This window comes from Mirounga leonina, unplaced genomic scaffold, assembly GCF_011800145.1.
Source record: "Mirounga leonina isolate KUSES-001 unplaced genomic scaffold, KU_Mleo_1.0 Mir_127, whole genome shotgun sequence".
NCBI lineage: Eukaryota > Metazoa > Chordata > Mammalia > Carnivora > Phocidae > Mirounga > Mirounga leonina.
In genome coordinates this window covers 76546597-76690775 of record NW_023270316.1, presented here as the reverse complement: position 1 = coordinate 76690775, position 144179 = coordinate 76546597, and the positions used below count along the sequence as shown (strand labels likewise).

Genomic DNA, 144179 nt, shown 5'->3' with positions numbered 1-144179 from the left:
GCCTCCATACATCCCAGTCATAGGGGGTTTGGGGAGCTTCCAGGTTAGCAAAAACATCCACACTGGGAGAGTGACATACCCCTGCTCCATGGAGACAGAAATTCCTACACTCAGGACCCTCCCAGACTGCATCCTATGTATCTCTTCATCTGGATGTTCATCTGTATCCTTTACCATATTCTTTAATACACTGTTAATGTAAGTGTTTCCCTGAGTTCTGTGAGCTGCTTTAGCAATTCAGTCAAACCCAAGGACGGGATGTTGGAACCTCTGATAAATAGCTGGTTAATCAGAAGCAGAGATGACAACCTGGGCTTGTGACTGGCATCTGAAGGCAATGGGGGCAGGACAGTCTTGCAGGACTGAGCCTTTAGTCTGTGATATTTGATGGTATCTCTGGGTAGATAGTGTGAGAATTGAGTTGAATTCTTCGACACCCTCCTGGTGTCTAAGGATTGCTGGGTGTGGGGAAAACCTCCACACATCTGGTGACGAGAAATCTTGGAAGTGAAGTGTTCTGTGTGAAGTACAGGAGCCTCACAGGAAGGAAAGACATTATAGGGAGAGCTGAGTTTTTCCCTACACAGGAAGAAAAAACTGAGTTTTTCCTTATTACACCCAGCTTGCCTTTAGAAGCTGTTGAGTGGGGGCAGTGCTGACCAGAGAAGGAAGATAGAGGGTAATTTATTTCATACAAGAAGGGAAAATTATCAAAGTTAGTTGCTTGAAACAAAATTAATGTGGTAAATTCAAAAGGATATATAGGTTAATTAATCTTTAAGAAATGAAAAGGAAGAAAGAGAAGCTTGCAGACCTCCAGAATGAAGAAAGCCAAAAACAATAGGAAATTGACCAAATGAATTTAAGTTCCAGAGAGAGCTGATTAAATCATGTTTTACTTTGATTGTTCTAGCTGTAAATGCTAAGCCTGCAACTAAGAAAATGATGATTAAGGGTCAGAGCAACATTTGACCTGTTAACTCCAGCTTTGGGAAGATGAAAAGAGTGATTTGGAGGTGGTTTGGAAATTCTTCCTCCCTCATTTCTGAGGGGATGAATTTGAGTCATGACATCGTCCTGCTTATTCTACATACTACCATTATGTGGAAGGCACTATGAACTACAGAGCTCATCCTCCTGGTGTTCTGTGTAAACTACCTAAGGATTTAATCAAGCCATCATCCTGCTGGGACTGCTCTCCTGCCCCTTGCTATTGCTCAGAAGTGTTGACCCACTTGGAGTGAGTGGCAGGAGCAGAACAGAGTCAAAATCTGGCACTTGGTTGATTTTTGCCAAAAGAATGAATGCATGATGGTACAGTCACATTAGAATTGACAGCAGAGGATACACCAAAGGAAGTAAAGCCAGAGTTGAGATGTCATGTAAATACTAAGCTGACAGTGTGGTGTAATGTAGGATCTAAATGATGCTGAGTTTTATTGGCTGAACTTCTGATTTTTTTCTGGAAACAGATCACTTAACTGTTCAACAACCATGTAATAATAAGCACTTCTGTGCATCAGATAGTAAATCAAGAGGTGAGAATAGATGTGGTTAATGCCTGCTTGCAAGGATTTGGTCAAGGGATTTGGCTTCTGGGAGGCCTTTTTAGCTGGCTTTTCTGTCTTTTAACCTATCCTCATTATTCTTTGAGCCCTTTCTTATCTTCTGGCACAAGATCTTCTGGGCTCATCATGCTCTTTCCTTACTCTGGCCCTGAAATTAGCTATCTCTCCAAGGAGCTCTCTTTCCTTTTAGTGGGGAACGGTATTTAGAAGCTAAGAGTCAAGTGTTAGACATGCTCATTGCTGTTGATGTGCTGCTACTCCCAGACCCAGTCCGAGGACATGTAACTAACACACACACACATACACACACCTTTGTATGAACATTTATTTCTCTATCTACCCACGTACACATGGAACATCATGGGTTCATACAAATTTTAAATTCAATCCAACATGACAGGATTTAACCTTTCTCTCTCTCTCTCTCTCTCTCTCTCTCTCTCTCTATATATATATATATATATATATATTTGTACTCCCTTCCTTGACATGAGGAATGTGGCTCCCATTACTCTTTCCTCTACTTATTCAATCAGTCTCCTTCATGTTTCCACTCTCATACCTCTGCCACCACCCTCTCTCCTACACAGATGTCTCCCCATTCCACTTGAGCTTGACACCCTTCCTGGTGGTTTCAGTGCTGAGGGGTACTATTCACCCTTCTGGGACCTGACACCCAATACTGGGTCACACCCCTTCATAGATGCCCTCTTCACCCAGCTGGGGCATTTTATTTAACAAGAACACTTGGCCTTAATGGAATCTTACATCTTTTTTATTCTTAAAACAACAATATTTTTATAGGGCTTTGCTATGGGTGTCAGAGCTCAAGAGGCCATTTTACTGACAAAATGATTGTCAGGTCATCGGAGAGTGTGCTCAATAACCAGTGTAAATTTTCTTAGAGAAAAATAAGATAGTAGAAGTCCATCAAAATATTTCAGTAATTTTACTGACTGTGAACATTAAACTCTACTGTTAATAGACATTTTCAAGTTGTGTTTTTAAAAAGATCATCTGTAATCTGCTTACAAGAGACATAAAGGAAAAAAATTGAGGGATTTTGAAAATAAAAGAAGGAAAAAGCATAAACCAGAACAATACTGACTAAATGGAAGCTGATATGAAATAAAAATAATATCATTTGTAATGGTACCAAGAGACATGAAGTATTTATGTAAAAACCTAGCAAAATATGGATAAGATTTGTATGCTGAGAACTACAAAATAAAGATGAAAGAAATCTTTAAAATTAAATAAATGGGGAAATAGTGTTTAGGCATTGGAAGATTAGATATTGTTAAGATGTCAGTTCTTCCCCAGACTGATACTTATATTCAATACGTTGCTAATCAAAATCCCAGAAGAAATTTTTGTAGAATAGACAAGCTGATTCTAAAACTTATATTTAAAGCCAAGAAACAAGAATACAGTTAAAAAAAAAAAAAGACAAATGTATATGCTTCCACTCAAATGAGGTACTTAGAATAATCAGATTCATAGAATCAGGAAGTAGAATAGTGGGTACCAGGGGCTGGGGGGAGTGGGAGATGGGGAGTTGTTGTTTAATGGGTACAGAGTTTCAGTTGGAAAAGATGAAAAAGTTATGGAGATAGACCGTGGAGATTGCACAACAATATGAATGTACTTAATACCACTGAACTATACAATTAAAAATGGCTAAAATGGCAAATTTTGTTAAGTATATTTTATCATAATAAAAATCTTTTTAAAACAGTTTTGACAAGCGCCTGGATGGCTCAGTTGTTAAGCGTCTGCCTTTGGCTCAGGTCATGATCCCAGGGTCCTGGGATCGAGTCCCACATCAGGCTCCCTGCTCGGTGGGAAACCTGCTTCTCCCTCTCCCACTCCCCCTGCTTGTGTTCCCTCTCTCACTGTGTCTCTCTCTGTCAAATAAATAAATAAAATCTTTTAAAAAAATAAAACAGTTTTGAAGAAGATAAAATTAGTAAACTCACACTATGTGATTTCAAGCCTTTACTGTAAAGTTAGAGTAATCAATACAGTGTAGTAAATATAGACACATGGGTCCATAGAACAGAATAGAGAATCCAGAAATAAAACCACACATGGTTAATTAATTTTTTATAAAAGCACAAAACTAATTCAGTGGAAAGTGGATAAAATTTTCACCATATTGTGCTGAAATAATTGGATACCATATGCAAAATAATCTTTATCCATAACTCACACCATACATAAAAGTTAACTAAAAATTGGTCATAGACCTAAGTATATATTCTAAAACTATAAAAATTCTAGGAGAAAACATAGGAGAAAATATGTCCTTGGTTTAGGTAAAGCTGTCATATAAAATGTCAAAAGCATAACTACAAGAGAGAAAATTGAAAAACTCTTGAAAATTAAAAACTTTTGCTCTTCAAAAGACACAGTTAAAGAAATTAAAAAAAAAAAACACATGCTGGGTGAAAATATTTGCAAATTACAAGATTTGTATCCAGAATATATAAAGAACCCTAAACCATCAATAATAATGAAAGAAACAGTGAGTAGAAAAAAATTAAACAGGTATTTTACCAAAGAAGAGATGTGGATAGCAAAAAGCACATTGAAAAATGTTTGTCATCATTAGTCATTAGGAAAATACAAATTAAAACCACAATATGATACCATCATATACCTATTAGAATGGGAAAAAATACTGACAATACTAAGTGTTGACAAGAATACAGTGCAACCAGAACACTCATATATTGCTTATGGGAATGCAAAATGGTACAACCACCTTGGAAAACAGTTTGGCAGTTTATTTCTTATAAGGTTAACCATAAACCTACCATACAACCCAGCAATCCCATTACTAGGCTTTTTTTCAACAGAAATGATAATTATGTTCACACAGAAGCCTTTTTCTATAATCATCAAAACAACCTAAAAGTCCTTCAACTGATAGATGGATAAACAAATTGTGATATATTCATCCAGGGGAATACTACTCATCTCTAAAAAGAAACAAACTGCTGATATGCACAAGAGCATGGATGAATGTCAAATGCATTATTCTAGTGAAAGAAGGCAGTCTGAAAAGGCTACATACTGTATGATTCCATTTATATGACATTCGTCAAGAGGCAAAACTATTGGTACAGAAAGCAGTGTTTGCCAAGGAATGGGAGTGTGGGGGTGGGGAGTGACTGCAGGGAGGCATGTTTTATGGTCTCTAGAACTTTTCTATATCTTCACTGTTTTTTGTACTTTGTGAAAACTTGCAAAAATGTTCACTAAAAAAGGTAAATTTTATTATTTGTGAATTATACCTCAACATACCTGACTAAAAAAAAAAAAGTAGACAAATAGGTGTATTCTTTTTTTTTTTTTTTAATATTTTATTTATTTATTTGACAGAGAGAGACACAGCGACAGAGGGAACACAAGCAGGGGGAGTGGGAGAGGGAGAAGCAGGCTTCCCGCGGAGCAGGGAGCCCGATGCGGGGCTCGATCCCAGGACCCTGAGATCATGACCTGAGCCAAAGGCAGACGCTTAACGACTGAGCCACTCAGGCGCCCCAGTGTATTCTTTTGTTTTAAGGCATTGAGGAGTGATTGGTTGTTTGTAGAGATTTGTAATTCATTTTATTGAAACTGTAGACTATTACAGGTGAAAGGAAGCTTGGGTCACCTCATGTCAATTTCCTTATTTTTCAGGGAGACAAATAGCCAGAGGAGGAAATGACAAATGACAAGGAACAATAAGCTTTTGCAATCTAATTATGTAGATTAGTACTTCAGAGGCTGGAATTAGCATTACTTTTTTATTGGTGTTTTTTTCCCCAATATAGCAAAATAGAGTCCAGAAAAACTCCTGGCATGTGTTTCACTGAACCCAGAAATTTAGCAGCAGATTTTCAGATTCGAATATATAATCTTGAAACTTCACTTTGGTTAACTCTAGGACAAAAAATTCTTGTTGGAATTGTTTGCTAAAAATTGGTTTATTATCCACACATAATGGAGTTCATAATATTGCTAATGTTGGCTTAATTTCATAAACTGTGCCTTTCAGTTGCATGGTTAGATGAGAAACTGTAGAACAGTAGCTGTCAACCTTTTAGATTTTGAGCCCTTTCTTTAAACCAAGCTACACACTGAATCACACGTGTCAGAGAGACTCAGGAGAGCTTCCCTGCCTGTGGTGGAGGTTGACTCAAGCCAGCAGCACTGAGAGACTTCCATTAAGCACAGGGCAAACTCCACTGCTCCCACACCCGAGTTTAGGAAGAGGACCATAATGGTGGTTCACAGACAGATAACCGGGCATAGTAATTCAGATTAAATCTGGTTCTTGTCAGTGGGCCTTATCAACCAGGGAGTTCTTCAAAAGAGAAGTCTATGACATCAGTTCAGAGTAACATATCTCTGGCCTGGAAATCACCTGTCACTGGAAAAAGTTGTCCTTAATGTTTTTGTTTCATTTTCCTGACCATTCTGCTCTCCCTTTCTTAAATCTACCTCTATCCTGGGGGAAGATAGGAAAAATCAGAATTCAATTTGTTGTATTTAGGTGCTCCCAGGACATTCAAAAAGGAAGGAAAGATAGACAATCACATATATATATATATGGGTCTGGAGCTCAGAAGAGAGAATGTAAACTGCAAATAAAAACAGGTGAGAATTTCCACACTGAGATGGTAATGGAAGCCAAGGGCAGGGCCAGGGAGGGATCACAGGAGAGGGCCTGACTGAGCTTGAGGCCAGCAGTCAAAGGTTGGGTAGATGACGATGAATGTGTATGGAGGCCAAGGAGAAAAGCTAGGAGAGCATGGTATCCCAGAAACTGAGTTAGGATAGTGTTCCAAAAAAAAAAAAGAGGTCCAGTGCTGAATGCTGCTGAGAAAGCAAAGGAAATGAAGCTTTAAAATGTCTACAAGATTTAACAGCATGTTGGTCACTAGTAATCTCCAGAATTAAGTCTTCTATCCTTCCATCCAGTCATTCTTTGAGAATGACTGAAAATTCTTTGAGAACAGACACCTTGAATAGAGTTCTACATCCTCCTGTATTGCTTTTCACTTAAGAACTGGCCAATAAACAGTTGCTATATTGTAAACTTGCCGGATACACTTGAAACCTTTAAGGTACGGTGAGGGTTGGAGAGATGGAACTGTTCTGTACCTTGTGGACCATTGTTAAAACTCATAGAACTGGACACCTCAAAACAGTCTGTTTTATTGCATCTTAATTTTTAAAAATGTTTTTAAATAGTCATGGTAAGAACCTTTTTCTTACATTGTGGTGGTTTCTTGGGTGTTTATTATAAATTGACTCTTTAAATCTTATATGTAGTTCCTAAATAGTCCTTTGTATTACACAAGAGTTAATGAAATACTGACAATTGAGTAAAAACAACTAAAGTTTGAAATAGAATATTTAAGAGAAATACAGAAAAGTGCCAATAGAAAACTTATGAAAATGCCTCTGTAATCTTAGTTGATCCTAAAAGAAAGGAAAAAGAAAGCTATAACAAAATCTCTATTGTCTCATCTTTTTACCAGACAGGAATGGGTCACTTGCGTGTTACAAAAGATGGTCTTCGCCTAGAAGGAGAATCAGAATTTTTATTCCCATTGTATGCTAAGGAAATACACTCCAGAGTGGTAAGAAAATGATGAAACATTTAAATATTTTGTGTTTTATGAAAAGTAAATAATCATTAAGCACAGAAATTTAACATATTTCAGAAGAGGTTCTTAAATGTATACATGTACACACATTGATGTTACACTCTGTAAAAAGCTTGGCTAGAAGGTTGTAGAACATATTTCTGCTATTACATTCTAAAAGGATTCCATTTTCATGTGCTTTAGATCTGAATTTGGTGGCCTCAGTAATTTAGACCATAATAAAAAAGGTTTGGTAATTAAAACCTTTATCAAAAATAATCTAAATTTTTTAGTGCAGGTAATTTGAATACTTTTTCAAAGCATTTAAAATTATCTGAGAAGCTTAGAAAGAAATTAGTTTCATAGTAGTATGTTCTGTACTAATTATGCTAATTAGAGATTATGGTCCTGTAAGATTCTCCATAAGTAGATTAAACATTCCCATTAAATAATTGTGTGATTTTATAAACAAATCTATTTCAATATTATCTTCATTTACCTCCACAGAATTTTTTTTTTAAAGATTTTATTTATTTATTTGACAGAGAGAGACACAGTGAGAGTAGGAACACAAGCAGGGGGAGTGGGAGAAGGAGAAGCAGGCTTCCCGCTGAGCAGGGAGCCCGATGCGGGGCTCGATCCCAGGACCCTGGGATCATGACCCGAGCCGAAGGCAGACGCTTAACGACTGAGCCACCCAGGTGCCCCTACCTCCACAGAATTTATAACAAGTAGAGCCAAGCATAAAATATAGTCCATTTTTGTAATATGTTCTATTTTGTTTTCAGTGATGCTATGGACTTTGTAGTAAAGATAAACATTTGGCAAATTATTGATTAGGTGGCATTATCCCAACAAAATGTTAAACTTCATCCAACAACAACTTACCAATTGTATGAAGAGTGCACTCTTCATTTTCCTATCATATTTCTACATATGAAAGGATATGTCAGTATCTCCTACATGTAGAGGCTCTTCCAGCTACTCTAGGGCAATTGGGAAGAATACCAAAGTCTAACCACTGAGAACACATGTGGTCTTCGAGATAAACCACACCCTTACACGGACATCAGAGCAATCACCAAGCTCTACTACCAAATATGGACTGCGGAGGAGAGATTCTAGAAAGTGCAAAGCACATAAGTAGCTCTTAGACACTACTGTATTACTTCTGAGAATGTCTCAGATGAGAGTAGGAGCAGGCAAATGACCTGGAATGTGACAGGCTGATACATGCATAAGCTCGATTCTATGAGCTTCTTCAGATAATATGCTTACATTAATCCTGATGGCATTTAAATGTATCAAATACCCCTGTCATATGGGAACATGGGGAATGAACCTAAGCTTTTGTAAAAGGGGAGGTCAGATGTGAGCAAAGAATTTAAATATTAGAACTTAGCCATCTTTCCCCCCAGAGTTATGTTGGCTGATCCCCTATCATATTTTTGAAGAGATAAGACTGGTAGAATAACCTGGTGACTGAAACCAGGTGATTGGTTCATAACAAATTTACTATTCTGGATTTAATAATACTTTTAGTTATACTTATCAGATGTTTTTCATCTCTGGTATACTTTAAAAAAACAGCAAAATTGTGTAAATTATTTTAGATAATCATTTTTAAAGTCTTACAATGACGGATTGATGAAATATGTCAATTGATACATAAAATTACAGAAACATTTGGAATAATATTATGTGATCACAGAAATAGAAAGTATCTGGTAACTAATATGGCTTTCCAATAATAGGATTAACTGAACAAAATTATGTTTTATATTTTCTGTATACACTGATATATTAGTTACATTTGCTTTTCAAAAATGAGTCCAGGAAGTAATTTTCCATAAAACTACAGAAATGAATTTGCAAAATTTGACATATATTCATTTATCTATATTGCTGAGGTGAGAGAATTTATTATAAATATAATTCAACATGGTACTGTGGCTTCTAACATGTGATTACTCTTCACAAGTCCTGTCAAGATCTTGCCTGGAGCTCATGATTTAAAACCATCCACCCTGCCCATTGACCTAAACACGTAGCAATTATATTCGATAAAACAAAAAGGTTGCATTTAGAAACATATAAACATAGTCAAAAATGAAATGAAGCCCAAACACACAGTGGTAAAGCTTTACTTGAAATGATTGTCTTTGAAGTTCACAATCCTGGAAAGCAGCAGGGGCAGCTTACCATCAATGTCCACAGAGGAATAGAGACCAAAATGGCACCTGATGAGACTGCTTGGGACTCCAGCCAGACCTACTGCATGAGACAGCAGTGAAAGGCAAAAAAGGGTTGCACCTACTGCCCAGGCTTGAATAAAACTGTATATCTGTGGGATGGAGCCCATAAAAATGCCAGACCAAGACCCGAATGCCACTGAGGACACAAGCCCTGAGCCACCATTACAAGACGGAGAAACATGGCAGTCTGAATGAAAACAACGGTAAAGCCTTTAGACAGGCTGGTTGAGTCCAGAAATTAAAATACATCCACACAGGGAGCTTGAGACTGAAATTTGCAACCACATAAGGAAAACTCCATCTAAATAAAGGATACCAAATAAACTCTATAAAAAAGAGAATTAACTTCCAACTAAGTAAAAATAATCATTCTGAAAATGACTGGAAAAGCACACTTAATCTCACAGAGATAAAGCTATTTTTGAGTGGCTTTTATTAAAAGAATAAGAAATTATAAAATCAAAACAGGTAAAACAAGACAGAAGTAATAGGGAACAGATTTACCCGCTTTTATTAAGCAACTTAAAAAACTTGAGAAAGTATATGAAACAATGGTTTTTGTTATGGTCTGGAAGTCACACGTTGAAACCTAACCCCTAAGGTGATGGTACTAGGAGGTGGGGCTTTGGAGAGATGAGGTCATGAGGACGGAGCCCTCGTGATGGGATTAGTGCCCTTATCAGAGCAGCCTGAGAGATCTCTCCGTTCTGCCATGTGAGCTGGAAGTCACCTTCTGTGAACCAGAAAGTGAGTCTCGTGGGACACCAAATCTGCCAGCACCATGATCTTGGACTTCCCAGTCTCCAGAACTGTGAGAAAGAAATCTTTGTTGTTTATAAGCTACCCAGTCTCTGGTATTTTGTCATAGTGCCAAAATGGAGTAGGATGATTTTCAAATATTGGACAGTGGCAGTCAGGACAGTTATCTCTGAGAAAGGGAACAGAAGAGATGAGCCCTAGGAGTGCTCCAGTTTACTGCCTGGGGAGTTTCTAAGGCCACAGTGAGGGAGGGGACCAGTGCAGAGGCAGGCGTTCTCCCCAAGTTGAGAAGATATGGTTGGGAGTCCAAGGAAAAGCAGCCAACCTGAAGTTCACAGAGCAGAGTACCATGGAGGAGGGGGCTGCCGCCACTGAGAGAGCCCAGAGATTGCACGGAGTGCGCCCTTCACCACCCTGCACACCGAGACTAGAGGGAAGAAATTGGTAAACTGTTAACTCTTATTGTCATGCTAGTTATTTTTGAACAGTGCTAAAACAAGGATTAAGGTCACATCATTGGATAAAATGTGAGATACTGATAGATCCATCTGCTTCCACAAAGCAATTTGGAGAATTTTGGACATACCAGAGTTCCAAGGCACTCCTGAAACTTCTCTCCTTCTGAAAAATCACATCATTCCCTGTAGCTTCAGAAGATTCTTGGTTCCCTCTGAATGGACCATAAACCCACCTGAATCCAACAGCCAAACTGTTGCATTCTTTTTGAAATTTTAATTCCTTGGAATAGAAAAAACACTGATTAAAACTTGATGATTTTAGATCTTCACCCTGAGAACTAATTTGGTACATTGTGGCCAGTGCACACAAGCAGCAGAAACCCATAAGAGTATTATAATTTATGAAAAAAAAGTTAGGACATCTACAGCAGCAAGGAAATGAATTTTGCCACCAACCACATGAGCTTAAAAGAAGACCCTGTGCCTGGAATGAATCCTCAGCCCTGCAGTCCCCTTGAGATGCTGAACAGGGAACCACTGGTAGATTCTGCCTGAACTCCTAACCCATAAAAACTATGATATAATAAATATGTGTTGTTTTAAACTTTGGGGAAAAAGCACATTTATTTACTCTTTTAACATAATATAGTCCACAATTTGAAAATATGTATAGGGTCACAGAATCTGTGACTATGGAGAAATTATCTCCTATAAATCCTAAATTTATGTCTGAATATAAAGATAGTCATTTTAAATAATGTGCTTTTTTTTGTCAAATTTTATAAATGCTTTTCTAGGACTCATCTCTGCTTCTGCAGTCAACTCAGAATGTGACTGTCAACGCACGCAACTCTGAAGGAGAGGTCACAGGCAGATTAAAAGTGGGTGAGTCGAACTTCACCGTGCTTGGTATGTGAGTGGTCCATGGAGAGCTGTGCTGAATGGATACATTTTTCTCTTCTAAAGAATTCAAAGTTACTTATGAACAATTAAAGCATGAATTTTCAGGGCGCCTGGGTGGCTCAGTTGGTTAAGTGACTGCCTTTAGCTCAGGTCATGGTTCCAGGGTCCTGGGATTGAGCCCCACACTGGGCTCCCTGCTCAGTGGGAAGCCTGCTTCTCCCTTTCCCACTCCCCCTGCTTGTGTTCCCTCTCTCGCTGTCTCTCTCTTTCTGTCAAATAAATAAATAAAATCTTTAAAGCATGAATTTTCTAAATATCATGCTGTGTTGACCACAGAGAATAACTGGCATCACAGGGGAGACAGTCTGAAGTATTTTAAGTAAAGTTATTTTGATTCTAAGAAATAGAGGACCATGTGTTTAACTAACTGCCCTTGGGTCAAAAATGTACACCCATCCAACCAGCTAAAACCAGAGAGTAGGCTCACCCAGGAGTGAGATCACATGGAATCTCATACAGTGATAAAAAGGGTTAGAGAAAGAGATGGAAGAAATGACAAAAGAGCAAACCACCCAGTGAAAGGAATATGTACACATTCTCTATACTATTAGCAATCTATAGATGTGCCAAATCTAAGAAATTAGGTGGTCCTAATACAGACTGGTAACTTTCAGTGTCTCTTTTTTAATGACTATTTTTACAAAACAGAATAATGTTACATGGGAAACTGCAGCCACATAATTAGCCTGATGATTCCTTTTTAATATGCTAATACAGGAGTTCTACATTTTATGTTCTTCTTTAATCTTTATAACTTATTCTAAATAATGGATCATATTTCTCTTTTGCTTAGAAGTTTGATCACTAAGTCCAGTGAAATTCTCAGTGGGCCTAGAAGACAAATCTGAGTTTATCCAGCATACATGTTCTTGGAACTTGTCTAAATCAAATCATATTTTCTTGACGAATTATGTAGTATTATGATTTATCTTTTACCATTTTTTCATAAAATTCTTTGATTGTAGCTTTTAAGTGTTTGAGGGATCTTTGCTCATCTTTTGTCATTTGTTCAACGTTTATTGGATGCCTATGTGCTACTTTCTAGATGCAGTCAAGTAAGTAATAACATGTAAATAATGTGCATGTCTCTCTTAGGAGCTCCAAAAGTAAAATAGTCCCTTTATATTCTTTATATTCTTATAAAAATGATTTAATACAAATATGTCCTCATTTAATATTTTGTTGAATATGGATTTTCATATATTGTACAAGAGAGTTAGACATAATATAAATCTGTCTCCAATTGCATGAGTGAAAAAACTGAAGCACTGGAAAGCTCATTTGCTTAAGAACACACAGCTATATAGCAGAAAAAGCCAAACCAGGAGGTAGTAGAAATTAGCAGCAGGAATTAGTAGTTAGCAGGAAAAGCAAACCCCAGGCCTTATTTCCCTCAGCCCAGAGTATAGCACTCCCTCTCTCCAGTCAAATTTCCTTAAATTATGGCATACCAGTAACCACCCTAGTTCCTGCAAATATGGTTAGCATTTTTGTCACCAACAAATGTACTTAAAAAACAAAACAGGAAAACAAAAAAACAAAAAACTTTCCTACTAGAATTACTTTGGTTTAAACTGTTAGTCTTAAATATTGAGTTTTAACCGTAGTGTTTCATGCTTGATATAGTGTTAAAGTTAGTGATTTCTTAATAAACTTTGGTTGGAAAACCTCTGTTATATTAAGGACCCTGAACCAGGAAATATGACTCAGCTCACCAAGGTTATTTTCAAGTAAATGACTTCCCACAGTCACAGTCATTCCAACCTCATATTTCCTGGAAGATGCTAAATTTAGCCAACCTGGATATTAAAATGTAATTTATGTGAACTAGCCAAATTAATCCCACTTAATTAAATGAATAATTATTTATTACTAAACCCCTGAAAAAAATGGCAACCAGTACAGTCTAAACCAAAAGTCTTAAATCCCAAAAGAAATCAAACATTGACAAGCAAGCAATAATTTCATTTCAATTTCAATTTGAAATTTCATTTCAAATCCTTGAACTGAAAGATATCAACTCATAGCAACAGTAATGGAATCTTCCTAATCATAAGTGCAGCTCTGGTTACTGTAGTTAATTTTCTTTTGATTTCAAATAACAGAAATGAATTCTGGTTGACTTAAAAATAAGACACCCCCAGAAGTTTGCAAGCTGCACTCAGATGGGCTGGCTGGGTTTGGAGCTGGGTTTTCTGAGATCATAGCCTGGCTGTAGCCAGTGTATCCTGTGGAAGCACCAGTTTTCCAGCAACTGGCAGTAGGTGCAGAATTTGATCAAGCAGGACCCCTGGCCTCCACCTTGAGAGATTTCTATAACATTATAGTCACTACCAATCCAAGTGGAACTTTTCAAATTATAACCGAATAAACCCAGTGGGGAAGCTGGCAATGTTTATGGCACCATTTGGTCACTGCCACCCAGACATTGAAGTCATTTTTCAGGGTGCTGAAAGATACCCTCTGCTACAATCACACCGTCTTAGATCCAGGTCTTCGAATAGCAAAGCGGAGAGATAAGAATCTCATCAATCCATAAAGTTTGTTAGGGCTCTTGGAACTTCTGCATTGCCATGATAACCTTCTGCAAAAGATTTTAAATAGAACGTGACTAATAGGGCGCCTGGGTGGCTCAGTTGGTTAAGCGACTGCCTTTGGCTCGGGTCATGATCCTGGAGTCCTGGGATCGAGTCCCACATCGGGCTCCCTGCTCAGTGGGGGGTCTGCTTCTCCCTCTGACCCTCTTCCCTCTTGTGCTGTCTTTCATTCTCTCTGTCTCAAATAAATGAATAAAATCTTAAAAAAAAAAAGAACGTGACTAATATAAAGAATAGAAATGTAAAATATAAAGAATATATGATGTATATACTCAGAACATGACTAATACAAAGAATATAAATAAAATGAAAGTGAGTATAGTATTGCAGAATTTCATGCACACTCTATTACGGGACAGTGATGCATCTGCAGTCAAGCTGTCTTTAGATGTAATGATTGAACTCAACAGAAGAAACATTAGAAATGAGGCCAGAAATACCAGCGTTATCCCAGCTGCATGTTTCTCTGAAGTCACCAAGATGTTACTGCTTTGAAATCCTTCCTAGAGAAATAGCAGAAAGGGGGCAATGACTTAGAATCTAAAGAAGAAAGACTGTGTAGTGCAGTGGGCTGCAGGAAAGAGAAGCTCCGAACACAGGGTTGCAACAGGCTGTGACTGTAAGAGTGTACTTAAGAGCCAAAAGCGGAACAATAACTGAGGCATTTGACTTTTCAGCCGTTCACTTGATTAATGATTCCCCGAGGTTCAGCAAATAAATTACTAAAGCCCGCAGCATGCTCTGAGAAGAGGTTTGAAATGAGGGTGATGCTTAGGGACCTTATCTCCAGATTGATGGGAATTTATGGGCTTTTTCTCTTTAACTTTGATCCTTTGGTGCAGAGGTTTCTGCAGCCCCTTCAAAGAGAAATAACCGAGAGTCTTCTGTTTGCTGCACAAGCACAGCATCATCATCATTGCTCAAAACTAAGACCAACCATTTTGTAATTGACAAAAAATTCAGGGTAGTCATGACAGTAATAAGCAATGCTATCACAGATAGCAGCTCAATGTCCTCTGGCCAAGACCCCTCCAAGATCTGGCCCAGTGTAGAACACACAAGGAGAAGACTGTGATGATATCTTCTAGAACTTTGATTCAGCTCTTCTGATCACCATATCATTTGATGTTGCAGAAGAAATTCTGGGGTGAGCCTACAGAGGCCTTGATAGAAGCAAGAGTGCAAAGGGATGCCTGGGTTGGCTCAGCTGGTTGAGCATCCAACTCTTGATTTTGGCTCGGGTCATGGTCTCAGAGTCGTGAGATCCAGTCCCGCATCAGGCTCTACACTCAGCAAGGAGTCTGCTTGAGATTTTTCTCCTTCTCCCTCTCCCTCTGCCACTCATATGCTCTCTCTCTCTCTAAAATAAATAAATCTTAAAGAAGAAGAAGAAGAAGAAGCAAGAGTGGAACAATATGGAGAATTCAATGCTAGATTGCATCTCGGTAGCAGACATTCTAGAATTGAAAAAGAGGAAGAGAATGACAAAGGTGGGTGGGAAAGTACCAGTCTTAGGGAGAGGAGGATGCCGACGGTGAATGGGTTGACATGTACCACTCTTCCCTGAGGAACAGCAAGAACTTGCCAAGAATCTGACCAGCATGCTCACAGAGGAGTGGAAAGCCAAAACTGCTGCCCTCAGACAGAGACATGGCAAAATCTCACAAAAGTACATATACACACTCCTGTTGACCAAGTAATCCCACTTCTAGGGATCTATCCTGAAGATACCACCTCAACCAAACAAAATACATGCATAAAGTTATTCTTGCTGGCAATATTTCTAATTGCAAAGCATTGGAAACCACTTACATATCCATATGTCTGGGTGAATGGCTGGATAACCACAGTACATCCACGTGACAGAGAACCCTGCATCTGCAAAAAAAAGGATGAGGAAGATATCTAAGAATTTATATGGAGTGACTTCCCGGATGTATTTGTAAGCAATAGAAGTAAAGTACAGAAGAGTATCTATTGTATGCCACCCTTCATGGAAGAAAGAAAGGGATATAAGAAAACATACGTGTGTTTACTTATTTGTGGGCAAAAGAAATGAAGGAGAAACCTGAAATGCAGAGACTGGCTCCTTTCCGGGTATGCATGGGAAGAGGGTGGGGGATGAGTCTGAGGTAGAAAGGATGAGGAGGAAGTCACATATCCAATTAAAGCTATCAAGGATTCTGTATGTCAGGAAAACTTGGTTGTATTTTCACTCGCAAAAACCCTTAAGCCGATTTCACAAACGTAATTGGTCAGATCATGAAAACTTCCTTTATTTATTTCCTTCATTTTTCATTTCCTTCTTTGTACCAAAACCTTTCATTAAAAATTTTACTTTACCAGATAGTTACTTTTATCACCAAGGTAGAATTTGAATTTTATTTCTTAAAGAACTCCACTGCAAAAGAGGATTATTTGCTTAGCTCTAATCCCTGTTCAGCTAGGTCAATAAAAACTAGTAGAATATTAATAAAATTTAAAAGATTGATTAGAAACTCGGTTATTTTAAGAGATGATTATCCCTGTGATTATGGGCTTGTCATCACTTGGAGAATAGTGTTTTCTGAAGTGAAAACATGTTTAGGAGCGCCTGGGTGGCTCAGTTGGTTAAGTTGCTGCCTTCGGCTCAAGTCATGATCCCGGGGTCCTGGGATCGAGCCCCGCATCGGGCTCCCTGCTCAGTTGGAAGCCTGCTTCTCCCTCTCCCTCTGCCTGCCTCTCTGCCTACTTGTTCTCTCTCTCTCTCTGTCAAATAAATGAATAAAATCTTTAAAAAAAAAAGAAAACATGTTTAAATTTAACATTCAATGTGTCTTTGTTTTTAATAAAACGAAGATGGAATTTTATTCACCTCTGTGCCTTTGCTCAAGTATTTCCCTCTACCAGGCGTACCTCATTCTCCCTTCATCAGGGAAACAGAAACTCTTTCTACAAGGTCAGCTCAGACATCATTTCCCAGGGTGCCATTCCTGACCCCCAAGAATAGATCAGGGATTTCCTGTCAGGGTTTCTCATTGAACATTGCCTTCCTTGTATCACAGCCATTCCTAAATTGTCCTGGAACTTGGTTCATACCCTTTTTCTTCAGTGGACTAGGAACTCCTATAAGTTGTGAGCTACATCCCACAATTGTTTATCTATCCTCAATTCTTAGCACAGAACCTTAAACATAAAAAAAATTAAAAATGCCATAAATTTGTGCTGAATGGTACAGACTCACTTTTTTGCATTGTCTTTTAAGTTTATTTATTTTTTTAGTAATCTCTACACCCTACATGGGGCTGACTCATGACTCTGAGATCAAGAGTTGCATTTTTGCATTTTCTTTGACTTGAGTAAGGGTTTATATGACTACTTATATTGCTACTCATGAAAATTATGCTCCTAAGCTCGTTGACTAGTTCATCACCGTATATGAACCAGTGGTTACAGAAAAGGTATCAGTCATGTAGTTGAACCCCTTTTACTGAATAATGCCTCCTAGAACTGTTATATGAATCTCCAATAAGCTCAACAGTGAAGTCTTACTGGATAAATTATTCCAGGGTTTTTTTTTCTCCTTGTCAATTTTAAATGCCCATAATTTCATATTCGTCATGTAATATAAATATAAATAATGCAAAGCAGTATTTATATAATGACTACGTAAGATATAGCAGTGACCCAGAAGAGGTGAATGGTGATGCTAAGTCCCTGAGTCACTGAGTCTGGGTAAAAGTGCAGAAGAGCAGAAATACAGGCAACTATCCAAAAAATAAAGTCTGGCTTCCTTAAGGGAAAGAAGATTAAGACATAGAGGAAAAAATGAGTTCCACTTTATAACTGCCTCAAACACACATACAGACATATTTAAATGAAGAATCACTGAAGGCTTTTACAATACCAGTTAATGAAATAATGTAAGACTATGTTGGTGATCATATCCAAAACTGGTTAATGTATTCATTGAAGAGCTTCTATTTAATTTCTGGTTAGGTATCCATCAACTTTAATGAGTACTGGGAGTCATACAGGGACACACACACAAAGACTCTAAGATAGCCATTTTGTCAATAAACTTACTCTCCTAGGTAAGACTATAAAGCTAACATACAAAAGAATTAGGGAATACATGTAGTTCCTTGCACAAATGCTGAGAGCTGTGTTCCAGAGAGATTAACCTGTTATGCTGCCAGGGTTAGAAAGATTGGAAACACAAAGATTAACTAGGAAACATAAAATGGTGAACGCCTGAGAGCAGGCAAGGGAAATCGAACAAGGTCGGGTATGCTCTTGAGGGCATGGTATCCCCAGTGCCCAGCACGTGGGAGCACCCACTAAATCTTTGCTGAGTAAATAATGAGTTGGTAGTCACTGAGTCCAAAGCTCATCTGATGAGATGAAACTTGGAGGAGAAAGTGATGCCTCTGTCACTGAAATATGAAGAAGGAAGGCGTGATGGGGACAAAAATGCCATAGGAGAAGGAAGGACAGAAGTTTGAAGATGTTCTGCGCTGATGTCTGTTTTCTCCAAGGGGTAAGAGGTGGGGACCTCTCCCGAGGATAAGGGCAGAGGAGGGAATCTGAGTATGATTCATTTTCCGGGTTGACTTTGGCCATTAAAGTGAGCCATTCATAAAATGGTCTTTCACAAATCTCACGTTTTCAGAATACAAAATCCTTAGTGGGGTAGTACTCAAAAGATGACAAATTTAAATAATCTGAGTAGAAGAAATATGTTATTTGGGGCAAGTTGTAAACTTGAAAAAATTAACTTTGAGATGACTTATCTGTTCATATATTTGATCTAGATTAACATTTTTTTTGGTTTTGCTTTTTAAATTTTTTTGTTTGAGTATAGTTGACACACAACGGTGCATTCATTTCAGGTGTACAACATAGTGATTCAGCATCTCTACACAATATGCATTGTAGATTAGCACATATTTGACATAATTTTAATAATATAGATTTAGGCTTAGAACATAAAAAGTTTAATCATAGAATTTAAAAGAACTATTGGTAACAGATTTTATATATTTAGTAATTTGACATGGGTGACATGACATGTAAAAATAGAGATTTTGACACTACATATAGTAAACACTTCATAATAAAATGTTTTAATGAATTTTTCAGGTCCCAAAATGGTAGAGGTCCAGAGTCAACAGTTTCAGATCAACTCCAAGGATGGCAAGGCACTGTTTACTGTCGATGAAAAGGAAGTCGTGGTTGGTACAGATAAACTTCGAGTAACTGGTATGTGATATTTAAAATTGAGATATAATTAACATATAATATTAGACTCATTTCAGGGTACAACATAATGATTTGATATCTGTATCTATTGTGAAATGATCACCACAGTAAATCTAGTTACCATCCATCACCACACATAGTTACAAATTTTTTTCTTGTGAGGAGCACTTTTATTTTTTTTATTTTAATTGCAGTGTAGTTAACATACAGTGTTATACTAGTTTCAAGATCTATTCTCTTAGCAACTTACAAATATGCAATACAGTATTGTTAACTATAGTCACCATACTTACATAAAATCCCCAGGACTTAGTTATTTTATAATTAGAAGTTTGTACCTTTTGACCCCCTTTACCCATTTTGCCCATCCCCACGCCATGCCTCTGGCAACCACCAATCTGTTCTCAGTATCTATGAGTTTGGCTTCTTTTTTAGATTCTACATGTAAGTGAGATCACACAGCATTTATCTTTCTCTGACTTATTCCACTTAGCATAATGCCCTCATGGTCTATCCATAGCTGCAAATAGCAAGATTTCCTTCTTTTTTATGGCTGAGTAATATTCCATTCCATATAAATATCACATTTCCTTTATCCATTTATATGTGCTAACTCTTAAGGAAAACAATATCCCATAGAATACATTTCTACAAAAGCATATTTTACTTTTGGCAAGTTTACTCTGGAATTTTTCAGGTAGGTAAGAAAAAGCGGTTTGAATTTGTTGACTCTTCTCCATGGCATTTTTTTTTTTAATTCTTGATACTCTCCTAGAAGAATGAAATCTTCCTCACAAATTTTTGCTCATTCTTTTCTTCCACCATATTGTAACCCTTTATCTCTTTCCAGTTGGTGTAACCCGAAGACTTATCATAAATTCCTCTATCATCTGTATGATATTCTAATATCTCTTTCCCATATGTCTTTTGCAAGAGAATCTTCTTCCAAGTTTCTTTTATTCCCATTGTATCAGGTACTTGGAATCCCTTTACTTCTGTAAAAACTTGTCTCTCTTGGAAATAAAGATTGGGTGGGGTTCTAATAGAAATCACTTTTAGGACTGAAAAGAAGAAATTTGGGGGGGGGGAAATGTGCAGAACATGTTTGAAATGTACTTGCTGAGCTTCTGTCAAGACTATAAAACATTGGAAGGCAGATACTGGTTAAATTGATCCCAGTACTTTTCTGTACTGGGCAACTTTATTCTCTCACACATTATTACCAATACTCATAAATAAAAACTGGCTTAAGAAGTAGACTCAAGCCTCATACAAAGTTTTATGTAATATATAATTCTTAACAAAACAAAATATAAGAGTCATAACCCATGTTGCAGTATGCACTAAGGCAGTAGTGTGTGTGAATTTCTTACTAAAATAAAGGACGCTAGGAATCTATTTAAAGGAAATTGATCATTTCATGATAAAGAAATGGCTAGGTTGGGCGCCTGGGTGGCTCAGTTGGCTAAGCGACTGCCTTCGGCTCAGGTCATGATCCTGGAGTCCCTGGATCGAGTCCCGCATCGGGCTCCCTGCTCAGCAAGGAACCTGCTTCTCCCTCTAACCCTCCCTCCTCTCATGTACTCTCTCTCTCATTCTCGCTCTCTCAAATAAATAAATAAATCTTAAAAAAAAAAAAAAAAAAGAAATGGCTAGGTTGTCCAAGAGTCTTGGTCATCAGAAATCTGCTATTGCTCCATACAAAGCATATTGACTTTCAGATTCTATTCCTACCTAAACAATTACTAGTCACATGACCTCAGGCAAGTTCATCTCTTAGGCTGTTTCCCCACTTTTAAAAGTAGATTGATAATGTCTCCTGTACTCGCACTGCTGAATTAAGTGGATTAATATATGCAGAGGGCAACAGAGGTCTTGATAAAGTGTTATTGTACTGCAGGGCAATGAAATCTATAGGGAAAACAGTTTAAGAAATAGGACAGATTGCTTCAAACCCAAGCCATCCTACACAGGGCATCCCTTCAGTGAAACTTTTCTTATCCTAGGACTCTTCCAGGTCTTGATGTTAATTTTAGTCGAACAGGTGAGAAAAATTGATAAGCAACTATATTATTTATTACCTGCATGTATGTATCAGAATCGCCCACATATATGTATCAGAATCACCCATGTATCAGGGCTTGTCAAAATATATGTTGCTTGGCTTCATCCCCAGAGTTTCTGATTCAGTAGCTCTGGAATGGGACATGAGAATCTGCATTTCTTATAAGTTCTCAGATGATGCTGATGCTTCAGTGCTAGGGACCACAGGCTGAGAAACACTCCCTATGTTAACTTGTCCAGAATCAGTGGAAAATAACATGTTGGTTCCATATAGCCACTCCCCCAGAACACACACATTTCAGTTAGTCTTTTTAAAGATAAGTTATATTCTTCTTCTTTTCATATTTTTTTGTCTGAGGTACAAATTTCTTCCAAACTCCTTTTCTCTCCAGTGAGACTAACTAGAGCAAATACACTGCACCTGTAATTACTGTATACTTTCCTTGTCGTTATGCCATTATAACAATATGGAGTTTTTGTCACCAGGGCAACCTGAGTGGTGAGTGTATGAACAGTACAATTTTGATGCAGATCTTGACTCTTCTCAGTTTTTCAGTATGTTCATAGCTTCCCTAAATTTTGTGATTAAAGAAATGCAAGAAATTTTACAATTCTGACTTCTCTCCTTATTTTTCCTATGTAAGGTCTGACTGCCTCTCAATATTGTATAGCTCAGACTTTCTCAACCTTAACACTACTGACATTTTGGGCTAGATAATATTTTCGGTGTAGGTGTGGGGCTATCTTATGCACTGCAGGATATTTAGCAGCATCCGTGACCTTTATGCATAGATACAGTAGCATTCTTACCCCCGGAGTTATGACAACCAAAATGTCTGCAAACATTGCCAAAAGTTTTCAGGAGGATGAAGGGGTTGCAAAATCACCTCTAGTTGAGAAACACTGATTTACCTTAAACCTACACTGTTTCTCTGGACTTTATTAACATTGATTTAATGTGTACTATCTGCTAATAAGCAAGCTAAATACCTATAGTATAAAATGATTAAGATATACTTTCTTTTACATAATGTTTATATTTTAGCTGGAGAGCTTTTAACATAAATTAATTGGTTGGACACAGTCCACTAAGGACTGTAAGAGACATTTGGGCCACAGGCTACAGGAGCAGCCTGGAGAAAAGCATCGGTTGTGCCAGAATGTGATAGAAAGAGACACAGAGTGGGTCAGACAAGGTTTCTCAAGGAAAGACGAATTTGAGCTGGTCCTAGAAAAATGCGTCAAGGTTTATCAGAAAGAAAAAGTGAGGTTAATTTTTCTAAACAGAGTGTAGAGCATGAATGAATATTAATAAATGGATATTGATAGACACTTATTAAATAGTATTAAATTATTAAATTAATGTATTCTATTAATGAATCTAAATATTAATTAATATAAATATTATTAAGTTATTAAATTATTTTTAAATTATTAAATAATAGATAATTATTAAAAATAAAAGTGGATAACTTTCTGAGAACCTTTTGAGAACCAGACTGAGTTCCAATACCAGCTCTTCCACTGAGTAGATGTGTGACCTGGAGCATCTTTCACCCCTCAGTCCTTCACACTACAGCCCCAAATATCTATACCCACTGGTCTCTCATTGACTGTACCAGACTTTGTTGAAAGAAATTGAAGAAGGCACGCCCCGCATCAGGCTCCCTGCTCAGCAGGAAGCCTGCTTCTCCCTCTCCCACTCCCCCCGCTTGTGTTCCCTCTCTCGCTGTCTCTCTCTCTGTCAAATAAATAAATAAAATCTTTAAAAAAAAGTAAGTCCTAGGGATCTAATGCACAGTATAATGAATATAGAAAACATTATTGTATAATAGTCATCAAAACTGCTAAGAGACTAGAACTTAATTATTGCACTCACTAAAAAGAAAGGACCATTATGTAGCATGATAGAGATGCTAATTATCACTATAATGACAATTATAATATATAAATGTATCAAATTAACATATTTTACACCTTACATTTACACAGTGTTATATGTCAAATATATTTCAATAAAGTAGCATTCTTTAAAAAGTCTTAACTTCAATTTAGTCAGCTAGGAAACTGAAGAATTGTATTTAAGTCATATTTATGGAGGAAATTAAATAATTTCACCAACTCACTTTGAAATTGACCAAGGCCTTTAAGCAGTCTCATTTTTCCCCCTAAAAATAGAATTGGTCACCAAGTGACCAAAGTTAGCATGACCCTTTGTTAACTTCATTTATAGAACATATTACTGAAGGAGCATCAAAATTTCATCTTAAAAAAATTTTTATACCACTGCCAGAACTGACTTTGGGCAGAAAATATACTTTAATTCCTTGGCAGTGATTTGCTAGGCTGGGTTCGTTCCCCAACATTTAGTAAGAAAAACATAGTCCTGTAATGTTATCCAATTTCCCTTGAGGAAAACAAGATTTAATGATAAACCAGTTCAATTTCTTTGCACTTGTGCAGCTAACCAGGCTTACATGAAGTCAGAAGTGATGAAGTAGAAATGCTGGAGTCACTCACAAAGCCACTGACAAAAGAGGATCTGGAGAATAAGATTTCAACAGCTGAAAAAGTAAACATAAACAAAGATTATAAATCCACGTCCCTTAAAAAGACACTTGACAGATTATCTACAAGATGCTAAGAGATCACCATATCCTTTAAGAACATATCCAAGATCTCCAAACACTTTGTAATGAAGTTCTGTGAACAGTTGATGACCTGGCCCATTGGTTAACAATCTTCAGCTGAAAGGAACAAAAGACCCAAAAAATCTGGCTTAAATGATAAGAATATATATATTATCTTACATGAAAAGTCTGGAGGCAAGGTAGCTCCAGTTTGATTAATTCAGTGGTCCAGTAATATATACTCCAGCTTTGCTTCCCTTAAGTGTGTCAACATTTCCCTTTTAATTGCAATATGATTCCAACAGTCACTTCCCTGGGGGATGACTTCTCTAAACTTCTAGAAGAGGACCTTGATGACCTCTTTAAATTACCCTTCCAACCTAAATTCTCCTCATATTAAATGATTTACCTTTCTCTTGAAAGCGAGGTTTGGCTGGAATTATTGTTTTAACCCAGTCTTTGGTTTTTAATGAGGAGTTTAAAACATTTACTTTCATTTTGATTGCTGTTCTATTTGGGCTTATCTATGTCTATTATTTCATGATTTTTATTTTTTATCATATTGAATTTAAGTCTGAAACAAGTCTGGTATAAGGGGAGATACAGAGAAACAAGTTCATGCATGTACTTGTTGGCCATTATAAGGATTTAGGATTTGTTTTAAATGCAATGGAAGAGCATTGAATTGTTTCAAACAGGGTACTCTTTGATTTCCTATACATCTTAAGATCAATATAATCATTATAAGGGAGAATAGATTTCTTGGAGGAAAGAAAGGAAACAGTAAGGCCAGTTAGGAGGATGTCAACTGTACTTCAGGCAATATCTATTGCCTGGTGACCTGGACTAGGTGGTAACAACAGTCATTGAAAGAAGATAATGATTCCAAATTAAGAACTGACATATAAAGACTTGCCAGTAGATCAAATAGGTGGCAGGAATTGAGAGAAGGGATCAAAGATGGAAAGATTATATTTGCTTCTGGATGATGACATTATTCTCTGGGTAATGGAGAAGTCTGAGGAGAACACGTTTACAAGGCAAAGAGAATAGACAGTTAATGTTTTCGATGCATAAATGCAAGGTATCTATGAAACAACCAAGTGGATATATCAGAGTCAGCTCTTGGATATGTGAGCTATTTATTGCACATAGTTGAAGTCTTGACTAGAGATATAAATGGAGGCCTCATCAACCAACTGAGCTTTGAGAGATGCCAGTGTTAGAGCCCAGCCAGGTAAAGGAAGAGCAGCCACTAAAGAGAAGTGTGAAGAGACAGACAATGGGGTAAGAGGAATGTCATCGGAGCCATTTTCTTGATGCCAAGAGAGACTGTGTTCCCAGAATTTGGGTCCAGGAAAGATGAGAACAGAAACTGTCATTGAATATGCCATCCTGGAGGTCATGATTATCTTAACAAGAGCATCTTCTTTGGAGTATTAAGGCGAAAGGCAGTTTGTGGCGGTGGCAGAATAGAATGGATTGAAGGCAAGAGAGACATCATGTGAAGGTTTGGCTGTGAAGCGGAGTAATGGAAATCTTTTTTGTTTTTTGTAGCACTTGAAAAGCTCATTTCAGTCCATAAGTACTCAATGCATGTGTGGAATCAATCTTAATAGTTATCAGTGTAAACATAAAAATCTAACAGATGTCTGCATATATATTATGCACTGTTTGGACAGAGGTATTCATGCTGAACTCTATTTCTGTAATTGAAAGAACCTGCGAGTAGGGAAGAATAGAGCAGCCTAGAGCAATTTCCCCTTCAGTGTTGGGTTCTATCCATGAACTTCATAGTACTGGGTTCTGTCCGTGAAGTCTTCACCACCATTCCAATTCATTTTGTACCATGGTCTTACTACAGATCTTCACATGAGTATCCATTCATCATAAATTATTCTAGGATTCAGAAGAGAAAGAAGGATGGTATCATCCAAATACTACAGATATTTTATTAGCGGAAATGACCAGACTGTTTACTATGCCTAATTGTGGTGATACTTTTTTTTTTAAAAAAAGTTAACATTATAACACTGGGCTTTTTTATTATTATACTTTCCTTATACAAATAATATTTATACAGGATCATATTATAGAGTTATTTAAGTGTATTATTTATATAATGATATTTTGTTGTGGAAGTTTTTTCCCTGTCTAAAATTTAAATTATATGACCCCAAACAATATGTTCTATTTTCCACAAGAAAAAGATGTTACATCAATTATATATTTTTATATAATCACAGTTGGGAATATTAAATATGAATGCATACATAAGGGAAATATAGTTACACTGAAAATCAATGATTTATTAAGTTATTTTATGAAACTATTGATGAAACATCTCTTTTAATATATGCAAAGAGGTTCTGAGGAATATTTACTTTGAGGCCAAATAGTAATAATAGAAGTAAGATCATATAATTTGAACATTGACAATTTCAGTGATAGAGAAATTGCTGCTCTTATTTAACAATAATATGGATCAGTTTATAGGCTTTATGCCTGCCTTGTACTTGTGTGCATTACGATGATTACATGTCACTATAATATCACTAACTGGTTATGTTAAGTAATTGTCATACATTTAAAAACTAGTTACAGAGTTATAACTCCTTGTAAAAGAGTGCCACTGACACTCTTAGAATAATTTCAACTTACCGGAACAGCTTAAAAATCTTATACGTTAGTTTGTATACATCAATTACATTTTCTTGCTCACATCTGTACAAATTCAGCAACAAGATCAAAATCTACTTGTGTTTTAATATATAGACTAAATGTTTCATTAGTTTGATGTCATTTGTTTTACTTTTGTAAAATGATGCATCTCTGGCTTTGTTTAGGGCCTGAAGGCGCACTTTTTGAACATTCAGTGGAGACCCCCCTCGTAAGAGCTGACCCATTTCAGGACCTGAGGTAAGAATTTTGTTCAAACATAAACTCTAATATGGAAGATACCTGGATATGTGCTGGAACAATATTTTAGCAGTCATTACCAGATTGTGTCTTATTCCATTAACCCAGTTAATTGTCTTTATTCTCATGATGTTCCACTTATTAACTAGTCATTACTTACTAAAATCCAAAGGAAGTAAAAAGTTCCACTGATTCCCTATGTTTGATCCATCCAAAACAGAAAATTTGCCATCTTAACCACTTTTAGGTGTACAGTTCAAGAAAGTATTTTAGGTACATCCCCACTGTTATACAACCATCACCACCCTCCATCTCCAGATTTCTTATCATTTTGCAGAACTAATACTCTGTGGCCAGTAAACAACTTCCCATTCTCACCTCTACCAAACCTGGAAATCACCATTCTACTTTCTGTCTCCACAAATTTGACAACTCGAAGCACCTCATATAAATGAAATCATACAGTATTTGTACTTTGTGACTGGCTCATTTCGCTTAGCATAATGTCCTCAACCTTTGTTATATCTTTACATAATGTCAGAATATATAAAATCACCTAGTTCCAGATTGTAAATGTATTCTTTATAGAAATCTCTGTGTGCCTATGTGTACTTTACTTTATCAATGCACTACTGAATGACATTTATTGCTGTCACTGTTTATTCCAATATTATATTTATATTTTATAACAAAATCAAATACTATTTTTTAAAAACAAGTACCTAAAATCTAAGGTATCCCTTAAAATTACATTAAGTATTTGAACTTGAAATATATGAAGAACAATTAACATCCTAATATATTATGTATAATAGAGGAAATTAAGGAGTCCTGGCTTTACACAGAGAAGCCTTGTGACCTTGGCCAAACTTACCTTTTGAAACTATTTTTCTCATCTATAAAATGTTGATAGTAACATATTATCTCAATGTATTCTAGGAAAGATTTAATTAGCTATTAGGTTAAAAGTATTTTGTAAACTGAAAGTTGAATACAAATAATCATTTTTATTATCATTATCATACCAAGAAGATAATCACAGTAAATGGAATAAAAGTTAGAAAATTAAGCATTTCTCTGATCTTTAATATCTAATTAAATATTAATTAAAAGCAAATGAAGGTTCAATTCATCTTACCCACTTAGAGAACATTTGCAGCATGAAAATAAATTGTGATTCTAATTACATTAGAACAATTTCATTATTTTTGATAAAGGATCACAAGATCAATATTACAGAATTATTATAGTTAGGGAAGAAGAACATTTTACATTTCTAGGATAGAAAAATGATTCAATATCTTTAAAAATAATCCCATTAAAACCAATTTGAAATTATAAAATAATATAAATTGTAGAGATGCCAGACTCCTTTTTGAAGTAATTTACTTAACTGTTTTAAAATATATGGATCTCGAAATTAAACCCTTTAGCTTATGTTGTCCCATCAGGGTATAATCTGCTGGTTATACAGCAGGCCCTTGCTAAAAAAGAAATGGCAGAAGAGTATCCTCCTGCTTTCTAAAAGGTGGTACTAAGTGGGGGGTGGTCACATAAACCAGGTGTTACAGGCAAAGTGATTAAGAAGATAATGAAATTGTAAAAAAATCCTGGAGGAATGGGGCGAGGATGGAAGGCATGAACTGACAAGTACTGAATGTCTTCAACTGCCAGGATCTGTGCACTGTCCCATAATTTATCTTATTTAATCATCAACTCTACCTTAAAAATAAGCAACTTTATCCCCATTGTATAAAAGAGGAAAACCAAGATCTACATAGCAGCATGTTCTAATCAAAGATTAAAAAGTAGCATAAATAAATAAACAAACAAATAAATAAATAGTAGCCAATGGATTATTCAAATTCAGCTCTGACTCCAAAGTCCATGTTTGTTGGGTGTATTCTCTCCACCACCTAAGTGGACCCTTGAGTGATTTATTCTTTGATTTACAACCAGACTCCTCTAAATGATTATATGATATTTATATTTTCTTCTATAAATTCTTACCATAAACTGTCTTTCACTTTATATTTCTGAGTCTAGTACCATTACTATTCCTGACTTGAGTAAAGTGAAAATGATTCTAGAATCCCCTGAAAACAATGAATGGGGATTTTTTAGAGTTGAGATCATTATGCATTTATAAATATAATCTCTGAAATATACATGTTTAAATATCACAAGTTTAAATTTTTTATTTTTTTATTATGTTATGTTAATCACCATACATTACATCATTAGTTTTTGATGTGGTGTTCCATGATTCATTGTTTGCGTATAACACCCACTGCTCCATGCAGAATGTGCCCTCTTTAATACCCATCACCAGGCTAACCCACAAGTTTAAATTTTGATATTTGTTCAAATGGTAGTCATAGAAGGGTGACAATTATTATTTTCTTTTAGAAGAAAGATAATGTGTATTTAAGCTAGATGCCACTACATTTCTTATAGCAAAATCATTCACAAGAAAAATACGAAGTCTGATATGCTTCCTTCATTCTGACATGCTACTTTTCATTTGTACATGATATAATTCATTCTTTTTTAAAAATTCAGCTAAAATATACTAAACATGTTTATGTACTGGAATGGTTGCTAGTTCTACAGTGATAAAATGCGTGGATCCTGCCCTTAATGATTTTAAAGTCTGTTGGGAAAGGAAACATGCAAACAAGTTAAAACAGTATAATTCCTTGCTATGATGAAAGTCCAAAATATAGTGAGGGCATAGGAGAAAAAGCATAAAATCTTCCCAGGGTAATCTGAGATGATGTCACAGAGAAGGAAGCAACTGAAAATTAAGGAAATCAGTAGGTGTTAATATCACAGGGTAAACTGTAAACCCCCTGCAACCCAATGGGGATGTGGTGTCAATTAAGTAAGTTATTTGTAAATTCCTTGAAACGATGCCTAGCACATAGTCAATAATATAGGTGTGTGTTTTCATTAAATAAGTAAAATGAGAGGACATGGAAACATTTGCTCCTGTTTCAAACACTTGTAAATACCAGTTTACTTATGAATAAATAAAAACATACATACATACATAAGCAAATGAATAAATATTTATAAGTATATATTGTATACTAATATATATTTATAAGTATACTTATAATATTTATATAAGTATATAATATATATTGTATACTTATATTTATAAGTATATATCATACATATTATATACTTATAAATATTGCTCAAATATTTGTAAATACTGCTCAACTAGAAACCAAGACAAACTCATTCTTAGGTCCCAGTAACAAAGAGGAAATTCATTGTTAGAGCAGAGTGAAATCTAAAGCCAGGGTATTCATGGAGATATCAGGATGTCATAGAGATCGGGAGCTGGGACTTTATATATTATGGGACTGTGATACTAAGGCATAGCTCTCTGTGTGTGTGTGTGTGTGTGTGTGTGTGTGTGTGTGTGTGTAATACCCAGACTGAGATACCCTGTAAACCCTGGCCCCCATGAAAGATATTTGAAACAATTTGCCTAGTAGTCTAAAGATGCTGCAAACCCATCTTGGGCCACGAGTTGGGTTACCCACAAGAAATCATGAACGATAGGCCTTTGCTCAGCCAAGATCAGAGGACTAAATCCACACTACCTCATTGTATAAGAGCTCAAAGCTGGAAAATTAATGTTAACTACACTAAAGTCAAACTACAGCAAAGAAATATCCCATTACCCACGACATAAAAACATCTATGGAAAACAATCCTTGCTAAAAATGAGCTTACTACAATAAAAATAATAATAATGAAAAGATAAAAAATCAGCAGCCACTACAAGTTACCCCCTAAAACTCTAAGTAGTAGAGCAAAGTGAGAGATTTTAAAACAGACATGAATAAAATGCTCAAAGAAGAAAAAAACTGAATGTAAAGATGAGGCAAAGTCGTATGAAGATGGCAGATTTGGAAAATAACAAAATAGAAATTCTAGAAATGAGAGATCAAGTAATTAAAATAAAATCAGTGGCAACCAGTACTTGGTTTCTCATACCATTCTGCAATAAAAGGAATCAGGATTCTTCAGAGAAATGGCTCATTCTAGGACTGGGGCAGTGAATGTAAGAGATAAATTTGGAGCATTTTGTAGCACCAGTGAATAAGATGCACTCAAAAATTGAAACAACAAGGGTACATCATCAAAAGGACACAGGAACCAAATGAAAGAGTTCCCAATCAAAAAGTTCCAAATCAAAAACAAAACAAAACAAAACAAAACAACACAAAACAAAAAAGTTCCCAATCAAAGCTGGACAATTTAAGCAAAAAATTTTTAACATACTGGGTCATAACCCAAAGTTGATGGGTATCAACTCTCCGTGATTTTTTAGATTCCATCAAATACACTGTAAAGTGAGGAGTCTTCTTTCAAAATGACAGTGTTTATAATGCGGCAGAAATGGTATATTTTGCAAATACTTAAATTTATGTAAAACACAATGTCAACTTAAAAATGGGTAATGGGCACCTAGTTTTTCATTCTTTTAGGACAGCCTTGAAGAGCACTGCTCTGGGCTGGCTATACTACCAAGTTTCACAAAGTGTGGGTTTCAGAAGTGAACATACTGAACTTAGCCAGACTTGGCCAGTGTGCCTCTCCAAGTGCTTTGTGCTGATTTATAATTCGATGAGCGGTTTCAGAGGCTCTTTCCTCACCTTTTACCAGCATTTCGCACTGTCAGACTTTATGACCTTTTTCATGCTGATCGGTGTGATCTTCTGTTATTTTACATTTCATTTCCCTGGCGACTAGTGTGGTTAAGCATCTTTCATATTTTTATTCTGTTATTAAGGCTGCTGCTTCTGGAATTGACTCCATCTTCTTTGCTTCTTTAATTACTTTTTAAAACACATTTATAGCGATTAAAATATACTATATAGGTGGCGCCTGGGTGGCTCAGTCGTTAAGCATCTGCCTTCGGCTCATGTCATAATCCCAGGGTCCTGGGATCGAGCCCCGCATCGGGCTCCCTGCTCAGCGGGAAGCCTGCTTCTCCCTCTCCCTCTCCCCCTGCTTGTGTTCTCTCTCTCGCTGTGTCTCTCTGTCAAATAAATAAACAAAATCTTAAAAAAAAAATAAAATAAAATAAATTAATTAAATAAATAAAATAAAATATACTATATATTCTGAATATTAACATTTTTGCTATTAACATTTTTCTATTAATTTTTAATGTTTATATACTCAAAATTATTAATCTTTTTTTTTTCATTAAATCTGAATTTTAAACTTTTCTTAAAGAAGAGGAATTTGTCAGCCCCGTTGCTGGTCTGGCTTTCCCTTCTATATCAGAATACATTGTAGATCCCTGATGCATTTAGAGGTTATTCTTGTGTGAAGTATAAGGTGTGAGGTCTGTGTCTAATTTTCTCTTTTCCAATCAGCCAACCAGAGGTGCCAACAATTAGATAATTAGAAAATCTACCTTTGTGACTACAAATTGAAATACAACCATAATCATGTATTAAATTTCCCTATGCATGTGGGTCTGTTTGTATGTTTTCTTTTTTTTTTAAATTTTTTATTGTTATGTTAATCACCATACATTACATCATTAGTGTTAGGTGTAGTGTTCCATGATTAATTGTTTGTGCACAACACCCAGTGCTCCATGCAGAACGTGCCCTCTTTAATACCCATCACCAGGCTAACCAATCCTCCCACCCTCCTCCCCTCTAGAACCCTCAGTTTGTTTTTCAGAGTCCATCAGATCTCATGGTTCGTCTCCCCCTCTGATTTGCCCCCTTCATTCTTCCCTTCCTGCTATTTTCTTTTTTTTTTTAACATATATTGCATTATTTGTTTCAGAGGTACAGATCTGAGATTCAACAGTCTTGCACAATTCACAGCACTTGCCAGAGCACATACCCTCCCCAGTGTCTATCACCCAGTCACCCCATCCCTCCCACCATACGCCCACTCCAGCAACCCTCAGTTTGTTTCCTGAGATTAAGAATTCCTCATATCAGTGAGGTCATAAGATACATGTCTTTCTCTGTTTGACTAATTTCGCTCAGCATAATACCCTCCAGTTCCATCCACATCATTGCAAACGGCAAGATCTCATTCTTTTGGATGGCTGCATAATATTCCATTGTATATATATACCACTTCTTCTTTATCCATTCATCTGTCCATGGACATCTTGGCTCTTTCCACAGTTTAGCTATTGTGGACATTGCTGCTATAAACATCAGGGTGCACATACTCCTTTGGATACCTACATTTGTACCTTTGGGGTAAATACCCCGTAGTGCAATTGCTGGGTTGTATGGTAGCTCTATTTTCAACTTTTTGAGGAACCTCCATACTGTTTTCCAGAGTGGCTGCACCAGCTTGCATTCCCACCAACAGTGTAGGAGGGTTCCCCTTTATCCGCATCCCCACCAACATCTGTCATTTCCTAACTTGTTAATTTTAGCCACTCTGACTGGTGTGAGGTGGTGTCTCATTGAGGTTTTGATTTGGATTTTGCTGATGCCAAGCGATGTTGAGCACTTTTTCATGTGTCTGTTGGCCATTTGGATGTTTTCTTTGGAAAAATGACTGTTCATGTCTTCTGCCCATTTCTTGATTGGATTATTTGTTCTTTGGGTGTTGAGTTTGATAAGTTCTTTATAGATTTTGGATACTAGCCCTTATTCTGATATGTCATTTGAAAATATCTTCTCCCATTCTGTCAGTTGTCTTTTGGTTTTGTTGACTGTTTCTTTTGCTGTGCAAAAGCTTTTTATCTTGACGAAGTCCCAAGAGTTCATTTTTGCCCTTGCTTCCCTTGCCTTTGGTGATGTTTTTAGGAAGAAGTTGCAATGATTTCTGCACATTGATTTTATATTCTGCCACTTGACTGAATTCCTGTATGAGTTCTGGCAGTTTGGGGGGGGAGTCTTTTGGGTTTTCCACATAAAGTATCATATCATCAGCAAAGAGTGAGAGTTTGACTTCTTCTTTGCCGATTTGGATGCTTTTGATTTCTTTTTGTTGTCTGATTGCTGTGGCTAGGACTTCTAATACTATATTGAATAGCAGTGGTGATAGTGGACATCCCTGCCGTGTTCCTGACCTTAGGGGGAAAGCTCTCAGTTTTTCCCCATTGAGAATGATATTCGCTGTAGGTTTTTCATAGATGGCTTTTATGATATTGAGGCATGTAGCCTCGATCCCTATACTCTGAAGAGTTTTGGTCAAGAAAGGATGCTGTACTTTGTCAAATGCTTTTTCTGCATCTATTGAGAGGATCATATGATTCTTGTTCTTTCTTTTGTTAATGTATTGTATCACATTGATTGATTTGTGGATGTTGAACCAACCTTGCTGCCCAGGGATAAATCCCACTTGCTCATGGTGAATAACCCTTTTAATGTACTGTTGGATCCTATTGGCTAGTATTTTGGTGAGAATTTTTGCATCCAAGTTCATCAGGGATATTGGTCTGTAATTCTCCTTTTTGATGGGGTCTTTGGTTTGGGGATAAAGGTAATGCTGGCCTCATAAAATGAGTTTGGAAGTTTTCCTTCCATTTCTATTTTTTGGAACAGTTTCAGAAGAATGGGTATTAATTCTTCTAAAATGTTTGGTAGAATTCCCCTGGGAAGCCATCTGGCCCTGGGCTTTTGTTTGTTGGGAGATTTTGGATGACTGCTTCAATTTCCTTAGTGGTTATAGGTCTGTTCAGGTTTTCTATTTCATCCTGGTTCAGTTTTGGTAGTTGATACATCTCTAGGAATGCATCCATTTCTTCCAGGTTATCTAATTTGCTGTCAAAGAGATGCTCATAATATGTTCTTATAATTGTTTGTATTTCTTTGGTGTTGGTTGTGATCTCTCCTCTTTCATTCATGATTTTGTGGATTTGGGTCATTTCTCTTTTCTTTTTGATAAGTCTGGCCAGGGGTTTATCAATCTTGTTAATTCTTTCAAAGAACCAGCTCCTAGTTTCGTTGATCTGTTCTACTGTTCTTTTGGTTTCTACTTCATTGATTTCTGCTCTGATCTTCATTATTTCTCTTCTCCTGCTGGGTTTAGGCTTTATTTGCTGTTCTTTCTCCAGCTCCTTTAGGTGTAGGGTTAGGTTGTGTACTTGAGACCTTTCTTGTTTCTTGAGAAAGGCTTGTATTGCTCTATACTTTCCTCTTAGGACTGCCTTTGCTGCATCCCAAAGATTTTGAACAGTTGTGTTTCCATTCATTGGTTTCCATGAATTTTTTTAATTCTTCTTTAATTTCCTGGTTGACCCATTCATTCTTTAGTAGGATGCTCTTTAGCCTCCATGTATTTGAGTTCTTTCTGACTTTCCTCTTGTGATTGAGTTCTAGTTTCAAAGTATTGTGGTCTGAAAATAGGCAGGGAATGATCCCAATATTTTGGTACCGGTTGAGATCTGATTTGTGACCTAGGATGTGATCGCTTCTGGAGAATGTTCCATGGGCACTAGAGAAGAATGTGTATTCTGTTGCTTTGGGATGGAATGTTCTCAATATGTCTGTGAAGGCCATTTGGTCCAGTATGTCATTTAAAGTCTTTATTTCCTTGTTGATCTTTTGCTTAGATGATCTGTCCATTTCAGTGAGGGGGGTGTTAAAGTCCCCCACTATTACTGTATTGTTGTCAATGTGTTTCTTTGCTTTTGTTATTAATTGCCTTATATAATTGGCCGCTCCCATGTTAGGGGCATAGATATTTACAATTGTTAGATCTTCTTGTTGGATAGACCCTTTAAGTAGGATATAGTGTCCTTCCTCATCTCTTATTACAGTCTTTGGTTTAAAATCTAATTTGTCTGACATAAGGACTGCCACCCCAGCTTTCTTTTGGTGTCCATTAGCATGGTAAATGGTTTTCCAACCCCTCACTTTCAATCTGGGCGTGTCTTTGGGTCTAAAATGAGTCTCTTGCAGACAGCATATCGATGGGTCTTGTTTTTTAATCCAATCTGGTAGCCTGTGTCTTTTGATTGGGGCATTTAGCCCATTTACATTCAGGATAACTATTGAAAGATAGGAATTTAGTGCCATTGTATTGCCTGTAAGGTGACTGTTACTGTATATTCTCTATGTTCCTTTCTGGTCTATGTTGCTTTTAGGGTCTCTCTTTGCTTAGAGGACTGCTTTCAAGATTTCTTGTAGGGCTGGTTTCATGTTTGCAAGTTCCTTTAGTTTTTGTTTGTCCTGGAAGCTTTTTATCTCTCCTTCAATTTTCAATGACAGCCTAGCTGGATATAGTATTCTTGGCTGCATATTTTTCTCATTTAGTGCTCTGAATATATCCTGCCAGTCCTTTCTGGCCTGCCAGGTCTCTGTGGATAGGTCTGTTGCCAATCTAATGTTTCTACCATTGTAGGTTACAGATCTCTTCTCCCGAGCTGCTTTCAGGATTTTCTCTTTGTCTCTGAGACTTGTGAGTTTTACTATTAGATGTCGGGGTGTTGACCTATTTTCATTGATTTTGAGAGGGGTTCTCTGTGCCTCCTGGATTTTGATGCCTATTTCCTTCCCCATATTAGGGAAGTTCTCTGCTATAATTTGCTCCAATATACCTTCTGACCCTCTTTCTCTTTCTTCTTCTGGGATCCCAATTATTCTAATGTTTCATCTTATCATATCCCTTATCTCTCAAATTCTGCCCTCATGATCCAGTAGTTGTTTATCTCTCTTTTTCTCAGCTTCTTTATTTTCCATCATTTGGTCTTCTATATCACTGATTCTTTCTTCTGCCTCATTTATCCTAGTAGTTAGCATCCCCATTTTTTATTGTACCTAATTAATAGCCTTTTTGATTTTGACTTGGTTAGATTTTAGTTCTTTTATTTCTCCAGACAGATTTTTTCAAATAACTTCCATGCTTTTTTCAAGCCCAGATAGTATCTTTAAAGTAATGATTCTGAATTCTAGACCCGACATCATACTAATGTCCGTATTGAGTAGGTCCCTGGCAATCAGTACTACCTCTTGTTCTTTTTGTTGAGGTGACTTTTTCTGTCTTGTCATTTTGTCCAGAGGAGAATAGATTAATGAGAGAACAAAATGCTAACAGGGTAACAACGTCCCCAGAAAATACATACTAAACAAATCAGAAAAGACCTGAAGCCAGGGGAAAAGAAATGGAAAGAAAGAAAATCAAAAAGAAAAAAAAGAAAAGAAAAAGAAAAAGGTAAAAACAAACAAAAACAGAACAAAACAAAAAAAAAAGAACATGATCAAATATGATCAGGCTTGTGCATAGATCAGTGCCACACACTAGATTTTGGGTGTATTATGGTCTGTTAGAAGAAAGTGCCTCCCGAAATTTTAAAGAAAGAAAAACTTTTATATGTACAAAAATAAGGGTTGATATGATGAAGGAATGGAATATGACTGTAATGATAAAAATTATAAAAAATTTTATAAAAGGAATTGATAAGAAGTTGTTTGAAAAATAGAAAGAAGAGGATTTAAAAAAAAGAGGGGGGAGAGAATGTAATCAGGCAGGAGAGTAGAACAAAACCATACACTAGACATTTAGGGTATATTGATCTGTTAGAAGAAACTATCTCAAAATTTTAAAGAGAGAACAACTTATATATATATACATGCCAAAAATAAGGGTAACTACTATGAAGGGATAGAATATGGCTCTAAAAATGAAAAATAAAAATGTTTTTTAAAAAAGGGATTGATAAGATGTTGGTTGAAAAAGGGAAAAAGAAAAATTAAAAAAAAAAAAGACAGTTTAAAAAAAAACCTAACTTTGAAAGACTAAAGAATCATGGTAAAAAAGCCATGAATTCTATGTGCAGTATTCCCCTAGCAGTGGCATTCTGCTGTTCTCACTGACCGGTAACCTTGGTCTTGGCTGGCTGTTCTTGCTGATCTTCTGGGGGAGGGGCCTGTTGCCGTGGTTCCCAAATGTCTTTGCCGGAGGTGGAATTGCCCCGCCCTTGCCAGGGCGGGCTAAGTAATCTGCTTGGGTTTGTTCTAGGGAGCTTTTGTTCCCTGCAAGCTTTCTGTACAGCCTTGGAGGCCAAGAGTGAAAATGGCGGCCTCCCAATCTCCGCTCCGGAGGAGCCGGGACTCGGGCCCGCTCCTCAGTGCAATTTGTCTTTTTAAACCTGTACGTTTAATAAAGGTCCATTTTGATCACCTGTATTTCTCTAGGAAATTACTAATTTAATCATGGTTTTCAAATGTATTTGTATAAATACATGGTCTGAAAGTGGTATCTTGTGAATTAAATTCCTTCTGTTTCAGTGTTTTTTCAAACAACTCACTGATAAAAAAAAAAAATCAGTGTCTATAAATGCACCATTAACAAATGAAGCATTGATTATTCTCAGCTTGCATAATTACATTTCTTATCCCAAGTGTTTATTTCTCATTTATCACAGGTTACCATCTTGAAGCTACTTAAACAATGAAAGCAATTTGTGCCTCATGGTAATTAACAGTTTATGGTGTGGCTGGTCTTCCTTAATTCTAGCAGTTCCAAGAAAAAAGAAAAAATCATAAAATATCAAAACAAAATATAGTATATTTAGTCAATTCAGAAGTAAAAACAGTTTGAGGGGTTGAAAGTTTCATCCAATAACAGAAAGTAAAATGCTGGGGGGACTACCTTGGCTGGCTTAGTCGATAGAGCGTGTGACTGTTGATCTCAGGGTTGTAAGTTCGATCCCTATATTGGGTGTAGAGATTACTTAAAAAATAAAATCTTTAAAAAAAAAATGAAAGTTTCATCCAATAATGGAATAGTGAAAATAAACCCTTAGGAACTTGGATATATTGGAAACCACTGCTTGGGCATTAGCGAAGGAAGTGAATTCTTTCAAAAACACTTTCATTTTTCATATTTAGGTCTTTAATCCAACCAGATTTGCTTTTTCATGTGGGGTGTATTATTATGTTTCAGTTGTTTCTCTAGGGATTAAATTTCTGGATTTGAGATTTTATCCCCTATAGTAAAGTTTCTAACTTTTAATAGGTGAATTTAACTACTTATATTTATTATGATCACTGATTTATTTGACATATTTCTGTGATGTCATGTTTAATTTACTGTGCTTTTTCTTTTCATTTTTTCTTCTTTCTGACCTTTGGTTCGGTTATTAAACTTCTCCTTATTCTCCCTGCCATATTTCTCTCTAGTGGTTCTGGTTTCATTCTTTTAATGATTATCCTTTATATTTTATATGCATGGAGATAAATTAATACTTTCTAAGTTTGTCATTATCATTCTCTTTTCAAATTATACCAAAATTTTAGAAAGTTATTCCCACCCAAATTTCACTTTGTGTGTTGTTTTGTTTCAACTTTGCTTTTACTCATCTCTCTGGTTGTTTTTCAGGCAATAAAGATTTAGCTTTACCCACACGCTGTGTTGATTTTTCTAATGTCCATCGCTGCTTCTTCCAAAATACTCATTTCTTCTGGTTTAGTTTCTATAAGTACTTTCTTCGGTGATGATCTGCATAGACAATAAACTTTTCCTTCTGGGCCTGAGATGTCTAGTCTCTTCATAGCTGAAAGATGGCTAAGTTGGGATATATTTCTAGACTGACAATAATTTTACACTGGCATTTTTAAGATATTATTCATTACTTTTGTGTCTTTGGTAAATAAGCAATTTGATTTTCATTTTGAATACTTTTAAGACCTTCTCATAATCTTAATGTTTTGCAGTTTTACCAGAAAGTGTTTGGGTGCTGGATATGTCTTAATTTGTACTTGGGTATCAATATACCTCTTCAGTTTTAGGAACTCATGTTATTTTTCAATTTTGGAAATGATTAAACATTACCTCTTCATATCTGTGTCTTCTCATTCTCTAGAGTATAGGTGTTCTTAACTTGTGGTCTGTGGATCCCTTGGGTGTCCAAGAATAGAATTTAGTGGGTTAATGATTTTGAATGTGAAAAAAAAAATCCTTCATTTTCACTGACCTCTAATTGAAATTTAGCATCCCTTCAACTATAAATGAGAGATAACAAACCACAGTAGGATTAACAGTTTCTTTGATTTTTTAATCTGTAGAAGCCAGAGATACTTTAATATCACATGAAGGTTATAGCAAATATCTCAAAATACATTACATACTCTTTACTGCTTTGAAATTATAGTAGTTGTAAGCCCTTTGGCCAGATCTTATTTAATTAACAAGTAAGCTCATAAATTGCTATATCACCCATTTAAGTAATGTTTACATTTGTATTTAAAAGTCATTAGTTTCCTTTGAAATTCTGTACTTTATTTTATGCATTTAAAAACATTAATTGTGCATTTCAAATTTTACATTTCTTGTTTTCCCACAGAAATACCAAATCTACATTACAGTGTCCTATTCTCTTTTGATATATGGCATGTCTACTATTCAGTCTACCAGAAGACTTTAATTTTTTTATTTCATTAATTTCTACTTACCTCGTTTTTAAATCTTTCTTTTTCTATTCTGGTCTTGTTCTGTGAGTGTTAATTTATCTCTTTGGATGCTCTAAGCTTAGTGTTAGTCCCTTTCTGACTGCTCTATTATCTCTAGTTCCTCATGTTGACAGATTCTCCCATGTGGTTTGAAAATTCTGTCTGAGAGCTCATCCTCTTTGGCCCTTCATCTAGGTGCAGTTCTCACGGGGACTCTTAACATTTGCCTTTAATGTCAGTTTCCCACTCGCTTCTGCCAGGGTCCTGCAGGGGGCACTGTTCTGAAGCCAGCGTTCACAGGTATTTCTCAGGTTGGGCTTATACAAGGCCTGAATAGTGTGTGGATTTGGCTTCTACAATAGTGCATGATTTAAGACTTCCTGCTCACATTCCAGAAAGAGCAGCCTGCTTTAGGGTTCTTATTGTACTGTGTTTTAACTCCCATCTGTATGCCCAGAGCCCATTTCCAAACACTCTTCCCATGCTCTCCCACAGTTGGCCACAACTCCTTCCCTGTAGAGATTTAAAATACCAGACCACAAGGCATTTACCTGCCCATTACCTCCAAGGGCTCCAGCATTTCAACTCCCACTCATCACTCTGGTTACGAGTTTCTTCTGTTCTGGCACTATGAAAATGCCCTTTGTTTTTCTGGGTTTGTTGTTGTTGTTGTTGTTATTTCTGCCTAGTATGTGTTTTAATGTTTTTTATTGTATTTTATGCAGCATTTATATGTAATTGGGGGCTGAGGGTAGAGCTCTGCATCTGTTCATCTGTCTTGACAGGTCTTTATAGAGTGATATTTTTAAAGCAAAAATGGAATCTTGTTATTCCTCTGCTTACATCCTTTAAGCTTCTTGAATGTTAGATTCCTAAGGGCAGGAAGCCTGTCTGCCTTTTTGCTACTGTTTTTCTACAAATCTAGAAAAGCACATGATAGGGACTTAATAAATAAGGGTTAAATGACTAAATACATTATTCCCCACACTTTTAGATTAAAGACCAACACAGTTAACATAGTCTAGTGGTCAGCATGGCCTAACAGTGGACATAATCTAGTCCTTGCATGATTTGCCCAGTGCTGCCTCTAGCTTTTCTTGTCCCAGCTTTTCTTGTCAATTTGTATTTATGCTTCCCAGTCTCTCATCCTATTTACAAAATTTAGACTTACTGTAAGCCTGAAAGAGCTTAAAATCATGAGCAATAACTATTACAATCATACATGCTTGACTAGTTATATTCTCTAAATGCAAAAGTGAATATGGGCAAAGGGCAAGTATACCTATATATATGTGTGTGTGTGTGTATAAACACACAGCTTATTTATTTGGTATATTTCTGGGTCACTGTTCAAAATTTTTTGTTCCTCACATAAGTCATGAGTAAATATTTATATATTTACATATTTGAAGAAAGGGTTGGATATCTAGCAAACTAAAATATAACAAAAGAGAAAAAAATTGAGTTGCTTTATATCTGACTGCTGTTCAGTGTGTTCATGAAAATGTATACTTCAGAACATCCTAATCACAACCTTTTTTGATAAAATGTGTCCCAACTTGTGCTGAACTGACATATTTCATCTTCAAGGCTAGAAATGATACAAAGGGGAAGAAATTTGCTATTCCAGAAGCACCATATTATAATATGGTTTAAAACTAGTAGTTGGTCCTATTGAGGTTATTTTGTTGTTTGATGACTGATCTTTGAAACAAACTCACCTTCCTTAGGATCTTCAAATTTACAAATGGATTGCCTGAAATGGACCAGACCTCTACAAGTTGCTTACATGTCTTCCTCCCTTCCTTTCCTTCCCCATCCCCTTCCCCTTTTTTCCTATCAATCCAGGCAGGAAAAATGTAGACAACTAGCAAAATGGGCAGGCAATCAGCAGACCAAATCATCTAGATGTATCTAAGCGTTTCCCCATAGCCTAAGCTTAACATAATTTGACCAACAAATTCTATAAATGCCTCTAAGTGTTTCCTTGTACTCAAAGTAAATATAAATTTCAAAATGTACAACAGATCAAATTTTACATATTAAGATGTATGTAAGAAAATGAAACTTTGTTTTCTGTAACAAATAGTGGTAGACAAAAACTTGCCAATTAAAGGCAGCAATTCCTCTGAGCTAAACATCTACTGAATAAATATTCAGTCAGTTCAAATGCAAATCAATGACCCAGGTACTTCTTTCCTCTGGAGCCACTCTGCTTTCTCTCTCCTACCCATGCCTACTCTTAATCTTACCTGCTGTGAGAGAATTACACACTGTTTGGTATCCTGTTCCACTTCACTGATCTTTCAATCAGACTTTCAGATTGTTGGGTTGGGTTGGGTTGGGTTGGGTTGGGTTGAGTTGGGTAGGGTTGGATTGGGTTGATTAGGGTTGGGTTGGCTTGGGTTGGGTTGGGTTGGGTTGGATTGAGTTGCATTGGGTTGGGTTGAGTTGGGTTGGGTTGGGCTGGGTTGGGTTGAGTTGGGTCGGGTCAGGTTGGGTTGGGTTAGAGTAGCTGAAAAATCTTTCAAGTGATCATGTTATGCCACCTGGTGGAAATTTAGTATTTTTCAGGCAGAAGCAAATAGAATTTCTCTGGTCCATATACTCCTGGTTCTCTATGTTTGACTTAGTCACAAGGAGATTCTGATAAATTATACAAAAACAAAGCCAGCTGGGGCAGTCTCCATTCTGTTTCCCAACCCTAACAGTTCAGTATTTTCCCAAAAGAAATCTTCACATGTGCCCTGTAATCCTCCTAAATTAAAAAATAAATAAATACATACAAAACCTAAAGACTAAGCTTACATTCTACTTTATGAAGAGGTAGCAAATGAATGTCTTACCCTTAAGTTTGTCTTCTTCCTGGACACGTTTGTGTTTTCACTACAAAGTTTTACAAAGTTATTCACAAATTGCATTTTCTTCTGGTGTGATATGCAGCGTGCTTAACCCTGCCATCTGAGACTATTATGTTGGGGTAGAGTTGTGTAATGTTTTTATCTGTTTTTAGAGGATACTAATTTTGTAGATTCTTATTGATGGGAAGTTAATTTCTTTACTGCACATTATTTCTGGATTTATCGATAAAGAATGTACACTATATTAGCATTCAAGAATGACATCATGATACTATATGCTTTGTTAATTGTATTTTCTACGCAAAGCCATTCAATGAGGGATTCCTGGGGTAGCTTTTTTTTAATACTATTTTTTGTTGCTTCTTTCCCTCATTTCAGGTTAGAATCCCCCACACGAAGTCTAAGCATGGATGCCCCAAAGGGTGTTCATATTAAAGCTCATGCTGGGAAAATTGAGGCTCTTTCTCAAATGGATATCATTTTTCAAAGTAGTGATGGAATGGTGAGTTTGGTATATGAAGCTCCTGTTGTATGTCCTGATGACTTTCAGCGCAGACAGAGACTATCAGTTCTTCAATTACCTACTGATCCAACTTCTCTCAATATGGCAGTCACTGGGACTTACCTGTAAATGACAACCATTATTGGTTGTTGCCTCGAGCCCTATGCTTGCTCACATCAAATTATGTTTAAACAAAAATTAAATATGAAAAATAGGAGCTTTAAAAGTCAACCACAATAAGGATAAAATCTGGAACTTCAAGTCCAGAAATAAAACATCGCTGATATAAGCCAAAGTCATAATGAGGCAGTAGAGCACTTGCTACTCAACATTGATTGTTCTAGTACTAGATAAATTCATGAATTACCCGTCTGAGTTCAGGAAACCTAACAGGCCTCTCCAGACCTGGACCTGTCTTCTCATTTGTCAAATAAGGAAAATAATATTTGCTTAACTATGTCACAGTGCTGTGAGAAGCAATGTGGTAATATGGGTGGCAACATTTTGAAATTATTATATTAATCTGATATTAAGAGGAAGGTGTGGTTGAGGGAGCAAATGGAGGACATGAAAGGCAGCTCATGAGTGTGGACAGGACCCATCCAATGGCAGGCTGCTAGTGGAATATAAAAGACATCCAGTGAAGCCCCTTCAAGTTGTAACTGAAGAAGTTTTGATGCCAAGAGCAGATAAATGCAAAAATGGAAGTCAAGCATTTTGGAATCTCATTACTAAATTATAATGTCACTGCGTACTTAAAATATATTACCTTGAAAAATATGCTAATTTTAATTTTGAAATAGCCTCACTTATTTCCGTGAATAAGGTGCCAATTTTATAGCAGCACATAGCCTGACTCATAAGCTGATGTCCCTTATTACTGGAAGCTAGCTCAAAGTGTGGGGATATCTGGCTTCCCACAAGATATATTCCTATAAAGATAAACGAAGGTGAGCAAGGAAAGGGTATGTGGATTGCCAGTGACTAGAGTTTTCTGGAAGAGCAATAAAAAAATAACAACTAGAAAACAAAGTCACTGATTAACCATAAGAAAGGAAAGCAAAGAAGCCAACAAGGAAAAGGTAAAGCACATTAGCGAAAACCAACTAGCCACAGAACCCAAAGCTCTGGACAATGGCGTAAGTAGGTTCTGCGGTTAAAAAAAAAAAAATACAATACATATTTCATTTCTTTTACTATGACAGTGTCCCAGACCACAAGGTAAAGCTTTGCTTTTAATATTTTTCCACCCACTGCTGCCCATGGCAGTGGTCAGCTTCCCAAGAGGGCGTACAGACTGCAAGCATCGGTTTATGAAAAGAGTAGAGTTCATGGATGAGAGTATGGAAAAGAAGAGTCCAAACTTATTTGCAAGGCACAACATTATGCCCGTCCATGACATGTTTTAATTCCTTCTAATAAGGAGCGCCCTGGCATGGGTAAAATTGGGCTACTCAGTGGAACAGTTCTTCATTCCCAAAAAGATTTCCAAACCTCAATTAATGGCCATCTGTTTATATTTCAGTGTAACTAAGCTGTCATAGGAACAAAAACCCCAATAGCTTTCATTTAATTTTAGTTGGCTTTAGTCTATGTGTCTACTGCTTTTCTAGATCTAAGAGAAGGTAGGGAAATGGTTGGCAGCTAATAGGATGAAGTTAATTCCCTCTCATAGGAAAACAAAATCAGCAGAAATTCCAACATTCACAGGTAAAAATTATTAAGATGAATTTGTTTCTGCGGCTTGTACTTTATCCTAATGGGGTAGAGAAGGTGATTTTAGCATAAAGTCAAAATAGGTCACAAGATAAATGTGAATTAAAACCTTTTTCCAGATAATTCTGAAATGTATTTTTAGTATAGCACATAAATCTTCCTAGCTCAACTAGCACAATGGGTTAAAAAAAAAAAAAGACTTCAATTTGGAGAAGGAATTATTAAGCCCCTGCCTGAATGGAAAATAGAAATAGGCTTTAAAAGACTCTGATAATGACTTAAGGTGCCTATTTCATTTTCTATGCAGAGAAGAAACTAATCTGTTTGGAGCATTTTGAGATAATGAGTTTCACACTATCATGTCCATTCTCTTTTACCACTTCATCTCTCGTTTTCTCCCAAACAGCTTGTGCTTGATGCTGAAACTGTGTGTTTACCCAAGTTGGTTCAGGGGACTCAGGGTGCCGCCGGCAGCTCACAAAGACTCTATGAAATCTGTGTGTGTCCAGATGGGAAGCTTTATCTGTCTGTGGCTGGCGTGGGTACCACATGCCACGAAAACAGTCACATCTGTCTCTAAACCACCTGCATCTTCCACGGAGCACCTGCCTCATTTCATTGAGCTTTACAGATGCCGACCTCAAGCCTTCACACCAAGCAACTTGACATCCTGGTGGATGGTGGATAGGAAGTAGGAGGGCAGACTTTCAAAAGGAACTCAGAAAAATGTACCAGTGAAGGTGTTCTGATGAAAATCCATGATCTCAGAAATGGTGTGCACATATTAGACACAAAAGTCTAGCGATAGCAACAAAAAAAAAAGTCTTTATTCCACTAGGTTTATTTTCATCAAAGCCATTGTGACTTTTCTTTTTCTTTCTTGTAGAAAATCAATCTATAATGGAATATTGAATTGCTGTGTGGAATTAATTTATGCCATTCAACTGTGACTATCTAACTCCCCATAAAAATAGCATTGGTCAATACTAAAATGCCCCCAAAGTTCTGTGTGGTGTTCCCACTATATCACTCCAACCCACAAGTTCTCTCATTTTAATGCAAAGTGTGTCAGGTTTCACAAGAAATCTTCAGGTTTTGAGGGGACTTGGGTTGATCTGATTTTCAGTATGTAGTCAAAGGAATAAATTATATAAAACTAATCGTTTCCTTTATATACAGTTATAAGCAATAAAAATCAACCTACATTTTTCACAAACTTCAGTTTGTCTTCCTTTCTTTAATCCCCACAACAGCACTTTGAGGTAATGTTTTCCCCCAAGTTACTGGTAATTAAAAAAGGTTCAGCTAGGACAAGTCAGAAGGTCAGGCGGTAGCTAGTGAAATTAAACTGAAATGTGACCCTACATGTGAACAGTTGTTTTAATTTCAAAAATCTCTGGTATGTTGTTTCATTCCATCCAAACACCAGCCTATGTGAGAATTGTGTAGATGGGATGATATTCTTTGACAAGTGAAGAAACCAAAGTCCACCAGGATCACACAGCTTGTAGGTGGTGGGACTCCTAACGGCCCAGCCTGTGCATTTACCTCTTACACAAAGTTAACAGACTTGATGTTACTTCATAGAATCACTCTCTTCATTTTTGAAAGTAGGTTTAATACCAGCTGGTAGTATGTGTTGCTATATAAGTCAAATAGGACACACTGAACCTATGAAAACAGGCTAGCCTTGTGTAAGCCACTCACTGACTTTGTAAAGTGCCAGTCATCACAAAGACTGGTGAGTTTGGTTTGGTTTGGCTTGGTGTTTTACCAGTTGTTATAATTAGGATCTCCAAGTAGCACAAGATGTGGTAGGACCAAGAGCATTGCAACTTTCTATTTATAGGATTTATAACTGTAAACATGAGTTCAGATTCATTTTCTGTGGTCTCAGAACTGAGAGAAAGTGGAAGAGTGAACTCTTGATTTCTCATGCTGTTTTAACAAGGTCATTTAACAGCATAGCCCGCTTATAACAAATCCTGGATTTTCGAACTGTTATGTGCATAAACACTTGAAATTACAAAAAAAAAAATTAGGTGTGTCCTGAGCAGTTAAGAACAAACTCGACTCTAAATATAATGCACCTAAAATTTCACAGGGGGTGGGTGTTTTTAGGTTATAAATTGGTATTCACTTTTCCATTTAGTTAAGTCCTGATTTCTTAAATAAATGTTTGCTTTCTTGCTACAGCATTCCTACTGTCCTAGTAAGTAACACTGCCTTTGTTTGGTCATATTTACTCTCTTGCTCCATGTTTGTGCAAAACAAATGTCTTCAAGCTTGGTTGACACAAGGTCAAGGAAAAGAATCAAGGAGAAATTATGGAGGATAAAACCCTTTAAATCAAAGATGTAGATTTTTTTTTCTCCTTTGTTATTTGGAATCATCATGAAAGAAGTTGTTGTGGATAGCTGCATTCTCCAGAATGATAAGGAATTTATTTCTGGTTAGAATCAAAACTTTTAGATAGGCTATATTATAAAATATATTACATAAACCTGTCTTTTTAAACACGTTATGCAATGTAATTTAAATTTTCATTAAAAGTCCAAGGTCATGATTATGAACATACCTAACGAACATACCTAATGACCTATGTACACTAATAGTATATATACTAAGTGATTGTAGACTATTAAGTGTTGATATTTGAGTGACCTCAAAAAATAGCCCTTATTTCTTTTTCAACTTCCAAACCAGCTGAGTAGGCACAAGTCAGAATGATGAAGATCAAAATGTCAGCTTTAACAGTAAAAAAGTTTGATTTGCAGCAAAATGGACGCCCCTAAGACCCGAATATCACAGGAACCTCTGCCGTCCCAGGGAGAACTGTGGGCCCCTGACTCCCATAGCTCGCCACATGGAAGAGGGTGGACAGATGCTCCTGTTCTGAAGGCAGCCAAATTCAAAGTAAAAGGGTTGAGCTACATGTGTTCAGGTCCTCCCCACCCAAGTCCAGCCACAGGTCAATCTCCACTGCTTTGGGGATCAGTGAAGGAGAGCAGAAGCACTTCTGAAAGGCAGAGCCCTTCATACTAAGGCTGTTAGGTGGTGTCTCTCTAGTTTTTTGTCCCTTCCTTCCCTGATTTAACACATCAATTCCTACTCAGCTTTAGCATTTTGTCCTATTTTAAATTCCATTTCAGATTTGCTGTTGTTTCAAAACCAAATAAGCTTTTGTATCAGGCGTAAACATGCAGGCGGAACAAGAGGATCTAAGGGCACCGCTAAGTGAAAATCCATTCTTAACTGAATAGATAGCACAGCTTCACTTCCAGGATGGAGTGTGCACCTTCACGTCCCCAACACCTGACAGAACGCCTGCACATGGTGCCCAGGGGCCATTTTCAAATGGATGAATGAATGGCACTACTTTAAGCCGTATTTGATCAAACAAGAGAACGGAAAAAGGCTTTGGGAGCCAAAGCATGAGGACATTCCGTGGGCAGTCTGCAGCTTCGGCCCCGGCCGAGTGTGCGCAGCCTGTGGCGGCCGCCAGTGCCACCCCCACGGTCACCGGTCACTTCCCGGAAACAGATCTCTCCATCTATCTGTTTCTGGACGTCTCCTCCTGCTTCTTTCTCTGGTAGAACCCTGATGAATACAGAACTAATTAAAATCTTCTATAATTGCTCTTTTCTACCAGCACTACAAATTTTATCCTTGAGAGCTACAGAACACGTGAAGTACGGAGATGTCGACCGGCGCCAAGGAAGAGAATTCCACACCCGCACATCAGACCATCAGACCCGTGAACAACTGCTCTTTATTAAACACTACTTGAACATTTTGCCAAGGTCATCCTTGGGCTCTTGGCACTCCCACCCCACCCCCAACCAACTCCCCACTGCTTTTTATTTTTTTATTCATTCATTCATTCATTCATTCATTTTTTTATATTTATTTTTATTTTTGTTTTTTTAAATTATTTTTAATATATAATGTATTATTTGTTTCAGAGGTACAGGTCTGTGATTCAACAGTCTTACACAATTCACAGTGCTCACCATAGCACATACCCTCCCCAGTGTCTTTTAAGTAATCTCTATGCCCGGTGTGGGGCTCAAACTCACAACCCAGAAATCAAGAGTTGCATTCCCCACTGCTTTCTAAACTACCCGGGCTGCACAGGTTCTCCCTGAGTTTCCTGGCAGATGCTATGAACAGTTCCACCAGCCCACGGGGGATGCTTTTCTCCCTTGCTCATCTGGCAGCACACAACCTGCTCTGGAATGCAGGAAAGCCTGTTCCAAATCCTTGCTAGACCGTGCGCTACTCAGGAACAGCTACTCCCCACACAGGTTGTTTCCACTTTCCTTTTAATAAGAAAAGGGAAATAGTGGGAAAGCATAAAATAATAAAGTTAGTTCACATCAAAAATTCCTTACCCTGAATTTCAAAATCTAAAAAGCTCTAAAAATAGGCACACCCTCCATATATGTCTGCTGCAAACTACTGGTGGCGAGATCTGACAGGAATTTAGGTGAGGTTATTTATCAGGCCTATGTATTCCAGTTAGGGTGAGTATTCATAGGTTTCACGGCAGAAATATCGTGTTTAAGAGTGCTATCAACCTGGATGGGAATGTTTGTATTAACTTCTAAAATCCAAATTCTGAAATACATTTGGATCCAAGGGTTGTATATAAGGGATTGTGAACCTTTTTTTTTTTTAAGTATAGGAAAAAAAAAAAAAACGGGAACTCCAACTAGATCAACTAGCCCAATGTCCACCAGACAAGGTTTTCTGTGTACATTTTAATATCAAAAAACAATAAAATATATTCCAAGTACTGAATCTGAGTTTCAAAGTAGCAAGCACTTTTTAAGACATCCCAGAAAGCTGAAGACCCAGAATCTGGTAAGCCCCAGAAAACTCTTCGCCCTGGTCTGCCTAGTTTTGAAGACCTCAGGTATAAAGATGAACATTTTCTGTTAGGGCTCAAGCGTAAATTAGCCCCAGACATGCAGCCCCCTCCTGAGGCAAGGTAAATACCAATTCAGCCTCTACCTATGGAAGAACCGTAATATTTAATGTATCTACATCCAAATACATATATATATGTGTGTGTGTGTGCATACATATATGTATGTATGTGTGTGTATATATATACATACCATATATATCAGCTAATCTTATTCCCCAAAAAGGGAAAATAAAACTCTTAACTAAATCAGCACCTAATAAACCCAGTATATATCAAATACTTTATACTCAATCATAAAAAAAGAATGTGCTAAAATTCCAATATAAAATATAATAAAAAATTCTATCCTAAATATTGCCAATAAATACATCTATATGCATATATCAAAACGTTATATAGGAAGATACTAAGTTTGATTTTCAGGAAATACCAGTTACAATAATTTGATATGTACATTTGCTTTATTAAAAGTATGGCACTTAATATAATAGCAGAAATAATTACATAGCTTCACATTCAGAAGCAATACAATAGTCGAGGCACAAACATTCCTTATTACCATAAAAGTAAAAAAGTTTTCATATGTTCCATAAGCCCTTAATTGCATAAAATTTATATTCAGCATCATTTACAGCCAGCACACTTATATAAACTAATTATCATTACCTTTCATTTACATTCTGCAAAAGAAATATGCTGAAGTACAGTATAGTAGGACACTCAAACAGGATGAAAATCAAATGTCAGTTCTGAATCATTCATGGGGAAAATGCAAGCTGACAATTCCTCTTTTATAAGCTACTGGATATTGTCACAATGATTTTACACTTTTTTTTTTTTAATGTTTTCAAAGTAAAATCCAAAAAACTCCACTAAGTGCCATGTTGAAAGAAGAGATTTTTTTTTAACTGCAGCACCTTTTAGACAACGAAAGATTGCATCCTGTTCAATCACACTATACAAATTATGATATTTGTGGAAAATATGTACAAACAGAAAGCAAATGTTCTAACCGTTGATAAATGTTGTTTTGGTAAGCAGTTCTTGGACGCAATATTAACATCTGGTGATAAGAACTGCCACCATTTTGAGTTTTCCATGTTACCTTCATGAAATAGAAAGCCTGTAAACATAAAGTGTAAAAAACCATTTAAAATAAAGATGTAAAGTGCACTCAGTGCACCCTAAGAAGTACTATCTGCATACTCTTAATCAAGTAATATTCAGGATTAAAATACTGTACCATTTTATAAATGTACTGAGTATTTAAGATGTAAAATTGCAACAAATTCATAATCAGATCCAGCTGATAATAATGCATCCAAAAGAGGATCCAATTAAAGAAGTGATCAACGCCAAAGACTTAATTCCCCTTGTTTAAACCAATGATATGTCCAGTGTTTCATTAGCTCCTTCAAAAACACCATGTTAAAAACAGAAAAGTAACTCCATCCTGATCACAGACATACACAAGCTCTTATCTAACAAACCGCTAAGCTTTGGTTACATAAAGTGCAGTTCAATAATGTGCCATCCTAGCCATTCAAATACATCTAGCAATTCTGCAGCTCACCATCTTCAAAATAGTTCTCTTTCAGAGTCAGGCAGGGTCCTCCATTGATTTTCACATTAACAACAGCCCCGAAGTTCTTCCCAGCGATCTGCAATGTGCTTTATACAATTCTTAAAGAACTGGCAACAAAGCCTAAGGAAGTAGAGCACTTCACATTTGAGTTATGACACAGTCAAGCTCTAGCTCTGTTTTTTTTTTTTTTTTAAATACCTTCACACTTTTTGTTGTATAAAATTTTCAAGTTTTATGATGATACAGGCAGTACATTCCATCACCCTCATAGCAACCTCAGAAGTGAACCTGTCATTTGGGATCTGTGGGAAAGGAAGCAAATCAGGGTATCTTGTTTTTAAACTGTCCACACCATAAGCCTCCAATGTGTGGACATCATTTGTCAGTCCTTCAAGCTGCTGACTGTACTCCTCTATTTTCTGTGCAAGTGCGGTGGGCTTGACATCCTTATCGGACTTCCCTCTCATGGCATAGTCAGCGGCGATCAGAGCTAATTTGGTAGAGAGGTGACACTTAAAACACACCCACTCGTTGGCATTTTTATGAAGGTCATTCCTGGCAGCTGAAAAATTGGCTCTGGCTTGTCTTAACCATCTCCGTGCCTCAACTGGATTACCAACTGACTTGAAAGTGGGGGGAACGAAGAACCTCTGAGAGTAAGTCTGGCCAGCTGAAGGTGCGCTTTTTTCTTTATTTTGTTGTTGCCTTTCAGATTTATGGCTTGTTGCTTCTTGATTCCACGAAGTATAAAATCTCTGAAATGAGTACTTGTCTGACTGAAACCGGGATGCCGAGGTTGAAAATGTCCGCCTTGAGGCTCTGTCTGCATTTTGATCTAGAAAAGCCTGTTTCTCTAGTCTGTTGATTTCGTTCTGCAAATGTTTAAACACTTCATTAGCAATGTCGTGATTCTCTGGGTTTTTGTCGGGGTGCCATTTCAAATACAACCGCCTAATAATCTTTTTTCTTTCAGATTCTGGAAGCTTCCAAGCTTGCTCCACTACTGATGTCACTTCTTTTAAGATTTCTGGTAAAGAATTCACCTTGAGCTTTTTGGGGGAATGATGTTTTGAAGAAGAGGTCTTGTGGCTCTCTCTACCGGAGAAAAGAGGAGGGATGCTTCGTAGACCAGGGGCTACGAACTCGGTGGGGCTGGTGGGTGTAGAAGGGGCACTGTCTCTGCTCTGAGAGCTTTCCTCGGGCCTTGAAAACTTATACAGATCGAGAGAGCTAACTATTTTATATTCACTATAGCCAATATCAATCTGATATATCTTGCCCAGAAAACTAGAATTATCAGCATCTTCTCTTTCAACTTCTTGTACAATAATCGCGTATGTGTATGTTGGCTGGTATGATCCATAGATATCACCACCTTCGGCATCGACAAGGTACCCAACATACTCTCCTGGGTAAAAAACATTCATTGGATCCATAAGCAGAGTATAATGGATTTCAGCAGGTATTGGGGTGCCGGGCATTGGAAGTTCAAGTTTTGATGGTTCTGAAGAGTCATATTTTACTCCTAAACTGTCAAGCTTCTCACTGATCCTGTAAATATCATTGCATCCTAGCATTGCAATTAAATATGAGGTGTCAGAAATCAAATTGTCCGTTGCCGACTTCAGCGTCATTGCCAATGCTAACAAGAAGTTAATGTCCTTACTGTCTGAGTGCTGTATGTATAGCAGAATGACTGCATTACCAAATCTCTTCAGAAAAGCAAAAGTTTCACTTCTACTGTGGGGAATAGGATTAAAACCTTTAACTCTTAATGTTGTTTGAAGCTTTTCAAAACAGGACACTTTCAATCCTTCTCTTAGGGCCTTGCAAAGTCTTATGGCTTTTTCTTCATTGGCCAGGAAAGCATTATCATTTTCATGTTTCATAATTCTAATCAGTCCCGTGATGAACTGTTCAGAAGACAAGAGTAACTGCAATCTACCCTGAAGAGAACACAACGCTCCAAACTGACAAACTTTGGGAGTCTCTTCATCTAACTGCTCTTCAAGTATACTGCTCAGTAAACGGGGTCTAAGTTTTTGAGGAAAGAGCATTATCAATTTAGTATGAAAGCCATGGTCCTTCCCTAAGTAGCACTGGCTAAGGTCAACCAACATCTGCACACCAATATTCCCCTGGATTCTACTTTTGTAATGTGGTGCATCATCAAACACTAAGATACTGGACTTCACCAGTCTGCCATCCTGGCTTGGAAGGTAAAGTGCGAGGTCTCGTACATTCTCCAGATCACCTCTCACCTTGACTGAATCATTCTGCAGACTCTTGAACAAGCCAGAAACTACTCTCTTAACTGTGCGCATTTCATTAGGATCTAGCTGTTTTCCTTCAGAATTTTTGAATATGCGGCTCAACACTTCAACATATTGCTTCGTTGAAATAATATCTTCAGTCCCTAGATGTTTAAACAACTGGTGAAATGTGCCCAGTTCTAAAGGTAGCTTGTACAAGTAAGGTTTAAAATCAGATTCATATTCTAGATTTATCACTACCTCCTCGGGCTTCAGGAGTTTCCAACCATCTTCTACCATCACAAAAGCAACCCCCCGCAGTTGAAACCGAAACTCCCTTTTTTCTGCACTGAGAAATTCATATATGCTCCTTAAGACCTTCGCTCTAGTTTTTACCATCTCTTCATCCAAAGTAGTTATGTTGCATATGTTTCTGCAGTTATTAATGACCTTATCAAGAGGAGGATCCAGGTTCACATTAAGCATGCTTAAAACTTGTTCGAGCTGTTCTTGTGGACCAAGTTCACTACCTTCTTGTTCTCTGATACTCAAGGGTGTGGCTTTCTCTGGAAGAATAGGGCAGGACGTCCAAAGGAGCTGGAGCACATCACACTGCTTAAATTTGGGGTTTACCTGTGCTCCATTGAACTTTATGAGAGGAAGTGTTCCATTGACCTCTTGGTACTGAGGATGAAACCTAATGAATTCGGCAGGGGCCCGCTCAGGACACAAGAATGGTATTAAAGAAAGTTCTTTCAGGAAATTTCCAGATAATAAATCCATTCGTTCTTGGAATATATGATGGAGCAGGATATCAACTGTATTTTGCAATGTTTCCTTAGACCAGTTTTCCGTATTAGCTCTCACACTGATTTCCTTAGCAAACTGCAGCAACTGCTGCTGGGAAAGTATGTATTTCAGTCCGATGTTTCGTAAGAATTCCACCCACGAGGTCATAAACGTGGCTTGATTTTTGGGCTTTATAAGTTGTTCCAATTTTTTAAAGAAGTCCTTAGGAATAAACAATTTTTCGGGAAGCATAACTTCAAAAACTCTCACTGTTCTATCATAGAAATGTTTTGCTTGCTTTAGTCGACTGTTAGCATCATGGATTATCAATAAACTTTCCAGTTTTTCAAAAAGTTGTTCCTTGATTTCTGACAGTTCCTCAATACTTGATAATCTATTCTTAAGATAGATCAAGTGCTCTAATTTTGCATCATATGAGAGATTCTCAATTTTTGGTAAAAGGTGTTTCAAGTATACCTCAAGATCATCTACAGGCACACAGCCAAGCACCTCATATAGTTCTTTTAGGTGTATTTTTTCTTCAAGAAATGCAGACGACGATGATTGTGTCCATTTTTCCACTTCAGCTGAAGGGATACTTTTTGTGAGTACATAGCATGTTCCAAATTTTGCAATGCTCATATACCGACCACTGATGGATTTGTAGCATGGAAGAGACTTCAAAATTTTTATGTCATCTTGGGACATCAAGTGACTCAAATTGCAGTTGAAATACATCAAAAGGGCTTCAAAGTCATTTTCTACTAATTTTTCAGTTCTAAATGTTGAAGTCTGAACCATGTAATGTACAGCCCTTAAAATGCTTGTGGGGCTCTCTATGTTTGCTGTGTGACATGACAACAGAGGAACAAATGCACTGTCTTTGGAGCAGATTTTGTTCAAGGCAAGTTGAATACAGCCAGCTTTCATGAGAGCATGAAAAACTTTATCACTTTGGGCATTTGGAAAAACTGCAATGTGCATGAGACTCAAAGGAAGCAGAACGTCACCTTCAGGAACTACAAGCTGGTTGGCTGAAACGGTGAACTTCATTCCAGGAAGCAAGGCCCAGTCTTTTAGGGTATCAACAACAATGTCAAATGTTGGTTGTGTTTCTTCTTGATCTTCTTTCACATTTACAGACTCGCTGATGAAATGCCATGCATTCTTAAGCCAAGACTCACTTGCAAAATTGTCCTTCCACTTTGTACAATTTTTGGTCTTATACTCACGAGGCAGCACAGAGGATAACAAATCTGCAAAGCTGGAAATGTCAAACACTTTTGCCACCTTACAGTTCAATAAAATACTACTGTATTTCAAATATAACGTATTCATGAACAAGTCTTTGCGGGATGGAATCAACTCATGATATGTTGTCAGAAACTTGGGTCGTTTCGCATCAAAAGTTTGCAGAACACTGTCTAGTGTAATGAGAAGGGGCAGTCCCTCCACTTCAATCTCATTTTCTTCTGCATCCTTAAAACAATAGTCCACTAAAAGTTTTAAACTATGAAAAAGCTTTAGGTTAGTCTGCTGGAGGCGACAAGGCAGCTTCCCAATGTGGCAGTTGGTGTCAGGAGAAGAAAAGGTCATTAAAAAAGCCCTAACATCAGCAGGAGTAACGTAACTGACAGGAATATCTGCGTCTATAAGACAGTGGTATAGATTGGCAGTTTCATCACAGTTATAAACCAAGTTGAAACCAATTTCTAAAAGTAGGTGTTTCAGCCTGTAGACATTCTCCGCTACGGTCTTGCGGGTTGTGATGTTATAATCTGCATTTTTAAGGTGTTGTAATTCATCCTGCAGTAAGTTGTCAAAAAATGGTCTGATTTTATTTGAAGTAGACATATTAATCCAGGTAATTATAACTGCAGAGTGTAAATCTGAGCCGTCAATATTTGGAGCCCGTACAACAGGGAGAAGACGTTTCATGTCTTCATGAATGCAACTGTAAAGAGCTTTCACTAGACAATATAAATCTGGTTGTAGGTCAAGCCTGTTAACTGGGAAAAATGATAAAAACTTCTTTAAAGTATCCTTTACAACATGAATAGGTGTGCTCTGTAAAACTGATAATGTTGGGTCAGAACCAGGGAAATAGCGCTTTTTCAGCTGGATTAGTAATTCAACGTATGCAGGCGCTATTAATGCTGTCATTAAACTGTTATTCCAGTCACTGCGAACACCAACTCCATTATCGTCCCGCCACAGATTTCTCCTGGCTGAATCTAGAGCAAAATGGCCGTTCACATGAAATGGTAATCCTGTCTCCAAAGAGAGGGGCAAGAAACAGAAGGCCCTGTGGGGCTTTTTATAGTTGTGAGTAATGCAGGCAGCCACTCCGCCACGTGGGAACAGAGTGATATCTTGGTTCTTGTGAGCCGATATAACACTCTTTGACACTTTTTCCATACTTGAAAAACCTGACCTATTACAAATGAGCCATGTAGTAAGATTTCCTTCGGAGTCTTCAGTATCCATAGTATAGGTTATCTGTTGAACTGGTATGTCTTTGAGCTGTCTCTTTTTAGTAACACTATCGATGACAGATGCATGAAATTGCTTCCTTTTCAATCTGTCCCCATCAGTGATTTTGCCCTTTACAGAATACAGCACATTCAGAGCTCCAGTACCTTTATCTATTTCACAAATAGAAATCTTTTCCATGTGGTTAAGAAACATTAAAAGTTCTGCCCCATCTGACCGCAGTTTGTCCAAAAGATTCTGGACCATTCTATCTGATGATGGAACTGAAGAAATTTCTGAAACCTTTGCCATTTCTGCATTACGAAGAGGAAATCTAAACATTGTGCAATTATCCAATTTAAAGTGAGTTCCCAGATAAAGATCCAGCACATCTGAGAACTGTGTCCGAAAATCTGCATCCAAATCTCTGAACATGCGTCCGGGACTAACAGATGTGGCTCCTGGTGCATATCTGGCATGAGGATCAAAAATACACAGGATGTCATTGCCAGAAATAAAAGAAGGACAGTCTGTAATATGATACACAGAATTGAATCCTATCCCATACTGTCCAGTTTTACAAGGATTTCCTTCTTTGGTGCCTTTTCCAAGATTCTGAATTCCTCTGACATCATCTTCTGTAAATGGTTGGTTGTTGTACACACAGAGTGCTGGCCCTTGCAGTGGGGCCCACTTATCATCAAATATTCTATCAACTGGATGCTGTCTAGGATCAAACACAAAACAGATTTCTGTGGCCTTTGCATCATCAGCATTTTGAAGAAGTTCCTTCAACATTTCCTTTTCTGAAGGATAGGCATTAAGGATACTCTTAATTCTGCTGGTCAATTTTTCTTTCTGCCCAAATTCCGTGCCAAGCGTGGTAAAACAGATGTTGGATGCATACCGCTCTAAGGCTTTATGTCGCTTTGGGACTGCTCCTAGCTTTACGGCTACTTCCCTGGGTATATCAGCATGACAGTATTTTACAGTGGTGTCCTTTACTTTTATCCAGGGACAATCGTTGTAGCATAAAGATTTAGCAGGGAGAAGCTTAAGATTAGTATCTGGCAGTAATATCTTGCCATAATTTTTCTCACAAAATTCTTGTTTCTTTTCTCTGATGAGACTCCATATTCCTTCACTAATTATTCGCCGGCAAAGCTGAAAATTCTCTTCTGTTATTTGCTTTGTTCCTTTCTCTTGATCAATAGATTCCAAAACAAGGGCAAAATCTTCAACAGTAAATGACTGCCTCACACCCATGCTTTCAAAAAGTTCACGGAAATTATTTTTGTACTTATTAGGCAGCTGATAAAGGTATGGTGCAGCTTCAAAATTCAAATGAAAAGAAACTTTCTCCGAGTCAACATATGCATTCTCAACTAGGATGAAGCTGAAGGGTTTTAACTTTTCAACAATTGATAATTTAATGATTTCATTTTGCATCATTGCATCATGAAGGTATTTGTAGCAGGCATTGGTGATATTCTCCTGGTATAATGTAATTCCATCATCAACTGATTTTGCAACTTCTTTCAATTGGTTCACAACCAGATCAACTGTTGGCTTCCTTAGTAGCCCCAAAAACTCCTTAACAGCCAATGACACTGAACCACAACCTCTGAAGGAATGTGAGTTTTCATTTAGAATTGGTTGCAAGAGACAAACTATATCTTGATGCTCAGCTGTATAAAGGTCAGTTGCTGCAAACATAGTTTCAGGCTTAAAACTGTTCCCTTTCCAGTCCAAAGAAAATCCTGCTGGCTTTGTTAGAAATGGAAGGAAGGGGATTGTTTGATATTTTGTGGCAAAATCCTTTGCTCTAGGATCCCTTATTTTTAGTTTTTCATCGATGAGACTTAACAGGATACTACTTCTTAGACAAGCAGCAGCATGATCACTTTTATTAATTTCGGCCACGGATTGTGCCCGTTCCAGCATGTCATCCCATAAAATGTCATCTTTTGCCATGCCTAACTGAACCAGCTTAATCAAAATAATAGGATTAAGATAATCCTGAGTAGAACCATAAGGAAACCGTCCATCTTTAGTATCAAATAACTTTGCAACTCGTCCTTCAGGGTGGATTAACCTTGATGGTAAAACCAAAGGATGCCCCTCTAAAGAGCAAGGAATACAGGGAGTAACGCGAAGAATTCCTGAGAATTCATCAATTTTTTCATTTAGAACAAAATTCATTAAAGGATCTCTGAGTTCTGCTTCAATTTCTTGAATATTTGGGAAAAACACTTCTGAAAAAAACTGTTTCTCTGAAAATGTATTTTCAAGCAGTATCTGTTTGCAGCCAGCTTCTTCAAATCCTGATTTTACTGAAGAAGGAAGTTCAACAGCACAAAGGTTTTTTGACCCAGTCTTCTTGAGGTATTTCAAAAATATCTTGAAGGCTGCGGGACCAACATCTTTTCTTTTAAGTATAGAGTCATCTAGAAATCTCACATTCTTCATGGAAACCCACGTGGATCCATCAGAGAAGACTCTGGTCAATTCTTTCCCTTTTCCATGAGCTATATCTTCATAAAATCCTTGGCAAATTACAGAAAAATCATCATGAACTAATTCAGGATCAGGCCACACTGAGTAGTAAGTATAATCCATTAGTTCCCCATTAGTGGCCAAGTCACGCAGGACACTGAGCGCCTCCAAGTAAGCTTTCACAATAACGTGCCTCATGAAGGTGGTATTCCATCGTCCTTTTGTGTCCGTCTTCCAGATTTCTTTTCTATTTGAAGTAACAGCAAAACACCCATTGATGTGAACTGGCAATCCTGTTTTGATTCGTAAGGGTAAATAGCAAAATACTTCTCCAACATGTGGTTTCACAGCCCACTTCCGATCCTGGATTTCAGACAGCAGAACTCCCACTGCCCCACAAGGAACCAGCCCTAGTCTTCGTCCACTTTCATTCAGGGAAAACTTGAGAGCCTCTCCTGTATCCATGCAGGTGCATATAAGCCACGTGGTATACTCTACTGTTTTTTGTGGCAGCTCATCTGATGGCTTTTTCAATTGGCCAGACTTAGCCATTTCAAAGAGAGCAGTTAGGTCATCATCCGGACCTCTGAAAAGTGGTGACTGTAAATCAGCAATCCTTCTGAACACGTGGTGAAATTCTTCAACTGTGATCTGAAGAATGCAAGATGACTTTGGCGCATCAGCAGGAAGCTTTTTATTACTGCTGGTGCAAGTCTTCATGAGCCTAGCAGCTTCTTTTAAAACACTTAAGACAGGTGCGCTCAATGCTTTGGAAGAGCAGGGTTTTTTTTTAATTATTACCGTGTCTTGTGCCAAGTTGGGATTGGTTTCCTCAATTTTCAAGTACTTCAAGTACATTGAGTTCACACTCTGAGTGAAAATGATAAGCCGGTGTCCACAGAGACTAAATTCATCCACAAGAGAATAAATATCTGCTGTATTGTAGCAGGTACTACTAACTTCACTCACTTTCGCTTCCTGTTGAGTTCTAAAGGACAGTCGGAAAAGAGTTCCACTGTAGCTGTAAGGTGCTTCTACAGTCAAAGGTAACTGACAGCCAAAAACATCTATAAATGGTTTGAACTGATTAGGAAATTTCCTCAGTCTTTTCTGTTGTTTACTCCAATTAATTTTGATCCCGGGATTAGATTTGTCTTTAATGTGTTTACTGATGTGGTTTATGTTTGGATCGAACATTATCATGAATTCTCGACTCATGATGATGGGAATGTCGGTGATATGGTACACGGAATTAAATCCAAGACCAAATTTTCCAACTTTGTCAACCTCTTCCCTCTTTAAAGATTCTCCTAGCCTAGTGATGTTCACAAAATCTGAATCTGAGAACTGAGAATTATTGAATGACCACAGAGCGGGTCCGTGGCAAGCCGCCATGCCTGGGTCCAGCAGATTCTCTCGAATGTCCATATTTCTTCGCATATCAATCATGAAACTGCATTCTGTTGCATTTGCATCGTCAGCATTTTGAAGTAGTTCTTTAAAAATGTCTGACACTGAAGGGTATTCTTCCAGAATATTTTTAATTCTTACAGTAAGTGGCTCCCTCTGCCCTGACTGCTCAAATCCCATGTTTTCAGGATTAATCAGTCTTGTGCTAAGGCAAGGTACTTTCAGCCATTCTGCAGTTTTCATAGGTATGTCCTCATGCACCAGAATGATTGGTTCCACCGAATCTTCCAGTAAGTCATTGAGGTCATCAACTTTGATGTCACAATAACAGCATTCATGAATTGGCTTCATGATAAGTTTAGAAGGATTTTTGCTATGATGTATGGGAACCGGTGTATTGGGGCTTGCTGGAATCTGATTGCTGTAAAGCCATCTGATGATATTCAACATAAGATGAAGATTTTGTTTGCTTTCTTGATCACTGAGATCTTGGTCACTTTTGAGATACACCTTCTGAATGACCATGGAAATATGATCTGATGTCAACTCCTCTATCGAACCACAGACCTTAAAGAGTTGGTGGAATTTTGCCATGGTTTTAGGCACACTATGCAAATAAGGCTGAAGGTCAAGATCATGGAATGGTTTTATCACAGCTTGGGCAAGGGGACAAAATTTTTTGCCAGTCCAAACCCATGGAAATTTTAAGGCTCTGAAAGCATCCTTCCCTTCATTTAAATGATCATGCATGAATCCATAAATTTCAAGCAAAATGTGTTGAAACTGATAGTAGTCTTCATCACTAAAGGTTTTCGAAGTATACCAATCAACAACAATTTTAAAGTGTTTTAAGACAGCACTGATGCTAGGTTTGGTGAAGATCCCTAAAGCTCTCTCCAGGTTAATATGGACACTCTCAACAAGGGGAAGTGACGAGCCAACCAGAATCGCATGGGCTCCATCACACATATCTGGCGGGGCACAAAGGTTATAGACGTCTCCCTTCCAGACTAAAGAGCCTGGATAGTTTGGTGGCCTTTCCTTGCAAGCTGGAACCCATTTTATTTTCTTCAGGGTCATCTTTCCTTCAGACGACTGTAACAGTGTATGATTCTTGTTTAAAACCAGTAAGAGTGTTTTGGCTTTCTTTAGAAGAACATCCTGATTTGGACAAGAACTGACCTGTAAAGCTTCAATTTTTTTTGCTACTTGCACAACATCATTCTCTTGGAGACTGGCTTCGTTTTTTAGACCAATCTGTCTTAAAGAGTGAAGAATATCTGGTGAGGTAAAAACTGAAGGTGGGAAGCAAGTTTCCTCTTCACTGTAAAAGAGATCCTTTAGTACTTCTATATCAGGATCAAAGAGTTCACTGGCTGACACCATCCGTTCCTGTGAAATCTGAATGAATTTTAATGGCATTAACCAGTCAAGCACATTCGGATTCTCATTTTTCAGAGAGGACAGATTCTCAAGGGTCCATAACATAAGGTGTGTTACCTCATCGTGTGAATAAAATGCATTTTCAATATCTTTTAAAATGAGCTTTAGGCAATTAGTGGTCTTTAACTTCTCTATTTTCAACATGTTTGCCAAGCGAATAGTAGCTTCGTCGCTGCTGTCTATTACTGAAACAGAGAGTCGGAGATCTGGAGGAAGTTTGGCAGTATGGTGCAAAACCTTACAGCCTTTTAGTTTTGTGTAAGAGGAAATTCCCTGATCAGATAAATGGTTAATTCGCTTGAATATCGGCAATTCCTGAATTATTCTTTTCTCTTTTTCACTGCTATCAGTTAGACCAGCTAAAAACTTCCTTAGGGCCTCTTTGTGTGGGGGAAGTAGCGAAGCTATCTGATTACACAATTTTGGCAACGGCAACTTCTCCATTATCTGCAGAACAGCACTCGGTAATGGTGAGTGAATGTATTTTTTAATAAGTGGATGCTGTATGGAGGCATCTAATTTTTTAAGGACAATCCCTCCAAGTTTTTGTACAATGTCTGCTAAAAATTCAGGAAGCTGTGCTTCAGATTCATCATCTAAAATGACTAATGATGGAATCCTGAGTCTAACAAGTTCCACACACGTCTGACCTTCGCCTAGTGTAGTTCTGGGGAGAAGTGGCATCTCATCAAATAAAGTCAAATCCTCTGAAAAATGTATATAGAGATTCTTCCAAACCATTTTAAGCCATGAAACAGATGGGTGATTTTTGTCTTCATCAAATGGGTACCACTGAACAATCAACTCTCTGCCAGGCCAGAATGTATTCATTACTTCTTTGATAAGACGTGCAAATCGTTCTGGATTTAGAAGCTGCAGCTGAGTACATGGTCTCCCTGTAAATCATACACAGAAATGTTATAAATACATGTAACACTCTACTGTAATTTACTGAGCTTTCTATTCTTGCAGATTACATAGTACAACAAAGCCATTTTTAGAAGATTTAAGTACACTGTAAAAATGCAAACATTCAGCATACCTGGGCTAAAATAATTTTTATGTAACGACAGAGAATCTACAGATACACTTATATTTACAATGACTTAAGGGAGAAATAATTCTCTTTGGAAAGTGCTTATTTTAAATAAATATTTAAAATGCATTTGGGTGTATTTTTAAAATTATCCTATGATGTTTTACAAATGGAATCAACATGGAAAGTGATTTTTAGTGGTTATCTGTCCACAAATAAAAACATCAAAGAAAATGTAGCTAAAGCTTAACTAAGTACCATTCCATTTAAGGGTAAGCAATTTGTAAGCAAACCCAATATGAATTTCCTTCCTTCGTGTTTCCAGGATGGGAACATGGCTGCACAGGATGAAGAGAGGGGCATGAGACTGAAGTCCCTGTCTCAGATGACCAACACTCTCTGAAGCTGAGGCAGCGAGGGGACTTACAGACTTTCCTTCCACTCACTAAAACTAGATGTGTAAGGTAGGTGTCACCTGAATTCTCTCTGGAAAAAGGATGGGGATGAAGTTCTGGTCCCAAGACTGCTCCATTTACATGCCCAAGTAGGGACGATATTCACAGCTTTTCCAAAGAAGCTTTTACCTAGCTACTTATTACTTATTATACTCTTCGGAGCCCTGGGATTTTGCAGAAATGCCCCAGGGACAAGGGATGGGAGCAGGTGGGCACTGCTGCGAAAGTGGGGCTTGTCCCCCACCAAGCAACTCTACTTCTAGATGTTTTATAAGTGAGGAGACTAGTAAGATTTTGCCTAGGGAAAAAGATTTTTAACCACTGGTCCAGAAAATAACATTATTTCTAAGCGCATTTTATGTTTCAGAGTATTTAAAATACCAATAGGGAAAGATTTTTCAAGAACACTATATACCTATAGGTATGTGTTAGCTCATGGGGAGAAATAAAAAGCATCTCAAATTTGATCTTATGGAAAACTAACAATTTTCTTCCTATGTACATACAATTTCTAGACTCTTAAAAGGCTAATTTAAAAAAATTATAAAAGAGGGCCTCAAGCCTTTGAAACTTTGGTACATAACTAATTTTTAACCAAGAAAGGACACCCTTATCTCACAGTCTTACACGTTGGGAAGATGACTTTACCTTCTACCAAGAAAATTTTCTTTCATGCTACAATAAGACATTTTAAAATTACTGCCACAGAAATTTAAGCAAGGGCACAATTTTGCAACTTCTGGAAGATGTCAATACCCAAATTCTGAATATCTTCAGTTTCTACATGTGTGATTTAGGGTAAATCAAGTAGTATTTAAGAAATCATAAAATCTTGTCAGTAGTCTGACTACTATAGTCTCTTTACCTATGAGTCCCATTAAAATATAATTTTTTATAATTAAGTTTTAACAACAGTGTTCTAAAAAAAAAGCTGACTGAATTGAATTAGTAGAATATCCAAATCATAAGTAAGGCAAGGATATAATACCAAAGATACAAAAAAGAGTTAGAAATTAAAATTCAGAACACTATGAAAACAAAACATTAAATGTGCACCACACTGTGCTCTATGTTAATAATTGCCACATGACATGCATTTTGTAGATAATGCTGTCTAGTATCCTCATGTGAAACTAGCAATTTATAAAACTATACCCACCTTCAGGAAAAATATCTAATACTAATGTATAACTAAAAAACCGAGAAAACATCCACAATACATATAACATGCAACTAACACACCAGTCATGCTTAACTGAAAAAACATAAGGGAAAGTAAAGGAGAGAGAAAATGAAGTTAAGACACAGTTCTAGGTACCCAGAGGGATTCAATCTGAAGTCCTGATTTCTATTTAGTTTGTATTTAAGCCTTTAGCTTTTCACCCTAAAGTAGAAATGTTAACACAGAAAAGTCTTCACATCATAGGTTAGAAAGCCATTGAAATGACAAAGCACCTCCAACAGTATCGGCAAAATAATTTTTATAGCATTTTAATAAATGACTGTGTTTTTGTTGCCCTAGCCTCGAAAATCATCAGCACTGTCAAAAGAGGTCAACTTGACAGTACTGAAAGTGTTCCTGGAGACAGAAATGTTTTATCTAAAGTATGATTAGACATGATTATTTCAGAAATAACTCTTCTAAGAGTAGTTTTTGCTTTACTATCAATCTGTTCAAAATAAAAAACATCAACACACTGAATCACTCTTTAAAGACTGCACTATGTTTTTTGTTTATATTTATTCGCATGTTTATGTTCAGTCCTACCCCTGAGAGAGATTTTTGACCCAGATGAAAACAGGATATTATAGACTACTTCAACGTTTACTTAGCCAAGAAATCTCAGCTCCGAACGCTTTTGTCAACTGGGAGCTCACCACACTTGACCAGACTCCTTCGGAGTCGCAGCCGGCTGACCCTGGGCATCGAAGGCCATCAGCACAGCAACAGCTCTTTACACTTTTCTTCTACAGAAAGGGGCAGTGGCAGCTTTGATGGATGATGAGTTCTAACTACACTCCACTGTGTAGAGCTAGCCAAATCTCTTTGTAAATACACATGTGACAGAGTGGAAGTCCATTCAGTGGTAAGCTACAGATGAGTCAAATCTTCCAAGAAACAGAAAGATGGGAAGAGAAAGGAACTAAGGAAGGAAAGGAAAGTGCGTGTCTACCCGCCAAGCACTCCATCTGGCACTGGGCAGGTCTAGCGGCAGCACCACGAGCGCTATGGGGGTCCAGTGGAAACGTCCACTCTAACGTGGAGCCTGCCAATGTGATTCAAAAATCCACTGGTGGCCAAAGTTCTTCTCAAGAAGTCCACATTGGCATTCTGCCTTCCTAGTGTCCCTAGTGTTCATCTAGAAAAGGAGATGCCACGAGACAACAGGAGAGGTCACTGCCTTTACCCAGAGTGTCCCCAGGGCATATGATAAGTATGCAGCCTACTCCTACCACCATTTTGTTTTCCTCTTTGATTATACATCTTAAAAATATAGGATATATTAAGGTTTAAAAATATATAGTAAAAATAGCTGTGGATGACAAGCCACTTACAAGCTAGAAACCAAATTTAATATTAATAGGAATCATCAATATAACAATGACTTGGGTTCTCAATTAATTTGAGTATGGGTACAGCTTACTTCAAAGAACTGACCAACTCCAAAAATAGTATTTACCATAAAAACAATTCCTGTAAAGCAAATCTTGCATCCTCTTGTTTTCCAAGTGAAACATGAACTGAGGGGAAATAATACCAGCTGAGTCAAAATATTTTTATTTTTTAAAAAAAGTCAATAAAACGACACTGTAGGCACAGTAAGAACAATGAGCCGATTGTTCCGAGTGAAAGCTGTGTTAGCCACTTTACTTTCCTCTGTGTGCCAAGCAGAGGGTCGCTCTGCCATTCCCAGCTCACCATGGTAAGCCAGATGCCACTGGGGCTACCAGAAAGCCTCCTCCCTTCATGGTCACGGATCCCAGAACAGGGTCCCCTCTACACTTTCTAATCTCAGCATTTGTGTGTATCATATAAGAGAGGTGCATTCATTCACACTTTTCCACTAAAAACCACAGCTTAAAATACAAATTTCAGCAGAATTCTTTGAGACCAAATGTTCTATGAAATGTTTTCAAATCATTTAAATATGGTTTTATTGTGGTATGTACAACCACCACCTATATGCCTATATTGGTATAGTTTCCTCTCTCCTTTAATAGTTATCAGCACCAGAAAAAAAAAAAAAAAAAGTTAACATTAATCTCTAGCTACTTCAGTAAATGAAAAAACAAGATTGAAAGAATCAAATGAACAAAAACATCAGGCTACAAATAAACACAACATTTAGTCAGTTACCATACCTGAATATCCCCAGAGAAGTTGTTGTGCTAGAATATAATTAAATCCGATCTTAGAAAAAGCCAGAATTGTCAGAATTTCACATGATGGCTACAATAATTATTCTACATCTTAAGATAGCACTGTCTATGGAATCTTACACATCATTATGTAAAAAGAAAAGCCATAAACAAAACTCCAAATATAGCAGAATATACACTTAAGATTTAAAAATGTATTTCAATGCAAACTAAATCTAAACTACATACTGGGTGGGAAATCTTAGTTCAGAAAGAAAGCAAAGAAGAAAGGAATATGAATTTTGTATGTATAAATTACATTTCAACAGCATAAAGTCATTTGGTAAGTTCCCAATGCGCTTTTTGTACAGATGATTATCACATGATATTCAGATATTCCAGATAAGAAGAAAGGGAAGGGCGCCTGGGTGGCTCAGTCAGTTAAGCATCTGACTCTTGATTTCAGCTCAGGTCATGATCTCAGGGTCATGAGATTGAGCCCCGCATCGGGCCCCGTGCTCGGTGTGGAGCCTGCTTGAGATTCTCTCTCTCCCCTCCTTCCACCCTTCCCCCTGCCTCTTAAAAAAAAAAAAAAAAAAAAAAAAGAATTAAGAAAGGGAAGACATCTAATTTACAGAGTAAATCACTCAATAAATTGGAGTATATCTACAAAGTAAGTACACAATTTTTGGAGTATCTCCATAAAGTAAGTATAATTCGGACTCTGATAAAGAAAGGGAGGTTTTCTCATATATTTCCACTGCTTGCTTATGGTAACCACCAATAATTTCAAACATCAAAGAATCCTCCATGGCCATCTAACCCCTCCTCTGCCTGAAGCAAGCCATTTCTTTGCTCAAGTACACCTCCACAGCTCTGTGCGATGTTTGTATATTTGGGTACCTTAGGCTACACTTAGCAGCTAACACAGAGCCCACGCTCTTACCAAAGGAATTTTTTTTTTTTTTAAGATTTTATTTATTCATTTGACAGAGACAGATACGGCGAGAGAAGGAACACAAGCAGGGGGAGTGGGAGAGGGAGAAGCAGGCTTCCCGCTGAGCAGGGAGCCTGACACGGGGCTTGATCCCAGGACCCTGGGATCATGACTTAAGCCTAAGGCAGATGCTTAATGACTGAGCCACCCAGGCGCCCCTTTACCAAAGGAATTTAAGCTCTTCTAATCTGAACATCCTTCCAATTACTTTAGAGGCATTCTGTCAGTCAATATTGACTGAGGACTAGAGACAGAGAAATAAACAAGAGACATGACCTCAGACCATGTCTTATAGTCTAATGGGAAAGGTGGGTGTTAGACAAATTATTACAAATGATGAAACAGGTACACGGGTGGGGCACAAGTGCTACGGGGAGCTCCGTGTGCCATGAGGACACATGGGCCATGAAGGGGCACGAGAGCGAGATGGGGGGCAAAGGAAACCATGTACACCACACCTAAGGGAGGAAAAGAACAGGCCATCTCCCAAATATGAGAAGGATTAAGGGAGACAATAAAAGAGATTATTAATAATAATCACAATAATAGCAAATACTGATATATCCTTTCCATGTACTGGATTCCAGGCATCTTCCTAACACCCAGAAATGGAGCCACATAATGAAGGGCCTCATAAGAAATGTTAAGAATTTTGGCCTTTGTTCCAAGGAAAAAGGGGAAGCCTTTGAAAGATCTTCAGATAAGAAGTGGGAAAAAATTTAGAAAGATAATCATAGCAGTACTGTTGCTGTGTTAACTAGAGAGGCAAGGATGGATGTGGGAAGACTTTCAAAATTATTCCCGTATTCCAGGTGGACATAATGGCCACCTAAAGGAAGGTGAGGGTGCGGTTGGGAGACTTCCTAAGACAGGGCCCTTCTGTCCAACAGGTAGCTGTGAAAGGAGTAACCCAGAACATCCTCATGGCACAAATCTTGCACCCAAATCTTTGGAATATTGCCCATCTATATACCCAACGTTGGCACCTGAAATTGCTACTTCTTCTGAAGATTTCTACATACACCCATGAGATTGTCTCTGCAATGGATACCGTAAATCATCACAAAGCAGTGTCAATGTGGACAGGTGAATGTGCCGTCCCTCCAGCCGTGATGTTTGCGGTCTTTCCCCAGAAGGTCGCAGACAGAACATGCCAGCTCTCCTGTGAGGTCTCCCCAACCTGCCCCCCCTCCTCATACTGACTCCATTCTCAGTATTTGACACAGGATGCATCCCACTAAATGGCAGTATTATTTACATCGCTGTCCCCACTGGACCGTGAGCTCCTTCACTTTTATCCTTCACATTATCTCCACCTAGCACAATGCCTGGTATATAGGGGACATTCAGAAAAATGTTTACTGGGAGTCTTTGGTGATGAAACAGAGCAAGGCGTGAGGCCATATGTAATAAGTAAATATTAAAAATATTTCAAATATAAATAGGATCTTGGTGCTAACCTATCAGACACTCTACCGTTGTCTGATTTAACTGTTTTTTCTAATTATTTCCTCCAAAACCCATGTACCCTCTCTTCTAACTATTCCCCAAATTCTGATAGTCTTACATTTACTCAAGTAACTTAACCATCAAATAACTCAAAGGAAGAGGACAATATACACTCGATTATCTCACAATTATGGACAGCAAGTAAGAGGACAGAAGATACTCATCTGAAAAGTTAACAGTAAACCACAGGCCCAATCCCAGGGATTTATTTGCCTTTCCATCTTTGTGCCCCTGTCCCCCGCAAAACCATCCCCAGCCCAGCATGTGGAAGCATGAACATGTCCAACCAGACTTGCCAAGCAGGCACTGGAAATACAAGAACAAAATAAGAGATGGCCCCTGCTCTCAAGGATTTTACAGTCTAGCAGAGTAAAATTATGACCATGATAAGGCAGAGAGGACTGAATGCACTATGTACTGAGCTCCCTGAGCAGAGCAGAGGCATCCACCTCAGAGGTGCAGGGCAGGGGTGGGTGTGGGGCAGCCCATGTGAAAGGCAGCCTCTTGGGAGGACACGTGTGGGCTGAAGCGTAAAGGATGACTACAAGTCAGAGGGGCAAAGTGGAGGATGGAGAGAGTATTCTAAGCAAAAGGAACACCACGTATAAAAATGCAGACATGACAAAACTTTCATTCAGGTTAAAAACAATTACCACACACCCACCTTGAAGCAGTTCCCGTGCTACATGGTGGTGACAAGTGTCTCTGCTCTCATGAGGTGGATGGAGTGGTACGTTTATCAATCTACAAGTGCTTGGGATGGCGAGAACAGGAGGGGGACACTGAATGAACCAAAGCCAACGACATGGTGAGTTCACAATCACAGAAAGCCCTGTCGCCCACAGGAATAACACCAGGGCCAACCTGAAAGAATCAGTGTCCGCTGAGAATGCCGAGCAGGGTGAAGAGTGAGCAATGGAGCGAGCGAATCTGTGAGGAGGGACCCACGCGACGACGGAGGCAGCACGGGAAGAGAGAGCCTAACCCAGAGAGCCGGGAAGCAGGGAAAACAGATTTAAGGAGAGGACGAGGACTCAAGTCGCAAGAATGTTGATTTCGAGACACTTACAGTACTCCAAGTGCAAAATGATATTAGCGGCCATTTCGTCAGTGTCCTTATGCACCCGGTATCGTGTTGAACCATACATATTACGTATGCATCATGGGATCAACAAAGTAACGACCACTGTGAGTAACACAACATCGCTTTTCGATAACCTGCCCTGCTGCAATACTGCAAAACTGGATAAAACTCAATTAGAAAGTTGTGACTGCCTGTCATCCTTGACTCAACCCTTACTCTCGTTTCTTTAACCTTGTAATAAAGCAATCTTGCACTGGATATCATTGAATCTTGAGGGCCTCAGACAGACTCTCACAGAAGGATGTTACTGATTGGGAAACACAGGCTCAGAGAGGCGGGCTAATTTGTCCAGAGTCACACAATGGAGGAGTCGGGTGTGAGCCCAGATCTGCATGACTGCAAAGTCCCAGGCATGCAACCACTACACCACACTGCCCCTCTTAACACTGGGTGGCAATGGAAGATGGGGCGGTCCTTCCACAGGCATGGCGGCAGGTGCCTGGGCTGGGTGGGGATACTCAAAGAAAGTGAAAGCGAAATGGAAGAGGTGAGCGAGAGCTCCTACGCTAGCCCACATTCGGGGATAAACTCAGGAATAGGAATTCACAAATAATTCTGGGAAGCAGGCAAAGAAGCATAAGGACACCAAAAAAGAATGGTGCCATAAAAGCCAAGGCATTCAGAAAGGGCATGAGCAACAGAATCTAAACTTCAGAGAGATCAGATAAAGGCAACAACAAAAGTCCACTGGATTTAAGTCATTAATTGATGACCTCAGCCAGGCAATTTTATTGGAAGTCTAGCAGAAGCAAAGGTTCATTTGCAGTGATAATAGATGAGGAGGAGGAGGTACAGACCATAAGCATATCCTACTCTTTCTAGAAGCTGGACCAGGACAGAATGCAAGAAAGGGAATCGAAGTCAAGTTTGTTCTGTTTTCCCCAAAAAAGGGAAAGTTTGAAACAATGTTTAAAGCTAACAGTGAAGGGGCAGTGGAGGCAAACAGTGAAAATACAAGCAGTTACTTAATATTTAGCTCAGGATTCTAAATGGGATACAAGTAAAACTATCAAATAATAAGACAGATTTTACCCGAGCAATGAAATTAGAGAAGTACCCACTGTAAAGAAAAAAAGCTCATGTTTCAATTCTAGGCAGCAGTACTTTCAAAACTGGGCAATCGGTTGTTACTGATAATCAGTAAACAGAAGCCCACAGCGCTCTATGTCAGCAAAACAGCCACATAATCATTATTTAGAGCAAAAAAAGATAAAATAATAAATAAAAAATCAAATGTTGTTTATGTGTGATGTTCCCTACCATATGAAGGGAGCTCCATAAATAGCACATGGGCTCTGTTCTCCCACACTCACTAATGCCCTCCGTCTGCCCCACGCCACCAGAACGTGGAATAGCATATCTGATCGGTCACTTCAGAAAAGAACCTGCATGATGCCAAGAAGCCGTCAGGGGTGGCTCCTCCACACTGTGCTGGGCAACAGCAGAAGCAAGCCGCCTGCCATCAGCCATGATCTCCCAACACCAGAATTATCAGGACGTCAGGGAGTGATGTGTGACGTTTATCTGCTGGACTCCTCTCTGGGCATCTCTTCACCGACTCAGCTCTCAGAAAAGCAAAGCAAGGGCATCACTTACTGCGTCCTCATCAGCCTCCACATCATAATGCTCCCAAAACATTAAAACTGTTCAAGGCAACAAACAAATATCAAAAAGTAATTTTTGCCTGGAACTAAGATGCCCAGGAGGCAGTTACCCATCACCATATGGCCAAATAAAATACTGAAAAGGCCAGAGGTCAGGATTACTAAATAATCATGAGAATGGTAGCCTAAACTTAAACTGATATAAAGAAAAGTGACCTTGAAGACAATTTCTGGGAGAACCGAGCTACACATTATGGGTGACAAACAAAAACAGTCAACTCGATCCATCTCGCGTTAGTCCAGAGAAAATTAACCAAGAACCAGAGACAAAACAGTGCTTATGGTATAATCCCAAAATAACAAATCAGAATCCACAGATGAGAAAATGAAAAGACACACAAAGTGGGAAGACTCAACTTTATAAAAATGTCAAATCACCTAAGTAAATGTATAAGTTTAACTAAAATATAACAAATATAACAAATATAATCTAAAAATATAACAAAAGGTACCCCCATCCACCTGAGGCTAGACAAACAAGTTGTGGTCATACCCTGAGAAGAAGGTATCTGAAAAGTTCTGAGTAAAAGCAGTATTATTCTGTTGGACTTGTACCCCCTGCACCTGATTTGGTTCTGAATAACTTGAATATCTGGGCTGATTTCCAAATCCATATCCACCTGAGAAACTACTGGCCATTAACAAAAACATTCTCTTCAAAAGAAAGCAATACATCACACAATGAGAAAGAAGGATCTACAATAGACAACCTGGATGGGTAAGAGTAAGTCAAAGAAACACACAGCACACACTGCATGATTCCCCTTCCAGAAAGCACAATAACCAGCTGAGCTCATCTGTGCTACTAAATGCCAGGATCACGGTGTGAGTGGATAGGACTGGAGAAGGCCTGAGATGGTGTCTGGGTGTGGAAAATCTTCTGGGTTTTGACCTAGGTGTGTTCTGTTTGTAAAATTTCATTGAGCCTACATTTATATGTGTACTTTTCTGTATGTGCATTATATTACAATGTGAAGTTTATAATACAGATTTTGAAAAATAAGGATTTCTAAAATTTGGGAGCACAGAACAGCAGAGTTATAGGAATCCGAGTTTAGACTCCCAAAAAGGCTACTTTGAAGACCATTCCCAACTAGGTGAATCATCTAAATAGTGGAAAGATCAATGTCCACTTCCTGGCTCACAGTTACAGATCCGTACGGTAACAGCACTGCAGACTCTTCTTCCTTTTGTCCCACCTGGGCTCATCCTTGGTTCGCCTCCCCCATTCCAACTCTTTTCACTTTTATTTAAAAGAATAAAGATGTATAATGAATAGCAACTTTTCCTTTAGTCATTATCCTTCAAAAGAAAACAGCATATGCTATAAAAGACACACCACAAAAAATACACCTTTATAACCTTAACCGATGGGAAAAATCCAGAATTTTCCAGGCCCGTACCTAACTTAGAGTTCAGACAATGGTTTTATAAGGGAAAGGATGCTCGCAAAAGTTGAAAGATACTATTAAGTCCCATGCTGGTCCCCCCCCCCCCAGACCACTCTGTCTTTTCCTAAAAAGAATTCTCAATAAAGGACACCCATCCTTTGCCATGACCTCAAGAGTCCCCTTTCCTGACACTGCCCTCAGTCTGCAATCCCTGGAGCGGAGCCAGCACAGCCACACGGACCTCTGGAGGACTGGGTGGTGTGGGTGACACAACAAGGCTGGCAGGTGCAAGCCCTGAGCTCCAGGCACACAGGAGCTTCTGACTCGTCCTTCCTCTGTGCGATCCAACCAACAACAGCTGTGCTCACTACTAAAAGGGGTACAAGATATGAGACTGGGGTTCACGTGAGAAAGGAAATGGGAAAGCATTAAAAAGCTGTGCAAGGGACACTTGGGTGGCTCAGTCGGTTAAGCCTCTGCTTTCGGTCAGGTGTTGATCCCAGGGTCCTGGGATCGAGTCCCACATCGGACTCCTTGCTCAGCGGGGAGCCTGCTTTTCCCTCTGCCTGCCATTCCCCCTGCTTGTGCTCTCTAGCTCTCTCTCTCTGACAAATAAATAAAATCTTTAAAAAAAAAAAAAAATCTGTGTAAGAAATTACCCTAAATGTACACCACCCTACTGTGACAGGAGAGGTTTTGAAATAAAGTATCACCTTTGGATTCTTTTAGATGTCCAAATCTAGCACTGAAATGCCTTAAAATAAAATAATTACATTAGGTTGAACCATCTGAAATTGTTGACTTACAGGTCTAGAATGGATAACTCCTGGCAATTTCATATTGGTTTAACTTCACAGAAAACTTATAAAAACTGTATTTTTATCAATAGGTTTATTTAAAAAAAGAAAAAAAAAACTAAGCAACTATAATACCTCGGGTGTGGGCAGCTTCCTTTAAAGCAGCTATAAGGTGAGGCTTCAAGCTATCCAAAATGAACCTTCCTTCAAGACCTGGGAAAAGGGACCTAAAAAGTGAAAGTAACACAGCAATTACAACCTTCTAACAATTCTAAGATAAAGAAATTCAATTACGTAACTTCAAATCAGTTAAATGTACTATTTTCCATAAATTATAACGCACGTACCAAATCACACTGCAGTACTTTTTGATCGAACATTATCTAGACTTCACTTTAAAACATGGTGGCATCATGCACCATATCCAAGTTCACAATAGTCTAAACATCTTAGAATGAAATTAACTTTATTTTCTGAGATGTCATACACATCCTCAGTTATAAAGAGTTCCTTGGGCGCCTGGGTGGCTCAGTTGGTTAAGCGGCTGCCTTCGGCTCAGGTCATGATCCTGGAGTCCCGGGATCGAGTCCCGCATCGGGCTCCCTGCTCAGCAGGGAGTCTGCTTCTCCCTCTGCCCCTCCCCCCTCTCATGCTCGCTCTATCTCATTCTCTCTCTCACATAAATAAATAAAAAATCTTTAAAAAAAAAAAGAGTTCCTTAATGTACTATTCTCTCTCATTAAATTCAATTTCATCAACATAATTCATTATCGACTCCATCTTACTTCATTATTAGCGCTTTAGAACCATTGTTTTCAGTGTCCTGTTATGGGGATTTTCAAGAGAAACAACTGTTTGATAACTTTTTGGCTGATCGACATCTGAATGCACTTTCACTTTAGAATGTAAAAATATACCCTTTCGTATCTTAACAAAGTATTTCTGCAGAAGTCTTCCTGACTATAAATCTACCCTGATGGTGACTGACAGATCTCACAATAAAGGATTCCGGACGTGCATGGGGGAGGGGGGAGGAAACCAGCACAGCAGAAGCGTGAGCTCTACCTTGGATAGTCTTCTGAGGTAATATAAATAACATCTTGATCTGATACAGATGAGGAGAAGGGCACAAAATCTCCATTTTGTAAAGGTAGCAGCTCCAACCCCAGCAGTTCACTGTAGGCTTGGTCAGAAAGCACGAATTCCAGAAGGTGAAGCTTGCCTTGGGCATCGCCCGGGTGTGCAGACTTCCTCAGCACCTGCCGCACCCACGCGGGCGTCACCTTCCCCACAGGCTTGGCGCTGGAGGCAGTGAGCTGAACGGCAGCAGCGAGATTGGCCGGCACCTTGACAATCTGCTTCCCTGAGCTCTGGAGGTAGTCAAGCACGGTTTCTGTGTATTCCAAACTTTCGTCCAGTTCTGAGAAGTAGGCCTGCTCCAACTTGACCCAGTGGTTGCTAATGGAATACAGGACCGCGTTCTGGAACAGCTCGTTGAACAGAGGCTCCAACACGGGCCGCCAGTGCACCTTGACTTTGCTTGCGTCGGGCCAAAGCTTATAGATGACGTCAACTGACAAGGGAAAATCGGAGCTCCTTTCTGTCTCCAGACGTTTTATGGAATCTAAGATCAGAGTCGCGTAGGCTTTCGGGACGACGTTCACAACAAGAAATTCATTCCACAAGGCTGCCGGGTCTCTCCACTGGTCCAGCTCTCGCCACTTTATGCTTCTGCGATTGTCAGTCAGGCCAAAGAACCCGCTGATGTGAACCGGGAGGCCTGTTTTGCTCTCCTCACCCGGCGGCAAAGGAAGAAAGCAGAAGGCTTTTCCTGGGAAATCAGCTGTTGCTCCTTTTTCTTCATCATCTCTCGATAAAGACATGGCTATTCCAATGATTGGGACAAATTTCAGTTCATCAGCTAAAGAATCAAGTTTACCACTAATCCCTCGCCCACCCACACTGTTACACACCAGCCAAGATGTTTTTTGTGCGTCCTTAGTACTCTCATCTTCTAAAACTATATTTAAGTGATATGTTACACAGGTTATGCTATTGCTTGGAATCTTTTTACAATAGTTACTTATAGCAGTTTCCAGGATCTTTACAGAATTGGGCCGCTCATGTTTCAGGGCCTTGTTCTCACTAGCAGTTACCCTAAACACCAGTCTGTCGGTTCCATCGGCCTCTCGGATGTGTAAGGAGACATCCTGCACACTTTTCAGGAAGAGCAGCACTGTGTCTGCATCTGCCCTGAAAGATTCAAACAACTCAAGAACCTTCTGCTTGTTGTAGAGGTTACTACTCAGCTGGGAAGGTTGTAGGCGGAGAGGGAAACGGAAAAACGTTCCTGGAAAATTGGCATTTGCAAACGTTTCCTTGGTGCTTCCAAAAATGCCAATAAATGGTGCAAACTGGTCTGAAAGTTCACTAATTTCTTTGCTGTCATCTTTGAGATTCCAACATTGGCCTGATTCATGTGGACCAAAAAGGGTTTGATGAGGATCTAGCATCCCAATCTGGTCACCACTAAATATACAAGGAACATCTGCAAAGAAAAATTCAATAGTCATGATCAACTCTGAAGTTTAATGGACAATTATAATTACAATGTACAATTACTATCAAAACAGTGTATGTGGAAAAGCATAAACCATAAAGTGACTCTAACACAGATTTATCTAAAAACAAACTAAATTTAGCTCAAAAATTTAATTCTCTGAACATGAAATCTAATGATTTCTCTTTTGATTCAGTAAGTACCAGGCAGAGAAACTTTAAGGATTACTGTGAAAACATAAGATAAATCTTCAAACACCTACTAAACAATTACCATATGTAAAGGGTATCTGGATATTTATACTCAGCCCCCACAGCCACCTGAACCCAATTATACAGAGTTGCATCCTACACTCAAAATAAACACTTCAACCACAGATTCTCCGAAAAGTGGGGGAGAGAAATCAGAGTGCAGGTGACTCTGCCCACCACGTTACTCGGTGGGCAAAGGCCTTGGGGTGAGGCTACAACAAGCCCCCCTGGTTCGCTTCTCACGCCGAGCACACCTCACCACGCGGAACCCAAGCGCAGTGCTGCAAGAGACGTATTTTTTATACGGCATGCCTCCTAAAACCAACAGCAACTGTTTCACCTGCTTCTCAACCACAGACAGAATATTTCGACAGAGGCAGAAAAACTAAGTATGTCAGATGCTCTGTACTTAGAGAAATTCTTCACCACGGTGCCTTTCTAAGGACTTCCTGAGAGTAATTGTGACGCTTTGCCTCACGTGCTGACTTTAGCACCTAACCTTCATGCAAGATGCACGTTAATATTTATGGTCATCAACACCAGGCCGAGCTGTCACACCACAGATTCCTAAGCTTCCAGGTATTTTAAGTAGGAAATGTGATGTCCACCAACCCAGCCGCTAAATCCATCAACAATGTGGTGGGATGGCACTCTCGTCTGTGCTCCCTTTACATCACGTCTGCACTCCCGTTACTGAAATTATGTCAGAGATTCCTGACAGTTGTAAAGCATGATGCATGACCTCTGCAAAGCCTCAGATTAGAGCACAGCACTCCAGTTAATAGTGTCCCACATAAACATGCTCCTTCACCAACGGGGAACAAACAAACCCACAGTGATGCGCCGATGTTGGCAGTCAGCTTGACCCTCTGACTGAACAGTTCATTCCTGTACGACAGTCTCCACACTTAGGCAATTCATGTATGTGCCCCCATAAAATTTTAAAACTTCCACAGACCTGAAGGGTAACTCACAAATGGTTGAACATAGCAATGTTAACGTTCATGTATAACTGTTACATAATACTGTGAGATATGATTTAATGTATGATTTAAGTTACACAATAGATTATAATAATATAAATGCAATCAAAATAGAGGCTTACTAAAATTGGGCTATAGTGAGGGTGACCCAACGTCCCACTAGGCAAGGGCAGTCCCAGTTCAGGCCAGCGGTTTGAGAATGACACCACCCTCTTCCACCCTGATGAGTGCTCCGGTTTGAACAGTAAGTCATAGGGTTACCCTCGCTATAGCTACAGCTCTGCCAGCCAGCTCAGTCTCTCCTCCTGCAAGTTCAAAATACAAACAGAGTTGGAAACTAAACCACTGCAAGGGCCAATTCCATGAAAAAAACTTTTTTAGCACAAACTACAGTAAATACTGAGAGCTTTGACTCTGGAAGAATAGCCATCTACTCTTAGAGATGTCTACACCAAGAGTTTAAAGTACTTCCTATTGTAACCATGAACCGGAATCCTCATATTCTTTCTAGATTCAAAACATGATTTCAAAGTAATCTTTAAAATACTCAAAAGTTTAAGAAGAGTAAAACTTTTATCAGGAAAATGCTGAGAAACCAGAATCAAAGATCTTCACTTTGTTCGTTATTCAATTCCACTGAGTATTATACTTTCCTCTTTAATCTCCTAATATTTAAAAATATGTACAAGAAAATCTGTGAAAATCCATTTGTCTGACTCAAAGATATTCAGTGTAAAAATTTTTAGAGTAGTAATAATTTGAATAGGCATTTGAAGAGTTATATTTCAAACTTCATGTAAAATGACTTAACATATAATATTACACTGATCCCACCGGATCACGACATTAATATTTAGCATCACATGATGAAGCTTTGGTGTACCGACCATGGTAACTTTAGAAAACATGGATAATTCACTGGCATACTTCTTGCCACCATCAGAGAATTTGGAAAAGATGGCTTTTAAAAGTATCATCTCCAAAGTTAAGCAAATAAATCACAAAATATAGGTTAAAATAATTTTCATGACCATGACCCAAAAACCAAATACTATACCTGTTATATGATAGACAGAATTAAACCCAATTCCAAATCTTCCAACCTTCAGGGGGTCGTCCTTTTTCCTGCTTCTGGCTATTTCCTGAATGCCATGCCAGTCCTCTGGGGTGAAAACTGCATTGTTGTATACATACAAAGCCGGCCCTGCGTGTTAAAGTGCACATGCAGTATTCAGAAAGAAGTAAGCCGTGGTGTTCAGTCCTCTGTCAAGAGCTTCCTCTACATAAAACTGCTTATTCCATGGGAAGATGGAAAGAAGTGAATGGAATGACTGAATTCTGCATTGTAATTCCGATTTTCACAATGAAAGTAAAAACACAAACTAATGGTAAAAATAACTAGCAGGAAAAACAAAATTATTGCTGGCCAAAACTCCAAAAAGGGAAAATTAAGGATGTTATGATACTTAGACATCCAAACCACAGAGCAAATGAGGAAGTAAGAGTATAGTTATTACTTTATAAAATTTTTTCCTAAATAGCATATTTAAATCATTTTGTAAACAGGATAACCTATAAATGTACTAAGGGGACTTGCTATCTTAAAAAAACCTGGTTAATATATTATTTCATAAAGAGAAAAATAATCCTTTAGTCATGTTAATAATCACCCTGTTTGTTTTTGTCAGCCTCTGGATTCTTCTATGTAAGGCATTACCTGTATAACTAAAAGAATCATTAATGTGACAAATTTTAAAATCAGCACTTCAGAATAATACTCTCCTGTCTTCAAAGTAGCTCTTTTAAAAGGTTATCTCTGTAATTCAAAATATTTGAATTTATAATGTGAATTTATAATTCAAAATGCATCACTTTTTGAAACTTCAGAATCTTAACATTCTTTGAATATGTTCAACTATAGGAATTCAACGTATTTAAAAATAATTAACTTATAATTCTTTTGGGGCGCCTGGTGGCTCAGTTGGTTAAGCATCTGCCTTCAGCTCAGGTCATGATCTCAGATTCTGGGATCGAGTCCCTTGTGGGGCTCCCTGCTCAGCGGGGAGTCTGCTTCTCCCTCTGCCCCTCCCCCCCACTCATGCACGCGTGCGGACATGTGCACGCTCTCTCTCTCAATAAATAAAATCTTTAAAAAAAAACCACTGTTCTTTTAAAAAGTTACTGAAGTATAACACACATACAATGAAGTGCAAAGATCTTAAGTGCACAGCTTGATGAATTCTTACAAAGCGAATAAACCTGTGGAACCTTCATCCAAATGAACACAGAGAACCTTCCAGCACCCCCAGAAGCCTCTCTTCACACACCTGTAAATTCAAGCTCAGATATGGGGATGTTGGCTATCGCTTGTTTTACAAAAATGGCCTGGTGCTGTATGTAACAGACTAAGAATGGACAGGAAAGTAGCCAAGACTGCCAAGGGCTGAGGAGGAGCACGCAGTGGCTGAAGCGGACTCCGGATTTCAGACCCAGCTCTACCATTACCAGCTCATCACTTCCAGCAAACAAAAGTCTGTAAGGCTCAGTGTCCCCATCTGCTCGTCTGTAAAATAAGGACGAGAACAGTATCGTCTCACAAAGAAGTGTGGAGGCTCAAATGACACAATGCAAATGAGGGCCCAGCAAATGCTACCAGAGTAAACCCCGAAACAGTCAGATACTGTGACTGTTGTAATCATACTGTGACTATGGTATATGACATGTTAAGTATTTATGATTAGCAAAATATTGTTATAGTTCTCCTAATAAAATAAGTATCCTAATTGCCAACAGCTAACTGTAGCTGGTCTGAAACGGCATCTGGTGAACAGTGTCTGGTTCTGCCTACTCCAAACGTCCATTAAAAATACCTATGAAGACACAGAAACAGGGACCACAAAACCTCACAACACTGAACACCAGGACTGAGAGTGAACCTCTGCCAGAATCCAGAAAGAACTTACATAACTAGAAGGTCTATGGAAGGGAATTAAAAATCCAGCAGGGAACACACTACGAAACCCGGCATGCCAGGAGGAAAGCAGAGCTGCCAGCCTGGAGGAAGACCTCCCTTCCTTCCCACTGTCAACCCAAAAACCCTCTGCGGCCCAGCTGCTTTTAGAAAACATCTGTCAAGTTACAAAACAGATGCATGTTCTTACAAATTCAAACAAAGTAGTGCTTCTAATGAAGAAGAATTTCCTCCTCACAACCTCACTCTCCAAGGTTACCTGTCTCCCATCAGACCCCATCAGTGAGCTCCTAAAAAGAAGGACACAGGCAGCAAACACCCCTGTTCGTGGAACTGCTCTGTACACTGGCTCCCAGAGCGCACCTAACACACGTGCATGGAGGCTTCTGGAGCACGTGTGACACACGGGCTAGTCAGTGACTGAACCAGGTGGCACTCAGATGAGCCCACCTCAGCCAGCAGACAAATGGATGAGGCAGCTGGATGCATCGCTCTTCACTGGCTTCTGTATCTAGCAGGCATAATCCAGTTCTTATTTCAGATTTTAATCACGGTATTATCTGATTATCCTCATTCTGGAATCATACTCATCCTGGCGATTTAATCTTGAATCTCACTGAATCTCCACCTCCATCTTGCAGGTCAATTTTAAAATACCCCAATCCACCCTGATTGAAAAGGTGCCTCTTGGTTCTGAGAGTGAAATAACAAAAGAATAAACCTCTTGAGAGAATTTTCTCGAACAGAAGTTATTTATCTGGGAAGGAAAGGTGAGCAGCAGGCCTACAATCTACTTTCTCCTTTTGAAAAGGAATAGGGGGAGAGGGAGGGAGAGAGAGAGTTCTGAGGGAGAGAAGCCAGCCAAATCTCCTTGTAAACATGCTGATGACAGATCTCTGGCAAACACACTTAACACTACCTGCTAGCAGAGGAGTCTAGTGGATGCTTTTAGAACTTCCTTATTATAAGTAAACCTGGAATTTACAGATTTATGAGACAGAACTCCCTGAAAAAGTCACAAGCTATTTAATTATCAGAGAAAACCGTGCACATGCAATAGCTCCTTTTGTGTAGGTGATGACCTGTGTCCATCACTCAGAGGCCACCTCTGCTAACCTTAGGCCCACATGTATCCAACACATGAATGGACCTAGTGGGAGGTGCTGGAAATCCAAGACTTCTCCACTTCCTTCACTGTGTCCCTTAATTAATCACATCCTTGAAATCCTTACTGCTGTGAAAATGGGTGAGATCTCCTCATTTCTATGCACCTGATTTGACAGATTGAGTCTTTTGTCATCTGATTACATAAAAAAGAACAAAAACAAGGTGGACTGAAAAGTTCTCTTTTGCAAATTTAAGTATCAATAAAGGGAAACAAAACTAAGATCCAAGAAGATAATACCAGTTAAGACAACATTCACATCTGAACATAAGAGAAAGATATTCTCAAATATGCAAGAGCATGGAGGGTCCTCAACAAATATTGTTAAATAAAGGTATCAAAGATCATTTCTCCCTACTTTTATGTGCCCAAGTTTATTTTAAATCAGCTCATCTGATAATAATTTAAGGAGCTTACTTCTAAGTATACAGCTGACCCTTGAACAACATAGGTTTGAACTGCACAGATTATACGCGGATTTTTTTCAGTAAATGTATTTTCTTTTTCTTATGATTTTAACATTTTCTTTCCTCTAGTTTACCATATTGGAAGAATACAGTACCTAATACATATAGCAGACAAAATATGTGTTAATTGACTATGTTATGGGGGTGCCTGGGTGGCTCAGTCGTTAAGCGTCTGCCTTCAGCTCAGGTCATGATCCCAGGGTTCTGGGATGGAGCCCCGCATCGGGCTCCCTGCTCGGCGGGAAGCCTGCTTCTCCCTCTCCCACTCCCCCTGCTTGTGTTCCCACTCTTGCTTTGTCTCTCTCTGTCAAATAAATTCTTTAAAAAATATATTCAGAGGCACCTGGGTGGCTCAGTCGTTAAGTGTCTGCCTTCAGCTCAGGTCATGATCCCAGGGTCCTGGGATTGAGCCCCACATCGGGCTCTCTGCTCTGCAGGAAGCCTGCTTCTCCCTCTCCCACTCCCCCTGCTTGTGTTCCCTCTCTCGCTGTGTCTCTCTCTGTCAAATAAATAAATACAATCTTTAAAAAAAAAAAAAAAATTGACTGTTATGGATAAGATGCTTCTGGTCAATAGTAGGTTGTTAGTAGTTAAGTTGTGGGGAAGTCAGAAGTTATACACAGATTTTTGACTGCACAGGGGTCGGCGCCCCTAACGCCCACATTCTTCCAGAGTCAACTGTACTTACGCCCAAATTCAGTTAAATAATCTTGTTTCAAGTATTTTTTTTTTTAAACGAGGTGAAGTCAAGGCTGGAAGCAAAAAATCCTAGACTTTAGGTAGGAGTTTGAAGCAAAACACTTCTAGGATCTCCTCACACCTTTATAGCTCTACAGTACACACATATTAATATCAGTGTGACACCAGACATAAAATTTTCACAGATGAGCCTATTTAATCCACAAAATAACTTGGAGGCAGGGGCACCTGAGTGGCTCAGTCAGTTAAGCATCTGTCTTCTGCTCAGGTCATGATCTTGGGGTCCTGGGGTAGAGTCCCACGTCGGGCTCCCTGCTCAGCAATCTGCTTCTCCCACTCCCTCTGTGCTCACTCACGTGCTCTCTCACTCACTCGCTCTCAAATAAAATCTTTAAAAAATAGGGGCGCCTGGGTGGCTCAGTCGTTAAGCGCCTGCCTTCGGCTCAGGTCATGATCCCAGCATTCTGGGATCGAGCCCCGCATCGGGCTCCCCGCTCGGCAGGAAGCCTGCCTCTCCCTCTTCCACTTCCTCTGCTTGTGTTCCTCTCTCACTGTGTCTCTCTCTGTCAAATAAATAAATAAAATCTTTAAAAAAATAAAATAAAATAAAATAAAATAAAATCTTTAAAAAATAGTAACTTGGAGGCAGATTTTGTTCTTACTACCATTTATAGGTGAGCAGACTGAAATTAAGCAGGGCCGAGCCATCTGCTTAATCATGGTGCATATATATGGGGATTGGAGTGGTTGCTGGGCAAACCGGTGCCCAGTGGAGACATGCCTTGTGGTGGGCCTGTGCAGGATCAGGACCTAAACAGAGCCTCCTCTCCACACCTGGTATCTTTCAACAGTAGTTATAATAAATCAGGGAATCCTAAAACCAGGACACCTGACTTGACACTCCTTTCTTTATAAAACTGGACAACGGTAGAGAGATGGTCTGCCCCCATCACCAAGGCAGGAGGGGTCAGGGCTAGAATGGCAGCCTCCTGGTGTGTTAGGTCTCACTGTCTTCACACAACAAACAAGTACAACTTGCCTATAACAATCTGACCAAAGAATGAATATATCAGCTCTAATAAATATTAAATATATAATGTTCAGGTATTTAACAATTAATGTTGATTACTCTCCTAAATCATAAAACATCTTTTCAAAAATATAGGACATACACCTCTTTAAAAGTCTGTTCGGGGAAGTCTGAATCAATCATTCTTATTTTCAATAACCTTCCATCATATATAGTCATTCTATTATATATAATCATATGTAATCATCTGTATCATATATATTATCCTACTGACTTTTAAGTTGCACTAAGAGTTAACATTCTTTTGAACACAGCACGTCAAAGAGTACGGCAGAGGTATCAGGAGTTGATTGGTTATAGTTCTCTTACTGTCCTTCCATTTATCGTCCTTATTCCCTTGTCTCCTTTAATCCTTCTTCCCAACCCACATTAAAACACGTCAAGGGTACCCTAAAAGTAGAAAACAATACTTCTTTCTAAAATGCACAGAAGTGTTACATATGTGGAAAGGGTGTCCTTTTGTCTTGCTAATAATGTAACTCACGTTCACTGAATAGAATAAGAGGCTTATGTGTTTACGTTGTTATTCTGAGTTTCAACATTTTTACTCTCTGTTCTCTAAAAATACTGACTTACAGACTCCCATCCATCAAAAGCAGAGAAGAACATCTGAAAGAGTGGAATTAAGTATGCGAAGAAATGCAGCAGGCATGGTAATTAGACCATTCATCAGAGTATTGTAAAACACTAAAAATTACCTGTTAACACATTAAATGAACCTTGTTCCTAATTCTCGATTCTTACCCTGATATTGTGCCATATCTTTTGACCAAAGAGTCTCCGTTCCATACCGAGTTTCATCATATAAAAATTTAACTTCGGTGGCCCCCGCATCTTCTGCATTCTGAATTAATTCCTAATCAAGAAATACACCAAAAAATAATATTTAATACTACAGTAATCTGCTCATCTGCCCATTTACCTATAACATTTAAAAAGAATTACATTTAAGTAACAGAAACCCACAATTGGCATCTTTACCTTTAAATCCAGTGGGGCTATGACTGCAAATAATTGCCACAAGCATTGAGAGGATGCTTGAGAGCTTGTGAGTCCTTCTCCAATTATACACCTAAAATGCGATTTTTAACTTGCTATCTCCTTGTCCCCAGTACAAATCCTGAGACTATAACTCTCTTATTCACAATCTACCCAAAGCCTTCATTCAAAAGAAAGTACTCCATTTCTGAAAGTAGCATGGATTGTTCTGTTTCTGGGACAGATACCTTCTTCTCAAAGTAGTTACCAAATACAGACCTTTCTTTATCACTTCCTTATCAACTTACTTGCTCTTTGGAAACATGTATGTATGTACTGATTAGTATTCTGCATTCTTGAGAAGTTGGGTTATGAACCTGTCTTTCCCCTGCACTAAAGCTGAAAGCTTCTTCACAGTCAGGACTGACTCATTCCTTTCTCACAAAGAAGGTAGTAGTGTTACTTGTTTGGTGGATGGGTGGTCACACCTCTGCAACGTAGAAAGCAAAGAGCAAACTACAGGATTTATAACCATAGGTAGCCACAAAAAAATCCTCAGTCTCAACAACCCCCATCACTTTGGCATGCCTACCAAAAACAGGCTGGGCTCTGGTCCATTTGAAGGGAGCACCAGGCTCTGACATAATGTCAGAGTCCAACTCTTAAAGCCAACACCATAACCATCAAACCTGAACTCAAGATATTATCTCTTGTTTATTGTGGACCTTGTCTAAAGCAAAGTCAACAGATGACAACTGCCTGGAGAAGCTCTGGCTTAGACCAAACCAAATCAAGTGGTTATATTTTAAATGGATGGATCTTTAAAACACAATAATTCACCCTGTATTATTCACCCTAAATGAGGGGAGGGAGTGGTGAGGACAGACAAGAAGTAAGAAGAGCTTATACTGATCCTCTGGCAATGCCAACAGCAAACCCTACAAGAGACTCCTTTTAGACCTAAAGACACCTACAGATTGAAAGTGAGGGTGTGGAGAAGCATCTATCATGCTAATGGTCACCAAAGAAAGCCAGAGTAGACATACTTATATCAGACAAAAGAGATTTTAAACCAAAGACTGTAACGAGATGAAGAAGGGCATTATATCATAATAAGGGGTCTATGCATCAAGAAGATCTAACAACTGTAAATATTTATGCCCTCAACTTGGGAGCACCCAAACATATAAATCAATTAATAACAAACATAAAGGAAATCATTGATAATAATACAATAACAGTAAGGGGACTTTAACACCCCGCTTACATCAATGGACAGATCATATAAGCAGAAAATCAACGAGGAAACAATGGCTTTGAATGACACACTGGACCAGATGAACTTAACAGATATATTCAGAACATTTCATCCAGCAGCAGAACACACATTCTCTTCGAGTGCACATAGAACTTTCTCCAGAATAGATCACATACTGGGTCACAAATCAGGCCGCAACCAGTAGAAAAAGACTGAGATGATACCATGCATATTTTCAGACCACAATGCTATGAAACTTGAAGTCAACAAGAAAAAATTTGGAAAGACCACAAAAAATGGAGATTAAAGAATATCCCACTAAAGAATGAATGGGTTACCCAGGATATTAAAAAAGAAATTAAAAAATACACAAAAGCAAATGAAAATGAAAACATGACAGTCCAGAACCTTTGGGATAAAGCAAAGGCAATCCTGAAAGGGAAGTAAATTGCAATATAGGATTACCTCAAGAAGCAAGAAAAGTCTCACAAAAACTAACCTTACACCTTAAAGAGGTAGAAAAGAACAGCAAAGAAAGCCTAATGCCAGCAGAAGAAGGGAAGTAATAAAGATTGAGCAGAAATAAATGATACAGAAACAAACAAACAAAAAAACGAACAGATCAATGAAAATAAGGGCTGTTCTTTGAAAGAATTAATAAAATTAATAAATCCCTAGCCAGACTTATCAAAAAGAGAAGAGAAAGGACCCAAATAAATAAAATCACAAATGAAAGAGGAGAGATCAGAACCAACACCACAGAAATACAAACAATTATGAGAATATTATGAAAAAGTATATGCCAACAAACTCAGTAATCTAGAAGAAATGGACATATGCCTAGAAACATACAAACTACCAAAATTGAAACAGGAAGAAACAGAAAATTTGAACAGATCCATAACCAGCAAAGAAATTGAATCACTAATCAAAAATCTCCCAACAAACAAAAGTCCAGGGCCAGATGGCTTCCCAGAGGAATTCTATCAGACATTCAAAGAAGAATTAATACCTATTATTTTCAAACTGTTCCAAAATATAGAAATGGAAGGAAAACTTCCAAACTCTGAGGCCAGCTTTACTTTGATTAAAATCAGACAAAGACCCCATTAAAAAAAAGAATTACAGGTCAATATCCCTGATGAAAATGGATACAAAAATTCTCAACAAGATACTAGCTAATAGGATCCAACAATACATTAAAAGAATTATTCACCACGATCAAGTGGGATTTATTCCTGGGCTGCAGGGGTGGTTCAATATCCGCAAATCAAACCATGTGATATACCACATTAATGAAAGAAAGGATAAAACCATATGGTACTCTCAACAGATGCAGAAAAAGCATTTGACAAAATACAGCAGCCATTCTTTTTTTTTTTTTTTTTAAAGATTTTTATTTATTTATTTGAGAGAGAGAATGAGAGACAGAGAGCACAAGAGGGAAGAGGGTCAGAGAGAGAAGCAGACCCCCTGCTGAGCAGGGAGCCCGATGCGGGACTCAATCCCAGGACTCTGGGATCGTGACCTGAGCCGAAGGCAGTCGCTTAACCAACTGAGCCACCCAGGCGCCCATACAGCAGCCATTCTTGATAAAAACCCTCAACAAAGTAGGGACAGATGGAATATACCTCAACATCATAAAGGCCATATACCAAAGACCCACAGCTAATATCATCCTCAATGGGGAAAAACTGAGAGATTTTCCCCTATAGTTAGGGACAAGACAAAACAAAACTCTCACCATGACTATTTAACATAGTACTGGAAGTCTTAGGCTCAGCAATCAGACAACACAAAGAAATAAAAGGCATCTAACCTGGCAAGGAAGAAGTCAAACTTTCACTATTTACAGACAAGATACTCTATGTAGAAAATCCGAAAGACTCTGCAAAAAAAATTGCTAGAATACATGAACTCAGCAAAGTCACAGGATATAAAATCAATGTTGCATTTCTATACACCAATAATGAAGCAGCAGAAAAAGAAATCAAGGAATCAATTCCATTTATAATTGCACCAAAAACCATAAGATACCTAGGAATAAACTTAACCAAAGAGGTAAAAGATCTGTACTCTGAAAACTATAGAACACTTACAAAAGAAATTGAAGTGGACACAAAGAAATGGGAAAAAATTCCATGCTCATGGGCTGGAAGAACAAACATTATTAAAATGTCAATACTACCCAAAGCAATCTACACATTTAATGCAATCCCTATCAAAATATCACCAGCATTTTTTTAAGGTTTATTTATTTTAGAATGAGAGTGTGTGCACACACGTGAGTTGGGAGAGGGAGAGAAACACAAGCAGACTCCCCATTGAGCTCGGAGCCCAACACAAGGCTTAATCACACAACCCTGAGATCATGACCTGAGCCAAAACAAGACGCTCAACTGACTGAGTCACCCAGGCACCCCACCATCACCATTTTTGTATGGAACCAGAAAAGACCCCAAATAACCAAAATAATGTTGAAAAAGAAAACCAAAGCTGGAAACATCACAATTCCGAACATCAAGCTCTATTACAAAACTGTAGTCATCAAGACAGTATGGTACTGGCACAAGAACAGACACAGATCAATGGAACAGAATAGAAAACCCAGAAATGGACCCACAGCTATATGGTCAAATAATCTTTGACAAAACAGGAAAGAATATCCAATGGAAAAAAGACAGTCTCTTCAACAAATGGTGTTGGGAAAATTGGACAGCCACATGTAGAAGAATGAAACTGGACCACTTTCTTCCACTATACACAAAAATAAATTCAAAATGGATGAAAGACCTAAATGTGAGACAGGAAACCATCAGAATCCTAGCAGAGAACACAGGCAGCAACCTCTCTGATCTCAGCGGTAGCAATTTCTTACTAGACACGTTGCCGGAGGAAAGGAAAACAAAAGCAAAAATGAACTACTGGGACTTCATCAAGATAAAAAGCTGCACAGCAAAGGAAACAGTCAACAAAACTAAAAGGCAGCCCGTGGAATGGGAGAAGATATTTGCAAATGACATACCTGATAAAGGGTTAGCATCCAAAATCTATAAAGAACTTATCACTCAACACCCAAAAAACAAATAATCCAGTTAAGAAATCGGCAGAAGGCATGAGTAGACATTTTCCCAAGACATCCAGATGGCTAACAGACACATGAAAACATGCTCCGTATCACTCATCATCAGGGAAATACAAATCAAAACCACAAAGATATACCACCTCACACCAATCAGAATGGCTAAAATTAAAAACACAGGAAACAACAGATGTTCCCGAGGATGAGAAAGGGGAACCCTCCTACACTGTTGGTGGGAATGCAAACTGGTGCAGCCACTCTGGAAAACAGTATGGAGGTCCCTTAAAAAAGTTAAAAATTGAACTATCCTACAATCCAGCAATAGCACTACTAGGTATTTACCCAAAGGATCCGTAAGTAGATTTGAAGGGATACATGCACTCCGATGTTTACAGCAGCATTATCAATAATAGCCAAACTATTAAAAGAGCCCAAGTGTCCATCAACTGATGAATGGATAAAGAAAATGTGGTATATTCATACAATGGAATGTTACTCAGCCATCAAAAAGAATGAAATCTTGCCATTTGCAACAACATGCATGGAGCCAGAGTGTATCATGCTAAGCAAAATGAGTCGGGCAGAGAAAGACAAATACCATATGATTTCACTCATATGTGAAATTTAGGAAACAAAACAGATGAATGTGTTGGAAGGGAAAAAAAGGAAACAAACCATAAGAGACCCTTAATGATAGAGAATAAACAGGGTTGATGGAGGGATGTGGGTGAGAGGATGGGCTAAATGGGTGGTGGGTATTAAGCAAGCATTTGTTATGAGGAGCACTGGATGTTATATGTAAGGGATGAATCAGTAAATTCTACTCCTGAAACAAAAAAAATAAAAATAAAAAATAAAAACAAAAAAATTTAAAAATAAAATCACTAATGATGGAGCAATCCCCCTAATCAGCACCTATCTGATTATGACTACTTAAATTCAATTAAATATACCTAATCCTACTCTCTAAAAACTTAGTAACCAAACTAGAAAATAAAATTAGGGCCAAGATGTTAAAGGCAATAAACACTAAATAAATTAACTAGAAGAAAAATGCATGATAGTTGATCTACTCTTACGGTTAATTAAGGAGTTTCCTCATTAGGCTTAAACACAAAATCTAATTTTTGCTGTATCTTCTACTATTGCTTTCTTCTATGGTTGTTCAGGTTTTGGGGTTCTTTTGGTTTTCAATGAGTGTATTCAAACTAAAAGAATACATTGTAAATAGAAACAAATAACTAAAATCATTATCCTATGAAATAAATTCTCCTAAAAGGCAAACCTCTAAGTCCAGGGGTCGAATGTGTTCATGGCCCCTGAATGTGGGTTTTGCATTATTTTGTTCGTCTGGTCAACTGCCTGGTTTATAAAGGCTCTGCAAGATGTTTCACATACCATTTATAAAATTACATTATATACTTACATAAAGTGACAGAAAGAGTGTTCTTAGAGCAACACTGCGCTTGATCACAGCACACAACAACCTAATGAGTTCCTCTACCTCTGAAACCTCATGTATTTACAATGGCTGCATTTTCAGCCCATCCCATCCAGCATATGCACTGCAGGCATAGAGGGAAAGAAATACTGCTATTTAAATCTAAACAAAATTTTTACAAAGTTAAACGCTACTGGGATTTCCAACTTATTTTACTCCATCTCAGTTTTACCAAAGTAAATTCACACATGTACACAACACATACCCTACCTTAAGAATCTGCCCTCCTTCTGGATATCTTCTTAAAATGTCCTTGAGAAAGTCAACAAGTGGTGGAGTTGTCTGACCAAATCGACCTAAAATACAGAACACATTTAAAATATGATTTAGAAAAAAAATCCCATGACCGTTACCAATAGGTTATTTGGTTCCAGGACATAGTAAAATTATACAAGTTATGACTTCATACATTTTACTGCAGCACTCAGGTACAAAAAACTAAATGAGACTCAGTAGAAAGCAAAGCAGACTCAATTTATCGAATCTCAAGACTTTTAATTAAACTACAAAATTCAGGTTTTAAAAAATGTTCAAAAACAGACTATATATCACAAAAGATTAATTCAAAAGTAAAAGGCATGGGGGGTGAGGACAGGGATTGTTGCCATTTTCCAAAGCAAATGAAATAAATGGCATCACTTTGTGGGTACTTTGCCACTAAATAATAAGCCAGAGATAGTGGTGTCTATTATGACAGTGTTAATAATCTCAAACTCAACCAATGTTCTGATTATTCAGAGATCGGCATAGTCAATGTCCCAGGGGCTGTCTGGTTCAAATAGCCTTAGGCATTTCCTAACCGAGAGATTCTTAGAACTGACTGACCCGGTTGCCTTCAGAGAGGTGGTAAAACGCAAGTATAGAGAGGATGGGGAAAGAAAAACTAACTTCTCAGATGCACAGAAAAAAAAAAATATGTGTATATCATTAAAAAAGAACTCTGTGCTTAAAGCAATGAAATCACCACTACAAATTCATCAACATCATTCTGGCACAGTGCCCACCAGGACCGAGCCCCACCCAGCAGGACTCTGCTGCATAGGGTGTGATACCCCACACATTCTTATAATTCACTAGCTCCATCCACCCTTGCTTTCCTCCAGCCTGAATACCCCCTCATCCCATCCCATGGAATATACTTTCATTTCACTTTTAAAACATAATCTTTATGCAACTAAAAATGGCATATGCGCCTGGTAAAGTCAATGTAATACCTCCCCCTTTCAAGCCTTTTGATTGAAGGTTTACAAAAAGATGACCATTTTTGAAAGTCAGATCTCCAATCCTGATCCAGTCAGGTAACTGAAAAAAAGAAAAGAAAATGTATGAAAAGCAATATTGTTCCTAAAACTGTACATTCGAAACTACCTTAATTTTTTTTTCACTTAAGAAATAATGCTTGTTAACTGTTCTCATCAGGAAATAAGTTGCTCTGGAGAAGTGAGTATTTCAAAAAACAGAAACTTAGTCAACAATTCTATTTAACTAAAAGGATTTTTCTTAACCTAAAGGATTTTAACTTAAACCTAAAGAATTTTTCCTAAATAATTACAAATAAAGATCTGCTTTAAAATAACTTAAAATTTTTGAGACCCCTGGGTGGCTCAGTCGGTTAAGCGTCTGCCTTCGGCTCAGGTCATGATCCCAGAGTTCCAGGATAGAGCCCCACACGGGGCTCCCCGCTCAGCGGGATGTCTGCTTCTCTCTCTGCCCTTCACCCTGCTTGTGCTCTCTTTCTCTCACTCTCTCTCTCAAATAAAATTATTTTAAAAAAAATAAAAAAGTAAATTTTTTATGATGAATCAGGATCATTAAAATAAATAAAATCATTCCTTTCACATTTCCAAAGTGTACTGCTCAGAAGCCAAAGCCAGATCGATCTTCTCCCCAGAAGTCCACTCAAGTGCTACTATGGAATGACCTCCCACAGGTCAATGGTCTGCAAAACATTACTCAAAAGCTCACCTGAAGAATCACCTTCGTAACTTACACTCCTCAACAGGGTGTGAATGACATCATTTACTATAACAAAAATTCAGTATTTCCAACTGTCTACCACCCATCCCACACTGATACCTTTCAAGGTTCCTAAAGTTCAACCTGTCAAAAGTGACCTCACTGGATTTCCTTCCAAACCCTTATCGCTCATTTTTACTTTGTAACTCAATTAACAGTAGCACCTTCTACCTATTCACTTTAGAGGGAACGTGGGGAGAAGGTCTCTCTCTCTGCAAACCACATATCCAACTACCCTCCAGGTTCCAGCAAGTCCATCCTCAATTTCTCTCAGACCTAATTTGTTCTCTCATTTCCAATTGCTCAGACTCCCAATATTTCTTGGATTTTTATAATCACTCCTCTGGTCTCCTTACTTTCTATATATCATCATTCTAGTCCCCATTTCTAAAATATATATCTGAGCACGTTGTGACAGTTCCCAGCTTATAAAGCACTTTCATATACATATTCCCACTGAATCTTTAAAGCAAGCCTGAAAAAACTCCCTGCACAGAAGATATGGATTAAAAACAGTAATTATTTTGGGTTGTTAACCACAAAAATTTTAGAAACAACCCAATTCCATAACATATTAATACAGTGGAATATCATATAGCAAAGAAAAATGGATTAACTAAACTGCACATAACTTAGGGTGAATATTCATAACATAATGCTGAGTGAAAAAAGCTTATTCCAGGTTACTACATATGGAATAACAAGCTTCTTATAAAATTCATAAACAACTAAAAGTAAACAGTGTATCATTCAGGTCATATATTTATAGACATACACATACACATATATAGATATATATGTACATAGGTGTACATTATATACACACATACATACACACACTTAAGATAAAACTATTAAAACAACTACATAAACAGGCAACAAAATAATAAACACGAAGGGGTAAAGGAAAAAAGAAAGGCACACAGGCTGGGGAGGAGAAGCAGAGGTAAATATAAACTATCAACAGTGTTCCCATTCTTCAGTTGGAGGATGTCACCTTGGTTGTTCATTCTATTGTTAGTTAATTAACTAACTGATTAATTACTGAAAGAGAGCCATGCATAAGCCAAGGATTACTGGTCCAATTTAGTAATAGCTAAGGTATATATGAAGAAAGAAAGGCAGGACAGGAGGAAGGAAGGAAATTTTTATTGCAGGAAGAAGTCTCCAGGTCTTAAAGAAGACTTGAAAAGGAAGAAGACACAGAGCAGAATCATGTTAGTAAAAACAGATGTAACCAGCTATGTGAGTCTGACTGTGAATGCTTTTGGTGGACTGTAATCAGTGACCTATCTACAGGCAAGTGATTCTCCCAAAGAGAAATCAAGCGGCACAGATAACTGACCTCAGCAGTGCTATCAGCTTTCTCCTCCTAAGTGCCAAGATTAAGGGATTTTGCTTGGGCCTCTCTTCTTCCTAAACCCACAATCACTCCAACCGAGCAAAGTCACACTAGTCCTATTCATCTCCAAGGCAATGAAATCTTAAAAGTTGCCCGTTTCAGTCTTTATACATATATTTTAAAACAGAGTGATTGTAAAATGATTTGAACATCTGGATCTCTGTCCATGCCAGCCTCAACCTCCCTCAAAAACCTCAGAGATGCTCATTTTCATTTACTATGAAACAATAACTCTTTCCAAATTACTATGCAAACAATACAGTATTAATTACAATTGGCTCTCCTGACACTTCTTCCTTTGTTCAGTGGCAAGGACACAAAGAGGTTCTAAGATTCAAGAGTTGACAGAAAGGACATTTTTTGATCAATTAAGAGACAGGAAAGTTAAGTAATAATCCAAAGCTCCTGATTTGACGCTCGACCACATTTGGTACAAGAGGAAAAAGGAAGGGGCACCTGGGTGGCTCAGTCCTTAGCGTCTGCCTTCGGCTCAGGTCATGATCCCAGGGTCCTGGGATCAAGCCCCGCATCCGGCTCCCTGCTCGGCGGGAAGCCTGCTTCTCCCTCTCCCATGCCCCCTGCTTGTGTTCCTGCTCTCGCTGTCTGTCAATAAATAAATAAAAAATCTTTAAAAAAAAAAAAAAAAAGAGGAAAAAAGATCAGGAAGATGCACAGCTATAATGAATAGCTTCAGTCTCTTCATGAGACAGGAGGTAAAGTGAAGAACTTAAAAATTCCATTTCCAGGCCAGGGAAACAAAAGAGATAAGGAGAAAGGGATGGTAGACCCAGAAAGATGGAGGACTGGGTAAGTGTCTACTGCTTACTTTGTCCAGTACCAACCAAAACCAGTGAGTGACAAGGAGTCCTCAACAGCTTTTGTTTCCTGCCTACCCTGACATATTCAGAATTCCATTATTTCTGGGTCTGACTCAAGGCTTGTGAATATCCTGGGCAAGACCTTCTGTCTTATTCTACATCTACCCCATTACACTGCACACATGCACACAAGCATACACACATGCACACCCATTTGGTACCAAACTGCCATAATTATACTTTTACAAAGTCTCCTGTACGTCCTTTCCTTCCAGTTTCACCTCTATAGTCAGAATCTAGAACCTCCCTAGCTCAGGACAGCACAAGTTTCCTAACCAGACCCCCACCCACCCATCCACTCAATCAGAAACACTCTATGCCCCACAGCCACATTCACCTTCCACCATCAATGCTTTGCACAGATAGCTCCAAAAACACTTCTAATGGCAAGACTGAGCCACGACTGAGCCTGTTGGTAGGACCACACGTAAGGGACAAAATGACAAAGCAGACCCAGAGGAGTAACCGAAGAAGGGGGCATAGAACTAGAAGAGTATACACAGGAAGGGACAGAGATGGGCCCAGAAAAAGAAGTAAGAATGACAAGCTTTGCTCCTCAATTCTATCCAAAGTCCTCAATCAAGTCACTGTCCGCATGCCACCAAACTTTGGGGAGCTGGTAAGGAGGGCTGAGCTGTGTAGGAACATAAGAGCAGTTTAACTGGAAATCTGTGTCTCAGTGGTCAAGAAACCATGGTACGGACCCAGGTACACAGGTCAATATTACACTGAGGGATTAAAAATCACAGGTATCAAGTACTTCACCAGTGTTTGTATTGAACACAAATGCAACACTTGAAACGTTATTCTGTATGGCTCAGTATTCCTTATATATTTGTTTAACATTTTTACCTCTTTTAAATCCTGGAAATGATCTTTTATCTCATAAAAAGTGAATAAATTTTTAGGATCAAAGAATAAGTTAATTCTCAGTAAAAATTTAACTCCTCCTTTGAGAAAATTTAGTTTTTTCACTAACCTTAAAGGATATATATGACAATATGAAATACTGCTATCTTCCAAAGTTTTGATCTCATTCATTTGCAGCCCAGAAGTTTTCATGAGAATGTATTCCTCAAAATAACAGCTTCTATAACATAGTCTGAAGATCCTTTCAGCCCTAAATTTCTATGATTCAAAACTGAGGGGAAACTTCTAAGACATTAAAGGTGAAAATTATCCCAGCTTAATGTACAACACAATCGGGAAAAACATGAGTAATGGTTAAGTCACTTCAAAACAAGTAAACCACAACAAAAACCCTCTGACTATAATGCCCATCGAAAAACTATCTTAATTTCAGGAAGTGAAGACTCAGACAAAAGGGCGGGCAGGGGGCAGGGTGACACAAATGTTGAAATGGTAAATCAATTAAAATTTCAGCTAATGATGAGAACATACCCGTGTGATTTTGTTCATGTTATTTACAAAGCATTATTTCCAGGGTGACCATTAACTGAGCATCTGCCTTCCAGGACATAAGAATAAAACCGGTTCAGTTTCCGTCTCAGCGAGCCTACTGATAGCTACTGGATGCGCTCGCTATGACCCCGAGCTCCGAGGCGGGCCCAGCGTCCTACTAAGGAGAAGGGATCGGCGGGCCATACCTCCCTGTCGCCGAGCCACAGCCGCTGCTCCGACACCGGGAAGCCCGTCTCGGCCAAGATGCGCTCCTTGATGTCGCGCACGGTGCAGGACGCCTGAACGGCTACGGTCCTGCAGCCCACGCAGCCGGGGAGGACAGTCACCCGGAGCCACCTGTGCAAAAGGCAAAAGGACCTTCAGCTGGGGCCACGTGGAGGCCCTCCAGCCCGGGATCCCGGGGCGGGGAGCCTCGCGGCCCTGGGCTCGGCCCGGCCCGGGCTGAATTACCTGTCCCCCATCGCGAGCGTCCTCGCCGAGCGCCGGCCCGCGTCCGCCCCAGCGCGTCGCGCCTACTCACGGCCGCCGCCGCCGCACAGAGAGGCCCGGCGCGGGCCCGGAGCGCGGGATCCGCATGGCGCAGGCGGGCGCCGCCCCGGCCGGGCTCGGCGGCAGCCCCGGGGGCAGCGGCACGAGCCGAGCTGGAAAGGCGAGAGGAAGCCGCGGGGGCGGGGCGAGCGCCGGCAGCGACGCCGCGCTCCCGGCCTCCAGGGCCCCGGGAGGCACCGCCCGCCTGGACCGGTAGCGGCGTGGGCGCCCCGCCCCGGCGGCAGGCCCCGCCCCGCGCCGCCCGCGTCTCCAACCACGCGGGGGCCGGGGCGAACTGAAGCCCTTAGTTGTAAATGCAGAACACGCCTTGAGGGAGAACGTGTATTTTCCCTGGTGGAGTTCAACGGTACCGAGAAATGCAGAACTAGACGTTCCTAGGGCCTACGGCTCCTTCGCCTCTAAAGACTTTCAACCTCTGGAAGCATCTCCAAGTAAGATTTATGGCGGCCTCTTAGGCACAGCGGGAAACGTGGTGATTGCAGAACGCAAGTGTCTTTCACGGTTTCCCGTTTGTTGCTAAGGCACAAAAGTAGGATCAGCGGTTCAGTTTGCTAGAGGAAGGAGTGCCAATAAGGAAGTAATAGATGATTATATACGTGAACATATACTATGACATGTTAAAATACATGTAACTTATTTTGGCAACATTACCTTTTATTGTTGGTAGCCTAAGTGTTTTCCCATCACAGTTGCAAGCTCCTTGAAATCAGAAACCAGAGTCTTAAAGCTGATGGAATCACCCAAAAGTAACTAACGTTGCCTGGGAATTTGAAAGTGCACGTAGCGGAACACTACATCTAAAACTAATGATGTAATGTATGTGATTAACATAACAATAAAAAATTTAAAAAAAGAGACACAACAACCAAAAAAAAAAAAAAAAGAAAGTGCACGTAGCTGAATGAAGCTTCAGAAAATATCAGTCTTTTCCTCTGGCTTATTTCTCATAGGTATAGATGAGATACATCGAAAAAAGGCGGGGGGGGGGTGGCGGCAACATCTATTAAAACAATTCAAAGGCTATGTCCTGAACAAGTAAACTTGGGTGCTTCTTGCTTAAATACCTGGAATAGAATTAAATTTTAGCGTTGGCACAAAAAATGATGTTAATTACTGTTTTTCAATTATCACTTCTCCCCCTCTTGCACAAAAACTATTACTCAGAACTCGTTATCAGTAATAATAGAGTACCCAGACAGCTATTCCATCCCTTTCCATAACCATATTTAAAAGGGAAAGTCTGTAAATCATGCAGCTCTTTCCATAGTTGGGACAAGCAAGCACAATCAATTAGAGAATACTAACTCAATATAAGATTAGGCCAGAAAACGTTAATGGATGAATGTTTACTTTTTCCGTCAGACAAGACTGAAAGGACACATTTCTAAATGACAATGAAAACAAAGTCCTCATCTCATGCTTGCATTCTAAGGAAAGAAGACAACAATAAACAAATAGACCAATAATATATAAATTCATCCTATGATGCCAGCCAAGTAGGGATAAGTACTATTTAGGAGTGGGGGGAGGGAGTTGGGGCAGGACAAGATAAGAGAGGAAAAGAGCTAAGATGGTCCTAGAAATCCTTTCTAAGAACTGACATTTGAGAAAAGGCCTGAATGAAACAGGAAAATGAAGTTATCCAGAAAGAGGTTATATGAGAAGAAAGGGGGACAGAGCAACTGTTGCAGTCCATGTGCATCTTTGACCTGGATTTGGTACCATCACCTCCCACTTGTTGCCCCTCCTCTCACTTCTCTCCTCCCTAACCCATTCTCCAACCTGCTGACAAAAGCAAAGTTGAAATTGATGTCTTCTCTGTTTGCTGATGGCTTCCCAGAGCCTGAACAAGGTCCTAACACAGAATAGATGTTCAATAAATATGAAGGAAGGAAGGACTGAGGGAGGGAAGGAAGGAAGCAAGAAAGGAAGGAATTAAATAAAGGAAGTGGGGCTGAAAGAAAGGGAGAAAAAAAGGAATGAAAAAATATCTGGAAAATACAGAAAAGTAGATAGAAGCTCAAACATTACACATAATTCTAACACCCCAATACAAAAACATTTTTATCCATTACCATTAATTTAAGAGGGTTTTTATATGATTACTATGGGTACATAGTGTTTTTCAACATTATTATCACTGTATAAATTGAATTTCTAATAACTGCCTAATTTTCCATTGAGAAGAAATGTCTTAGGCTACTCAACCCTATTGATACTTACAAGGGTATTTCAATTCTTTTCAAAAGTGCACAGACCAAATAAATATCTTTGTTCATGAACTTTCACCACTATTTAAGATGAGAAAGAAATTTGCAAAAATGATGTATTCTAATAAATGTGTAGCTGAGCCCTAACTCATTCTGTGGGAGCATATTATAAAATGCAGAACAGCAAGAAGCCAAAATTTTAGTCTCTTCTTTTAGAATGAATGAGTCCAGACTCTGTAAAAAACAGGGAGTCATGCACCACCCTTTGAGCCTATTTCAGTTGTAGAGATGAGTAAAATAAAATTATTTTATTGCACAGGCCAGACTCAGCAGGATAAAAGCGGAAAACAATGTTATTCCTTCTCAGGAGTCCTGTTTTAATTTGCCCTGGTGCTTTCTTTCCCTTTCCCTGGATGACAGAACCAGTATGGCTTGGGCCCTAGCTTTCCCATCATTCCTAGATCATAAAAATTATCCAGTCCCATTCAGTCCCTCAAATGACTCATTTTAGTAATTGAAAACCCTATCCAGGTTAACAACCAAACACCAGTCCAATCCAATATAAAAATTCTTAAATAGTAATTGGGCTTCCTTTATTCTAGTTCATTCTCACTGTTTGGACTGCCGTTTCGAAGTGTATCTCAAGGCTGAGAGTTAATTTCTCCTGAAATAACGCTTCATGATTTTATGAAATGGAATGTGCCTAATAGCATACCTTTGATCAGAGGGAAACAATAAATTAGTCCCTTCTAGAGAATGTTCACCAGTTATGTAAAGACAGAAGAGAGACAAATCATTATTCCTTTGTTTAATGAATCAGCACAAGGCTGTTTAGCTTGAAAATAAAAAGATGAGGATATTGTGGGCATGCTTTAGAACACTAAAGTCCTAAAAATTGAGTAAAAATGATAAGCCAAACAGAAAAAGGAAAAAATCTCTCAGGGAGAGCAAATAGCACCTACAAAATCATGGAGTCAAAAAAAATAGCAATAAAGCTGAGGAATTACAAGTAGCTCCATATAGGATCAGAGAGTAGGATTCATGTAAAGGTACAGGAAATATCCGAGAGCAGTTTGTGGGAATATGGTCATGAAGTCTCCTTTATGCTACTACTGGAGCTACATGGGAGCCACTTTCAGATTTTAATCAGGTTAGGTGATCATAATTATACTATAAAGATTCCTCAGGTGGCAGGACTGAGGATGATTTGGAAGGAGACAAGACTTAGAATAAGAACAAAACCAAGAAAAAAATGGTATCTGTGAGATTAAGTAAAAACCTTCAAGGAAAGAATCAGCAGTGCCAAGTATCACATAGGTAAATTGCCGGTAGTGTTTGACAACTAGTTAGCCCTTGTTGACCTCTGTGCTCCAGAACCTGCAAGAGTTTCTTGATGACCTGTAGGGTCAAGTTCAAGTTATTCTGCATGACGTATAAGGCCCATCACAACCAAGCCCTGGTCAACCTTCTCAGATTCTTCTGAGGCCACCCCATTGTCTGTCTCCATGACCAGGTTATAATAATATGTATAATAATAATAAACCCTTAGTGAATACTTACAATGTGCCAGGCACTTACTAAAATCCTTCTGTGATTTAAGTCGTTGGATCTTCCCAACAACCCCACGAAGTACATAAAACCTTCATTTTCAGATAAAGAAAATGAAACTAAACATTGTACTTGTAGTTCCAGAGCTATCAATGGGAGACCCAGTAGGAAAGCCAGGATCTGTAGTCCAACTCCAGAGCCCAAGCACTATTAATATGAAACTAGAATTCACAGAATATAATCACTTCACATTGCCTAGCTTCCCCCCCATGTACCCTGCCTGCATTGTCCTCACCTGCTTGCACTTGCCTTCCCATCACTTTCCATCTGATATATCCCTAGGTCTTTATCCAAGAATGACCACTTGTCCCAGCTTTATCTGAGTCTTCTGGGCTGATTCTTTCTATCTACTGTGTACATTGTATATTCCCTGTTGGAATTACAGCACTTATCATATTTTATTGACTATTAACTAATTTTTATTCATTGCAATGGGAGCACCTTTGCATTCCTCTTTGTACCTGAAGGGCCAAGTACAAAGTAATATTCAATAAATGTTGCTAAGATGTTTGAGAGTTGAATGAATGACTGCATATAGGTCAATGGCAGCTTCACTCCTAACATCAGTCAATGAGGTTTTGTTTTGTTTTAGGGTCTGTTCAAAATGCTTTGGGCTACAAGTAACTGATTACCTGACTAGCAGTAGCTAAACTGATAAAGGATTGTTTTTCTCACACATCAGGAAGTCTGGAGGAAAGCCATTCTTTGACAATGTCAAGAACTACTTCCCAGTGATGTTTTGGGACTCTCTCACCTTGTCAGAAAATGGCTTGTACAGCTCTAATATATCTCTATTCAAAGTAGGAGGAAGGAGGGGAAAGGGAAGAAAACAGTTCTACCTGCTTTAGCAGAAAAACAAGAATTTTCCCAGCAGACTTCTATTCTTCACTCATTGGCCAGCCCGAGCTGCAAGGAAGGCAGGGAAAACCAAGCCTCCATAATAGAAGGTTCTAGCAAAAGAACAGGGCTTTTTGAGTGACTGTCCAATCAGCTTACGACACTATCTACAACATTGCTCTAATATACATGGCAAATTTATTTTTAAAGTGTCTACAGGATTATTAGAAAACAATGTAACTAGTATGTTTTTTAAAGCCTGATTAGTGACATACCAAGATACAGTTTTTAAAAGGATAGTAGGGGGAACTAGTTCATGCAAGTAATCTTTCTCTGCCTGGGGATGGGATTTGGGTAAATCCTATGATTTTTCTGCTCATTTTTACATAATCATGGTCCTGAGTTCACTTTAAGTTACAAAATATAGTTTTAATTCTCTAACAGAATAAGTTTCAGGCAAAATCGCTAAAAAAAGGTCAGTGTCTCCTTGATGTTGCCATCACCACCCAACACTAAGTCCTGTAGTCAGATGCTGCCTGCCTTCCAGGAGGGAGAAGTGGGCAGTCTCTCTTCTCTCCCTGTTCCCCCAAATAGTAATTGTGATTTAACCGCACCCAGGCCAAAGTTGTGGACACAGGAAAGGCAGGAGGATGGGTTGTTCCTTAGCTGGGTGGCTTTGAGCCCTGTGAGTCTGGCAGGTGATTAAGCTCAGCATTTCTCCTGTGGAAGTCTTTGAAAAGTCCTGTCACTGAGGACCTCAGCAGAGAGGCAAAAGCATTTCTATACTGAGTGATCACTCATGACTCCTTCCACAACCTTAAGGAGCTCCATATCACCTCCCATTTCTGGTTGCGCTGGCCCTACCTCAATCAGCCCCAACCTGATGCTCTTCCACTTAGTTCAGGTGTGTTCTATGGAAACTTCTCTCATAGCCCTTGCCCAGCAAGCTTGGGCAATACCAATATCAATACAGCCACCTCCCTCCTACTGCCTCAGAGTGCTTGGGCCCCAGGCCTGAACTGGCCTTGACTCCAGTTCCAAGTTTCCTGTGTGGCTCACCAGGCTTAGTGTAAAGCAGGTGAACCCCTCTAATCCTGTCCACCTGGCAACATCTCTCTCCAAAAAAACCTCTACCAACCTTCCCTCTCTGTCCTCTGGCTAAGCAGGGGTCTCAGTCACAGAATGTGCTCTGAGGCTCTTTGTAACTGTGTATGTGAGGGAGGGTCTGTCCCCAAACACTTTGATATACAGTATCACTGTCAAAACTGAGGAAGCATTTTATTTTAGCACTTTCTTACTTTAGATACACATTAGCCATCAGAATGATTCAAATTGTGTTCTCATAAAGTCCAAGAGAAGAAAAAATATGAAGAGCATGTAAATCAAACAAAATTATATATATGTGAGACATATATAATTATGTATTCATTAATTCAAAGTTCAGACACCACAGTATACCAGAATTATACCAGTTAAACAAAACAACACTCAGCTCCTATGAGGCTCACACTTTCATAATGGGGAGGCAGAAAATAAATAAATATACAGATAAATAATATGCAAAACAGAAATAAGTCCTATGATGAACCATGGTGGGCAAGGAGTGGAACATGACATGGGCTGGGGTGCTATTCATCTTGATGTCACCTGAGAATGGAACCAAATACGCAAAGTGAGGAAGCATACTGAAGGAAGCTTTAGGATGACGTTGGTGATCGAGAAAACAACACTTGCACAAAGGCAAACTGTAAGGATATGATTTCTCTTCCATAAAAAAACAAAATTTGCTATTCTAGTTCATTCTCCTTAACTCACCTCACCTTATTACCATAACCCTGCTTAAAGTATTTAAATTTAAGAAAGCACTCATCAGAATCGTATGCATTCTACCCACTACACATTTCTAAATAGAGTATCTCAACCACATTAATAAGAGAGAGGATAAGCACCATATAATCCTCTTAATAAAGGCAGAAAAAGCATTTGACAAAATACAGCAGCCATTCTTGATAAAAACCCTCAACAAAGTAGGGACAGATGGAATATACCTCAACATCACAAAGGCCATATACCAAAGACCCACAGCTAATATCATCCTCAATGGGAAAAAAACAGAGCTTTTCCCCTACAGTTGGGAAGAAGACAGGGATGGCCCCTCTCACCATGACTATTTAACATAGTACTGGAAGTCTTAGGCTCAGCAGTCAGACAACACAAAGAAATAAAAGGCATCTAAACTGGCAAGGAAGAAGTCAAACTTTCACTATTTACAGACAACATGATATGTAGAAAACCCAAAAGACTCTGCCAAAAAAAATTGCTAGAACTAATACATGAATTCAGCAAAGTCACAGGATATAAAATATCAATGTATGGAAATCTGTTGCATTTCTATACACCAATAAGGCAGCAGCAGACAAAGAAATCAAGGAAGGAATCCCATTTACAATTGCACCAGAAACCATAAGTACCTAGGAATAAACCTAACCAAAGAGGTAAAAGAGGTACTCTGAAAACTATAGAACACTTATGAAAAAAATTGAAGTGGACACAAAGAAATGGGAAAAAATTCCATGCTCATGGATTGGAAGAACAAATATTGTTAAAATGTCTATACTACCCAGGGGCGCCTGGGTAGCTCGTCAGTTAAGCAACCAGCTCTTGATTTTGGCTCAGGGTCCTGCATGGGGCTCTGTGCTCAGCACAGAGTCTGCTTGTCCCTTTCCCTCTGCTCCCTTTCTTGTGCTTGCTCTCTCATTCTCTCTCACTCTCTCACTCTCTCTAAGAAAAATAAATAAGTAAAATCTTTCTTAAAAATATCTATACTACCAAAAGCAATCTGTACATTTAATGCAATCCCTATCTAAATATCACCAGCATTTTTCACAGAACTAGAACAAACAATCCTAAAAAGACCCCAAATAGCCAAAGCAATCCTGAAAAACAAAAGCAAAAAGGGGGACATCATGATTCTGAACTCCAAGCTATATTGTAAAGCTGTAGTGATCAAGACAGTATGGAACCAGCACAAAAACAGACATGTGGGTCAATGGAACAGAATAGAAAACCCAGAAATTGACCTTCAACTTTATGGTCAACTAATCTTCAACAAAGCAGGAAAGAATATCCAATGGAAAAAAAGACAATCTCTTCAAATTGGTGCTGGGAAAACTGGACAGCAACATGCAGAAGAATGAAACTGGACCACTTTCTTACACCATACACAAAAATAAATTCAAAATGGATGAAAAACCTAAAAGTGAGACAGTAAACCATCAGAATCCTAGAGGAGAACATAAGCAGCAACTTCTCTGACCTCAGCTATAGCAACTTCTTACTAGACACGTCACCAGAGGCAAGGGAAACAAAAGTAAAAATGAACTATTGGGACTTGATAAAGATAAAAAGCTTCTGCACAGTAAAGGAAGCTATGGACAAAACTAAACAGCCTACAGAATGGGAGAAGACATTTGCAAATGACATACCTGATAAAGGGTTAGTACCCAAAATATATAAAGAACTTATCAAACTCAACACCCAAAAAACAAATAATCCAGTTAAGAAATGGGCAGAAGGCATGAATAGACATTTTTCCCAAGAAGACATCCAGATGGCCAACAGATGCATGAAAACATGCTCCACATCACTCGGCATCAGGGAAATACAAATCAAAACCACAATTATATACCACCTCGCACTAGTCAAAATGGCTAAAATTAAAAACACAGGAAACAACAGATGTTGGGGAGGATGCGGAGAAAGGGGAACTCTCTTACACTGTTGGTGGGAATCCAAACTGGTGCAGCCACTCTGGAAAACAGCATGGAGGTTTCTCAAAATGTTAAAAATAGAACTTCCCTATGACCCAGCAATAGCACTACTAGGTATTTACCCAAAGGATACAAAAATACAGATTTGAAGGGGTACATGCGCCCCAATGTTTATAGCAGCATTATCAACAATAATCAAACTATGGAGAGAGACCAAATGTCCATCAACTGATGAATGGATAAAGAAGATGTGGTATATACATACAATAGAATATTACTCAGCCATCAAAAAGAATGAAATCTTGACATTTGCAACCACGTGGAAGGAGCTAGAGCATATATTATGCTAAGCAAAATGAGTCAGACAGAGAAAGACAAATACCATATGATTTCACTCATATGTGGAATTTAAGAAAGAAAACAGTTGAACATATGGGAAGGGGAAAAAGAAAAATAGGAGAAAGAGAAACAAACCATAAGAGACTCTTAAGGATGGAGGGCAAACCGAGTTGATGGAGGGAGGTGGGCAGGGAATGGGCTAGATGGAGGATGGGTATTAAGGAGGGCACTTGCTATGATGAGCACCTGGGTGCTGTAAGTGTTGAATCACTGAATTCTACTCCTAAAACCAATATTGTGCTGTATGTTAACTAACTAGAATTTAAATAAAAATCTGAAAAAATAAAGTCAATTAAACTACCTGGTTAATTGAGGTATTCTTCCAACTGATGAATATTTTAATATTGGTTTTCAAATCATTCAATGAATACTATTGCTTTCAAGGGAAGCACTCCATTTTTGTTTATATTCCTACAAGCCACTGATGCGTGCACTAGGTTGTGTGTGTACAACAATGAGTATGTATGTTTGGGCATGTAGAAGGCAACTGTCACCGTTCTTTTAGCATACTATGAGTCTTTATGCATCTGAATGACAATGAACCATATTATCAACAGTGAAAGCAGGATTTTCAGCTGTCTGTGCCCAGAGACATTCTGCACAAGTTAAATGAGGAAACTTCCACATTCCCGCTCATTTCCTGCACATCCTAAAAGGCCCTGTGCAATCATGGCGGGATATGCACATCAATCGGGGAAGAGGGGTGGCAGGTAGCACCCAGACCCATGACATCAGGCAGGACAGGATATTAGATGGTGTCATTAATAACACTTTTCCTGCAGCTAGCAGAAAGCCACACGTCTCTATGCGTATCTCTAGAGCCTTCTTCCCTTTGGCCTTCTTCTCTTCCTTACTCCTGAGTCATCGACCTTGCTGTGTTTGATAAGCCCCCCTCCAGATTCTGTCAGACTGACCTTAGTAAGTACTTTTCCTAAGTCAGGCCTGTTGGTGTTCCGCCAGCTTTCTCTTTATGCTTCTTACGGCCTCGCCACACTTCCTCCTCTACCTCCCCTTGACCCCCCAACCGCTGTGGCAGTACCATCCCCATCTCCTCTCCCCTCTTCTAGGCTTTTCTAGAACAAACTACTCACATACAAATCCTGTTTTGACAATTCTGAGTTCAGTATGTGACTGCCCTTGAAATGAAGCGGTGACCCAGTGTCCGCACACAAACATGCAAGAGCACTGCAGAGGGCAGTCAGGTACTTGGGGAAGCACAGCTACAGAAAACAGGGGCCAAATCAAGATAAAATGGTGGGCTGAAGATGCAAATTCCTGTACAAATGGCTTCCCATGTCACTCAAAGGAAAAGTCAGGGTCTTTAGTGTATAAGGCGTTAGTGGTCAACCTCCCCCCCCACCCCCCCGGCCCCATGTCCCAGAGCTCATATCCTCCTCGATCATTGTCTCCCTAGTCCCTGCCTCAACTACCTCTGGCTCATTCCACCACAGCCACACTTGGCACCGTCAATCCTGAGCACCAAACCACACTCCCTGCCCCAGGGTCTTTGCACTTGCTATTACCCCCGTTTGGCATGATCTTCAGCCAGATGGCATTTCTTATTCCCTCACCTCCTTTATGTGTGCACTCAAATGTCATCTATCTCAGGAGGCCTCCCAACCAGCCTGTACAAAACAGCAACACTCCCAATGCCCTCCCCCTTAAGTTATGTAATCCTTCTCTAAAGCACCTGTGATCATCTGATATGTATTCCGTGACTTACTTGTACAATATCTATCTCAATCTACCACATTTTCCACTCCATGAGAGCAAAGCCATTATCTGTTGAATTCACTCCTGTCTTCCTAGCATGGGATGGGGTCTGGCATGCCATAGGCGCTCAGTAAATACTGTCGAATACGTGAATGGATGGATGCTCACTCTGCTGGCATCCTGGACCCCAGGCTGATGCCTGGGTTATCTGTTCCTCCATACCCCTCCCAACTTGTTCCAATCTTGGTTTCCAGCCTCTGACCCCAGGGCTCCAGCACTGCCAGGCTCACTGCAGCCACAGCTGTGGTGTGGCTCTGATTGTGCCCATTGGTTGTCCCCTGGCTCCAGCCCTCTGGCCAGTGGCTCTCCGCTGTGCTCCAGGGACTGGAGGTGCGAGCTGACCCCAACCCACAGGTCATTTAGCAAGCAACCACCAGCAGATTGGGAGAAAAAGGTCACAGTCACGTTTTACTTCCTTAATGAAGATTCTTAAATCTTGGTGAGAACTCACAGCTGAAACATTCCGAAAACCTGTGTCTGGGGTTTAAGATTAAGGACATACATTCTGGGGATGCCTGGGTAACTCAGTCAGTTAAGCATCTGCCTTTGGCCTAGGTCATGATACCAGGGTCCTGGGATCGAGCCCCATGCTGGGCTTCCCGCTCAGCAGGGAGTCTGCTCTCCCTCTCCTTCTGCCCCTCCCCCCACTGGTGCTCTTTCTCTCTCTTTCTCTCTCTCAAATAAATAAAATCTTAAAAAAAAAGAAACTACATTCGGATGACTCTTGCTAAGAGATGTTCCTAAGAGATGTACCTCTGCACAAGAGACTTGAGTGTCGTTGCTGCAGACTCCGCTAGAATTGCATCATGACTGCTGTGCCCTCCCCGGATCCTCCTAGGTGGCCCCCGAGGCCCTTCCCATCTGCAGACACGTCCTTCTCTTGCCCCTGTGCCATGTCCTGCCTGAGGTAGGAAGTCCCAAAGCTCTCAGACATGTTAACCGCCCCCCCCGCCCCACAGTGGGTGTATCACTAAATCACTCTCTTTTGCTCCCCAATACTGCAACATAGACCATAACAGCCTCAGACAGTGTGACCCCTCCACCACTGGTTTGTATCCCCCACAGGCCCCTTCCCAGTACCACATCTCTCCATCTTGTGCTGAAAACTTCCCAAGCCTTGAAAACAGTAATCCTAAGTGAAATGAGTCAAGCACTCAAGACCACACATGATGGGCTTCCATTTGTATGAAATGTCCGGAGTAGGCAAATCCATAGAGACAGAGAGTAGGCTGCTGGTTGCCAGGGGCTGGGGAAAGGGGACAGTGAGGAGTAACTGCTAATGGGCTTTTCTGGGGGATGGCGAAAATGTTCTGAAATAGTGACATACTGGTGAACATCCTTAAAAGCCACTGAATTGGATCCTTTAAAATGGTGAACAGTATGGCATGTGAATTACGTTTTAAAAAGAAAAATAATAGGGGCGCCTGGGTGGCTCAGTCGTTAAGCATCTGCCTTCGGCTCAGGTCATGATCCCAGGGTCCTGGGATCGAGCCCCGCATCGGGCTCCCTGCTCCGCGGGAAGCCTGCTTCTCCCTCTCCCACTTCCCCTGCTTGTGCTCCCTCTCTCGCTGTGTCTCTCTCTGTCAAAATAAATAAAATCTTTTAAAAAAATTTAAAAAATTAAAAATAATAAAAATAATAATAATAACATTGTAGTTGATGTGAATATATCACTGTACCACCATGTGTAGATTCCCTCTGGGCACAAACATTTTTAATGTGGCTACCTTAACTTTTTTGGTGAATCAGGTGGTTTATTTCACTATCTTCTTAAGAGATTCTCAGTTGTTTTCCAGAATGGTCAGAACAGACAGCTTTGTCCCAAATACTTAACACAAATAAGACAAAATGCAAACTTCTTATCAGAACATCTAAGTCCTACTTTTCACCCTGATCTCTCACTGACCCCAGTTTGCTTTCCCCACCTCCCACCTACCCTTGCACACTCCTCAAATTAACCCGCTGAGCCCGGTCACTTGGCCTTTGCATCTAGTCTCTTTCCTTCTTCAATGTCCACCGCACCTTCAGATTCAATCTTCTTCAGGAAGCCTGATGCTTCACAAGACACCACGGCTCGGTTTCCATCTCCTTGATCACTCATCCCATCTGTGTCTCCTCCCTGAGTGGGCTGACAGCAAGGCACTGCACTGGGATCCTGAGCTCCGCCTTCAAAGCCTTAGGCAGAGTAACCTCTTTAAGGGAAAACGAGGTCTTCAACCAGAAATGCAGGTGGCTCAGGCAGAATTTATCCAACAGGCCACACTTAATAACCAATAAGTCGGACAAATGACAAAACTTCCCTACTCTTTGTGCTAATGTAGACACAATTGCTTAACTTTTATTTTTAGTTACATTGAACGTGCTTTGGGAAATGATGTCATGTTTCTGAATTAACATTCCTGCGTTTTCTACTTCCAACGAGGGTACTATGAATTCCCTAAAGTGCCGTAAAAATTATGAGAAAATAGGCCTGCACAGACTTTACATAATGCTTTTGAATCTATTGTTAATTTTAATAAGAGCTAGTTGTTTGGTTGCCAAAAATCCTAGCTTATTCAAACACAGCTTTGCCAAAGCAAAATTAACCAGTAGGGGCCTTAAGTGTAGTCATGCTTACATATATCTATTGACTAATCCAAAGGGACTTTGCATTAGAAAGGAAAAAAAAAATGACTCAGCCGCCTGGATATTATAAAGGTGACACATCTTGAGCTGTATTAGCCATTTCAAGGAATACTAAAACCACATGTGAATTCCCTGAATTCTGAATCACTCCTCCATTTATGGTGACCTTTGATTAAACATCCTCTCTTGGAATATTTTATAGAAAACATGGAGACAGGGCGCCTGGGTGGCTCAGTTGGTTAAGCAACTGCCTTCGGCTCAGGTCATGATCCTGGAGTCCCGGGATCAAGTCCCGCATCGGGCTCCCTGCTCGGTGGGGAGTCTGCTTCTCCCTCTGACCCTCCCCCCTCTCATGTGCTCTCTCTCTCTCTCATTCTCTCTCTCAAATAAATAAATAAAATCTTTAAAAAAAAACAAAGAAAGAAAGAAATTGAGGAAGACATAAATGGAAAAACATTCCATGCTCCTGGATGGGAAGAGCAAATACTGTTAAAATGTCTGTGCTACCCAAAGCAATCTACACATTCAGTGCATTCCCTATCAAAATACCATCAGCATTGGGGCGCCTGGGTGGCTCAGTTGGTTAAGCGACTGCCTTCGGCTCAGGTCATGATCCTGGAGTCCCGGGATTGAGTCCCGCATCGGGCTCTCTGCTCAGCAGGGAGTCTGCTTCTCCCTCTGACCCTCCTCCCTCTCATGCTCTCTGTCTCTCATTCTCTCTCTCTCAAATAAATAAATAAAATCTTAAAAAAAAAAAAAAGAAAGAAAACATGGAGACAGAGTGAGCTGGCTGTAGCAGTACGTATATTAAAATAAATTTGCTGCTTGCTTATAAATAGAAAGTTTGAATGGCGTTTCAGGCCTAGACACAACAGTAGGAAACTCATGATATAAACCTATCCCATCATAAAACTGAATAAATTGAACATAGAAATGGAAATAGTAGGAACAACAAATACCATAATACATTTCTTCCTTTTTTCTGCTTCTCCTGGCTGCTGTTATTCTTCCAGTCAGTTCATTTTCCTTCTATTTGTCCTTTATTTCCCTGAGTAGTTCTTCTTCACCTTCTGTCCTTCTCCATCCTCTGCCCCTTGGGTGGTACTGAATGAGGGTGCAACCCCACCAATACTCACACCTGTCAGCTGGGGGGATTGTCACTGTTCTGAGCTCACCTGTATAACTGGACTGACTGTCAGGTTACTGTCAGGTGAAATGGGGCAGTCACTGACCTGGGAGGTGCTCGTTTATTCATATAAAACGATGTGCAGCACCAGTATGCCCTGGGCACTGGTACTGGGATAAAGGAGCACAGTTCCTGCCTTGGGGGTGTGTCACCTCATGGGAACAGCAGCCAGGCAGGAATTCCAAGATGGCGGCCTCCCTACTCCTTTTTTCTCACCCCCAGTCTCTTCCTTCACCCTTTTCTCTTGTTTGGGCATCTGTTTGGTCAAGATCAATGCCAGAAAAAAAAGAAAAAAATGAGAATCAGGCAATGGGTCTCTTGAACCCCTTTGTCTCAACCTCATCTCCTCCTGACATGCCCTACCCTTTTCTCCACCACTTCCCCAGCCCTGTGAGTTCAGTAAACATTAACTGTGCATGTTCTACATGCAGTCCCTCTATCCTACCGCCTGTAAGGAACCTGAAGAATGGAACAATATGCAAACATAATCAACATAATTTTCATATAAAAGGAAAAGTGCTAAAATAAAGAAAACCTACCTAATTCATTAGTTGCTACAAATGCCAAGATACTGTCTTCCATTAATAGGGCTTTCCTGGACCAGCGCCATGGTTCCACGAGCCAGTCAGGAAAGAGACTGCACTCCTGGATGATTTTATATGTGGAACGAAAGCCGTTTTTTTTCTTTTCTTCCCCCATTATCTTTATCCCCAAGCATACTGCAGGGCTCAGCTTCCAGGCAGATCTATCTAAGCATTGGGGATGGCTCTCCTGCCAGTCTAGGGCACACTTCAGCTCCTGGACATCCTTCCTGAATATAAACAGTCTCACTCCAAAGTGATCCTGGCATTCCCTTCTCGTGCACCTTCATGAGTCTGTGTGTGTTTAGAGAGAGAATTTGTCTTTCCACCTCTTTAGACCTTCCGTAGGAAGGACAGTGCAGACCAGGTAGCTATCAAGAGCACATCACTCTCAGTGGTCCTGGGCTGTCCTTTGATCACTGCTTGCTTCTTCACACAGGAAGGCAATGAAAGGCTATTCTCCACAGCTAACACCTCTCTCCCACGTATATCTGTATTTTAACAGGGGATTTTCATTTCTGCTGCTGTGCAGGAACTAGGTTCATATTTTGGGAAGTTTAGTCATCCAACTCCCTCTGAAATCATATCACAAAGACAGTGGCTCATTTTAAGCAGCAACGGGGATGGTGAGAAATTCAAAACAATGCCTAATAATAATACCTGCCATTAATTAAGTACTTACCAGGCACCAAATGCTTCTTATTTAATCTTCACAAAAACCCTATGAGGCATTCTTATTCCTATGGATGATGAAAGATTCAGAAATGTCAAAACTGCCCAAGACCATACACAGGGTCAAGATCGAACCCCACTCTGAGCAAACTCAAAACCTGGGTTTTTAATTACTGCTCACATCCCCATATGGGGTTGTTATTGACAGAACTAGAGATGTTTATCCTGGAGAAAAAAAAATGACTCCCGGGGACGTCTTATACTATCCAAATACAGGAATGGTTTTCATGTATAAATATTTCTGTGGCTCCAGAGACAAACAAATTTAGGGCTCACTCGGACGAAATATACATATCCCAACAACTAGAACAATTCTCATTTTTATGCGCTTACCACCAACTACATGTCAAATCCTTCACATCCACTATCACATTTAGGTCCCCAGTGAGCCTACAATGAATACATTATCATCCACACTTAGAAGTCAGGACTCAGGACCCAGAGAAGGTAAATAATCTGTCTGAGGTTTCCTTGCAAATGCCAAGTGTCAACATTAGAACTCAGGTCTCTGTTCAACTGCCCTTATTCTGGGCTGCTGTCCAGAATTGAGTAAGGGGGAAACACTTTGCTTGGGAAGTTTAGTCACCCGACTCCCTCTGAAATCATAACACAAAGACAGTCATTCATTTTAAGCGGCAATGGGGATGGCGAAAAAGTCAGAGATGTTTTGGAACAACAGTGAACGGTGTCCTAGGTTCTCTTCTTAAAAAAAAAAAAAAAGACTTATTTACTATTTCAGAGAGAGAGAGAGAAGGGGTGAGGGGCAGAAGGAGAGGGAGAGAGAGAGAATCTCAAGCAGACTCCCCTCTGAGCACGGAGCCCAACATGGGGCTCGACAAAGACCCTGAGATCATGACCTGAGTCGAAATCAGGAGTCGGAGGCCTAACCAACTGAGCCACCCAGGTGCCCCCTAGGCTCCTTTTTAAGGGCTGATCACAGTCTTGTATTTCAAACATGCAATTTTATAGGCTGGCAGGATGTAGCACATGCAAGCTCTCTCATACACACACTGAAGAGCACTTCTAAACGTATGTGGTATATATACAAGCATGAATTACAGAATAGAGATACAGATATTCAGTCAAAAAGAGGGAGATTTTACAATTAACTACTTCTATTTAGTTAATGATAGTCAATTTAGTTGTTTAAAAATGCAGTCCCCTTTATTTAGTTTTGAAATGGTGTCTCAAGTAGAATCCCAAACCATAATTTGATTAAACTAACATCCTCTAGTCATAAGTACTTAAGAAATGAGTTTATTTATGAAAAATAAATGAAAATCTTATTTATTTAGTCATAATTTGTTTTGAATATTTCTTGCTTAAATTCACTAAAGATTTTGAAAAATAAAAAACATGTTCTTATGTTTTAATGTTTACTCCATTTCTAAGTATCTGGACTTGGGGTGACATTAATGAATAGTTCAAAGAGTGAACATTATTTTATCTCTGTGCAGAGCCAATGCCATAATAATTTGGAAGTATGAATCACGTAAACCATGTCCACAAAATTACATATCTGTGAGTTTGTGGAAAATAAAACTGTATTTTTTTCTTTGCTCTAGTAAAAGAGGAGCATGCCACAGTCTTCCTCACACAGAAGGCTTTATAAATGGCTGCACACACATGCTGTCTTGGGGAACAATTATAGTAGTTGGCAGGCAACCTCCACTGGAAGGGACACAAAGAAAACACTAGATAGAAATAGGTCAGGGGAGTTGTTTAAGGAAAATTGAGAATGAATCCATTAAAAAACAAAACAACTGGACTTTACATGAGTACTACAATTAAATATTAGCTTAATCTGTTAAAATCCTACATTTTGCTCATTTCTCAAACCATTTCAAATTTTCTCTTATATGATTTCATTGAAAAAATGGCATAGTTATAAACTGGAAGAGGAAGATTTACTTTCTATTCCTTTCCTGTCTATTTACTCACTGCTTATAAAAATGAATATTTCTTTTTTTTCTTTTTTTTTTTTAAGATTTTATTTATTTATTTGAGAGAGAGAGAATGAGAGACAGAGAGCATGAGAGGGAGGAGGGTCAGAGGGAGAAGCAGACTCCCTGCCGAGCAGGGAGCCCGATGCGTGACTCGATCCCGGGACTCCAGGATCATGACCTGAGCCGAAGGCAGTCGCTTAACCAACTGAGCCACCCAGGCGCCCAAAATGAATATTTCTTAAGTAACAAAAACAAAATTTTTAAATAAGGAAAGCATAGATAATATTCATATGTATATTTTTTTCAGAATTTACCCAAATCAAAATCTAAATTCACCCAAAACAAATTATATGATTGCTCATTATTTCTACCCTCTTTCAATTGACATAAAAAAACTCATCAATTAGAAAACTACTTAGGGCAATTGAATATAGTTCAGAAAACATATTTTTAATTTCATTGATAATTAAAATTTTATGTGTGTTTGTCACTTAAACTTTGGTCACTTTCCTGTTTTCTAAATATTTTCCATTTTTGATTAAATAATCTGCAGATATTGTAGACATAAAACAAATATTCCCAAAAGGAAATATTGGTTATTCTCTACAAACATCAGCCACCACGTCTAAGCACTCCACCATGATCGCTCTCCCTTGAATCCATTCCTTCTTTGTGTTCATATTTGTTCAAGCTTTACTCTCTCTTGCTCAGACCATGAGGTCAGCACCCTAACTATTCTCACTGTCCCAAATCCTTTCTTCTTCAGTCAATCCTTCATGTTGCCACTGAGTTGTTCTTGAATGGAGCATGACTAAGCCTCTGCTCACCATTACGATATTCAGTACTTCAAGTTACCCACATGATAAAGTTCAAATGCTTCAAAGACAGGCTCACCTTCCCAGCCTTGTCCACCCCGCTCCTTCCAGAAAATTCTCCAAGAGTGCTGCAGCATGTCTTTGCACTTTTTTTTTTTTTTGGCACATTTCTCTGCACATTCTGTTTCCTCCTGCAGCATCTGCCTCCTCCCTACATGTTAAACGTATTACCTATCCTTGGTGGCCCAGCTCAAATGCCACTTCATTTGTGAAAACTTCCCTCTCTACCCAACACTGTTTAAGGAAAAATGGAAATAGGTCTATAACAAATAAGCCTTATGTGCCCTTTCTTATTCTCTCATAATACTCTGCATGTCTATCTATCCCAGGTCTTCCCACATTACATAAACCAGGTATGTACATGGCTGTATCCCCCTCTGCACACTGGGGACCTTTTAAGAACAGGAAACAGGTCTCAATATCCCTCTTCCACACCCCCGGGGCCTGGCACACACCTGGTCAGTGCATATGGAGTGAATAAGGACTGAGATAGGTAAGCAGGGTAATCATAAGATCTCTTCCTCTGAAAAGCTGGTGAAAAGCTAGAACCTCACAGACTCAGATCATATATTCAGGAAGCACTAATCTTATATTTAAGTTGTTAAGTGCATGAATGGGAAGTTGGAAACACTCCTTCACATTTCAGGAGATAGATATAAAATGCTTCAGAGATGGGAAGAACCTGATAAATGACGCTACTGAAATCCTACCCATCAATCAGTGCCCAGCCAGAAGAGCAGAAGGCTTCCTCCAGCTGAGCCAATGAGACCAAACCTCTATCTTCTTGAACATCTTCAGCACTTGACTTTCACTTATGAATGATCAAAGAAGGCATGAATTTTCTTTATTCATAAACTACTGAAATCCCTCTTGCTTATAACCTCTTATATGTTGTTCTATGTCCCACAACATTCGCTGCTGAAAATGGGAATGCTGTGGTCTTCACATACTTGGCTTCTGATGACCATTCCCTTCAAGCACTTCGCATCCTGCATGTAAAGTAAGAATTAGAAGAAAACTGAGTCCTTATGACCTTTTGTTTTCTGTAATAATTCTCTTAATGGACAGATACTAATAAACTAGCATTAGATAAAGCTGTGAGCTGGTCTAGCCTTTCATCACAAACTCCAAAATAATTTTTCACAGCTTGGGAAGAGGCGCACTCCCTCATGACATCTAAGTCTGGGAAAAGCAATAGTCAAAAAAAAAAAAAAAAAAAAGCAACAGGGCCATAGGGAGGTTGGGATTCAGCCTATGGAAGATCAGAGGATGAAGAAGTGATCGGCATTTGTCAGAATCTAAAGATTTTTTTGGTCAATGTTGTTAGTATTTACTGATCACTTACTGTTCTAAGGCCTTCCTTCGGTTGCTGAAAGACTCCTACACATCAGCTGGTTCCTCTACTCACCATGTACATTTTTTTAAGTAATCTCTATACCCAATATGGGGCTCAAACTCATGACCCCAAGATCAAGAGTCACATGTTCTACCAACTGAGCCAACCAGGAGCCCCTATAACATTTCTTTTTGTCTTAATATATAGGTGATATCAAAACATTTACCTGTGCAAGTACCTACCATTCGTATGTGTAAGATGCTGGTTTGAGATCTGATGAAGCAGCTGCTAGGGAGAATCTCTGGAGCAAAAGACCCTTGACAGGCAGCTCAAGTATGCTCTTCCTCACTATGTGCTTGCAACTGAATTTGTTCCTTAAATTTAAAATTCCTTAAGCTTAAAAATTCTTTTTAATTGTGAGAATAATGAATTTTAAAACATCTTGTAATATATGACTACCCGTGAGAAAGATATTAACTTAAAAAATGTTAGTTATTCCATTTTGAAGACCTTAAGGTGGAAACAAACCACCAACAGCTAGGCATGGCTTCAACAGTCAACTGCCTGGACACAGGAGGTTCAGAAGACAACTTAAGTCATGGAGAATCCACTTTACCAATGAAAGGCATGAGCTAAAGATCCTTAACTTAACCCTGAGAGTAGTCTTCACTAAATAAGTTTAAGTAAATTGGTAACATCCATGGTAATTACTTCCAAAACACAAACTGATAATTACCTGTTCCAAAATAAGAAAGAAGGGTTTTTAATAAGTTCTTACCTTTGGATCCGAAGAATATAATGATAAGGTACCATTAAGTAGCAAAATGTAGATACGTTTGCCTTTTTCAGTGACTGGTTAGGGGGCAGAGAGAAACAATCAGTTGCCTCTGCACTTAATACAATGTATTCAAAGCACACATTGTCCTGTAAACCTGTCCTCTCTCTGTAACTCAACTGAAGTTTTGAACTAAGCCTTCCACAATTAAAAAAAGGAAAAAGGGCAGTAAACGTGTACAAAAGCTCTGTGGTGCATTCTCTTGGAAGAACACGTTTGCTTCCATTCTCCATGCAGATTAAAAGAAGAAATAAATTACAGTGTCTGAAATCTGTTCCTTGGACTCTGCATTTAGCCAGCATTTTCTTGCAACATGAGAAGGGGCAGTTCCTTTCTTCTGTTGTTGTTGGGTTTTTTTTTCTTTTGGGGAGGAGGGAGCAAGTGAATTTATGTCAAAATGTCAAACTGTTTGGCTGTACCTATCTATACCAGAGGTCACAATAATACACAACCACTTTTCTACAGCTTTTCTGTTTTTTATATTTTCAAGGATTTTTCAAGGGATCTTTTTTCTATTTATTCTATGAGGGATTTTATATAGAACCTATTTACTTGGTCTAGGAGCTGCTGTAGGCTTCAAATTGTGGTCAGCTCTGAAAAGAATTAGTGTTTTGTTTCTGCACTATTTTCCTTATGGCTGTGGCTTTCATTCATAACAAATTAGAAATTAGAATAATTTATATTAAGGATTCATATATAAAGCATTTTTCCTACTGCTTAATTAAAAAAACATATAACTTATGTCAATTTGTCTCTAAGTTATCGTTTCTATATGGAATTTTTTTCCTCTTAGGGAAGTCAGTAAATGAGATCATTTAAAACCCTAGTATTTCGGGTGCCTGGGTGGCTCAGTTGGTTAAGTGACTGCCTTCAGCTCAGGTCATGATCCTGGAGTCCCAGGATCGAGTCCCACGTCGGGCTCCCTGCTCAGCAGGGAGTCTGCCTCTCTCTCTGACCCTCCCCCCTCTCATGCTCTCTATCTCATCCTCTCTCTCAAATAAATAAATAAAATCTTTAAAAAAAAAAAACCCTAATATTTCATGCTGGGTAATAAATTAACTTTATATTCTTCTCAAGAAAATCCTATCAGTTGATTTTTCAGTGAAGAGGACCTTCCCAAGGGGTAATGATTCCAGTACCTATAAATGTAAAATAACGAAAGTATTTCTACTGTGTTACCACTCCCCGTTCTCCCTTCCGATAGCTTTGGGAGATGGCAGCGAACCTGCTCTGGCCCTGCACGCAGAACTCCCTCCTTCGACACACACCTGTTGGGAGTGGAGAAGCCTTCAGGGCTCCTTCAGGGTGACCCCTGCAGTTGGGGAAATGCCACCGCACAGCTCACCCCCCAGGGCCTAGCCACCAGCACCAGCACAAAATAGAGTGTGTAGGATCTGCTTTAACATACTGAAGCAAAGAGAAAGAGGGGTATGAACATATGTGGCAGAATTTCAATAAGTATTTAATTTTATGGGTATTCATCGTAATGGTTTCTTCTATGTATGCCTAAAACTTTTCATGATAATATTTTTTAAAGGAGGTAAAGGGGCACCGAGGCCAGGCATAGGATTTCTGCCAATCATGGGTAAAAAGGGTGAAAGCCCAGGGTTCTCTCCACATATACTATATATCGCTCTGCCCCTTGCGTCCACACTCCACCTTGTTCACCTGGGCCGACCTGTCTGAACTGCATCAACGGGGCCTCAGGGAGCTTTTGCTGCAGGTCAAGTTGACCAACAGGAACCTCAACAGAGGGTTGAAGTGAGGGATGAGAGTGATGTCAAAGAATTTGTTCCCCCAACATCCATCACACACCCTCACTATGGTCTGACTGTGTCTTTTAACCGAAGGTCACTACCCTTCTCAAGAGATGTTGCTCCAAGGTATAATGCTTTGTCCTTCAAGATTCAGCAATTGTTTCTACCCTAGTCCCTCAGGTCTTGGGAGGTAACAATGCCTCAGCTGCCAGGTTCCTTGGTAATTTCTCGTTCCTTTTCACCTCCACATGTAAACCCTTGGCTTATCCTAAGTTGCTGTGGGGACCCTGTCTATAGACAACTCACAACAGCATGACTGCCCATTTGATCCATGAAGGAGAAGGTGAATCAGACTTACTATTCTGAAAAGCAGCAGTGCCTCATTGGTAGACAAATACAGCAAAGCCTTCATCAGTATGTCTTTCCCTCCTTCCCTCACCAAATTCCTTCGCTTGGTCACTGAAGAGGGATTTCTTACTGCTCTGAAGCTGACAGCAATAGTGAGTCACTTGTTGCAGACCAGACCCTAGGCTGTGACTACTCCACGAAAGGGCTTAGAATCACACATGCAGGCTAAGTTTTTCTCCCCCAAGAACCAGGAAAATGGAAATTGCTGCAGAGCCCACAGTAGGAAACTAGAGGGAAACCAAGTTGGCCATTTCATTACCACTTGGTGAGGACCACCAAATGTCCCAAATCACCCTGCTGCCTTTTGATGATTCTTTCCCTAAAGATACTATGTGGTGTTGAGGTGGAGCAAGATGGTGGAGGAGTAGGAGACCTGAATTTCGTCTGGTCCCAGGAATTCAGCTGGATAGGGATCAAACCATTCTGAACACCTACAAACTCAACAGGAGATCGAAGAAAGGAATAGCAGCAACTCTCTGAACAGAAAAGCGACCACTTTCTGGAAGGTAGGACGTGTGGAGAAGTGAATCTGAGGTGATATTCGGGAGGATAGACGGCGGGGGAGGGGGCCTCTGTCGGCCGCTTCTGGCAAGCGATAGAGCCACGGAGCACAAAATTGGAACTTTTAGAAGTCGGCTCCGCTGAGGGACGTCACTTCAGTGGCTAAGCAGGGGGGTGGAATCCTCGTGGGACAGTGTGGTCTCAGGACCCTCGGGGTCACAGAAAGACCGGGGGTGCCTGAGTGCAGCAGAGCTCCCAGGTATCGGAGCGGGGAAGCCGGCTGCAGAGGCGGAGCCCAGGTGCGGGCTCTCAGCTCGGGGTTGCCATAAACCATGATCCGCGGCACAGTTGGGCCACTGCTCCTCCAGCAGGGACCCAACAAGCGGCAGATCCAGGGAAACTCCCCTTCCTCCCCTGGGAGGAGCGGCGCGGGAAGCGCACCGCAGGTCTGCTGGGCTTGGAGACTCCACACAGGGTCGGGTGCCAGAGACAGAAATGCTCGGTCACAGGCTGGGTGAGCACAGAGTGCAGCCGGAGACTGGGGAGACGGGAGTGACCTACTGCTTTTCTCTGGGGGCTCACTGAGCAGTGGGGCCCCGAGTTCTTGGCTCCTCTGGGCAGAGATAGGAGACCGCCATTTTCACTCCCGTCCTCGAAAGCTGCACAGAGAGCTTGCAGGGAACAAAAGCTCCGGAGAGCAAACCCAAGCAGATTACTTAGCCCGCCCCGGCAAAGGCGGGGCAATTCCACCTCCGGCAAAGACATTTGGGAACCACAGCAACAGGCCCCTCCCCCAGAAGATCCGCAAGAACAGCCAGCCAAGACCAAGATTACAGATCAATGAGAACGGCAGAACTCCAGCACTAGGGGAATACCGCACATAGAATTCATGGCTTTTTTACCATGATTCTTTAGTCTTTCAAAGTTAATTTTTTTAACCTTTTTTTTTTTAATTTTTCTTTTTCCCTTTTCAACCAACATCTTATCAATCCCTTTTTTAAAAAATATTTTTCATTTTTTATTTTTAAGTCATATTCTATCCCTGCAGAGTAGTTACCCTTATTTTTGGTATATATATATATAAGTTGTTCTCTCTTTAAAATTTTGAGGTACACTTTCTTCTAACAGATCGAAATATACCCTAAATCTCTAGTGTATGGCGTTGTTCTAGTCTCCTGCCTGAGCATATTCTCTCCCTTTTTTTTTTTTTAAATCCTCTTCTTTCTTTTTTCAACCATCTTCTTATATTATCAGTTCCTTTTATAAAATCTTTTGGAATTTTCATCTTTACAGTCATATTCCATCCCTTCATCATATTAACCCTTATTTTTGTACATATATAAGGTTTTCTTTCTTTAAAATTTTGGGAGGCACTTTCTTCTAACAGACCAAAATACACCCAAAATCTAGTGTGTAGCACTGATCTATGCACCAGCCTGATCATATTTGACCATATTCTGTTTTGTTTTGTTTTGTTTTGTTCTGTTTTTGTTTGTTTTTATCTTTATCTTTTTTTTTTCTTTTTCTTTTTTCCTTCTTTCTCTTTCTTTTCCCCTGGCTTCAGGTCTTTTCTGATTTGTTTAGACTATATTTTCTGGGGACATTGTTACCCTGTTAGCATTTTGTTCTCTCATTCATCTATTCTCCTCTGGTCAAAATGACAAGACGGAAAAAATCACCTCAAAAAAAGAACAAGAGGTAGTACCAACTGCCAGGGACCTACTACATACAGACATTAGTACGATGTCAGACCTAGAGTTCAGAATGATGATTTTAAAGATACTAGCTGGGCTTGAAAAAAAAATGGAAGTTATTAGAGAAACCCTTTCTGGAGAAATAAAAGAACTAAAATCTAACCAAGTCAAAATCAAAAAAGCTATTAATGAGGTGCAATCAAAAATGGAGGCGCTAACTGCTAGGATAAATGAGACAGAAGAGGGAATCACTGATATAGAAGACCAAATGATGGAAAATAAAGAAGCTGAGAAAAAGAGAGATAAACAACTACTGGATCACGAGGGCAGAATTAGAGAGATGAGCGATAGCATAAGATGAGACAACATTAGAATAATTGGGATCCCAGAAGAAGAAGAAAGAGAGAGAGGACCAGAAGGTATATTGGAGCAAATTATAGGAGAGAACTTCCCTAATTTGAGGAAGGAAACAGGCATCAAAATCCAGGAAGCACAGAGAACTCCTCTCAAAATCAATAAAAATAGGTCAACATCCCAACATCTAATAGTAAAACTTACGAGTCTCAGAGACAAAGAGAAAATCCTGAAAGCAGCTCGGGAGAAGACATATGTAACCTACAATGGTAGAAACATTAGATTGGCAACAGACCTATCCACAGAGACCTGGCAGGCCAGAAAGGACTGGCAGGATATATTCAGAGCACTAAATGAGAAAAATATGCAGCCAAGAATATTATATCCAGCTAGGCTGTCATTGAAAATAGAAGGAGAGATAAAAAAGTTCCAGGACAAACAAAAACTAAAGGAATTTGCACACTCGAAACCAGCCCTACAAGAAATCTTGAAAGGGGTCCTCTAAGCAAAGAGAGAGCCTAAAAGCAACATAGACCAGAAAGGAACACAGACAATATACAGTAGCAGTCACCTTCCAGGCAATACAATGGCACTAAATTCCTATCTTTCAAGAGTTACCCTGAATGTAAATGGGCTAAAGCCCCAATCAAAAGACACAGGCTATCAGATTGGATAAAAAAACAAGACCCATTGATATGCTGTCTGCAAGAGACTCATTTTAGACCCCAAGACACCCCCAGATTTAAAGTGAGGGGGTAGAAAACCATTTACCATGCTAATGGACACCAAAAGAAAGCTGGGGTGGCAATCCTTATATCAGACAAATTAGATTTTAAATCAAAGACTGTAATAAGAGATGAGGAAGGACACTATATCCTACTTAAAGGGTCTATCCAACAAGAAGAGCTAACAATTGTAAATATCTATGCCCCTAACATGGGAGCAGCCAATTATATAAGGCAATTAATAACAAAAGCAAAGAAACACATTGACAACAATACAGTAATAGTGGGGGACTTTAACAGTCCCCTCACTGAAATGGACAGATCATCTAAGCAAAAGATCAACAAGGAAATAAAGACTTTAAATGACACACTGGACCAAATGGACTTCACAGATATATTCAGAACATTCCATCCCAAAGCAACAGAATACACATTCTTTTCTAGTGCCCATGGAACATTCTCCAGAATTGATCACATCCTAGGTCACAAATCAGATCTCAACTGGTACCAAAATATTGGGATCATTCCCTGCCTATTTTCAGACCACAATGCTTTGAAACTAGAACTCAATCACAAGAGGAAAGTCGGAAAGAACTCAAATACGTGGAGGCTAAAGAGCATCCTACTAAAGAATGAATGGGTCAACCAGGAAATTAAAGAAGAATTTAAAAAATTCATGGAAACCAATGAAAATAGAAACACAACTGTTCAAAAGCTTTGGGAGGCAGCAAAGGCAGTCCTAAGAGGAAAGTATAGAGCAATACAAGCCTTTCTCAAGAAACAAGAAAGGTCTCAAGTACAAAACCTAACCCTACACCTAAAGGAGCTGGAGAAAGAACAGCAAATAAAGCCTAAACCCAGCAGGAGAAGAGAAATAATGAAGATCAGAGCAGAAATCAATGAAATAGAAACTAAAAGAACAGTAGAACAGATCAACGAAAGTAGGAGCTGGTTCTCTGAAAGAATTAACAAGATTGATAAACCCCCGGCCAGACTTATCAAAAAGAGAAGAGAAATGACCCAAATCAACAAAATCATGAATGAAAGAGGAGAGATCACAACCAACACCAAAGAAATACAAACAATTGTAAGAACATATTATGAGCAACTCTATGCCAGCAAATAGATAATCTGGAAGAAATGGATGCATTCCTAGAGATGTATCAACTACCAAAACTGAACCAGAAAGAAATAGAAAACCTGAACAGACCTATAACCACTAAGGAAATTGAAGCAGTCATCCAAAATCTCCCAACAAACAAAAGCCAGGGCCAGATGACTTCCCGGGGGAATTCTAGCAAACATTTAAGGAAGAATTAATACCTATTCTTCTGAAACTGTTCCAAAGATAGAAATGGAAGGAAAACTTCCAAACTCGTTTTATGAGGCCACCATTACCTTCATCTCCAAACCAGACAAAGACCCCATCAAAAAGGAGAATTACAGACCAATATCCCTGATGAACATGGATGCAAAAATTCTCGCCAAAATACTAGCCAATAGGATCCAACAGTACATTAAAAGGATTATTGACCACAACCAAGTGGGATTTATCCCTGGGCTGCAAGGTTGGTTCAACATTCACAAATCAATCAACGTGATACAATACATTAACAAAAGAAAGAACAAGAATCATATGATCCTCTCAATAGATGCAGAAAAAGCATTTGACAAAGTACAGCATCCTTTCTTGATCAAAACACTTCAGAGTATAGGGATAGAGGGTACATACCTCAATATCATAAAAGCCATCTATGAAAAACCTACAGTGAATATCATTCTCAATGGGGAAAAACGGAGAGCTTTCCCCCTAAGGTCAGGAATGCAGCAGGGATGTCCACTATCACCACTGCTATTCAACATAGTACTAGAAGTCCTAGCCACAGCAATCAGACAACAAAAAGAAATCAAAGGCATCCAAATCAGCAAAGAAGAAGTCAAACTCTCACTCTTTGCAGATGATATGATACTTTATGTGGAAAACCCCAAAAACTCCACCCCAAAACTGCTAGAACTCATACAGGAATTCAGTCAAGTGGCAGGATATAAAATCAATGCACAAAAGTCAGTGGCATTCCTATACACCAACAAGACAGAAGAAAGAGAAATTAAGGAGTTGATCCCATTTACAATTGCACCCAAAACCATAAGATACCTAGGAATAGATCTAACCAAAGAGGCAAAAAATCTGTCCTCAGAAAACTATAAAATACTCATGAAAGAAATTGAGGAAGACACAAAGAAATGGGAAAATGTTCCATGCTCATGGATTGGAAGAACAAATATGCTATGCTACCTAGAGCAATCTACACATTCAATGCAATCCCCATCAAAATACCATCCACTTTTTTCAAAGAAATGGAAGAAACAATCCTAAAATTTGTTTGGAACCAGAAAAGACCCCGAATAGACAGAGGAATGTTAAAAAAGAAAAGCAAAGCTGGCGCATCACAATTCCGGACTTCAAACTCTATTACAAAGTTGTAATCATCAAGATGTATAGTACTGGCACAAAAACAGACACATAGATCAGTGGAACAGAATAGAGAGCCCAGAAATGGACCCTCAACTCTGTGGTCAACTCATCTTCGACAAAGCAGGAAAGAATGTCCAGTGGAAAAAAGACAGTCTCTTCAACAAATGGTGTTGGGAAAATTGGATAGCCACATGCAGAAGAATGAAACTGGACCCTTTCCTTACACCACACACAAAAATAGCTCCAAATGGTTGAAAGACCTCAATGTGAGACAGGAGTCCATCAACATTCTAAAGGAGAACACAGGCAGCGACCTCTTCAACCTCAGCCGCAGCAATTTCTTCCTAGAAACATCGCCAAAGGCAAGGGAAGCAAGGGCAAAAATGAATTATTGGGACTTCATCAAGATAAAAAGCTTTTGCACAGCAAAAGAAACAGTCAACAAAAGCAAAAGACAACCGACAGAATGAGAGAACGTATTTGCATATGACATATCGGATAAGGGGCTAGTATCCAAAAGCTATAAAGAATTTTTTAAACTCAACACCGAAAGAACAAATGATCCAATCAAGAAATGGGCAGAAGACATGAACAGACATTTTTCCGAAGACATCCAAATGGCCAACAGACACAGGAAAAAGTGCTCAGCATCGCTCGGCATCAGGGAAATCCAAATCAAAACCTCAATGAGATATCACCTCACACCAGTCAGAATGGCTAAAATTAAAAAGTCAGGAAATGACAGATGTTGGCAGGGATGTGGAGAAAGGGGAACCCTCCTACACTGTTGTGGGAATGCAAGCTGGTGCAGCCACTCTGGAAAACACTATGGAGGTTCCTCAAAAAGTTGAAAATAGCACTACTATACGATCCAGCAATTGCACTACTGGGTATTTACCTCAAAGATACAAATGTAGGGATCCAAAGGGGTACGTGCACCCCGATGTTTATAGCAGCAATGTCCACAATAGCCAAACTGTGGAAAGAGCCAAGATGTCCATCAACAGATGAATGGATAAAGGAGATGTGTTATATATATACAATGGAATATTATGCAGCCATCAAAAGGAATGATATCTTGCCATTTCCAACGACGTGGGTAGAACTGGAGAGTGTTATGCTGAGCAAAATAAGTCAATCAGAGAAAGACATGTATCATATGACCTCATTGATATGAGGAATTCTTAATCTCAGGAAATAAACTGAGGGTTGCTGGAGTGGTGGGGGGTGGGAAGGATGGGGTGGCTGGGTGATAGACATTGGGGAGGGTAGGTGCTATGGTGAGCACTGTGAATTGTGTAAGACTGTTGAATCACAGATCTGTACCTCTGAAACAAATAATACATTATATTTTAAAAAAAGAAGAAGAAGAAGGTAGCAGGAGGGAAAGGATGAAGAGGGGGATATCAGAGGGGGAGATGAAACATGAGAGAAGATGGACTCTGAAAAACAAAAAACAAACTCAGGGTTCTAGAGGGGAGGAGAGTGGGAGGATGGGTTAGCCTGGTGATGGGTATTAAAGAGGGCACGTACTGCATGGAGCACTGGGTGTTATGCACAAACAATGAATCATGGAACACTACATCAAAAACTAATGATGTGATGTATGGTGATTAACATAACATAATAAAAAAAAAAGATACTATGTGGTGTTCCCAGGATTCCCCCCAGCCCCTCCCTTTGTATCTTGTGTTTCCTATTGGATGGCCAGATACTGGATAAAACCCTCCCCAAGCAGATCCTGGCACACATGGACACATTCAGGGGATGATAGTAGCAGGAAGGAAAATCCCCATAACCAACCAAGACAGACTGGTTTACAACTGCTCGTTAGCTGGGATGGTGGTAGGCAACACCATCCTTGTAACACCTGGGTGATGGTGGAAGCCATTACAGATGGCTAGACTTAGTGCTAGTTTCTGGTAAAGGGACTGTTGAAAAGAAAACCCCAAGCCCAAAATGGAGTCACTTATGTTTGGGTATCACATCAGCAAACCAAGACGTAATACCTAACCCAATTGCAGTTTCACCCTCCCCCAGAATGTAACCATTAACCAGTCAACATGGAATTTCCTGGTCAGAACTGGGAAATATACTGATAGACCCTTTCTGTTCCCCTTAGGAAGGTGACCTTGACTCAAACAATGCATTCTTTGCTAATAATTTCCTTTATTCCACTCCCTCTCTGCCTTTAAAAACCTTTCCTTTCTTGCAGCCTGATGTACCTCCTTTCTATTTGCTTGAAGGGATACTGCCTAATTAATGAATCATTCAACAAAGTCAATTTGAATTTTTAAATTACTCAGTTGAATTTTACCACTTAATGGAAGTCATCATAACAAGTGTTACCTTTTCGGTAACTAGTAAATAGCAAAGCTGAGATTCAAATCAAATATATCTGGCTCAAATGTTGATACTCTTTCCATTACACAATTTGTTTTCTCTGAAAGGAAGTGGAAGGATATTTGTTCTGAGTTTGTTTTGTTTGGATGCAGAGGTATCTAAGGAGCAAAGAAGAGAGAGAGAGGAGATGTAGAAGAGGCAGGACAGGACCCATCCTCCCCTCTCTACCCATATATAAGGGACTGGTTTTGAGCCTATGAGGATAGAAACTCCGGCACAGTGTTTATGAAACATGAGACAAGACTAAGTCCATGAAGCATTGCTTCCCTCCTAGAAAACAGAATGAGAACAGGCTTGAGGAGAAGCCATTCATCTCCCCTTACTGCCCTCTCCCCAGGTTTCAGAGTCATTTCAGGCTCAAAGTGTCCACTGGGTGCAGGGGATAATGTCTGAAAGAACCCCAGCTGCCGAGGCCTTGACAAGTCCCCTTAACAGAGAGGCTCAAGAGGAAAGAACATGAGCAAATTCATTCCTGAACCCATATAAGATGTCACCACCTTGAGGATGCCCAGAAATAGCTGGAGAGGAATTTAAGCACCCTAGTGGGGCATGGGAGTTAAGGTCTTGTCCAGCAGGTGAAGGCTGAGAGCCATGGAGATAGAGATGTAAATATTAACTGACCTTATTTATAACTAGGAGGTGTGCAATAATTGCTAATCCGCTTGTTCTTTCTTTGGACGCCAATCACCCTGGCTCTGGTTCTGGGTCACTGCCATTAGACCAATGGCTTCAAGCCTGAATCCACTTCTGCCCCTCAATGAGAAGTACAAGGTCTGGCTTGTTTTCCTGGCCCTCTACTGACTACTTGATCTTCCCTGTCTGGGCTTAGTTTCCTACACTTGGACTCAGCTTATTTGCGTGCTCTCCTGAAGACTGGACTCTGCTTTCCCACTTGAATCTTTCTTACTCCTAGTGTGCTATCATAGAAAATATATATTTGGTCTTTATCTTCTTGGGCCTGGCACAGAGCTTTTAAATTTCCTGAGGATAGTAGTGTCTTTTGTATACTGATGAAATAACTCAGACAGGGCTCCTAAGTCACTTCAAGATCAGTGGTTAGAGGTAGAGAAACCAATCGTGCAATTAGAGAATTAGAACTTTCAGCTGTACTCCCTGACCTCCAGGGAGGAGAGAGGGGCTGGAGACTGAATTCAATCACTGATGATTTAATCAACTGTGCCCACAGAATAAAACTTCAGTAAAAACTCTGAAACAAAGCTAAGTTCACCAGATTGGTGAACACATCAAAGTGATGGGAGGGCATGGAAATTCTGCACACTCCCTGCCCCCACATCTTGCCCCATGTATCTCATCCAAATGCCTGTTACTGAATCATATCCTTTACAATAAACTCAGGCACAATGGATCACTGCCCAATGGCATCATGAGTAAAGTGCTGTCTGAGTTCTGAGTTGTTCTGCTGAATTACTGAACCTGAGAAAGGGGATCACGGGAATCCCTGAATTTGTAGTTGGGCTGCCTGGAGATCCCATTTGTGCCTGGCCCCTCAAATGGGGCAGTTTTGCAGGACTGAACCCTTAACTTCTAGGGTCTGTGCTAACTCTTGGTAGTTAGTGTCAGTTGGAGAATTAGGGAAGTGATTGTTTTTGGGAAAATGGCACAACACCCATCATAAATACGTTGTTGACATTCATTTTAAGTGCATTCAACATTCCCACACTGCCATATGGTAAGGATATTTTTGAAGCCTTGGTGAAAACACCGACAAACAAGTGCGGACACCACTGCAGAGTCATCAGGTAAGAAGTACCTCAGGGAAGAAGGGAAGAAGGGAAGAAGGGAAGAAGGGAAGAAGGGAAGAAGAAAACACCCTTCCATCTAGCCCATAGCCATCGTCATCTCTCATCTGGATTGTTACAATAACCCAGAATGGGTGTCCCCACTTCTACACCTGGCCTTCTTCATAACAGCTAGGGATCCTTTAAACATATAAGTCAGAGCATGTCACTCCTTAAAACCCTGCAATGGATTCCCATTTCCTTCATGGTGACCTCGTGCCCAGCTTCCTCTTCAATCACACCATCAACTCACCTTCACTCACTTCACTCCAGCATGCCCACCACCTCTTTATTCTTGGAACATGCCAGGCAGCTCCCACCTAGGTACTTTGCTTGGGTTTCCCCTGTCTGGAACGTTCTTCCCCTATATGATTATGATTATTCCTTTCCCTCCTTCAAGTGTTTGCTCAGATTCCATCTTCTCTGTGAAGTCTGTCCTGACCTTCCTATTTAAAATTGTGACACACATTCCTATACAACCCCATCAGACTCCCACCTCCTTTTCTTGGCCTACCGTTCCTTTTGTTCCATCATGTAACATATCCATATAATTTAATTATGTATTACATTTACTGTTTGTTTCCTGTCTTTCCCTGCTAGAATATAAGATTCATAAAAGTCAGTATCTATATCAATTTCATTCCCTGATGTATTCCAAGTACCTGGCACATAATAAATGCTCAGTACGTGTTAGTTGAGTGAATGATTTTAAGAGCAGAGGTTTATTTGGAGGATCCTAACTGAAAGCGCTCCCCTGTAATCCCCAGGTTAGATGTAGAGCCAGACACATTGTGTAGACCCTGGAGGAAGATGGGAGAAGCAGGTCCAGGGATACTGGACTTGAACCAGCTTGAACCTGCACTCTCTCCATGACCAAACTTTAGAAGGCACCTCTGAGCCCTCTTTTCAATGAGGCCTTGCCCTTGGGCTCTGTCTCCCACCTGCCTAACCCAGTTTTAACAAGAATCCTGCTAAATCAGTTTAGCAAAAATCTCCCTACCCTTAATATCTGATTAGCCTCAATAGTTAACCAAATACCCTGATACCTGATCACCCTGGCCTGCCTTCAGCAAGAATTCTGTCAAGTTGCATTAGCCAGAATCCCCTTACACTGGATATCTCCTCTTATTAATTGTCCATCCTCTGGTCCCTTCACTCTGCTCATTGGCTATAAACCCCCAGCAAGGGCATTTGCTGTATTCAGATTTGAGCCCAATCTCTCTCCCCTGTTACAATGGTCTTGACACCTCTTGCAATAGTCCTGAATGAAGTCTTCCTTACCATTTTAACAAGAGTCAGAAAAAATTTTTTTCTTTAACTGACCCTATGAGTTTGAGCAAGTCACATAATTTCAGTTTTCTTATCTATCAAACAAAACTCATAAGAAATTATCTGAGACATCACCACCAGCCTGAATCAACAACAAATCTGTGAAGCTCCTTAGCACACTGCAACTAGAACTGTTTCCTAGGCATCTTAGGGGACAGTTTCCCCAAATCCGTCCATATCCTGGATTCTGCTTCTACCCTGGCACATACTAAGGTTCCAGACTCTTCCTGATGGCCATGGAGAGAGAACCAATCCCAAAGCAGCCTTCAACAAGTGAGATTAAGTCTCAGCTTTTAGTTTAAATATCCAGATGGTATATCCAATAATATATCTGCCTTCATTTTAGCATAACACTTGATCTTGCTTATTAAATAGACAATCTGGGCGCCTGGGTGGCTCAGTTGGTTAAGCGACTGCCTTCGGCTCAGGTCATGATCCTGGAGTCCCGGGATCAAGTCCCGCATCGGGTTCCCTGCTCGGCAGGGAGCCTGCTTCTCCCTCTGACCCTTCCCCCTCTCATGTGCTCTCTGTCTCTCTCATTCTCTCTGTCTCAAATAAATAAATAAAATCTTAAAAAAAATAAAATAAATAAATAAATAAAAATAAATAGACAATCTAACTTCTTTTCCCAAAATATTTACATAAAGGCAGTACCCTAAGAAGGGCCTGAGCTGTTGATGCCATGACTGAGTGAGCCCCCACCACACATGCACACCTCTGGGAACTTGGGATACAATGCCCCAGAGCTCAAGAAGCCTGGACTGGATCTTTTTCAGCTTTAAAAATTATTATCTTGCCACAGGAACAAGGAGACCAGGCAATCAAGTTTTGTAGATTTATGGTCTTAATAAGGTAGGTTTTAAATGCCTTAATAAAAGTGTGTTCTTACAAAAATAACCTTAAGATTGATGTTGTTTTTTTTTAAAGATTTTTTTTTCTTTTCATTTATTTATTTGAGAGAAAGAATGAGATAGAGCATGAGAGGGGGGAGGGTCAGAGGGAGAAGCAGACTCCCTGCTGAGCAGAGAGCCCGATGCGGGACTCGATCCCGGGACTCCAGGATCATGACCTGAGCCGAAGGCAGTCGCTTAACCAACTGAGCCACCCAGGCATCCCAAGATTGATGTTTTGACCCTCAACCCATGTACTCCACTCTGTGTAGTCACACACTTGCTATATCTAGTCACTGACATTCTGGCTTTAAGTAAATAAGTAAATAAGCCTTAAGTCAAACAAATACATCAGTTCTGAGAAAATTCTACAGTACCAAAGCCTACATAATCTGCAAAGATACACCCAGAGTTAATATACTTTTTTTTAGCTATAAATGGAATTTATCAGCCAGTGACTTCAAAGACAATTGAATCTGTTGGTTTTTTTCAACATCTGTTAGATGCTTCAAATCAATCCTGATTGTTGAAAAGTTATACTTCAGTGACAGAATCAGTGATTCTACTACATAAACACTGCTCTTTAAAATAAATTTATAAATGGTATTATGTCTAACAAATCAGTCAACTGCCAAGTTGTATGAAAATGAATTCACCTTTAGTCTGAAAAACATCTTTCACAACTGAGAAAGCATTATATAGAAGCACTTTAAAAGGTAAAAAAAGAAAAATCCACAAATGGTGAGATAGCATGTATGGTGCTACATAAGTTTGTTTCTTTCATATTTAAACAATTTAGCATCAGTAATATTACCCTAGATGGCTTAGAGCCTTCTTTTTATATCAGAAAATACAGAAAATAGTCAATATTCCAACTGGCCAATAAAAACCAAATCCATTAAGTAGTCTCAACACTTGTGTGCATTCACATATTTAAATAACAAACAGTCACAAAAGTAATCCTCATTTGCTAGGAGGCAAGTTCCATTGAAAAAATTACACTCACCTCCACTGTCAAATGAATAAAACATTTAAAAATTTTTACTTTGGAAATTTTTGAAAGAGAAAAACAAATACTGGGCTTTTTTTCAACGTTTCAAATTCGGCTTGCCAAATTTGGCTTGCCGAACTTGCCAAAGCCAAATTTGAAAAGTCTTTTCATCTGTTGATATCATTAGGTTAGAAGATGTAAAGACTTACCTGGTCTCTATGGCACTAAAATTTTATCTACTGAGCATACTACTTGAATACAGCATTCAAAATCAATGAAAGAGTGTTTTGTTATATGCTTAAGAAAAAAAGAACACATAGAAATTTAAGGGATAATTATAAATATTATATTTTTGCTTAAATCCTCAAGCTTATATATGTTCTTATAAAACAGCAACTAAATTTGAGGAAAGGAGTGAAATTTATTGTTACCAAAGTTCACAAAGTAAATGCAGACTGTGCTCTCTCTCTCTTTCTCCTTTCCCAGGTTATTTGATACAATTTCAGGTACTTCACGGTTTTTTATTTAATAATTACATGGCCAGTAAGAAGCACTAGCATATGCACTTAAAGAAAGAGAAAATGGGGTACATCTAATCAACTGCCCATTACAGCAACCACACCAGAAGACAGGAAATCCAAAAATCATCTGGACAAAGGTAAGGAATGATTTTCAACCCTTGGCTTGAATCGTTACAGCCATAATTGCAGGTTACAGCTGAAGTATCTATAGTTTTATCTCTAGAAAGTTTTCATCTGTTTTTGCCTATCTATGTTTCATTTGAGAAAACCCAATAAGCCTTAAAAAATCAATGTAAATTGTTGTAATTTAAAACTTTAACTCATTTACCTATTATCCTTGGTCTCCATTATCACTTCTGTCACACGTGTCTGTGAAAATCATGAAACTATTTTTCTGTCTTCGAAGTCTTTCCTTTGTATTTCCTTTAAATGTGTACTCCAAGCTCAGCTCTGCCTGGCCGGTGAGAAGCCTGTATTCCTCTCAGTGTCCATTCATCATCTGATGCCCGGAAGCATTGCTGCGTTTTGTTGTGTTCCTTCAGGTAAGACTCTCCAGTCTGAACGTGGTTGCCTCCCTGGGTTATGCCTTCTGATCTGGCCACCCACAGAAGTTCTTCAGGTAAAATAGTATTGAGTAGGTAATGGTTTGGGGCTTTTCTCCACAGCAGAAATAAGCTATTTTCATCTGAGCATCTCCTGTATTTCTTTTTGAAGGTGGTGAGGAAAAATGTCGTAGAAGCTCTCGGGCTCCGTGCTGCTCACCCTCATCTCAGCAGATGTGAAACACTCGCTGGCAAGAGCCTTTCTTCTTGCTCTAGCGATACCACATCACTTTTGGATTCTGAAAGAAAAATCAAGGGAGGCTCAAGGAAGGAGTAGGGAAAAGTACTCAGAGTAAATGCACTGAAAATGTAATTCCTCGTGGAAGACAGCCATGGTTCTTATTTCCAGCAACTTTCTAATTATAAACTGCTGGTTGCACGCAAGCCCTGCCAAATCGCATGGCATTTATCCCTCACTGCACAACCAACAAACGCACATGTGTAACTACACATGGCGGGCTCTATAAATAAAAAACATGAATACTTAATTTAGTTTCATGTTCTTACTCCCCAGGCGTTTCTTCTCATTTCTCTATTTCCCTGGCTTCTTTTAAGTGAAACACGTACTTCACAGGATGTGCCTTTTTTCAGAAATAATACCTTTAAATCCAAAGGTACAACTTTACATATAATATAACTCATGTTTGAAAGCAAAACATCTATATCAGAAAAAGAAAAGAAAATGTGCCTATCTGAAAGTCTTTTTTTTTTAGTAATATTCCCAATAACCACTGGTGACTCCCAATAGTCTTAACATTTTAAGAAAAAACTAGGAAGATAAAGGACAACCTGGGGCAACAATGATAAGCCAGAGGGACACATGAGATTGAATTTTCTACCCATTCATACAACTCTCACACATATAAATGCCTGATAATTTTCAAGGTGCTCTCTTAGCACCACACTTAAATGGTTCTTTGAGGTGGAGAGAACAAGAGAGGTAGAATTGCTGTATGTTAAAGAAACTTGGACGCAGGAAGGTGAGGAACTGTGTTCAAGCTCACTCAACTAGGAACTGCTAATTAGAAACTGGAAAACCAGCTCCTGAATTCCTATTCTTCTTGTGTTAGCCGACAATATTTCATTCTTGACAAACATAACTTAGAGAGAGTAATGTAAGCTAGACTTATAGTACTATTGATTCTTGGCTTCATGAAAACCCAGGAAAATAATGCAAAACTCACTGTAAACTATTCCCTGAAAACACTTTCCTAATAACCTGTTATAATAAAAATATTACCAGACATCAGGAGTGAGATTAATTAAAACAAACCAATCCAAAATCTTAATTATTCTTTCATATAAAATCATATATAATGAAATTTGGCTGCCATGTGTCAAGAATTAGAGAAATTCTAGATTTAAATTTATAATTAGGGGCCCCTGGGTGGCTCAGATGGTTAAGCATCTGCCTTTGGCTCAAGTCATGATCTCCAGGTCCTGAGATCAAGCCCCATGTTGGGCTCCCTGCTCAGTGAGGAATCTGCTTCTCTCTCTCCCTCTGCCTGCCACTCCCCCTGCTTGTGCTCTCTCCCTCTCTCTGTTAAATAAATAAATAAATAAATAACAATTCTGAGAATAAGAATTAATCCAAATTATATCTTCTAAATAAAAAAGATTTTGTCAATTAAAATGTCATTTTTAAGTATAACCATAAAATATAAATGTATCGTACAACACAGACTTTATATAAATGTTTGTAATAAAATATGAAATTCCAAGGGAAATCTAGAATTAGTTATACTTGAATAGAGACCCTCCAGGCTTTGTCTTCAGCCTGCACAGTTTCTCAGCTCATGATATTCTGCTTCTGTGGAAGCGTTAGAAATAGAAGTGTGGATTTCAGTGGAACACTGCACCTTCATGCTTATTAACCTCACTCATTGAGTTTCCATATCTAATTCCAGTTTCCCAATATCTTTTAAAACACATACTCTGAAATCTACAACATTAATTAGCTTTATATCACCTGGCATGTTTGGTAAAATTGCTACACAACGTAGAAACCTGTGGCAAATTATTATGACCTTCCTACAGATGGGCAATGATAAATCCATCACAAAACAATCTTCGAATAGTTTTTCCTACATAACTCTGAACCCTAATGAAAGTGCTATCATCAAACACATATATTTCTCTCAATGATAACAGGATACAATGACTTTGCCCAATATATCACCAAGGCCAAGATACAGTCTTTCTCCTGATCCCTCCGCGGAGCTGTCAGTCTAAAAATTTTGTCAAAGGGGAAAGTATATTAACATGACATGGCATGCTCTTGATGAACCCATGCTGGGTCCTAGGGATAACTGTGTCCTTCTCTAACAGCTCCTTAATTCTCTCTAGTAGTACAATCTTCAGTTTTAATATCACTTCTATAATTAACATCTAACCCCCAATTTAGAATTCCAAAAACTATTATTCCCTTTTGGGCACTGAAATATTTGTACATGTGCATCTCTCCAGGACTTGTCTTCTCCTCTAACTGTTCCAAAATTACCCCCTGGGAAAAGGTAGAGAATAGGCAATGTGCTTGATGATACTGTAACAGCATCATAGGATGACAGTTGGGAGCTACATTTGTGGTGAACACAGCATAATGTATAGACTTGTTGAATCACTATGTTCTACACCAGAAACTAATATAACATTGTGTGTCAACTATACTCAAATTTTAAAATTAATAAAAAGAAAAAAAGAACTTACCCCCTGTGATTAACGATTGTATATGCACGTGGATGAGAGAAGATGGTGTGTTGCCTGGAACACCAGTTTCCCCAACACCAGTCACTGAAGAGTCAGCCTCATGATTTTGTTCCTATTTGAGATACAACATACCACTCTGGGGATCTTTGGCCTATTTGTGTGCCACCTATTTGATCATTACTTAAGATTTTTCCTTAATTAGTCTCTACCTAAATAAGTGTATTATGAAAGGAAACTCCCTGTTCACAACATAAATGGAAACCTAGTACCATGGGCCACAAATAGAGGGTAACTCTAAAGATAAATAAAATGAATACAAAATGAAAGGAATCTTTCAAAATTCTGGTCAGATCCAAGTGCCTACAAAATCACTGAGTCTTTGGGGCGCCTGGGTGGCTCAGTTGGTTAAGCGACTGCCTTCGGCTCAGGTCATGATCCTGGAGTCCCGGGATCGAGTCCCGCATCGGGCTCCCTGCTCGGCAGGGAGTCTGCTTCTCCCTCTGACTCTCCCCCCTCTCATGTGCTCTCTCTCATTCTCTCTCTCAAATAAATAAGTAAAATCTTTAAAAAAAAAAAAAACCACTGAGTCTTTGACCTGCTCGCTCTTCATTAAAAAGAGGGTTAGGAAATGTATGAGGACATTTAAAGCCTTTAACAATTTCATTTAGAAAGTTGGAAGATTGAAAATTAAGTATCCACTTCAAGAATTTAGAAAAAAAGGTAATGGGATAAAGCCCCCCAAAATAGGAAATAATGATGAGAGCAGAATTAATGAAATGGAAAACAAAGACACAGAGGAAATTATCAGCAGAGTTCTTTATATATTTTTTTAAGATTTTATTTATTTATTTGAGAGAGAGAGAGCACAAGAGAGCACAGCGGGGTGGGGAGGGCAGAAGGAGAGAGAGAAACAGGCTACCTGCTGAGCAGGGGTGCTGGATCCCAGGACCCTGAGGTCAGGACCTGAGCTAAAGGCAGACGCTTAACTGACTGAGCCACCCAGGCACCCCAGGAGAGTTCTTTAAAAAGACACATTGGCAAACTTGTGGCAACGCTGATCAAGATAAAACAAAGTTACCCACACAAAGAGAGTGCTGGTAGTGAGACATTAGAAATTTAGGAATTAGAAAATAAAAGATTAATTAAAAAGATAACAGATTATAAAACCTTTCAGGTAATGAATGTTTAAATTTTGGACATGGACAAATTCCTGGAAAAATATAAAGTACGAAAATTAATTCAAGAACTAAATCCATCCTGTGAAATAGATTCAATCGCTGGTATTGAAAATCTCACAGAGAAAGAACGAGGCTGGCCAGTTTCACTGGTGAGCTGTACCAAACGTTCACTAAACAGCTAATTCTAATATCTTACAGATTCTCCCAGAGAACATAAAAACAGACAGTATGTCCAAGTAATTTCATGAGGCTGATTATATTTCCAAATTAAATGATCGACACCAAATTAGGACAACATGAAAAAGCAAAATCCCTGGCCAATCTCACTCATGGACATGGATGCAAAAATTCAAAATACGTATTAGCAAGTTGCATCCAGCAGTGTGTAATAAACATAATACCTTATGACCAAATTGATTGGATTTATCAGAGGATAAAATTCAATAGCCATTAATGATAAAAAAATTAAAAAGGGAAAGGAAACAAAAAAACTTTTAGTCAATGAGAAGTAGATGAGAACTTCACTAAAGTGCAGACATACTTCCCTGTCTTCATTTCTAGTCCACATTTTACTGGAGGTGCCAGCCAGTGCAAGACAGCAAAAGGGGGAGAAGAATGAGGAATGAGGGGAGCAAGAGAGGAAACAAAACGTCACTATTCACACACGGAATATTAAAAAAAAAATTTTAGACAAATTACCAAAGTTAGTAATAGAGTGTATCAAGATTACTGATATAAGTTCAATTGCATTTCTACATACTAGCAAGTTTGGTTTTTTTTTAAAGGAGCTCTTTTAAATGATAGCCATTTACGATAGCCAGAAAAAAAATAAGTTACCTTGGAATAGTTATAATGAAAAAACTTGTACAAAACATTTAGGAAGAAAAATCTATAAACCTGAACAAAAAACATTATAGAGGTTCTTTAAAAAACAGAGATGATGAACATGATGAAAAGGAAGGCTCCATATCATTGAAATGTCAACTCTCCTCAAACTGATCTTCTCATTCAAAGGAATTCCCAATAACTTTTTAAAATAAAACTTGACAAGCTGATCCTCAGAGTTTCATGGAAGAACAAAGGAACAAGAATTTCTTTAAAAAGACACTCCTTCAGAACAGTAAGGGAAAAGACTTGCTTTTCTAGATACTGAATCTTAATGTAAACCTATTATAAGTTAGTAGGGCATTCACACAAGAACAATCAGAATAAAAAGCTTAGCAACAGAGCAGGGCATTCATAGAAACTCGGTACGTGACAGAGGTGTTTGTAGAATTCAGTGGGGAAAGAGGACCATTCAGAAAATATTACTGGGATAAGCGGTTATCTCCATAGAAACAAATTGTATCTGTACCTTCCACGGTGCACAAATATCCAAGCCAGACATAAGTGAGAAAATCAAACCTTAAAGTTTTTAGAAAGAAACATAACACAATATCTTTATGACCTCAGAGTAAAGAAGAATTCTTTAAAGAACAAATAGACGCCACTAACCATAAGACAAAAGATGATTACAGGGCGCCTGGGTGGCTCAGTTGGTTAAGCGACTGCCTTCAGCTCAGGTCATGATCCTGGAGTCCCGGGATCGAGTCCCGCATCGGGCTCCCTGCTCGGCAGGGAGTCTGCTTCATCCTCTGACCCTATCCCCTCTCATGTGTTCTCTCTCTCATTCTCTCTCTCTCAAATAAATAAATAAAATTTAAAAAAAAAAAGATGATTACAGTCAAACCACATTAAAATTAAGAACTGCTGTTCACCTAAGACAAGCTACAAAAATCAGGAGAACATATTTGCCTCACAGATAATTGACAAAAGTCTGTGTCCAGAATACATAAAGAACTTTTGAAAATAAAAAAAGAAACAACCTTAAAAAAGTAGGCAAAGGACTCTAATTTATAGTCTTTTGTATGCACAGTATTTCCCTTTGAAAATAATAAAAATTAAATTTGTACTATAAATTGTATCTCGTACATAGGATAATATTGAAAATAGGTTTATAAAATGAAGAATATAAAATGACATCTTTGCTTAAAATAGTCTTTAATAGCTTTCATTTATTATTATAATAGCTGTTCATTAAGAATGAGGTACAGATGGGAAAAATAGAGTCTAGGTAATAAGGTTTTTTACAAGAGGAGGTAAGGAGAGGAAGAGAGGAGGAGGGAGGGGAGGCAAGTAGAGAAGAGATTTGTAAAAGGGATCATATTTTCACTGCATAATCTCTTTTTTGTTGTTGTTGTTGCCTATTTGAGAAGCATCTTTTCCTTTCCTAAACACCAACCATCCCCTGTTTTCAGGGCATGTGTCTTCCACCTTGTGAAACGCTCCATGAAAACCTACTTCCCAAGCATTCCAAAGTATTCCTTAGAGTTGCAAGGATCCACAGGGTACCCATAAGCCCTTCTTAATTAATTAAAAATTCTGCGTGTGGTATTTAAATGACAGTACCTTACATTTCTGTAGTCCTTTACAATTCCATATATGGTGTCATGCGATCCTTAAGACTACTTGATAAAAGAGGTAGACCAGATAGTTTCTCCATTTTACAGGCTGAGATTGAAGCTCAAAAATTTAAAGCATGTGCCCAAGCATAAGGGGCCATAGAAGGGTACAGGGTGACAAAAGTCTCCAGGGCTGGTCTATGGCAAATGTTGTAAATGTTAGTTTATACATATGTAAATGTTAATCTTTGTAATTTCGAGCTCTGCAGTGGCAACGTTGAAGGGGAGAGATTGTGCATACCATCACTGTGTCTCTTGGGGCCACTAGGGCCCTACAAGGTCACAGTGAGGAAGTGACACAGCTCCAACACAAGCTCTAGACCCTCAGTTCGAGAGGTTTCTCCAGTAAACCAGACTGCTTCTCATGATATTGAAACGTATGGCGCACATCAGCATTCACATATATCAAGCAGCATTTATCATATATTCTTTTCTTTATTCTCATGATGACTTTGTACTAATCCAAGATCAAAATATACAGGCAAAAGAAATATTTTTTTAAAGATTTTATTTATTTATTCATAAGAGACAGAGAGAGAGGCAGAGGGAGAAGCAGGCTCCCCGCCTAGCAGGGAGCCTGATGAGGGACTCGATCCCAGGACCCTGGGATCATGACCTGAGCCGAAGGCAGACGCTTAACCATCTGAGCCACCCAGGCACCCCAGGCAAAAGAAATATTAAAATGTCTTTTTGGGGGACGGCTGGGTGGCTCAGTTAGTTAAGTGTCTGCCTTCAGCTCAGGTCATGATCCTGGGGTCCTGGGATGGAGCCCCACATTGGGCTCCCTGCTCATGGTGGGGTTCTGCTTCTCCCTCTCCCTCGGCCCCTCCCCCCCATTTGTGTGCTCTCTCTCACTCTCTCTCAAATAAGTAAATAAAATCTTTTTAAAAAAAGTTTTTATTCCCAATTCATGATTGTGCATGCGCGTGCACACACATCTTTATTCAATTCAACAAATATCTATATCTTGGGGTGCCATAATCCCGCATTTTAAATATGCAGATATATGAACACATCTCTGCTTGTAATTAAATATATATTTAGTTCTTTTTCACATTCATCGTTTTAAACTACAGAAATGCTTTTAGTTCCTTACTGATTGTAAGATTAACATCATATAGGATTTTTATACTTATATGTTTAAAGTTTCTCTTGCATAGAAATCTTTATCTGATAATGAATCCATTTTTGAGTGCTTCAGTATATCACACATTTACTTTTATAAATCCTCAACAAGGACATTGCAGGGAAGAGAAAGGTTAGTAGTCTTTTTTGTGGCATCAATCATGATTGAATAGCAGTCAAATGCAATTTAAAATATAAGAAATGTGAGCAAACTATACTAATACATTTAAGACAGTTCCTCAAGACAATGGTATGATAAAGTCTGGTATTTTTTACTGCTTTTATGATAATGTTGTATTAATGTAGCTCATTGACACAGCCAAGAAAATTAGTATATCCTTAATTTTGTATACAATTGAAATGTCAGTGATAGTAAAATTATAATGCAGTATAGTCGGGTTATCTTATAGAGATATGGTATTTTTAATTTGTTGAAGTGATTCCATAGACATTATATTAGTTCAGTTTCATAAAAGACTGGTAATTCGGTAGGAAATGGTTAATCCTATTTCACAGATAAGGAAATTGGGGTTCAGAAGGTCAAGTGACATCCATGCGGGGACTTAAACACAGGTTCTTTGACCTCTATCTCTTTGCTTCTTCACCTAACACAATGCAGGCAATCAAATAGTATTTCCTTCTCTCCCTATACCTTCCCCAAAAGGGAGGAAAGCTACTTCCACCGTATGGTGTTGGGGGTTGTGTGGTACAATGAAGACCACAACTGGAGACTCGGGTAATGTCTCCGTGCCTCATCTGTGAAACGGGGCTAGCCTGCCCCATCCATGTGTAGAGTCATCATAAAGACCCCCCAAACTATGTCTACAAGTACTTAATAAACTGCAGATAATTTTTGCAAACATTGGATGTCACTCTTCCTATTCACGTAATATTCTTTAACACATGAAGTGACACGA

General features: G+C 39.1%; 2 protein-coding genes and 1 pseudogene across 6 annotated transcripts in view; 2 read left to right on the top strand and 1 right to left on the bottom strand.

Moving 5' to 3' along the window:
• The window catches only part of SGCG (sarcoglycan gamma), a 127876-nt gene extending 81076 nt beyond the window's left edge, over positions 1–46800 (top strand). For all 4 annotated transcript variants that reach the window (XM_035003693.1, XM_035003695.1, XM_035003694.1 and 1 more), the window contains 6 exons: positions 7103–7204; positions 11480–11567; positions 19364–19483; positions 27024–27096; positions 43745–43868; positions 45991–46800. In XM_035003693.1, the coding sequence (XP_034859584.1) occupies positions 7103–7204; positions 11480–11567; positions 19364–19483; positions 27024–27096; positions 43745–43868; positions 45991–46164 (681 nt within the window). In that variant the 3' untranslated portion in view covers positions 46165–46800. The remainder of the gene's footprint in view (positions 1–7102; positions 7205–11479; positions 11568–19363; positions 19484–27023; positions 27097–43744; positions 43869–45990) is intronic.
• On the top strand, positions 14448–16887 carry LOC118009584 (annotated as a pseudogene).
• A 4159-nt stretch (positions 46801–50959) lies between the features above and the next one.
• On the bottom strand, positions 50960–135876 carry SACS (sacsin molecular chaperone). Of its 2 annotated transcripts, XM_035003691.1 has the most exons (10): positions 135479–135876; positions 98226–98376; positions 93537–93624; positions 92533–92618; positions 86248–86359; positions 80169–80315; positions 76383–77865; positions 75453–75544; positions 67819–67845; positions 50960–63860 (listed from the first exon to the last, which is right to left on the bottom strand). In XM_035003691.1, the coding sequence occupies exons 1-10, from the start codon at positions 135496–135498 to the stop codon at positions 52303–52305; spliced, it is 13764 nt and encodes a 4587-aa protein (XP_034859582.1). In that variant the 5' UTR covers positions 135499–135876; the 3' UTR covers positions 50960–52302. The 2 variants fall into 2 exon arrangements, with proteins under 2 accessions (XP_034859582.1, XP_034859583.1); XM_035003692.1 differs by lacking the exons at positions 80169–80315; positions 86248–86359; positions 92533–92618; ... (1 more) ...; positions 98226–98376; positions 135479–135876 and adding an exon at positions 78959–79347.
• Positions 135877–144179: the final 8303 nt, after the last annotated feature.

Bases quoted from the DNA above. Each gene is read 5' to 3' on its own strand.
- SACS (XM_035003691.1), bottom strand. From the start codon at position 135,498: ATGGAGACCAAGGATAATAG. The intron at 77,866-80,168 runs GTATAGTATTTG...TTTTCTTTGCAG, and splicing joins TTCTGTCTATCATATAACAG to ATGTTCCTTGTATATTTAGT. The intron at 75,545-76,382 runs GTAGAGCTCACG...TTCACTTTTTAG, and splicing joins ACCTCAGAAGACTATCCAAG to GTCCCTTTTCCCAGGTCTTG.